A 106,448-nucleotide genomic window follows, 5' to 3' on the forward strand; every position below is an offset into this window, starting at 1 on the left:
AAGTTTACTGTGCTTGCTCCCCATCACCTTGGCCATCAGAAGCTACAGTCAGGCCATGCTGGTGGTGGGACTCTGTGTGATCACAGGTCCAGAGCACCCCCAGCACTTTTTCTTTTGATTCTGGGGAGTGAACCCAGGGACACTCCTCCACTGAGTATATCCTGACCCTTTACAATTTTTTTTTAACCTACAATCCTTTTTCCCTCATTTTTTTTGTTGGTGCATTATAGTTTTACAGAATGGTGGGATTTGTGGTTATGTGTACATGTACACAATTAACAATATAATTTGGCCAATGTCACTCCCAGCACTTCTTTAAAAATTTTGACAGGGCCTTGCTAAGTTGCCAAGGCTAGCCTCAAACATGCCATCTTCTGCCTCAGCCTCCAAAGCAACTGGGATTAGAGGCGTGCACCACCATACCCAGCAGTATTACTGTCTACCCTTTTCTGCCCCTCTAGGAACCTGAGTGAAGACTTTTGGCATTTTTTCTTCCTTTTGGAGTTGCACTTTAATTGTGGATATTTGTTGTTCCTTTTGGCTGCCAGAGTGTGCACAAGTGCACAATTTCTATTGTGGATATCACCAAATCTGACATTTTACACCTGAATATAAGCAAGCATGGCCACCCATATTGTACTCTGCTTATATGAATAATGGTTTGCTTTATAGTGTCATCTTTTTTTGTGGTGCTATGGACTGAACCCAGAGCTTCTCACATGCAAGGCAAGTGCTCTACTACTGAGCTACATCCCTAGCCCTTACACTGCCATCTTTATCTGGCTGGTAGATTTCTTTTTAATAATGGCTTGTATTATGTAATGCTTTATAGATCACTCAGTACTTTCCAGTCATTTTTTCATTTACTGCTCACAAAAACTAAACACACACTAATCAGACACTCAAAAGGGCAATTAGTATACAACCCAGCAATTCCACTCCTAGTCATATACTTACCTAAAGTGAAAATACAAATCTACACACCAACTTGTATATGTGAATGTTCACAAAAGCACTATTCACAATGAAAATGGAACCACCCAAATGTCCGTCAACTGATGAATGGAAAAAATGTGGTGTACCATAGAACAATTATATGGCTATAAAAATGAATAAAGTTCTGACATTGGCTACATGAATGAACTTGAAATGAACTATGCTTAGTGAAAGAAAGCAGACACAAAAACCATCATACTGTAAGACTCCATTCTTACAAAATATCCAAAATTGGTAAATTCATAAACAGTAAATCAGTGGTTGCCAGGGACTGGAAGGGTACATGGAGAATTTTGGGGTGCTGGAAGCAGAACCCAGGGCCTCATGCTTTCTAGGAAAGCTGTACCACTGAGCCATATCCCCAGCCCCAACTGTTTTTCATTTTTTTTTAATACTGGGGATTGAACTGAAGGGTGCTTAACCAGAGCCACATCTCCAGCCTCCCCCCCCCCTTTTTTAATTTTGAGACAGGGTCTTGCTAAGTTGCTTAGGGCCTCACTAAGTTGCTGAGGCTGGCTTTGAATTTGTGATCCTTCTGCCTCAGCCTCCCAAGCTGCTGGGATGACAGGCATGGACAACCATGCCCACTACATGGAGAGTAATAAAGTGCAGTGTTTCTTTGGAGGGGGCAATGAAATGTTTTAGAATTAACTTGCTTTGGCTGTGCAATGAACTGTACACTTTAAATGTAAATAAATACACTGCATGGAGCATGAGAAACAATGATTACCCTGCTATGGCAAGATATAAAGAATGTGACATACCAGACATATCTGGTATGATTTTGAAGCTCAGGCCCATCTTCATCTGGCTGGTATCTTTCTTGTTTTCCAGCTGGTGGGAGAGTTGGCTCAGGTGAATTTTCAGGCCAAACATGGTTCTCTAGTGAGGAGTCTGCAGGCTAGCCTGTTATCCTTTTCCATGTTTACGCTTGGGGCCAGGGCTCTCTCCATCTGCTTTAGACAGAAGCTCCTCTCTTATTTAGGACTGGATCAAGGAGAAACCAAATCTCATGGCAGGCACAAACAGAATAAAACAGCTGCTTTTGAAATGCTTTATTAACAATGACTTGAACAATGGTGTGGGGACCACGTCTAGCTGTGCCCTCATGTCTTCACAGAACAGTCACCACAAGCAGCACAGGACATCCTAACAGCTTTGGCTGCTGCTCAACAGCCTCTGAATTGTGGTGGGGAGATGAAGGCAAACAGCAGAGGAAACTCTGGTGCAGCTGAAGTCACACATTACCCAGGAAACTGCAGGTGAGAAGGCAGCACATGCAATCTCAAACTGGGAATAGCAGTATGTGAAATCAGGGTTACAGAAGTCTACAATTCAATGCAATTTTCTTCACTTATGAGGGAAATACGTTTAAGATACTGTCACTTCTACTTTGGTCCCCACCCACTTATGTGTCTTACCAGGATACTTAACATCAGATGGTTGTTTTGTTAGTTATTTCTTGTCACTTAAAATTTATAATCCACTTTAAAGATTCAAAAAGGAGCACATTTGTATATGTAGTCATGGTTAAAAAGGAAAGTAGTTAACTGGGATTTGTGAGTTAGGAATGAAGAAAGGTATTAGCTGGCTTTAAGGAGAGCAAAGGTCAAGAGTTAAATGATGGTTTTAGAACAAGACTGAATATAAGGTACAGAGGCTAGTCTTTTAAGACCAGAGTCAACAGTTATTTTAGTTAATCAACATGCATTTCACGGCCACGATGATGTGCCTGGCACTGATTCCAAACATATCCAGCAGCTCACTGGGTCTCCCGCTCCGAGGCACTCCCATCACTGCCAGCTGATGAACCATGATGTCAGGCTCCATGGAGACAGCTGCACAGACAGCTTCCCCAATGCCACCTGGGGAGGCAAGGGACATTGGGAACTTTTCTGCATCTCTTAAGCTAGTAAGCCTTAAGGTCACAAAATACAGAGACCTTTGAACTTACTGGTTCCCAGGGGAAAATCTTTCCCTAGTCATTGATTCGCAGTACTCTTTCCCTACCACACACACTTTTCCCACATTTGCTTTGTTCTTTGCTTGCAAGGTACTATTTTGGGGGGCAATGAGTAAACCACTAATCATTCAAAACTCAAAAGAAACTCTAAATAAAGTTTTCTCTGACTGTTCCCTGTCCAGTACTGAGTTAGCCACTCCTCTGTGTTGCCACCAACCCACCTTGATGACTGGACAGTGTGCTGGTGACACACAAGTGCATATGAGTATTACCATACCCTCAGGGAACCAGTCTAGGTGGGTGAGAAGACCCCTACATTAATACACTTTCAAAGAACAATAATAAATGTATGTTGGGGACTGGGGATATAACTCAGTGATAGAAGGCAGGCCTAGTATGTATGAGGCCTTGGGTTCAATCCCAGAACTGTAAAAAAAAAAAAAAAGTGTTATCTTTGAGTGAGTCGTAGGTGGGCACTGATGCCCAAGAGCATAGCACATCAATCAAGGAAACAAAAACACTTCTTGCCAAAATAAACTTTCAAACCCATTCGTGATGCCTACACACACCTTCTGGGTAGTGATCCTCCACTGTGATAATACGGCTGCCTGTGGCTCTTGCATTGGAAATGATGGTGGCAACATCCAGGGGTTTAATGGTAAAGAGATCGATGACACGGATAGAAATATCTGAAAAACAGTAATACCAGCTTGGTAGAAGAAGCAGACTTAGAATAAAGACTATACGGGGGCTGGGCTGTGGCTCAGTGGTAGAGCACTTGCCTGGCACATGTGAGGCACTGGGTTCCATCCTCAGCACCACATAAAAATAAATAAAAATAAAGGTATTGTGTTCATCTACAACTAAAAAATATTTTTTTAAAAAAGAACATGCAGGCATAAAAATAAAGAAACCAGTTGGGGTACATGAGGCAGGTGAAGTACTACCTCTTCCCAGATTGAACTTCAATGTTCAGACACAACCAACTGACCTTGTTTAGAAAGATCATCAGCAGCCACTAAGGCTTCATGCAGAGTAATTCCAGCTCCAATAACCGTGACTTTGTCATTAACACTCTGGCGTACAACCTGGTATAATTCCAACAAAACAAAGGACTGGTTACTACATCAAGAGCACATCTCAAATTGGAGGGCACTCTGCTACACTGCTGTTTCCCAATGTGAACAATTTCACTCCTTAATAATTCACCAGAAAAAGGTCAAATCAGATGCATTTAAATTCCTGACATACTCTTCTTGCTAGATTACTTTTTATATTTGTTTTACAAATTCATCTTCTCTTGCTTTATAATACATGATTATTAAGTTCTTATATAATGCATAAACAAAATGACCTTTTAATGGCCTAGCATGCACAGGCCCTGGGCTTAATCACCAGCACTGCAAAAACCCCCAACACTGAATCACATACATACATATGCACATACACATCTATGTTCACTTTGCAAAACCCAGCCATTTAATTACCCATACCATGGTCTCATACACACACACACACACACACACACACACACACACACATACACACTTTAAATTTATATCCTTTTACCATTAGGAAATTTACTTCTTTTTCTTAGGACCAAGAAAATTTTAGGGAAAAAAAAAAGACAAGAGATATAAGAAAGCTCCTTCAAACCATATGAATGTCAAAACACCTTCCTCCCACAAAAATCACACGTATGGCAGAACTGGTAGTTAACACTGAGTAGAACATTGCACTGTTTCCACTCAGTGGTATTTTCCAGGAACTTAATGGCACGTGGTGGACTATTCTGGAAATAACTGCTTTATTGTAGTACTGTAGCCATTCAAAGTCAAGAAACAGTTGTTCTGAATACTAGCAGCTACCAATTCTAGGGCAGCCCAGCCTTTTGAAATCAAGTTGGGTATTTCTGTTGTTCCTTCCACAGTGGCTACACATGTCTCACATGATTAAGAAGAGATATCAATGCCATTTTAAATTTTGTATTCTATTAAAGTATGATCTCAATTGTGTAAAATATATACATAAGTCTAAGAAGGCAGGAAGGTAACATGCCAAAATACCATAAGCCTGGCTCTGTAGGTGTTAAGTAGTCACAAACTTTCTCCACAGTCTTTTCTGATTTTCCCCATATGCAGCTTGCATAGGTAGGCACAGCAGGAAGTGGACAGTCTGGTGGCCAGACCCAGAGAGGTTGGGCTCACTGCCTGGGCCTGAATCCTGGTCTTCGTGCTCAGGAACTTGAGTAACTTGCTTCTCTTCTCTGATCCTCATCTACAGTAAGGGCTGATAATCTGAGCTTCCCAGGGATTTTATGCAAACACTACAAATAGGAAGTGCCCAGCGATGTCAACCTTTATAAATCAGGCCTACAGATAAAGTGACAGTCCATGCACAAAGTAAACCTCAGGGCCAAAGAATCTCCATTGGGTAAGATGGTTCGTGTTCTCTTTTCTACCTGGTCTTAGATCTATAAAATCTGAACCTAGCAGATATATTACTCATTTGAACTGGCTTTTCTTATTTTGTTTAACTTGAAGCTGTGATAAATTATAGTCAACACACTCAGTACCTTCCAGTTGTTACTACTTTCAGAGTTCAACAAAAAGAGACTACATTTGGAAAAGAGTACAGTGAAGGTCAAACTAAATTGTTAGAATGCTCCTTTCTAAGGAAAATTAGGCAAAGTTTACAAGCGACTTTTTAAAAGCACGAACAAAGAAAAACATATTCTTATAATGTGGGGATACCTACAGCAAGGTTTTAACAGTTTTCTTTACACAAACATGCTACTGAGGGGCTGGGGAGATAGCTCAGTCAGTAGAGTGCTTGCCTTATAAGCACAAGACCCTGGGTTCAATCCCCAGCACGCCCCCCCCCCCAAAAAAAAAAAAAACCACGCTACTGGACAACACTACAGAACTTGAGCCTTACCTTAGCTTGTCCAATTTTAAAGGTTTCTTGAGGACTGTAAATAACTGCAGTTTCTGGCCGGCTGGTCCGAATATAACACATTCCCTAGGGCATAAATGTGAACCAGAAACAGTTTATAAGATCAAACTATAAATTCCCAACTAATAAACCATCAGGAAGTGGGAAAGAGAAAGACTGAGCCGTTGTCTGTACTAACAATCAAGTGTATGTTTTGGAGCAAGGAAAAACATCTACAACCACCAGTGAACAAGTCACACATCTGGATTGTGCTATGTGCCAGGCATCAGCCCAAGTGGGACCCTGACAGATGCTCTTAGTGACAAGCTTTCCAAGCTGTCCCTTTTATTAACTTAGAAAAGATTTCTAAAATTCTCATGGACTTGTTCTGTCTCCACTGAACATAAACTCAGGGCAAGGGCACTGACTCATGTTGACTATGAACACAATGTTAAAAATTGTTTTGCCACAATATAACTTGTAATGCTTCATCATTAGAAAGACCTTAAATATCTGAATGTAAAATGACACCTTTTTCCCAATGAAATGTGTAAATAGAGTTTTATTATCAATTTGCACACATAAACATTTAGGAGCATAAACAAATACTCAAATGTCTAGTTAAGAGTATTTGTTAACTTACATACATATGTAAATGATGCATTATAAACTAACACATAAGCCAGGAAACGCTGCTTTTATTCATTCATGTTATAAAGTGACTTTACCCTGTGTGTTTTGAGATATAACTTAAAAGAAAAATGCACATACGCTGTGTGGCACCCCTTGAACCTTGGCAAAGGGCACACACCATGTAACTAGCACCCAGCATGTCCACCAGCTCAGAGTTCTCTCATGCCTCCCTCCAATCATTTCCCTCACCCTGAGAGGCAACCTCTACTCTGATTCCCATCACAGCCTTGTTTTGCCTCTTATGAACTTTCTAGAAATGGAATCAGATAACATGTAAGAAATCATAAAACAATCTCCAAGATATATACTAAGTAGGGGCTGAGGGTGTAGCTCAGTGGTAGAGCACTTGCCTAGCATGTGCACAGCCCTGGGTTCCATCTCAGCACCAAGAAAACCAACCAACCAACTAAACAACAAAAAAACCCCAACCCCAAACAAGTAAGTAAACAACTAAGTCCAGAATAATGTGTACAATATGAGCCCACTTCGAAAAAACCATAGAAATGTCTATCTATGTATATGTGTTGTGAATGTTAGGAGAGGAAATTCATGTACTATGCCCTGAGTGTGCCCATGTTACCTGTTCAGGGGCTTAGGTGAGGTATAGAGCCAGGAGTGCTGAGGGAGTCTGGTAAACATCATGGAGAGGTTGGAAAAATACTGACATTATGTTCCCTAAGCTCCCTTGCAGCTAGGGTCTAGACAGGAATTTGACTCTGACCATCCGATGTCATTGCACAAGACCTCCTAGAGGGAGCACGTGAGGCTTTCTGAGCTGTTTCTGATAGTGAGCCAGAGCTGGGCATCCTGGGGTTTGTCTGCACTGGTACCTATTGTTCACTCTCTAGTTTTCTGGATTTCAAGAGGCAGTGGTGGCAGAAGCAGTGGCTTCTTATCCCTGGCTGTGTCAACTGGGATGTGCCTTGTTTTTGTTTTGAGTCAGGGTCTTGCTCTGTTCCCTAGGCTGGCCTCAAAATTCCTGGGCTAAAGGGATCCTCTCACCCCAACCTCCTGAGTAGCTGGAACTACAGGTGTGCACCACTGCACCCAGCTAGGTGTATCTTAAGTCCCATCGGCCTAGCAATGGCCTCAGGGTGGCAGCTCCACTGGTGGGTGAACACTTTGAGTTTGGGATGCCACCTGGAGCCCACTCCTATGACTTCAAAAGCATGCCTTGTTAAACCTCCCCACTTCTTGCCCTTAGCCCTGACTCAGAGAGGCAGACAGGCTCTGTTCAGCATCCTTTTGTATTATTTTTATTTTAGTTGTAGATGGATACCTTTATTTTATTTATTCATTTTTATGTGGTGCGGAGGATGGAAACCAGTGCCTCACATGGTTTAGGCAAGCACTTACCACTGAGCCACAGCCCAGCCCCTTTCATAGCATTTGATTCTGTTATAACCGTTTGTGCACATAATTACCTGTTGTTGCAAAGATCACATTTTAAAAAGAGTCCTATCACCAACTTTTCTATGAGTACACTTTTATGCTAAAAAGGGGGAAATCCAATCAGTACCAAGCTTGGAGCAGAGCCTTGAAGCATTTTCTATCTGAAACAGTATCCCCTTAAACGTACCTTGGTATTGGCTGCTAAATAAATAGCATGCTCCGTGGAGACAGCATCACTTGGATAGAAAATAGTGCAGTTGGGAACTGCTCGGAACATGGCCACATCCTCCAGGGCCATCTGGGAGGGGCCATCTTCACCTGAGAAAACCACAGCCCAATATATGAGCACAACACCTCCAGTAAGCTACCCTTTGCTTGCTTACCCATTCTCAAGAAGCAACAATTCTTATTGCCACAGGTGCCCCAAACAGCAGCAGAGTCCCCCAAAATGGTCCAACTTTGATGTCACTGTAACTCATTATAATTTATGTTGAACTTCTGCTGTCTGTCTCCCTTGAGATCTTGCTGAATCAGCTGGGTTAGGCTCTCAACTGACCTTTCAGATCAAGGAACTGACCTGTCACTTGATATACTACTGTCCAAGTTGACTTGATGCTCTCTTCCCTGAGTTGTGGTGGCCCGAATTGGTGTGAATCTCTAATAATGTCCTCTTCTCCTTAGGAGGGTCCCTTCAGTTTTCGCCCCCTTAAGACACTGGGTTTTTGGGATTGGAGTATCTAACTCATGTCTCTAGGCCTTCCAAGTAGTTGAACATAACACACCTTTGGGACACCCTGGGGTGCCATTATAACTAAGTGTGCCTTAGAGTGTATTTGGGAACAGTTTCTGGTCAGAAACACTGTTGAAAGAGAAACTGCAATGTACATGGGGTCAGTCTAGCTCATCCCAGCAAGGAAGAGGACGCCACTGTGCACACTGCCTTGCTAGGACAACTGTCTAACCCAGAAGTCCAGATCCTCTCTGGGTTGGACTTAGAGCCACTTCTCCCTGCAGCTGACTCGATTTTCAAACTTACACTGAACCCAGGCCTGGGCAAAGACTCTGGGACTTTCTTCCTAGGCCTCAAGCCCTGCCCACCTTGCAATGCTGCTGTGCCTCAGCAGCTCTGCCTCTCTGCTCCCTCCCTGGGCAAGCATCTATGCCTGCAGCCACCTACCCGCCCAGCTGTGACTCCTAGTTCTATCCAGAGGCTTCTTAATCCAATCGAACTAGCCTAGGGAGTCACTTTAGATGGTTCCCCAGTGTGCTTTGTCAGCCTTAGAGCAGCAAATGTAAGCAGTTACATTTGCCTAGATGACCTGTCCCACTATGCAGGTCAGGTGACTCATCTTTTCACCATTTCCACCATTCATGAACATGACTCCCTACCCAAGTGAGATACTCCTACAGACTCCTTTCTGCTTTTCATACAGCTGTGGACCCCTCCATCTGTCAGCAACATTTGCTTGTTTTTCTAGGCTCTCTCAGATTCACCCTTGGTTTTTCTACCCTACTGCTAACTCCAACCCTTATTTCAACCCTCTTGTGGGCTTCCCTGTTTCCTACTGTGCCCTTCCGGTCCTCCATGACAGGTTATTGCTCCAGGAATGGAGTTTCCACCAGTATATTTCCCTGCATTTTGTTCCTTAGGCACAAAGGCATTGTGGTGATCCCATCCCGCTTCCATCTGAGCGGGTGTCCAGCCAGTCATAATCCTCTCTTCCCTCTGTCCACATTTCTCATCCCAGTAAAGATGGTGACCAGGCAAAGGGCAGAAAAGAATTCTGGGACTCTGTGCTGTCCCTATTCATACACAGTAAGACATGCAAGAAGCCTCAGGATAATTATTTCTCAATGACTGACAAAGGGCACTTCACAGTAACCCCAAGAGATTCACCTCAAAGGTTACCTGTATTTGAAGAATTTAAAGCACAATAGAGCTTTATAAAAAGAAGTCCTGGGGCTGAGGATGTAGCTCAGTTGGTAAAGTGCTTGCCTTGTAAGCACTGAGGCCCTGGGTTCAATTCCCAGCACCACCAAAAAAAAAAAAAAAAAAAAAAGAAAAAGAAAAAAAAAAAAAAAAAAAAAAAAAGAAAAAAAAGACCTGAGTTGGGGCTGGTGGCACATGCTTGTCATTCTAGTTACTCAGGAGGCTTAGGCAGAAGGATAACAAATTGGAGGACAACTTGAGTAACTTAGTGAGACTCTGTCTCAAAATAAAACTAAAAATGGCTAGTGATGTGGCTCAGTGGCAAAGTGTCTCTGGGTTTAATTCCTAGTACCAAAAACAAAACAGAACAAATAAGTCCTGAAGAGTCAAACTCCAGGGAGTCATAATAGAATCCAAGATTTAAGCAGTTGCATGCTAATATTTCTCTGAAAAGGAGAAAGAAAGCTATCAAGATAATTTCATTCAGAACTCATACCAACAGACACCCCACAGTGGGAACCAATAAGGTTGATGTTGATTTGAGCGATGGCACCCATACGGATCTGATCAAATGCTCGTGTCAAAAAGGCAGCAAAGGTGCTAGCAAAAGCAATGGTCCGACCACGGGTGGCACAGCCCAGTGCCACGCTCACCTGCAACACAAAGAACATGAATTAGAATGTCTCCGGACCCTTCTCCCACCCAGTTTATATTGCAAAGTCCCCATGTCAACTCCCATTCTGCACATACAAGATTGCATTATAATCCTAGAATGTTTCCTGTCCTGTTTTCTCAAACCTTTTGTACCCTCGTTCCCCGCCTTTCATGCTCAGATGGGGCCCTTACCTCGTACCTCCTGAAGAATGAGAAGTGAAGAGATGAAGTGTTTCCACATCTGCCCCACTCCCATCTGGCTCACCCAAGGCCATGGTCCTGCCCCACCCTGACGGCCTGCCTACTGGTTAACCTAGATCCCATTCTTTTCTTGCATTCTCAAGCGTCTCCAATCATGCAATGATTCCCCCTAACCTCAACTCAGTTTCTCCCATGCTCTTGGATCATCTTATTGCCAGTCAATACATGCCAGTACCTTCCATCACCTCTCCTATTCTGCCTCATCCTCCCTCCAGCGAGTGTCCTACATCTATGCACGTCACAGAAAACTTCTCAGAAAGTCATCTACAGTTATTTTTCCCACCTTTTCATCTTCCATTTTCTCCACACTACTTCTCTAGGTTGCCAGCCCCATAAGTGACCTCAAGGCTGCCAAATATGAGTGGTCTCCTGACCTCAGCTGGCATCTCACTTGACCTTTCTGAAGCATTTGGCACAGTAAGTCACCCCTCTTTTCTCAAGGCATGTTCTGCTGGAGGTTTCTGTGAAGTTGTAGTGGGACCACTGAACACTGCACACCTCTTGCTACTCTGATATGCACATTTCAACAACCCCCAATTGATATCACGATCCCTTCCTGTCTCTGGAACTCCAAGCTCATGTACCCTGGGAGACTTCAAATGGGAATATGAACATCGTCAGGAGTAAATAAGGACGTACCAAGGGAGATGGGGCTTTGGCTGGTTTCAAAGGCAAGATCGTTGTATCAACTGGGTTCTACACTTATCTGCCAAAGAAAGGGCTGGTGGTCTCCTTTTCTAGTGTCTCCCTAACAATCACCTACCAGCAACCTCACTCCCAAAAGGATGTTCTCACCCACTTTAATCTTACAGAGAGCAACTTTTGGAGTATAAAACCTCCAAACTGAAGTAAAAAGAATACTCTGAAACAATCATACTGGTAGTAAATCACTAGTAAAGTGAAGAATATAATTGATCAGATGACAAATCCTTTCACAAGTCAGGTGGTTCTCAGTTCTTTTAACAAAACAGTAAGAGAACCCAATGGAACTATCAACTCTACAAATAATTTTTACAAACAACTCTTTTGAGACCAGGGTCCAGACTGGCCTTGAACTGGACTGGTGACCCTCCTGTCTCAGATTCCCAGGTAGTTGGGATTACAGTTGTGTAACACTGTGCCTGGCTACAAACAACTTTAAATGGAAGATCATTATGTGATTATCTATTCACTGATATATTAACAAATAGTAACAACCATAAGTCAACCTGGAAGAAAAAAATCTAATGCTCAGAGGCCTATTCACAGAAGAAAAATTTTAAAAGGCTATTAATCTATATTTTTGTTGCAGAGAATAAGATGATCAATAAAAGGCTTGAATAAAAATATTGGTGAAAAGGAATGGAAATTATAATTCAAGTAGAAAAAGTGATTTAATTTCTGATAAAGAAAAGTATCTTAGAGTAACCTTTAACTGGATGACTTCACTATTGAATTATCATAATTTTTAATAAATAGGCAATTGCATATTATTTTCAACTATTTAATTTGTGATTTAAAAATTCAGATATTAGGCCAAAGACAGTGGTATATGCCTGTAGTCTGATCTAGTTGGGAGGCCGAGGCAGGAAAATCACTTGAGCCCAGGAATTCAAGTGTAGCTTAGTGAAACCCTGTCTCAAAAAAAATTCAGAGGATTGGGTTTGTAGCTCAGTGGTAGCACACTTGCCTTGCACATGTGAGGCACTGGATTCGATCCTCAGTACCACATAAAAATAAATAAAAAACAAAGGTATTGTGAAAAAAATTCAGGGTGGGCACAGTGGTGCGTGCCTGTAATCCCACCAGCTCAAGAGGCTAAGGCAGGAGGACCACAAGTTCAAAGCCAGCCTCAATATTTTACAGAGGCCCTAAGTAACTTAGCAAGGCCCTGTATCAAAATAAAATGTAAAAAGGGCTGGGTATGTGGTTCAGTGGTTACGCATCCCTGGTACCAAAAAAACAAACAAAAAAAATCAGATATTAACTTTAAAACTCAACAGAGAGATATGTAGCTTAGGAAAATGCATTCAGTGCTGGAGAGCAAACATGTTTGAAGATACCACTGTCTACCCCCACCTCCGGGGCCCAAACAGAGCTCCTGTACCTTCCTCCAGTCTTGACTATCTCAAGAGGTGATAACCACTCTCCCCTAGGAACTCAGGTGGGAGACACCTGGCCCCTTGATGCTGCTGTCTCCTGCCAGGGCAAGGTCATGAGTCCACTTCTCTCCAATGTGGACCACAGCTACTGCATAGCAACATTCCAGCTCTTTCCCCACCCTTAGCTCCAGCAACCCCTCCACCATGTTGCAGAGTCTTGAAAAACATACCCTGTCCCTTTTCTGCTTAAGCTCTCCTGCAACTTCTCAGAAAACTGCAAGAGTACTACTAGGGATGCTGAAAGTGGCTGGCAAGACCCTCTGGTTTGGTCCCTGGAGACCTTTCTGAGACAATCTCCTTCTATGCTTACATTTCCCTCTGTTCCCCAAGTATCTCAGATTATGGCCTGCCTCACATCTAGCCAGACCCTGTGCTGAGAATGCCACCCCCACATTGGTGCACATTGGTGATTCCTTGTCACCCGAGTATCAGCTTGAAATGTCACCTCTCTGAGAGGCTGTCCCCCTGATCACCCCATCACTTTTACCATAACCACAGCATGGCACTAAATACCACCTGCCAGCCTCCTCTTTACTGTTTTCCCTGAACTATGAGATCGTATCATTAGGCACAGAGCACAGTCATTAACTGAAGGAATCAATGAGGCAGGGAGCAATCTTTTTGACAAGAGGTTCAACACAGAAAATTAAGGACCACATTTTTTTCATTTAAAATGAGAACAACTAATGAAACGCATGAACAAATATACATATTCTTACAATTGTGATGACCTTCTTTACTGAACTGGAATGCTTCTTTACTGAACTGGGAACTCCAGCGCCAGTGGGGCAAAGAATGACCATAAAAGGAATGAGTGGGCCAAAAAAGCATGGGGACCACGAAAAGCTGACTCTAAGTGCCTGGACTACTGCTTGGCTCCAGCCAACTGGCATCAGGAGGGCACACCTGCCCATGGTGGCAGTTCTTTCCATTTTTCAAGAGACTCTGGAGAGTTAGAGTCTACATAAAAATATTCTGATTTTTAAATGCTGGCAACCCCCTTTTTTTTCATACCAGGGATTAAGCCCAGGGACACTTGTCCACTGAGCCACATCCACAGCCCTTTTTTTATTTTTTATTTAGAGACAGGGTCTCACTGAGGTGCTTAGGGTCTTGCCAAGTTGCTGAGGCTGGCTTTGAACTTGTGATCCTTCTGCCTCAGCCTCCCGAGCTGCTGGGATTACAGGCATGCACCACTGTGCCCAGCAGCAACTAATTCTTAAAAAGTTATAAATACTACTCATTCCAAATAAAGCATCTGTGGTGTTCACCTGAGAGCTGCTGGCCCATGGTTTGCTGGTTAGAAAAAAAAAAAAAAAAAAAAAAAAAAAAAAAAAAAAACCACTGTACTACTGAGGGCTGGTTTTGGCTTCTGTAACATAGAGACAGGAGATGCTTGTCATCCTCTATAGTGGCATATGGTTTTAGAGTTCAAAGGGTTGCCTCGTATTAACTCCTCCTTCTCTCAAGAGGGGTGTGTATACACAGGACTTGCTGCATAGTATCACTCTGGGCAGAGACAGGCACACATAAGCAGAACAGCTTTACCTAAGGTACCAGCTCCAATTATTGGGTATTCTTGAAGCTGAACTTAGTATAACCTCTGCATGACTTTATTAGGCCCTGTGCCCCAGTGGGGAGAGAGGAATCACATTCTTGTTGGCACCTCAATTTATTTGCCTCTAAGTGGCTGGAGGATTGCCTATTTATTGGGCTAGCCTGGACAGAAAAATATACTAGGGAGCTCAAGATGCTTTAGACCTGGAGTGCTTGACCTCTTATTGTCTGCCTACCTGGACAGGGTGTCCAGAGGGTGCTGGGCAGTTTACCCTGCCCTTCTTAGCAGACCTGGAGGCCATTTCTCTTGACTATATCTGGCTACTTGCCCCTTATTTCCTTGAAGACTTTGTTTCCAGTCTGTAGCTTTTATAAATGGAAAGAAAAACAGTAATGTAGGGTAGACCTCCTGTGTCCAGTAGGCCACTGATGGTCAATGAGAAGGCCCAAGAGACTGGTACAACACACTTACCATGTTTTGCTCAGCAATAAAACACTCAATGAATCGCTCAGGGTGCTCTTTCTTGAATATCTCAGAGAAGGTGGAGTTCTTGGTGTCACCATCCAGTACAACAACTCTGTTGTTTGCATGGCCCAGCTTAGCAAGAGCCAAACCGCATGCTTTCCGAGTAGCCACCTAGAAGAAAGTCAAATGGCATGGTTTCTTGGAAAGCACTTAGAGGGCAGGCACAATTTTGTAGAATTACAAATCATCATCTTGATGAAGAAGTTAAATTTATGATTCAACAATAATCTTTAGCATCATAAACATGGACTGCAGCCAATCTTAAAACCAGACTTGGCTCACTGAACACCAATTTCTCAAAAATATATCTCATACATTGCTGATGTGGTACCCACCTTTTTCCTGAATTGTGCTCTTTTTAGTTCACATATGCTTAAGCCCCACTTGCCATATAGGAAAATGCTCCACAACTGAACAGAGAGATTTCTGACAGAGTAGTTTTCATTGCATTTGTCAATTAACATTGCTACATTAATTGATTTACTGTCTTAAATTCACAGATGGCATTTTATTTGAAATATTTGCCTTAACTAAATTTATTATCCCATTCAGATAGTTCATTAAAAATTTTAAATTCATTTTCCACAATGTGAATGCCTTTGTTGCTTTTTAATTATAAAACTGATAAAACTAATTGCAAACTATAAAACGGACAACTTTAGAATCCTGACACCACTAATAAAGAATTCCAGTCTGATACAGTTTGAGATCGAACTTAATTTATAAATTAATTTAGGGGAGAATTGGTATCTTTATAATATGGACATTTTCAATCAAAAAATAAGGCAAAACTTTTCAAACAACCCCCCCCCCACCACAAACAAACAAGTAAGGAGCCAGGCACAGTGGCATATGCCCCTAATCCCAGGGACTCTTGAGAGGCTGAGGTAGGAGGTTCATAAATTTGAGGCCAGCCTCTGCAACTTATCAAGGTCCTGTATCAAAATAAAAAATTAAAAAAGGGCTGGAGGGGTGCTCAGGGGTAAAGCACCCAATCCCTATTACGACCAAGCCAAACCAAAAACCAAAAAGCAAAACAAGGCTTGGCAATCAAACTGTGGGGGTTGTTGTTTTCTTTTCTTTTTTGCACTAGGGATGGAACCCAGAGGGGCTTTAACTGCTGAGCCACATTCCCAACCTTATTTTTTTTGGAGACACAGTCTTGCTAAGTTGTGTAGGGTCTTGCTAATTTGTTGAGGCTGGCTTTGAACTTGTGATGTTCCTGCCTCAGCCTACCAAGTTGCTGAGATTAGAGCACCTGGGTCCTCAAACTGTTAAGTGCAGCATTTCCATATGACTTAGCAATTCAACTCCTAGGTATATTCTCAAGATAAAATGTAAACCTATATAAAAACTTGTACACAAATGTCCAAAGAAACATTATTCCCAATACCCAAAAGGTAGAAACAACCAAATATCTATCAAAGGATAAATGAATAAACAACATGTGGTATATCTATAAATGGAATATTATTCAGTCATAAAAAGAAATGAAGTACTGCAGCATAAATGAACTTCAAAAACATTGTGCTAAGCGGTAAGAGGACACAGAAAATCATATCATATATGATTCCATTTATGTGAAATGTCCAGAAAAGGCAAATTCAGAGAGACATAAAATTGATTAGTGCTTTCCAGGAACTAGGGGTAGAAGGGGCATGGGGTTTCTTTTTTGGATGATTGAAATATTTTAAGGTTGACTTTAGTGATGGTTACACAACTATGTCAGTATGCTAAAAAAAACACTGAATTGTAAACTTTATTTTTTCATGCTAGGCACTGAACCCAGGTCTCACACATGCTAAACACATGCTCTACCACTTAGATCTACGCCCAGCCTGAATTATACACTTTAAACAGATCAAATATATAGTATATGAATTACATCTCAATAAAGCTCTTTTACAAAGTAAGGTTTACCTCTTCTGTCTTCATTCACTCATCCAAGCACTCTAAGACACATTTTCTTAAAAATATTTTTAAAACAGAAAATGTGGTGCTGTGGATGTAGCTCAGTAGAGCACTTGCCCAGCATGTCTGAGGCCCTGGGTTAGAGCCCCAGAACCACAAAAAAGCCAATGTGTGCACACACTATAAAATTTCAAAAGCAAAGCTATAACAAGATATCAAATAAAGAGGCTCTATTCCTTTTTTTCCTGTTCCCCAGCTACCTGGTTCCCCTTCCCAGATGTAAATGGCAATAAGGCTTGCTTGCATGAGGCCTCTTTTCAGAAGTAGTCTAAGCACAAATACATGGTGGGCATTTCTTACAAAGGCACATGATCTTCTTTTAGGCTTCTAGTTATATAACCATGTGAAAACAGATATTTAAGTTTATTTGTAGCCAATTTACTATTATCAAGGGGATTGTCTTCTTGCCATCATATCTAATTACTAGTTATAATTAAGGTAAGAAAGGAATTGAATTTTGTATGTTAGTTTTGCTACAAGCTCTCTTACTGGTCTTTATTCTTAATTTTAACCATTTCTAGTTCTTTTGGGTTTTCTAGGCACATAACTCTATCACCAGCAAATAATATGAAACTTGCCTTCTCCTTGTTGGTACTGATTCTTTTATTATTTCATTTAACTGTGAAGACTCACATTTCCAGAGTGGAGCTAAATTTCTTTGCAAAATTATTAAGAATGTTTTACCTTTAGGTACAAAAGGGGCTCCAGATTTACAATATTTATATCTAGAATTGAATCTAATCTTGCACTCTACCAAAGAGCAATATCTCTAGCCCTACGCAATTTTTTCAAACAGGATTGAATATTGAAATTTTATGAATTGTTTTTCTTTAATACATATAAAAATGATTAGGTTTTTTTTCTTCTTCCTTTGACCTAATAATACATCATTGAGTTATACATACAGTCCCTGACTCTTAACTTCAATTTTGGGGCTTTTCAATGGTTTTAAAGTTATTCACATTTGTTATAAACTGTACTTCAAATGTTCAATTTTGATCTTTTCCCAAGCTAATTATGTATAGTATAATACCCTCTTGTGATGCTGAGTAGCAGTGAGTCACACAGCTCATCATCAGCCATGAAACTGTGAGATTGAACAACTGACACTCTATAGTGTGTTGTATTGTTGAATTGTGTTGTCTGCTAGTTTTGGTGTATTGAATGCATTTTCTTTTTTTGAAAATGCACTGTTCTTTTTTAAAGTATTTTTTAGTTGTTGATGAACCTTTATTTATTTGTTTTATTTATACGCAGTGCTGAGAATCAAACCCAGTGCCTCACACATGCTAGGCAAGCACTCTGCCACTGAGCCACAACCCCAGCCCTAAATGCATTTTCAACTCATGATATTTTCAACTTACAATGGGTTTATTTGGACATATTCTCATCCTAAGTCAATAAGCATTTGAATTGTTTCCTAATATTGCTAAATGGCCTGAATTATTAATTTTAACTTCACTGATTCATATAATTTTTTTTTGAGATGTACTCTACGTTGCCGAGGATGGTCTTGGACTCTTGGGCTCAATGATTTGAAAGTTATTCACATTTGTTATAAACTGGGGACCCTGCTATTTTAACCTCTCAAGCGCTGGGACTATAGGTACCGGCCACTGCACCAAACTCACACACTTGCCCTTTTTAAAAATTTGCATCTGAGACAGTCTTGCTAAGTTGTGCAGGCTGTCAGAAACTTCTTTTAATGTACTAATGGAGTTAAGATTGGTTAATGTTTTACTTAGATTTTTTTGCATTGATATTCATGATTGGTCTATAGTTTTCTTTGGGCTAGTTTTGTTACATTTTGGCTTCATAAATGAATTGGGATGATTCTTCAGTCTTCAAGTTTGGAAAGGTTTGAAACAGATAAGGAATCACCTATTCTTTGAAGGTTAAAAATAAGTTACCCTTGAAACTTGGTGAACATGATGCTTCTGAGGCTTTGTTCTTGAACAATTTACTCAAGTTTTTTTCCCCATGATTACTGAACCATTTAAGTTTTTTATGTGTCTTTTAGTCAACTTTTGATATTTCATGAACTCCTAAAATATAATCCCCATTCCTTTAAACATGTTTTCATCCAGTTACATTGGGGCTGTATCACTTCCTATTAATTCTTTAAATGTTCTCTGAATCTGTTTATTTCCTTTCTCCAAAGACTAAATTTTGTATATTTATAGTTTTTATATCATTGAGGAGGCTAGCTAATAGCTTATTTACTATATTGGTAATTCAAAGGTCCAATTTTAGATTTGGACATTAATGTAGATTGTTTTTTAATTCGCTGATTTCTGACAAACTAGCTTGTTTTCCTAATAAATTTTTCCTATTTATAAGTTCTTTTAAAAAAATTAAGTCCCTATAATCCCATCTTTCAGATAAACACTTAACAATTTGGTGTCACTCCTCTAAATACACTTTCTATATCCTATTTTAAATAATATGTTAATTCCTTTAAAGATCTTCCACACAAATGAAATTATATTATATGCTGCTTTTCATTCAAAAATTTTTAGCAATAATTTGGGCAAGCTCAGCCTCTCTTGCTGGGTTGTTTCCAATTCTGGCATCAGAACCCACACTGCAATCAACATTTCTTCCAATAGACGGATCTGCATATTCACAGATATGTATTTTCATAGGATAAATTCGTATAAGTTACACAGCTAGTCTGAAGGGTGGGAACAGCTGAAGTGTTAAGACATTGCCAAAGTACCCTTCAGTTTTTTAATTTGTTCCCTAATTTCTCAAGTGGTTAATTCATCTGGTTTTAATCTATACTGTCAGGTTAAGAAAACACAACCAATACTCAAACTCTGTGCAACTAAAGAAGAGTCGAAAAATACTTCCTTCCTCCCAGGCCTGCTGCCTTATTTCTTCTGTATTAAAGACCCCACCTTTTCCAGGTCTGCTGTAGTACATCACAGGGGAGAATGTAAAAATAACAAAAAACCACTGGGCAAGGTGGTATACAACTACAGTTCAGCTCTTCAGGCAGGAGGACCACTCAAACCCAGAAGTCTGAGGCCAGCCAGGGCAGCATAGAAAGGCCTTGTCTCAAACACACACACACACACACACACACACACACACACACACACACACACACACACAAACCCCAAACCCCAAAACTAAAAGGCTTTATGTTCGGGGTTTCATGCATAACCTGATTACTTTTCGAAGAATTGTTTTTTGATAAATCGGACTGCTTCCTTGTGTAACCCAGAGTTAAGTTCAAAAGATTGGCCCACCTATGCCATCATTCTTAGGCAGACACAGAATCATGATAGTTTTGTGCAGGGTCGGACTGTCAGGGCACAAACTGAACTAAGAAAGCAATAAAAAGCCACAGAGCACCAGGAGGTAATGAATAGTAATTGGTCAGAATGAAAATCAGACCTAAAAGTGTAAAAGTGAAGAATAAAAAAAGGATAAACCCATCTTTACTGACTATAACCATTAAGTAAATATTACGTTAACAATTGGTTTATCCACTGATATTAAAATAAATCAAGAATCTTATGTGTTTAGGAAGAAAGTCAGAGAACAAAGCATGTTGAAATGCATGACTTAGTCAACCATCCGTGTTTTTGCCTACCACGTCGCCAACTTCATAAGCAGGTGGACAAGTCATTTTTATATCCATGATGTTGATTTGAGGTGAATCCTCAATAGGGGGTTGTGGTACAAGACTCCTGTTGGTCTGTATCTGGCTCTCAATTAATTTGATAATTGCATCTGCTCTTTCTTTTGGCATTGGTTTTCCATACCAACTTTCTGCATCTTCAACATCTGCAACAAAACAAAAGCCAGTCATTACAAATATTTAGTGAGTATCTACTAAATCATCATTTGAAAGACAATCTGATAAAAAATGTTAAATCTAGGACTCCCATGATTAAGAACCTGGTATAGAGGGCCTGGGATGGTATTGCAGTCAGAAAGATCAGCCTGAACAAAGGCCATGTGACTTTAAAGGGAGCTACTGGCCCCTATTTGGTAAATGGAGAGAAGAATGCAGGAGATGAAGTTGAAAAGACAGGAAGGGTAGATTCTGGAGTTTAAGGTTGATGGGTATAAGTTTGAATTTTATACAAAGCAAGCTGGGAAACCATTGAAGGGTTTGGATGAGGGTAAGTAAATGATCAGTCATGTCTCAGAAAGACCACTGTGGTAGCAATGTGGAGACTGGCTTGGATGGAAGCAAGCTGGAAGTGGATGGACCCTTTCAGATGTTGCTGCAGTTTAGAAGAGATGATGGGGGCTTGGCAACAATCATGGTACTTGAGATGGGGAGGGGGAACACATCTGCAATATACTCTAAGGGACCATATATATGGGGGGGGCAACATAAGGGAGAGGGAGAGTCAAGGACGGCACCCAGGGTTCTGCCAGGGACACATTGGTAAAGTTATTTACTGCACTGGGGGGTGGGGACCCAGAGTAAGATAATATTTTGGGGGAAGAGTTGTAGAATAGTTTTATTTTAAAATGCCCTTTTTAAAGAAACCAGGAATCTAAACTTGAACAATTTCAGACAGCCTAGAAATGTGAAATGACTTATTCTTTCAAAACTCTTTTCTCCCCCAGTCCTAGTTCCACAGCTGCCATTTCTAGAGGCGATACTTTACCAGGTCCTTGTTTTTTTTACAGATGGTCTGGGCCTCTCCAAGTGTGTATGTGTAAACAGTGGAGATCATTTCCCATTAGTCCTCCAAATAATGAACTGTTCTCCTAGCCACTCCCTCACACAGGCAGAAAAATCACTTTCACTGGCCTTCCCCTCCTGCCCTAACTGGACAGTTATCTAGAGAGTGCAAGAGAGAGAAGTCTTGAACACATGTTACAGGTGTTACCACTGTTCACTAAAGAAAAGGCATCTCCTTGGCCAGATGCTTAAAGCATCCTTCTGCTGTGTAAATAGATGTTCTGAATACACACAAGCAGGACAGACACACTTACTTGGCATGCCCCGGCCCTTGAAAGTCTTGGCAACCACAGCAGTGGGCTTGCTTTTCACTTGAGCTGCTTGCCAGAACACCTGGCACAGTGCCTCCACATCACGGCCATCTACCACGTAAGTATTCCACCTGTCAACAAGGATACCAGGTTATAAGGAAGAAGGGGAGCAGGATAGAAAGAAGGTAAAACAAGAAAAGGTATGGTTACCCAAAGGCTTCGCAGCGCTTCTGATAGACCTCTATGCAGTGCTCAAGGGGCAAGGTGCCACCATGTCCCAGGCGGTTCACATCAAAGATCACCACAAGATTGTCCAGACTGTAGTAGGAAGCAAAGGCCAATGCCTCCCAGACAGAGCCTTCAGAGGACTCGCCATCTCCCAGGAGGCAGAACACACGGTAGCTGGAGCAAGCCAAGAAAAGTTTAGGACCCTGCTGGGGGCTTACCTGGACCACTCAAGAAAATGCATTGCAGGGAGTGGGACAAAGGAACAGACTGGACCAGACTGGAGAAGCCACTTCAGATCATCAGGTTCATAAGCCTATATTCTCCTTACCAATTCTGACCAAGCTCAGCAGCTGAGGAAAGGAAGTTCTAAATGCTTCGGCCTCATGAGATGGGCATCACCTTTGGTGAGCTTTTTCATTCCAGCTCTGAGGCCATTTTTAGCTGCTTCTGTTAACTCTCTAAATCAGAAAGCAAAACGGCAAGAGGGGAATGGGAAGAAAGTAGCTCCTTGAGATTCCCAAACAACATTTACACATTTCTTGGCAAGTTCCATTTTTAAGCACCACAACCTTCTATTTCTTTTCTTCCTTCCCTCCTTTCTCTCTCTCTCTCCCTCCCTCTCTTTCTTTTTTTTTTTTTTTTTTTTTTTTTTGGTACCAGGGATTGAACCCAGGGGCATTTAACCGCTGAGTCACATCTCTAGTCCTTTTTAATATTTTATATACAGACAGGGTCTCACTAAGTTGCTTAGGGCCTTGCTAAATTGCTGAAGTTGGCTTTGAGCTCTAAATCCTCCTGCCTCAGCCTCCCAAGCCACTGGGATTATAGGCATATGCCACCATGCCTGGCACCACTACCTTCTCTTTCTGATATTACAATTTATTTAAAATAATTGTAAGAATCCAAACATTCCTCTGGGTGTGCTGATGCATGCCTGTAATCCTAGCAACTCAGAAGCTGAGGCAGGAGGATCTCAAGTTTGAGGCCAGCCTCAAGACCTTAGTGAGGCCCTAATAAATTTAGCAAGACCCTGTCTCAAAATTTGAAAAAATGGCTAAGGATGTATCTCAGATCTCACTAAAATGCTCTTAAACTTTAAAATAAGGGCACTCACTCCAGGGTAAGAACAAAGAGAAGCAGACACAAATGAAAAATTTCAGACCTACAGGAAATGGAGCAGAGTGACTGCCTAAGGACTGGAGGATGCACAATGAAGTACTTCCAGAGTCGCCATGGGCTGGAATGAGGACTGGTCTTTTAGGGTTCTTCCCCATCCCAAGGAGCTAGGCAGCTATTTTCCCAAGGAGACAGAAGCTTCCCATCCTGGAGAAATGGAACCCGAGGGTTCTGGACTCAGGCCTGCTACATGCAGCAGAGGACAGTAAGTACTCGTGGACCTGGACCAGGCACACATCACCATTGTCTTGCTCCCACGTCAGAAACAGCAATCTCACAAGAAAGAGACTGATTTTCTTGTCTTTGAAAAGGGGGAACCAACCCAGAAAAACATCCTTTGTTATTAACATTTAGGGGCCTGATACAAAGGCAAACCCGTGCATGAGTTCAATCTACAGAGATCACCAGAGATGGAAAACAAAGCTGTCACTTAGAAAAGATCTGTGTTCTAATACAGTGGTGTTTATACTGTAGTTACCACTTAGACCTCTAGCAGGGAGGGTAGGACAGAAAACCTGATTTCTTTGCTGCTTTGACACTTGGTAACAGGAGCTTTCAAAACCATCTATCTACCTAAACTAATAAACTGTAAAGCCAAAGTGAGAGGATGGGGCAGTGGAGTGAATTTGGGTAAGTGTCTTACCTGGCCTGGTCGAAATACTTGCCAGTATATGCCATCCCACATGCAGCCCCCAGTCCTTGCCCAAGCCATCCTGTTGCCACATCAACAAAGGACAGTCTCTGCAAGAGAAAAGGGACCCAATGAACCTAGGACCAGTTGCAGGACAAGAATATCAGGCAGATTTCCAGTGCTGAGTGCGAGTCACTCCAGTTGACCATCATGCCAGGCTAGGTGAATTCCTCTCTGACACACCCACATGCACCCTAAGTCTCAGATCAATGTCATAAGAGGACAATGGGTTAAGCCCCGCCCAGTTTGGGCTGGAAACTGGGTGATAAAGATGCCATGCTCAGGGCTGGGGTTGTGTGGCTCAGTGGTAACAGCATTTGCATATCATGTGTGAGGCACTGGGTTTGATCCTCAGCACTGCATAAGAACAAATAAATAATATTGCAACCATCTACAACTAAAAAAATATTTAAAAAATAAAAGATGCCAAGTTCAGGTAACCACAGAATTTAGCATGAGGAGGATGACTGGAGCTTCAGGAACATAGAGGAGGGAGCCTAACTACAAAGTAGAAGAAAATGTAAGGTATCTTCACAAGGTCTTTTTTCCAGCCATGCACAAACTAGATGTGCGATCTTTTAGAAAATATGGGTTCTTACAACCTATATGTCCTTCAATTGATGAATGGATAAAGAAAATGTGGTATATATATACAATGGAATATTACTCAGCCATAAAGAATGATAAAATTATAGTATTTGCAGGCAAATGGATGAAATTGGAGAATATCATGCTAAGTGAGATAAGCCAATCTCAAAAAACCAAAGGTCGAATGATATCGCTAATAAGTGGATGAGGTCATATAAAGGGGGGAGGGAAGGGTTAGTGTTAGGGTTAGAGTTAGGGTTAGGGAGGGGGGCAAGAATGGAGGAAGGAAGGACTGTATAGAGGGAAAAGGGGTGGGAGGGGTGGGGGGAAGGGAAAAAAATAACAGAATGAATCAAACAACATTACTCTATGTAAATTTATGATTACACAAATGGTATGCCTTTATGCCATGTACAAACAGAGAAACAACATGTATCCCATTTGTTTACAATAAAAAAAAAAGAAAGAAAATATGGGTTCTTAAATAGAAACCGCAAACACTAAAGTTTGTGAGTTCCCTGGTTTGTAAAATTCAGGTCAACTGTGATCCTAGAAGTGGTCATCTAGAAGTGCCAATACTAGAAACAGATCACTTTCCACTACCACTCTGCCACATGTCTGTGCACATCCAGTTTGCATGCAGTGAGTAATCACTGTGCCATGGAGATAAAGTGACCCATGAAAAAGGGTCACTGCTCTGGTGGGATATGCCCCACTCCTGGGCTTCCAGATATTCTGAATTGATTTAGTAGCTTCTGCTGCTACCATCTCAGCCTGACTACCAACATTCCCTGCCTCTGTCACTGCAGTGGCCTCCCTGCTTCCCCCACAGACATTCTCAACCCAGACAATAGCAGGAGTCTATTTAAACTTAAGCCAGGGGCTGGAGTGTGGCTCAGTGGCAAACCACTTGCCTCGCATGTGTGAGGCACTGGGTTCAATTCTCAGCACCACTATAAATAAATAAATACAATACAGGTCCATTGACTAAAAAAACATTTTAAAAAACCAAGCCAGGCTAGGTATGGTGGTGCACACTTGTAATCCAAGCAACTTTGGAGGCTGAGATCCTAAGGAATTTAAGAACTGCCTCAGAAATAAAAAAGGCTGGGGATGTGACTTAGTGGTAAAGTGCCCCCGAGTCCAAACCCCAGAACCAAAAACAACCAACAACAAAACTCAACAAACACTTAATCCAGGTTAACACATCTCTGCTAACAGCCCAAGTTCTTACACCAGCTTGCCCACTTCAGCCCCCTCACCTCCTACTCGCCTTTTTGCCACTCCAGGCACCTTAACTTTCTTGCTGTCCCCTGAGCACAATGGGCACATGTCTGCCTCAGGACCTTGGCACTTGCTACCTCTGTATTTCTAGGTTTGTTTCTTGTTTGTCCCCTCTGTCCTCATGTCCACAATGTCCATGGTCATTCAGAGACCAGTGCCATGTTCATCACTACCATGAATAAGTGAATGGTAACTTGTCATTCTCAGATCTCTTTCCTTTGTTTCCCATTCTCCACTGCTCTCTGGGACCTTCTGTCCTTACCTGGGATTTACCATATGCTTTGTGCCCCAGATTCCCTTTCAGTTTTGTATTTCTCATCTAGTGGAACTTTGTCACTGAAGTTTCTTCTGATCATGTCTCCAGCTTTGTCTTCCTCTCTATGGTTCCTGCCTCCTTTAACAAGCTCTGGGTCCAGACTGCCTTCCATGCCCTTGGAGTTGATGACCTACAATGTCATGCACCAACCCTGGGTTCAACACACAGACCAACTGTGCTTTCTCCTGGCTGTGAAGAGTGGGGCAAGCAAACCCACTTCCTCAGGGCTTCACTTTTTGGGTATGACAGAGACCAGAGCCACCCTCAGGTGGCAGGATGTTATGATGTACAGAAAGAACCAAAATGATAAACAGGGCCCATTTCAGGCCTGTTGCCACATGGTGACCAAAATTTGTTAGAAAGCAAGCATCAGAGCAGGCCCAGGCTCCCCTGCCAGCATACCTTTGAGAGGATGAATCGGTCGTTGTCTGGGTTCTCTGGATCTGACTGCTTATATCTCATCGTGTGGAAGAACAGCACAGACATGATCTCGGCAGCACTGCTGCAAGATGTGGGGTGGCTGGAAGGCAGAAAACACAAGTCACTTCTCACAGGCATGTGACAGTGCACGAAGCTGCCTTTCAACATATGATCTCCACAGATCAGAAGTAGCAGAGTCATTTACCCCAGTCCAAGGGAGGCAGGGCCATGGCTTCCCAACTCATGGCTAAAGGCCACTCTGCAGCCCAGCAACCTCATGACCTCTCCTTGCACACAGCACAATGCTCTGAGGCTAGCTCCCTTCTATAGGGAACACGTGCACACGGAGCAAGTTCACCTTTTGACTCCAACCTGAGCATCATTTCACTTGTGTGATTTCATCTGTGGTACTCTGACATGCTGAGGAAATTTCAGGAACATCACTAATCAAAAATGTCATGCAGATCCCTTTCTACTACCTAAAATGAACATGTTATTGGAAGTGAATGGTGAAAGACTGGAAAATTTTTCATGATTAAGTAATTGGGCTCTTCCTCAATGCTGAAATAATGTTGCTCTTAGTAGCTTACTCATAAGTCGACAGTTTTAAATTTATTTATATGTTTAAACCGGGAATTGAACACAGGAGTGCTTTACCACTGATCTACATCCTCAATCCTTTTTTTAAAATTTTTATTTTGAGGGCTGGGGTTGTGTTCAGTGGTAGAGTACTTGCCTAGCATGTTAGGCACTGGGTTTGATTCTCAGCACCACATATAAATAAATGAATAAAATAAAGGTCTATCAACAACTAAAAACAATTTTTTTAGAAATTTTATTTTGAGACAGGGTATCACTAAGTTGCCTAGGGCCTCACAGAATTGCTGCAGCTGACCCTGAACTTGCAATCCTCACGTCTCAGCCTCCTGAGTTCTTGGATTACCCACATGTACCACCAAGCCTGGTACCTGTTTTTAGTTTAAAGGGGAAAGGAAGCCTGGCACAATGGCACACACCTGTAATCCCAGTGGCTCGGAAGGCTGAGGCAGGAGGATCACAAGTTCAAAGCCAGCCTCAGCAAATTAGCAAGGCCTAGGCAACTTAGAGAGACCCTGCCTCAAAAAAAAAAAAAAAAAAAAAAAAAAAAAAAAAAAATATATATATATATATATATATAATAGGCTACAGTTGTGGCGCAGTGGTTAAGCACCCTGGGGTTCAATTCCCAGTACCCCCCCAAAACAAAACAAAACAAAATGGGCGGGGGATGTGGCTCAGTGGTTAAGCACCCCCGTGTTCAATCCCCAGTACCAAAATAAAATAAAATAATTAAATAAAAATAAAAGGGGACAGGACAGGGAGATAGGACAAAGAACAAAAGCTTCTCCCTGAAAACATTTGCCAACTATTTCTTACAGAGAATTTTTATCCAGAAAATGTAAGGAAAGAAAAAAACTTAACAAAAAATCAATTTTAATTAAAAATGAGAAAACGATCCAAATAGGTACTTCTCAGAAGAAAAAATAGAAATAGTCAACAAATATATGAAAAAAAAACTTTAATATCATTAGCTTTCAGGGAACTGCAAATCAAAACTCCAATGAGGGCTTGGGATGTAGCTCTGCAGTACAGTCCTTACCTAGCCTGTGTGAGGTCCTCAGTTTAATCCCTAGAACCACAAAAACAAACAAACTACAATGACATACCATCTCACCTCATTGGCTATTACAAAAAAAAAATCTGACGAATATGTGGAGAATAAGGAACTCTCACACTGTTGGCTGGAATGTAAGTTAGTACAGTTGCTATAGAGGTTCTTTAAAAAGGGTAAAAATAGATCTACCTTATGATCTAGCTATCCCATTTCTGGGTGTAGATCCAAAGGTAAATAAAATCAACACACCAAGAGATAACTGCATGCCCATGTTTATTGAGCACTGTTCACAATAGCCAAGATATACAATCAGCCCAGGTGCCCAACAACAGATGAATGGAATAAGAAAATGTAATATAGATAGGGAATGGAATATTATTCAGTCATAAAAGAATGAAATCTGGGCTGGGTGTAGAGCTGTGTTAAAGTGTTTGTCTCACATGGGAAGAGGCCCTGGGTTTGATTTCCAGCACCGGCCAAAAAATAAAAAAAGAATGAAATCCCATTACTTGCAGCAAAATAGATGGAACTGGAGAACATTATGTTACCTGAAATAAGCCAGACATACAAAGACAAGTACTATGTGTTCCCTCTCTTATGTGGAAGCTAAAAAAATAGAGGGATGGGGATGTAGCTCAGAGATAGAGCACCTGCCTACTTGCCAGCATGTGCAAGGTCCTGAGTTCAGGCCCCAGCACCACACACAGAAAAAGACCCCAATGTAAAATAGTTATTAATAGAAGTTGGGAAGGATATTTGCAGGAGGATGGATAGGAGAGGCTGGATTTGATCAGTGTGTCCTCTACGCACATGTGGAAATATCACAATGAACCCTGTTAATATGTACAATTAATTTGTGTTAATAAAAAGGAGCCAGGAGTGGTGGTACATGCCTGTAATCCCAGCCATTAGGGAGGCTGAAGAAGGAGGACTGCCAAGTTCCAGGCCAGCATGGGCAACTTAGTGAGACCCTGTCTCAAAATATACAAAAAAGGAGCCAGATGTGGTGCCTCATGCCTGTAATCCCAGCAGCTTGGGAGGCTGAGGCAGGAGGACTGTAAGCTCAAAGTCAGCCTTGCCAGCAATGGCGACATGCTAAGCAACTCAGTGAGACCCTGTCTGTAAATAAAATACAAAACAATAGGGCTGGGGATATGACTCAGTGGTTGAGTGCCCCTGAGTTCAATCCCTGGTACCTCCTCCCCCAAATTAAATTAAATTAAAAATGGCTAAGGATGTCGCTCAGTGGTAGAATACTTGCCTAGTATGTGCAAGATCTTGGGTTTAATCTCAGTACAAAAAAAAAAAAAAGACAAATAGGTAAATAAATAAGTTGAAAACCCCTACTCCCTGCAGCCCTTCTCTAACAGTCAGAAAAATAAGATTTTGGGCCCAGGTCATTCATATTAATAATCTGTTGTTTAAAAGTTTCACAAGGGCTGGGGCTGTGGCTCAGTGGGGGAGCACTTGCCTCACTGTGAGGCACTGGGTTCGAGTCTCAGCATATAAATAAATGTGTAAAATAAAGGTCCACGAACAAAAAATTTTTTTAAAAAAAGTTTCACAATATAGAAAATGGGGACTTAAGCCTCTTGCCTTATAAATGTTTCCTAAGTGGATGGTTTATGTTTATAAGCTATTAGAAATCCCTTGAGAAAATGTAATGTTGTTATTAGTTTTGAAAGTTTAAAAAACAAAATTAAAAAATGGGCTGGGGGTGTAGTTAAGTTGTAGTTCTAGGTTTGATCAGCAGCACCACCAAAAAAAAAAAAACAAAGGAAAACAAAACAACCTTGGAAACATGTGGCTCTTAAAGGGAATCATGTCCCTTTTTCAAAAAAAAGGTTGTCACTATGCTATGTTGCCCGGGCTGATCCTGAACTCCTGGGTTCAAGTGATCATTTCTGGTCCACATTGTCCTTTTAATGTCATGGCCCATGTTCCAGGTCCAGATTTTAAAAAATTAAGTTAATTTATTTATTTTTGGTACTGGGCATTGAACCTTGAGGCTCTTAACCACAGAGCACATCCCCAGCCCTTTTTGTATTTGATTCAGGGCCTCACTAAATTGCTGAGGCTGGCTTTGAACTTGCAATCCTCCAGCCTTAGTCTCTCAAACTGTTGGTATTACAGGTGTATACAACCATTCCTGGCTCAGAGCCAGATTTAAAAAAAAATGAGTATATTATCTTGTCTGAGCACAACATGATGAAATTACAACAGAAATAAAAATTGAACCATACAACGAATTCAACAACTCACCATTGCACAATAGGAGTCAAAAAGGAAATCACAAGGAAAAGCAGAAAATGAAAACAAAAGCATAAAACCCATAAAATCAAGCAAAAAGCAGTGCCAAGAAGTTTATAGTTGTAAGCACATTTAAAATTTTTTCCACTCAGCAACCTAAGTTTACAACTTCAGGAATAATGACAAAGCCCAAAGGTAGCAGAAGGGAAAAGAATGATTAGAATAGAAATAAATAACAGAGAGACCAGGAAAACATTATAGAGAAAAATCGATAAAGCAAAAAATGATTTTTGTGGTTCTGGAAATGAAACTCAGAGCCTCTAGCATGCTAGGTAAGTGCTGTGGCACTGAGATAGGCTCCCAACTTCAAAAGCTGGTCCCTTGAAAAGACTAACAAAAGTTTAGGTAAATGAGCTAAGTAAAAAACAAAGTAAAAAGAAGGAAAGACAGAATTAACTAAGTTGAGAAAGTGAAAGTGCAGCCAGTTCCTGTCAATGCCACAGAAAATGAAAAGGACCAGCAGACTACTGTGAGCAACTGTATGTCAGCAAGCTGGTTAATTAACTCAATATAATTCTTATAAACAGAGAACTTAACTGAATCACGGCTAGAAACAGTTTAAACAAATAAGCAATGAGTAAGGACACTGAACCAGGCAATCCAAACACTTCCAACAAGCCAAGTGCTGCACACTCCTGTAATCATGACTAGTGGGAAGGCTGAGGCAGGAGGCTCGCTGGACCCCAGGAGTTCCACGGCAGTCTGGGCAGCAAAGTGGTCTCAAGAAACATACCAAAGCAAGAATTCTCAACAAACAAAATCCCTCCAGTTTATAGCTTTACTGATGAACCGCATCAAACCTTTAAAGAAAAATTAACACCAATCGTACTGCAACTCTTTCAGAAAAAAAAAAATGGAAGGTGGAGTATTTTGGATGAGATCGCGAGTATTCAGGGTAGTATAGCCACAGACCAAAGGTGGAACATTTCAAAAGTCATTCTATGAAGCCTGCACTGCCCTGATACTAAAGGTACCCTACGATAATTAGAGACTCCTTCCTTAGGTGGTCACAGTGGCATGAGCCTGCATCCCGGCTAGTTGGGAGGGGCAGGCTGATCGCTGGGGCCCAGGAGTTTGGGGCCAGCATAGGGGAAATAGCAAAAGCTCATTTCAAAACAAAAGGGGGGTGGGGGGCAGAGAGAGAGAGATAAGAATTTAAAAAGAAAGAAAGAAAAAAAAGGGAGAAATTCAAAAACAGCGAACGCGCGTCGCGGTGGCCCACGCCTGTGATGGGCTCCAGCGGCTCGGGAGGCTGAAGCAGGAGGATCGCCAAGTGAAAGCTAGGCTCAGTAACCGCGTGGCCCTGAGCACCTCGGCAAGTCCCTGTGTCTAATGAAATACAAAACAGGGCTGGGGATAGGGCTCAGTGGTTCAGCGTCCCCGGGTCCAATCCCCGGAACCAAAACCGAACAACTACTTTATGAATATCGATGCAAAAAAAAAGCCAACACAATCTTAGCAAACCCGGTGCCCATTCCTGCTCCGCTTCTTACTTGCGAACAACTTTCTTCAGGGAGCCTGGCGACATTGCGGATTGAACTAACGGTCTCGTACGTCGAGGCAAGCAGTGTACCACACAGCAGTATCGCAGCCCTGCCTTTCTCTCTTTCACCGTCACGCAGTTAGGGTCGCTGGCCCAGTGCTCCTGCCGACTGAGGAAGCCCCCAGTAGCAGCTAAAAATCAATCACAGCTAACCAGAACTTTCCAGGGACACCACCCGCCCGAACGAGTTCCAGATTCTTCTGCACTAACGGGTGTGGCCCTAGGGACTTTCAGAGCCCTGTGGCCACGAGGCAGACAGAGGCAGGGACCAAAGCACGCGTCGGGGCACCTGGAGATGGCGGCTCTCGGTCCCCGCCTTCGATCAAGAGCAAAACTTCACGAAAAGCCCAATAAGCAAACGACGGCTCCCTTCTCCTCAGGCCCTCCCCACCACAGTGGCGGCCAAGCTGCACGAGGCGGCCTTCGACGAGGGGGCCTTACCCGGAATTCGAGGCGCAAGTGGCTCTGATGGAATGGATCCGCAGGCGGTTAGCCATGTCCCGCAGCACCTGCACCGTCTTCTCATCGGGCTTGGCCTCCTCGGTCATCGCAGGGCCGGGCTCCGCATCAGACATAGCTGCGATGGCGTCGGGGCTCGACCAACGAATGGGGCGGGTGTGCTCGCACGCCTTCAGTTAACTTAGTGCCCGTCCCCTTGCGCGGGCCGCTCCCTCCGCGACCTTATCCTTCCGCGCTGGGTCGCTCCTTCCGCACGCCCAAGTCAATGAATAGCGAATATTTGTCACTACATGGTCCATATTCTACAACATAATTCCATTTCTTCGTATCTTTCCTTATGTTCTCAATTCCAAAGGGGTTCCCCTTTGGGGGCGGTGCAGGATCTTCTTTAGGAGTGGTTAAAGCGTTCTGGAACTAGATGGTGCGGCTGTTCCCCACGTGGGTGGCTGGCCGAAGCCGCTTCACATGCTTGAAAATAGTTACCTTGGGGAGGCAGTAATTGTGCGCATGCATCTGCGGTATTGAAAAGTTCACGCTGGAATTTCAAAGTTTGCGATTGGCCACCCCTCCCCCTCAGCATAGCCCCCTGGCGGGCTTCTCAACGTCTGAGCCATTTTACTTTCTAGAACTTTCTGTAACGGAACTTCCCTTTGCTGAGGTAGCTGTTAGCCCAGTGCCAGTCTGTAACTTGACCGCAGAGCCCATCTTTAGGGAACTCCCTTCACTACGGAATTTGCACACTTTCTGTCAGAAATACCACATCTCAGGCTAAGCCTCTCGCTAGACACCACACCATGGCTCTCGGCAAAGCTATTCCCTCCGACTTGGAGACCATCTTCCCTAATTAGCATGCGTCCTACTGCTGTCCCCAAGTACAACCATTTGGGAGTCCGAGTGCTGGATTTTAGGTAAAAAAAAAATGCTCCATTCCTTCACAAAAACCCCAAAGTGTCACCGCAATGCCATCAGGCTCCTACGTTCTTACTGTGCTAAAGTGTACGTACATTTTAAATTTTAATAGCTGCCGCCTAGTTTTGCGACAAAAAACTGACCCTGCGCATCCGACTACATGCAGTACGTGAGTGCACATTTCCCCCACATCCGCACCAACGCTGGATGTTGTCAGTGTTTTCTAATTTTTGCAATTATAACATGACAAAATAATAATTAATGCTTTCATTTACAAATTATTGTTCACCTTTTGGTTGGACATTTTCAGAGCATAAATCGTGTCTGAACTCTCGCTATTATCCTTTACTGTTTTATAGCTGATTGTTTTTAGCTATCTTGTAATAGTTCCTTACATAGTTTGTTGATTACCTCTTTATCTGTTCCACATATGCCAAGTCTTTTTCTCCTCAATCCTTTGCTGTTTTTAATATTAAGGAGACATTCTATTTTATTTTATTCACTTATTTGTAGTACTGGAGATGGAACCCACGGCCCCATGCATGCTAAGCAAGCGCTCTACCACTGAACTACATCCCCAGCCGTTTTCATTTTCTTACTGTTTTTTAAATTTTGGAAATCGTCTCCCTAAATTGCCCACACTGGCCTCAAGTTTGTAATACTGTGACTTCAGCCTCCCTAGTAGCTGGAATAACAGCTGTGTGCCACCATACATCTATCTGAGATACTTTATTTTAAAGGAAACGCCAAGTGTTTGATCCAAAACCTAAATGTTTCTTCTTTTCAACTTTGGTTTTTTCTTTCTCTCCACTTGGAAGGTTATAAGATATTGTACATAATAAATACGTGAATCTTTTCCTGTGATATTTTGGGTTGAGTCTTACAAAGGTCTTTTCCACCCAAAGTATATAAAATACTTTAGTGTGTCTTTTTTAATAGTGTCATAGTTTTAAAAATGTTTTTTATTCATAAGCCATTTATTTATTAGTACCAGGAATTGAGCCCAGGGGTGCTTAACAACTGAGCCACATCCCCAGCCCTTTTTAGATTTTATTTTGAGACAGGGTCTTGCTAAGACTGGCTTTGAACTTGGAATCCTCCTGCCTCAGCCTCCTGAAATACTGACGTAGGAGTTTGCCACCACACCTGGCTACTTTCATACTATTTAAATGTTTGGTTCTTTATTCTGTCTGGATCTTATTATTGTGAAGCACTCCATTTACCCAAGATCCTATTTAATATTTTAAAAAAATCTCTTAACTGCTCTTTTGCATTTTATCTTCCATATAAATTTTAGAATCAGTTATTTTAAGATTCATAAGTCATTCTCATCGGGTTTTTAATTATGGTTTCATGCTGTATGGGTTATGTAGAAGGCTGGCTGCCTCATTTATAATATTCAATCACTTCCTCAAGAACATGGTATCAAGTCAAGTGACATTTTATATTTATTCTGATCTCTCTCTTTTTCTCCCCTTCCTTCGTTCATTCGTTCATTCATTCCTGCCTTCCTGCCTTCCTTCCTTCCTTTCATACCAGGGATTGAACTCAGGGACACTGAATCACTGAGCCACATCCCCAACCCTTTTTTTGTATTTTATTTAGAGACAGGATCTTGCTAAGTTGCTTAGGGCCTTGCTAAATTGCAGAAGCTGGCTTTGAACTTGAGATCCTCGTGCCTCGGCCTCCAAAACCTCTGGTCTTCTTTTTGTTTCTTCTTTCCTTCCTTTTATCCTGCTGCTTGCTTTGTTTTTGTTGATTTAATCTTGCTATGTTGCCCAGACTAGCTCCAAACTCGAGGGCTCAAGTGATCCTTCTGCCACAGACTCTCAAATAGCTGGGACTACAGGTGTGAGCCACCATGCCTTGGCTCCTTCCTCTTCTTTGCATTCCATTTCTGTTCCCCCTTGTTTGTTTAGATGTTTTGTATTGCTTTCTGTTCTATTGGTGTTTACCTTTGATTTTTTTCCAACCAACATTTTTTTCTCTCAATTTCAACTTTTGTATTGTATCTATAAACTTCTCCTCAGAGCAAGTCATAAACAAATTTTTATTTTCCTTGTTTAAAACTTGCTCTTTGGAAAAATTTTTGGTTAGCCTGACTTGGTGGTGCATGCCTGTAATCCCAGTTACTCTGGAGGCTGAGGCAGGAGGAGCACAAGTTCAAAGCCAGCTTCAGCAACTTGATGAGGCCCTAAGCAACCCAGCTACATCCTGTCTCTGAATAAAATATTGAAAAGGGCTGGGGATGCCGCTTGGTGGTTAAGCACCCCTGGGTTCAGTCCCTGGTATCTCCCCACAAAATTTGGTTCTTATAGTTGTCAATAGTGTGCATGAACATAACTTAAAACAGGGTCAGCAAACTTTTCCTGGAAAGAACCTGTGAGCATTTTAGGCCACATAGTCTCTGTAACTACCCAACTCTGCCCTGGTTGTAGCAACCATAGGCAATAGGGACATGCAGGAGTGTGGCTTGAATCTCATATAATTTTTACCTAGTTTGAAACATTCTAATTTGATTTTTTCAATGATTTAAAAAGGTTAAAAATCATTCTTAGTTCATAGGCCGTACAAACACAGGCAGTGGATCTTTGATAGTTTGCTGACCCCAAGTTCAAAGAGTTAGTTACTTCTTACAAAATAGTAATCCAGGTCCTCCAACCATTCAATGTCCACTCCCCAGCATCAACCACTTTGAACACTTTTAGCACTTTCTTTTGTCATTTACCTCTAGTTCTCTAAATAACAGTGCTGTTGCTTTCTCTTTTTATATTTTAGGAATTATTGATTGACTTCTCACTGTAAAAGATAATGAGGTAGCTCTTTCACCAGCGTGCGCCCCAACCAACACTTACTTCCTGTTCCCCCATTCTTCCAGCACAGTGAATTATGATTTCAGTTAGGTCATCTCTTCGTGTTACATTACCACGGCCATGGAAGCTGGACTCAGTTGTGTACTTGCTGTGATTTCTTTTCCTTTTCCCAACTCCTTGTTTTTCTTGGAGTCAACCTTTGTATCCCCATCTCCTTTTTGCTTGTTTGTTCTTATCCCTAGTTCAGCGCTTCCCCCAACTCTCTGAATTTCATATATTTGTTTAAAGATGTCTGGCATTTTAGTAGTTCCTTTCCTTGGAGCTTTCTTGGGTTTTTTTTTTTTTTGTTTGTTTGTTTGGTACCAGGGATTGAACTCAGGGGCACTTGACCACTGAGCCACATCCCCAGCCCTATTTTGTATTTCATTTAGAGACAGGGTCTCACTGAGTTGCTTAGCACCTTGCCATTGCCGAGGGTGGCTTTGAACTTTCGTTCCTCCTGCCTCAGCCTCCCAAGCTGCTGGGATTACAGGTGTGGGCCACCGTGCCCATCTTCTTGGGTCTTTTTTTTTTTTTTAAGCTGTAGATGGACACAATGCCTTTATTTTATTTATTTATTTTTATGTGTTGCTGAGGATCAAACCCAGTGACTCACACATGCTAGGCAAGCGCTCTACCACTGAGTCACAACCCCAGTCCCTTCTTATGTCTTTTTGACTTGCTCTCCATGCCTGCTGCCCAGGCATGAGCCTGGACTCTCCTTCCATCATCCCAGAGATGGTTTTCACTCCTTTGTTGCCTTGAGTCCCCTGTTTCCTAGTTATCACCTTTACTTCCTTAATTTTGTTTGTGCACTATCTCTACAAAAAGGTCCGTGAAACAAGAATGCACAAGAAGTAAATTATTTGAGTTCTTTCATGTCCAAAAATGTCAGTAGTCTAAACTCACAGTTAGAGTTGGGGGTGTAGCTCAGTGGTAGAGCTCAAGTTTACCATGTGTGAGGCCCTGAGTTTTATCCCCAGAATTGAAAAAAAAAATTTTTTTTCTGAACTCACGGGTTGGCAGTTTGGTTTAAGAATTATAGGTTGGAAATTAATTTTCCTCTCAGAATTTTGAAGGCGTTCCTTCATTGTTTCCCAGTTCCCCATGCGATTACTGAAAAGTCTGAAGACATTCTAAATTCTGATTATTTGAATATGATCTAATTTTTTTCTTTCCAACAGTTTTTCTCTCAGCATATTGAAGATATTCAAGCATCTTCTGGGTTTCGTTGATGCTATTGAGAAATCACCTTGCAGTCTAAAAGTCATGGTTTTAAAGGTAATCAGTTTTATTTCTCTGCTTTTAATATCTTTTGTCTAGGTATGAATCTGTTTCTGTTTTTCCTGCTTGGGATTTGTTGGAATTCTCAAATTTGTGCATTTGTGTCTTCCATTAGTTCAGGAAAGTTCTTAGAAAGTAGCTCTTCAAATGTTGTCACTGCTTCATTTACTCTTTCATAGTGATAAGATTTTTGTTAGACCTTCTCACACTCTCTTCTTCCATGTTTCTGTTTTTCCATTTCTTTTGTTTTGTTTGAGTACTGGGGATGGAACCCAGGGGCACTCAACCACTGAGCCACATCCTCAGCCCTTTTAGTTTTTTATTTCATTTTGAGACAGAGTCTCACTGAATTGCTGAGGCTGGCATTGGATTCTCCATGCTCCTGCCTCAGCCTCCCAAGCTGCTGGGATTACAGGTGTGCACTATTGCTCCTGGCTATTTTTCCAGTTTTTTATATTTCTTCGTGCCTCTTAGCTGCATTCTGGATACTTTGTTTTGTTATGTTTTAGGATTTACTAACACTCTCTCCAACCATATCAAATATGCCATTAAATTCATCTATTGAACATTTACAATCTTTTTAAAACTGCAGAATTTGACATATGTGCATAAAGATGCAGAAAATATCAACATATATTTTGAGCAATAAGGATAAGGTGAACACCTACTTACCTACTATGTAGGCCAAGAACCCCAGCCTCCATGTGCCACCCCATTCACAGTTACCTTCTCCCACCCTAAGCAGAAATCCCCATCCTGATGTTTATCGTATTCATATCCATTTATTTTCTTTATAGTTTTGCCACCTACAATATTACTTATTTTTGCTTCTTCAAATTTACATAAATAGAACAATATGTAGGATGAATTTTTTGCTTAACTTCTTTTGTTCAATGTGAATGCTTGTGAGATTCATTGACGTTTCTCAAGGCTGTAGTTCATTTCTTTTGTAATGTAATAATGTATTGCTGAATATTTAACAGTTTACTTATCCAATTCTGCTCTCGATGGCAGGTGGGTGGTTTGTAGTGGTTGGTTACTGGGAACATTGGTGGACCCATGTCTAGGAGAAATTCTCTACAAATGCAATTGCTGGACCATTCATTCCATCCTGGACTATTCTTTCCACTGTATGCTACTACCACGGGCTTTTCCACAGGGGTTGTACCAGTTTACTTTCCCAGCAGTAGTGATCGAGAGGTCCTGATGCTCCATGTCCTTGCCAACATGTATCATTGTTAGTCTGAATTTTGCCAGTCTTCTGGGTGTGTAGTGGTATCACACAATGTTTTAATTGAGATATAACTTACATATAATATACATATACAACTTACATATAAAATACACAGAATCAAGATGTCTGGGACAATATAGTAATTTCCTATTTGCCACCAGGAGAGCATTTTAAGATGACAAAGTGCTCACAGTTTCAAAGTAGAAACAGAACAGAGGCTCCACCTGCTCTGTCTTCACCTCCCTCTGTGCTCCTTACTCTCTCCACTGCCCTGTGCCACAGGGTTCCAGCAGTGATGCTCTTGCCATCTTGATTTTACAGGCGAAAAAACTGAACCTCAGAGTGGTTTCTTAACTTGCTCAGGGTCTCAAAGTGATAGAGGCAGGATTTGAACAGGGAGCTATTTGAAAGACAAAGTTATCACTCATAATGTGGGAAACTTATTCTTTGGGTCATCATAGAATTTTCCACTCTGGGCTATAAGCTGTGTAAAAGCAAGAAACATATCAGGCTTCTGTACCACATGGTAGGCACTCAGAAAGTAATGCGTAGAATGAGTGATTGCATGCACAACTGAACCTGTTATGATGCAAATCTCTCTGCTTAGCTCCCTGGAAGTAGCAATATGGCAAACAATATGGGTTAATGGGAATGAGTTTATTCATACTTTACAAGAATAGGGTGTTTTTTTTTTTTTTTTTTTTTTTTTTTTTTTTTTTTTTTTTGGTGCTAATGTTTGAATCCAGCGGTGTTTTACCACTGAACTACATCCTCAGTCCTTTTTATATTTTATTTGAGATCGGGTCTTATTAAGTTGTTAAGGGTCTGGCTAAATTATCCAGGCTGGCCTCAAACTTGTGATCCTCCTGTCTTAGCCTCCTGAGTCACTGGGATTACAGTCATGCACCACCAGGACTGACTACAAGAATAGTTCTTTACAAACAAGACACACAATTTGTAATTCTTGGAAGAGGTAATAGAAGAGGCCCAAGCACAAGTGGGCAAATATAGAAGAGAGATTCTGCCCATCTGAGGATCATAGTAAGGTACACCTGTAAAGGAAGGAGTCAAGTGCTGAACAGGAAGGGAGCGGGACCCATAAATTGAACTTGACCTCCCCAGTCTATGTTGAGCCCATGTCGAGTGCACAAATTTTCTATGTCAGTATCAGTATATTCACATAAGTATTTTTATGGAGTGAGGCCATAATGTGTCTAAGTCTCCATTTGTTGCTCACAGAGAACCTGATTTGATATTTCCTGTTTCCCACTCCAGGCAGAATACATCAAGAGCCCAAGTGCAACACTTCCCTCCAGCGTGCCTTCCTGCAGGTCTCTGTCATCCAGCGAGGAAGGTCCCAATGGCCACTCCAGCCTTTCGGAGGGAGAACTTTCCCGGAATTTACAGGAAAGTGTCAAGCACCGCATCCTCTACCTCTCAGAGCAGCTGAAAGTGGAGAAGGCTAGTCGGGATGAGAACACTGTGAGCTACCTCAAGCTAGTGTCCAAAGCTGACCGGCACCAGGCTCCACATATCCGGCAGGCCTTTGAGAAGGTGAATCAGCGCACCTCTGCCACCATTGCCCAGATTGAGCGAAGGCTCCGCCAGTGTCATCAACAGCTCCAGGAACTGGAGGAGGACTGTAGGTCCAAGGGCTCAGTGCTGAAGGTGGAAAGTAGCCTGGACAACTGCGAGCAGCCCAGTGCAAAGGCTTCCGTTTCCAAGTCCCCCAGGCTGGGTGAGGAAGATGTTCTGTCCTCCAACCTGCCTGATGTCACCACATCCTTCACTCTGGAGAGTCACTTCTTGGACTTGCAACAGGGGAATTTCTCAGAGACAAAGCATGTGTCCCAGAAACGAAAGCTACTATTGCAGAAAGTGGAGGAAGAGTTGACAGAAATTAAGAAGTTCCACATTGACCTTCAGGTGTCCTACCAGGGCCTCAAGGAAAGGTATCTGACGGACCTGCAGGTGTCACTGGAATCCCTTCAGGAGGAGAAATGCAGGTGAGGTGAACCCCTTCTTCCATCTTGCTTCTGGGGACTGGAAGCAAGTGAGGGACAATTGGGACCTGCCTGGTTTGGGGTGTCTAAGAAGGAATCAGGGACAAGGACTTGGAGAGTCAGGATGCAGGCAGGTGGGAAGAATAGGTCTGTGCAGGGTCTTCTTTCTGTTGTCCCACACCTAATTGTCCCTTGCTGGCCATGGCTCCAGCTCAGAGGTCCCTGCCAGGTCTCTGTGGAGCACTGGGTTGGGTGGTCTTGACTACAGTGGCAGGAGGCAGCCAGGTGGCATTAGTTAGTGAGGCAGCATCCCCTGGCCCTGACTGCTGGAAAGGTTGCTTAGGACTGGAATTGCCTTGCGAGCCCCAATCTCTTCATCTGTGTGCCTACCTGATTGAGCTGGGGCCCAAAAGTCAAGCACTGAACATTCCATCTGAGAATGAATGCCTTCTTCTGCATGCTTTCTCCACAATGTGCAGTAGCTCAATTTTATTTTTCTCTAAGATAAAACTAGACCCCACCAATTAAAAAAAGGGAGTGGGGACCTCAAAGGATCTACTCCACTCCTCTTGAGCGGCCCTTCTGTAGGCTCCCACTGACCCTCTGAGGCACCATGCTTCTTCCCCCGTCACTGTCACCACAGTCTGTGGTTTATTAACATTAATCCTTCCAACAACCTGGAAAGGGAGGGAGAGATTCACTTAGGTGAGCCAAGATTCTTAGCATTTCCACAAAAATAAGAACTCTCAGTCCTTTTAGTGACTACACATATGTGGGAGAAAAGGCAAATGGGAATCATTATCTTTGGTTTTCCTAGGGAAATCTTACCATTTATATGGCCTAAGCATCCATAAAGGGAAATCAAAGAGTATAATGGGCAACCAATTATCAAGTAAGATGATCAGTCAGAATTATAGGTTTCCTTTGGAGGTTATTTTCATAGGACATAGCAATAGAATCTAAAATATTGGGAGTCTTAAATACCTCTTCATTGAAATAACATTCCAAAGGTTAGATTTATATCAAGCAAGAACAGAGCTGAGGGGCACTTACAGACCCCCGTGTGTTTCCATATCACACAGCTCAGTGAGACTCATGCTTGGGTACACTCTTAACCTCTTATCCACTGGAAGCAGATACACATGTGACATATGTGTTCAGCTCCATGCAGTGTCATCCAGTTACCATGCCTGTGTGTTCACCACCCAAGCCCCTGTGATGGGAAAATTCCTGGTGTGTCATGAACTGAGATTTCAACCCCTAAGTCCTGGGACCTTTATCACAGCTGAATCTGTTTTCTTCCAAGAGAGCTATTATAATTTTTATTGTTGTGGTTTCTTTCTAATTTGATAGTGAAGAACCCTGTCAAGAATGACCCTAAGCGAAGGTAGGCACTCTCGAGGAGAGTGGGGAAAGTTAGGTAGGGATGTGAAACCAAAATGTAGGAAGTGGAATAAATGTCTGGGGGCAACAGGGAGCTCAACCAGCAGCCACAAGGGGGAACCTGTGACCTGTGCCTTTCTTCAAGTCTATGGGTGTCAGCCCTTAGGCTCTTCCATAGTGGGTGTGGTTGGCTAGTTTAACAAAAATATGCATCAAGGGGGCATATTTACATGATTCTGCCATTAACCATTGGGTTCTATCATGGTCAGCAGCTGTGGGACATGATTGGGTCAGTGAGATGAGGAATAAATGGAGTAATTGCAAACAACCACACAGGGAGGGTAAATTTTTTTAAAAAAATATTTTTGTTAGTTGTTGATGAATCTTTGTTTATTTGTATGCAGTGCTGAGAATTGAACCCAGTGTCTCACACATACTAGGCAAGTGAGCCACAATCCCAGCCCTGGTAAATTTTATTTAAGGCCAAGATGGCAGTGTGCGACTGGGTTTCACATTACTTATATCAGGCCAACGCAGCAAGTATTTTAAGCAAATTTATAACAAAGGCATACTTTCTTTTTTGAAAGCCCCAAATTCACATGAAATAAACCATATTAAAGTGTGCAATTCAGTGGCACACAGTGTTGTACAACCACTACCTCAATCTAGTTGTACAATTTTCATCATCCCAAAAGGAGAATTTGTCAGGCACAGTGGTGCACATGTGTAATCCCAACGACTTGGGAGGCTGAGGCAGGAGGAAAACAAGTTCAAGGCCAGCCTCAGCAACTTAGTGAGGCCCTAAGCAACTCCACAAGACCCTGTCTCTAAATAAAATATAAAAAGGGCTAGAGATGTGGCTCAGTGATCAAGTGCCCTTGGGTTCCATCCCTGGTACCGAGAGGGGGGTGGATTTGTGCCCATTATGCGGTCACTCCCCATTCACTATCTTCAGTTCCAGGTACTTACAAATGTGTTTTCTGTCTGTATGGATTTGCCTCTTCTGGACATTTCATATAAATGAGATCATGCAATATGTGGCCTTTTACACCTGGAATGATGTTTTCTTTTTTTTTAAAAAATATTGTTTATTTTTATTATAAAAAGAAAATAATCTCCAGCTATATAGTGAGTCACTTTCAAAACCCAAGCCACTTTGTTATGATAATCTTTATTTTATGTAAAAAATTAATTTCAGTAGTCATCAGGAGAGTTAAGTACAGTGAGCATGTAGGCTAAGGCATACTTTTCAAATTTGCAGCACATACCAACAAAATTCTATTTGGTTTACAAAATTCTTCAAGCAAATACAAGAAAACTTTAGGTCAGTTTCTGCAAACTATCAAAAGAATAAGGACATAATGCCCTTGTATCTCAAATAAATCAGGTTTTGGATGATAGCTTTTCAACCTAATAAAATAGAGACATACAAAATAAAGATAAAATACTTCTCTTTAGTCCATGCATACTTTGAATAATCTTGTAGTAAGTTTCTGCTGCAACTGAAAATGTTCAAAGAAACTGCCCTGGTGTAGTGTTCTACAATGTCAACAGCAGCAATAGTAGGATCATTAGTAGTAGTTCCAGAATCTATAAAATCCCAATGCTGTTGCAAGACAAGTGAACACTGAGGCTGTAAGTTAACGAACTGCCTCAAGTTTATTAGACTCCATCAGTGTTTTTAAGGAAGCAATTTCAGTCTCGATTTTATTACTGGTCTGAAATAACACTTTTGGTTTGAGTATTCTTTTGGTAAATTCTGTGGTTGTTTTTATAAGTTGCTTCTCTTGATCTGTAAACATATGTTACCCTGCTCCTTTCTAGGTTGATGTCCAATTTATTATCCACTCTGATTCTACTGGTTTCATTCATTAGTTGTTGTTTAACCTGGTCTAATTCAATTTTCATTTCCTCATTCTCTGCTCTCAGATTTGCAAATTCACATTTCTCTAGGATGACCATATCTTTCCTGATGGAATCCAAATGAGCAATTAGCTGTTGTACTGTTATTTCCTGTTGAGCTTGAGTGACCATCTCTTTATAGATAGTATCCAGGCTGACATTTGATAAAGTGGTTAATGCTGATAAAATTGTTTCTACTTGTGCTTTGTCAAATCCATGAGTTTCCAAGTCCTGAACCAATGCATGGGTATTAAAAGTTAATTTCCTTTGTTCTAAAGGAGTTATGTCCACTGACCTCCTGTCATATTCTTCCTTGATCGTGGTGGTCAAGAAATGGGACAGTGAGAAATGCCCATGGGGACTTGAACCCAGTGGCCCCCTGCTGCCTCTGTACTGCAGGAGCCACCAAACCCAGTGACTCCTCCTGTTCCAGAGATGTCTGGTAGCCAGAAGGAAGCAGAAAGTGGGTAGGAATGATGTTTTCAAGGTTTGTCCATTTTGTGGCATGCATCAGACTTTCATTTAAAAAAAATTGTAGTTGTAAATGGACATAATGCCTTTATTTATTTGGTGCTGAAGATTGAACCCAGTGTCTCATGCATGCTAGGCAAGTGCTGTACCACTGAGCCACAACCCCAGCCCTAGACCTTCACTTTTTACGGCTGAATAATATTCCAGTGTGTGGGTAGACCACATTTTATTTATCTGTCCATCAGGTGATGGAGATCAGGGTTGTTTTTGCCTTCTGACTATAGTGAGAAGCTGTACTTATGAACACTCATATGTGTGTACTTGACGAAACAACAGTTTCCAGTTCTTTGGGATCTATATCCAGGAGTGGCGTTGGTGGGTCCTATGGTGACTTTGGGTGCAATGTTTAGAGGAAGTGCCAGACTGGTTTCCACAACAGGTGCACCATTTTACCTTCCCACCCGCAATTCACAGACTTCCAGTTTGTTTACATCCCTTTTGTGTGTTTTGTTTTTTGTCCTGTTGGGAGGGAACCCAGAACCTGATTCCTTTTTTTAATGAAAGTGGGTGTGAAGCATTATCTCATTGTAAGGACTTCCCTTCTTTTCCAATTTTCCTTAATATTTTCATGGGCAAAGGTTTTTTTTTCTTTTTATGCATTTTTGTTGTGTTAAAAAATCATATAACAAAATTTAACATATTAACCATTGAGGGATTTCTCTTTGATCTATAAAGTGCAGGATCTCAATCACAGTGGCAGTAAGAAGAGGCTCAGGGCTGGCCTAGTGGTCCTTGGGTGTCCTCCTTCAGGAGGTCTGAATTTGTGGGTTCTCCTGAGGGGGGGCATTCCTGGACCCTGTGACTAAAAGGACCATGACTGCTTCCTCTGGAGTAGGTTGAGGTCCCTGAAAACTCTACCTTCTATATGCTGAGAAAAAAGAATGGGAAAGGCAATATGTGGACTTTTGAGTATTGAATGCTGTCCACATGGGCATTGTGGACTTGAGGATTCTTTGTAGAAGGGTCTTAGCCAGGTTTTTCTTCTTTTCTTGTGGAAATAAGGAAGCACTTCAGAGCTCCAGGAACATTGCCCAGTGAGCCGACTCCTGGGGGAACCAAAGGTCTTGCTCCTCAGTTGTCTCCAAAGGTCAGGAAGGAAGGTCTGAGGAATTCAGAAAATGTCCATTTACAGAAGAGGCAGAAGTTCCTACTTCACATTTGTAGCCCCAGTGGATGATTCAATGACTGGGGCATAGTGGTTACTGGAACATATCTCTCTCTCTCTCTCTCTCTCTCTCTCTCTCTCTCTCTCTCTCTGGATATGTGTGTGTGTGTGTGTGTGTGTGTGTGTGTATGTGTGAAAAGAAGCAAAAATAAGTTTTAGTACTTTGCTACTAATGGAGAAACACAGGGGCCTCCTGTCCCAGAGGCTGTGATTCTCCCCATCAGCAGGAACAGAGGGCTGCTGGATCATCTTTATTGAATGAATACAGGGATCCTAGGAGAAAACTGACCATGAGGGTGGTTTTGGACCTTATTCCTGTTTCCCTAGATTTAACCTCAGACTTGGTGGGCAGGTAGTGCCATGACATCAAATCACTCAAGACTCTGCTAAATAACAACAAACTGGTCTTGTCATCTTTATGAGACACCTCTTGACTATTTCAACTTTCCGTTGCCTGTCCATTTGACACACTACTCCAGCTCTTCACAGAGCTGGTGCAGTGCAGCGGGCTGAACTGTTTCCCCCGAATTCATGTGTCGGAATCCTCACCCCCACTACCTCCAAGCGTGACCTTATTTGGAGATTGGGTTTTTGCAGATGTAATTGGTTAACAGGCAGTCCTACTGGAGCGGTCCCTAATCCGACACGGCTGGTGTCCTTATCAGAAGGGGAGATTTGCACACAGACACATGTGGAGGGAGGATGCCCTGTGAAGATGGATTGGGGGGGGCGGGTGCAGCAGAAGGAAGCAAAGGAACGCTCAGGATTGCCAGCAAACCAGAAGCTGGGAGGGGCCTGCGCCAGATTCTCCCTCACAGCCCCCAGGAGGAACCCATCCTGCCAGCACCTTGGTCTACACATCTGGCCTCCAGAACTGGAAAGAGTTCATTTCTGGTGTTAAAGCCACCCAGTCTGTGGTACTCTGTAGGACAGGACAGCCCCAGGACATTCACATCATTGCTTCATCCTTAGGCTCTTCAGACGGTCTTCCCAGACTTCCATGTTCCATGACCTCTCCATATATTATTTTTTAAAATTTTTAATTGAGGTAATTTTATAGTGAAATTGCATTTAAGTTTAGGTGTTTGTTAATGAGTTTTGACAAAGGTATATACCTGGGCAATTAAGATCCCAATAAAGAATGTTCCATCAACCCAGAAGTCTCCCTTATGCCTCCTTCCAGTCAATGCCCATCCCTGAGAGGCAACCAATGTTCTAGTTTCTGTCACTCTAAGTTAGTTTTGCCTGTTCTTGAACTTCATATAACCAGAATCAAATAGTGAGTAGTCTTTTGCTTCTTTCACTCAGTGTAATTATTGCAAGATTCATCCAACTGTGTGTCCAATGCAGGTGAATTTCCTGACACAGTTTACCTAATTGAGCCTTTGAAGTCCTATTCATCCTTTCTACTTTACCAGAACTCTGTGGCCTATAGGCAGTATGTAACTTTTTTTTTTTTTTTTTTTTTTTTTTTTTTTGGTGGTGCCGGGGACTGAATCCAGGGCCTTGTGCTTGCAAGGCAAGCACTCTACCAACTGAGCTATATCCCCAGCCCAGTGTGTAACTTCTGATATTTAAACTCTTGGCCAATAATCCTATCGCCCCTTCCATAAAAGCTGGCACATTGTATGAGCCAATGGTTATTGAAATGTCAAATCTGGGAGTAATTTCCTGGAGAAGCATCCTGGCTACCTCTTGAGTTTCTTCAGTGTTAGAAAGACTTGCATCTAACCAGAATAAGAGTAAACAAAAACCAAAAGACATTTATAGCCTTAAGAGCCTGGTAGTTCAGTAAAGTTTACTTTCAGTTTCTCAAAAGGTGCTCCTCCTGTAGTTTGGATTCCTGGTGGAAGCCCTGGCCCCTGGCGTGGGTTGTTGTGGGCACAAGTTTTGCACTGTTCCTAGATCACCAAGGAAATGTTTGTAGAAATGCTGACTCAGAACAGTCTTAAGGGCCGTTTGGCCAGTGTGTGCTCCCCTGTGGAGCTGTCTGACGAGGGCAGGGCTTGAGTCTTGACTATGTGGCCATCAGAAAATCTCCACCATCTTGTTCTGTCTGCTTTTTTGTAAGCTGCAAATTTTGCTTCTTGGTCTGGTTTTCACTTGCCCTGAGCAACCACAGTGTTCCCTTTTTGTGGCCCCAGCAATGCATAACTGCAAGTTTCCTGAGTGCCCATACTGCATCTACAAGATTAAGCAATTTCTGTTCATATTTCCTGTCTTTTCTTCTGAGTTAATTAGCTCCCTTTCTTCACATAAGTTCTCATGCACATGAAGAGTGGAGAAGGCATAATTTGAGCCTGTGTAAACATTGACACAGAATTCTGTTGTCAATTAGAGTGCTTGGGTCAGAGTGGTAAATTCTGCCTTTTGTGCTGAAGTTCCCTGAGGTAGAGGCTTTGCCTCAGCGGTGGAGTCGAGTGACCAGTGTATAACCCAGCAAGATGTACTCCATCTTCTATGAAACTGCTTCCATCTGTGAAGTACTACACATCAGGGTCCTTGAGGGGCTGGTCTGTCAGGTCACTGTCAGGTTACTGGAGAACACCTTATGACCTCAATGCAGCTGTGATCAGGTTGCCCAGTCCTGATGGGCAGCAGAGTTGCTGGGTTTAGAGACTTCAATGTGGACATGTGGCTTTTTACATAACATGCCCTGGTATTTGATCATCCTCATATTAATTGGCTAATATTGTTCTTTGTACTCCAACAGTGCCGGTTAAGAGTGTCAGTTCCTGCCCCATAGTCAGCTTGTCAGCCTCTAACAACAGAAGGGCCATGGCTGCAAGGGTCCATGGTCAGGGTGGCCAGCCTTGAACAATAGAGTCCAGCTGTTTAGACAGGCCAGTGGATGGTGCCACGTCCCCAGCATTTGAGTCAGGACTCCTACAGCTATTCCAGACCATGCATGGACATACAGAGGGAAAGGCTTTGGGAGGTCAGGGTGTCCTAGTCCAGGTGCACTGGTGAGAGTTTGTCTAATGTCCTTGAAGGCCTTTTGTTATATTGGCCTCCACATCAGAGGATCTTGTTCTCCTCCGTTTGTGGCCTCATAGAGGCCACAACTGAAGAGTTAGGGATCCATATCTGGCAGAATCTATTAGCACACAGGAACTCTCAGATCTGGCAGCAGATAGAAGGGGCCAAAATTCAGCAGACCATAGCTCTTGGGGCCCATTTATTGTCTTTGAGTAGGATAGAAACCAAGGTACTTGAGTTTTTCTTGACAGATTTGGGCTTTCTTCTTTGAGACTTTGTAGCCAGTTTCACATAGGAGAGCAAGAAGTAGCTGTGTCCCCTTCATACTATCATTTTGGGTTGCTCTAGCCAGCAACAGATCATCTACATGTTGGAGCAATGTGCATCTACATCAGAGGTCAGCATCCACATGGTTTTGCAGGGAAGGCTCTCAAATCAGAAGCCAGAGCCATCCTGAAGATGGTTGGTGAGTTTCTGAAGCCCCAGGACAGCCTAGTCTAGGTCAATTGGCCTTTAGTTTGGGGCATTCTTCCTTCCAGTGGTCCTCTAGATGGCATTAGGCACATCAGCTGAGTCTCAGCCTTGTTTCTGGATAAGGTGGTCCTTCCATTCAGACCTTCCTTTGGCCCTCATTTGGCCCCAATTTTGACATTTGTTTTGGCTTTGTCTTGGGGGGACCTCTGGGTTTGTGGTGAGGGCAACCGTAGGGAGACTCATATTCTTCATCATTTGGTCTGCCTCTCATTGAGCCTCTTGATCTCAGTTGATGAAAACTAGTGGCCACTTCAATCAGCTCACTGGCACTTTTTTCAGCAAAGTCCTCTTGTTTTTGTAACTTTTGGTGAACGTCTCTCTGGGCTTTTCTCACCAAGGCAGCATTGATCATTGGCTGGTTGTCTGTGCTTCAGGATCAAAGGGGTGAAGAATCGAAAGGCCTTGCATAGTCATTTGTAGAGCTGGCTGGGATGCTCATCAGGCTTTTGGAGCACTACTAGTGTCTTGCTCATGTTCAGGGTTCTCCTTCCCCCTTCTCTGAGGCTACCTGTGAGGGCCTCTTGATAGCTCTTTATCTTTCAGATGTCTCCCTCTTTGTTGGGGTCCCACCCTGGGTCTGTGTCGGGGCACTGGACCTGGGCATAGGCTTGGATGTTGCCTTGTGTGTCCAGAATGTGTTCTTCTAGCCACTTTAAAGCTGCTCGGCTCACCTTTCTGTGTTCTGTTAACCCAGGTGGGTGGGTGGGTCTGGATAATGGACTGCATCAGATCAGTCATGGCCCAGGGATTCTCCATGTAAGAGGGAGTTTTTTCAATTTTAAAGATCAATGGTATGGGGTGGGATTGTGGCTCAGTGGTGGAGCACTTGCCTAGCTCGTATAAGGTTCGATCTTCAGCACCACATACCAAACTAAATAAAATATGGTCTAAAAAAAAAGCTGAAATTCTTTTTAAAAAAAGAGAAAGATCAATGGTGGTGAAAGGCTGGCACACAAAAATGCATTGTTGGGCTTTGACTGTAGCTCAGTGGTAGAGCACTTGCCTAGCACACTGGGTTTGATTCTCAGCACCACACCAAAAAATAAATAAGGGCATTGTGTCCATCTACAACTATTTTTTTTTTAATTTTAAAAAAATGCATTGTGCACCTCACCCATTTCCCTCCTAGTCAACATAAGCAGGTCCACTAGTCTCTTGTAGAGGCACCTGGAGAACTCTCATCTGTGTTATGCCTCTGGTCTTGGGACAATTTTCCCACCTTGGTCTCAGGGGATGAGAAGTCTTTGGTTCTGGGGAAGCCTCTGGCACTGAGGACATCAAGGAGGAAGGAGTAGCTGGTGTCGAGGGGCCACCATCTGCTGCCTCTAGGGTGAAAGGGGCTGAGGGGACAGCCTATTACCTCAGTGGTCTTGGCAATGTGAGGTGGAGTGGCACGTAAGGTGGTAGGTTCTTTTCTGGCTTATGGGGAAAATCTGGTTTCCTTTCTGTCTTTTCTTTGTCAGGTTTTTCTCTGTTTAGTTCCCTTTGGTTGGGTCTTACAGGCCATTATAATTCCCACGATCATCAGCTTGGACTGCCCTCCTAGACAGGCTCTCCACCAAGGGGGCTGTTTCTGTACAGTTTCTTGCCAGCAATCAATACAAGGGAATTGGACTGGGTGTCCAGGGGTTCTGACTCTATTGAAAGGACCTCACCAATGACAGTTTTGTCTAAAGGTCTTTCTGGTGGCCATTCCACACCAATGGCTGGCCATTGTAGTTTGCAGAGTGTTAAACCTTTGTGGAGCGAGTTTCACCCCATAGTTACCATTAAAAGTCTTCTCAGTTTTGGAATAGACATTTCAAAGGAGTCCGTTTCCTTCCTGTACCTCCCACGTTCCACCCTGCATTCCTGTACCTCCCACGTTCCACCCTGCATCGGTGTCGCACACTTAGGACAACCCTCCCTTTGACCATCTCCAGCTGTTCTCCTCGTGGGGACTCAGGGTCCTCTTAGCCTTGTGGTCAGTATCAGCCCCCGACCTGGAGCTTCCACCTAGATGTCGGTCGGTGGAATTCCTCCCCAGACTGTATGAGGCACCCCGGAACCACGGATCAGGGACTCCACCACACTCCCTTGGGTCCTTTGGTTGGGTCGGAACCCTTCCTTGCTCTGTCTCATTCACACACTTCCACACAGATATGGCCAGAGCAGAATTTCTATATCACCCCAATTCCAAAAATTCCAAACCCAAAGGAGTCCCGGTTTCCCCTGTGCTCGCTGACCCTGAATGGAGACTACCTGGGGAACTTCCCGGGTACTTTTCAGCTCCAGCTCCTTGTGGAGGTTACTCAGGACCCAGAGGTTGATCCAGCCTCTCGTCCCCCTGCTTAGGCCTCTGTGGGAAGTCAGGTGGGGCACCGTCAATGGACTGGGTCCTACCTGTTTCACTCTGGTGGTGGTCTAACTTCCGTATTCCTGGTTCCTGCTCCTCATGGGTTCCCTGGTGCTTTGGGGCGGCCACTCCAGGATATGGGGTGAGTTGCCTCACCTACTGGCAAAGAGTCGCCTGTGGTGCACCAAGGAGAAGTGTTGTCCTCCAGCATCCCAGGGAAGCCGGACCTGGGGCCAAGAGAGGCAGAAAAGCTGTCTTCTCCTCCACTGTCCCGTCTGGGTCGCCAAATGATGTAGGACAGGAGAGGCAGGACACCCATGGAATTTTCAGGAAGCAGGTTTATTGGTTGCAGGGTCCAGAGTTTCTATTGCCTGAAAAATTCAATGGACCTTTAGTTTGGAAATTCTTTGAACTTTATATCCAGTGGGAGGAGGGGTTTGAAGGTTTACATTACAAGTGCTTTTTGTCCCATTTTTTAGATTAGTCAGAGGTTTTACAAGTTTTACCACAAAAGCAGAAGTAACATCATCAAGTCTGTGGCCAAACTTAGCTTTTGCAAGACAGAGCAACTTAGTAGTCACAAAAAATAGGAAGTTCTATCCCACATTGAGTTAAAAAAAAAATTTAAATTGTAGATGGACAAAATATCTTTATGTGCCTACAAGTTTTGAGACCAGCCTGGGCAATATAGTGAGACCCTGTCTCAAAAAAAAAAAAGTAAAAAGGAAACTGCTTGAGTTATGAATTGGCAAGAATGTCATTTTTGTTTTGCATTTCTAGCTGTATTCATAAATGATGGCACTTACAGTTTTCTCATAGTCTATTATATTGAAAATGCCCTGAAGTGCATATGCCAGGTCTCTGTGCTTCTCTTTCCCTTCTGGATATCAGGTCTTTGGTGGCATCCAAATCCTAGCTCCTCTGTCCCAGGAATGTTCTGGTATGATTCACTTTGAGGCATACTTCAGAGATAAAAGGCTATGGTTAGCAGAGGTTTCATGAAAGGTCTGAGAGTACTCAGCCTAAGGGGTCCAGGCTTGGGCTGATTTTTCTCAAAGTATCTGCTTAAGCTTCTGTTTTGGACTTAGATTGTGTTGGTCAGAAGGCATAAGAACTTCCAGTTCTTCCCAGCCTTTGCTTCCCTTGGGTGCGAGCCTCCTGCATCTTTGGATCTCTCAGAGGCCTCATCTGAGATCTGAGCTACTCTCTGAACTGATTCCTCTCTTCCCTATCGTATTGAAATAAAGTACAAACACTTTATCAGTTGATATGTAAATATCTCCAGTAGTTCCTGAAATATGGAACTTTTGTTAGAAATATATAGCCTAAGTATCACACCCAATCTTTAAAAACAACTCTATAATATTAAATATCCACCAGTGTGACCTCATTACCTCCTACATGCCATACATCCCATTTTATTTCTGAAGCCTGTTTTTGCTAGGCATAGAATTCTAGGTTGGCAGTTATTTCTTTGAAATAATAAGCATTTTGAAAAAAAAAATTCTGCTTCTGACTTCCATTGTTTCTTCTTTTGTTAAAAAAAGGCAGCTGCCATTCTAATTGTTTCTCCTTTGAAAATAGTCTTATTTTTCTTCTGGCTTCATTTAGGATCCTTTCTTGCTCTTTCATGTTTAGTGGTATGTTTTGTTTTGTTTTGGTACCAGGGATTGAACCTGGTGGCACTTAACCACTGAGCCACATCCCCAGCCCTATTTTGAGACATGCTGGGGGGTTGGGGGCTCAAACCCAGGGTCTTGGGTTTGATCTTGAAATTCTCACTGTCCATCATCAAGAGAGAAAGAGAAGGAAGGAGAAAGAAACAAAACCATCACTCGGCCCTACATGTACCTCCAGCCACTACCTCCTACTCCCTACTGCATCCCTGGCCCCTCTGTTGTGGCTGAGGTCTTGGAAGACTGCCACATTAAAAGGACACCACACAATTTTCAGAAATGTTTATTTAACAGGGAGGATCTTTCTGCACAGACATTTGTCCTTTTTACAAAAGCACTACTCTTCCCTAGCTTCTGTGATACCACAATCCTCTATTTTTTTTAAAATTTTTTTTGAGTCATTGTACACAAATGGGGTACAACTTTTCATTTCTTTGGTTGTACACAATGTAGAGTCACACTGTTTGTGTAATCATACATGTACGTAGGGTAATGATGTTTGTCTCATTCCATTATCTTTCCTTCCCCCCACCCTCTCCCCTGGTTTTATTCTCAGTTTCTGCTGGTTTCTCCTCCCCTATCTGACATTTACATGGGGACTTACCTCAGTCTGCCAAGTTTTTCTTCTGATTCTGCCTCAGAATAACTCAAAGGTTTGGGGTTTTGGTCTGTGGGATTCCTGATCTCATAAGGGAAGCCTGGTAGGCATTGTCTGGTGCTTAGATCCTCTGAGACTGTCAGTAGGGAAGAGGGAGGACTCAGAATCTTGAATAGCTGAACTTGTCCGCAGCCAGGCAATATGGAACCTCTTTATGGGATAATTGGAGGCAGCATGACCTGACTGAGAGATACTGTCCAGAGCTGAGTAGGCCTAAAGGGACAAGTACCCCATCTAACCCCTTGGATTCTCAGATTCAATAACCTTGACCTCCACTCCACTTCAGTCAACTGCTCTGTAATTACAGCAAAGACTTTGCCAGCTCTCCATGGTGTTTCTTATCTCTGACATCTTCAATCCCACCCTCTTCTTTTCTAGTCACAGTCCCCATCCACCCTTGTGGTGTCTCTCCTGTCTTATCTGCCCTTCAGTCTTTATTAACCCATTTAGATCTTTGACCCTGCCACTTGATAAGAACAACAACAGCAACTACCACATAGCATTTCTGTTTGCCAGGCAGCATGTTAGTGCTTTATGTGTACTTTCTCATTTATTTTATCTAACCCAAACATAAGAAGTCAATGGTATTCTTTACTATTGTTATTTTCAACTCCTATGAAGTGTGAATAGGCACAACTTGTCCAAGCAAGTGCCAGAGAGGAGTCTTAAACCTGGGGTGACATGACCCCAGAACCAGTCCTCTAAACCACTTTCTCTCAATCTACCAGTTTCCTCTTGGTCTCAGGTTCTCTTCTGGACCCTGTGGCTCTTAATTCAGTCTCTTTATATTTTTATTTATTTATTTTTTGGTACCAGGGATTAAACCCAGGGGGCTTAGCCACTGAGCCATATCCCCAGCGTTTAAAAAATCATTTTGAAACAGAGTCTCGCTAAGTTGCTCGGAGCCTTGCTAAGTTGCTGAGGCTGACTTTGAAATTGTGATACCTTCAGTATCTCTACTTCATGGGGAAAATAGGGCCCAGCGGTTTTCCATTGGCCTTCACCACCTCCCCTCAGAATATTTCTCTCTCCTTAGGTCACAGCAGTGGTTCCCAGCCCAGCTCTGTGCCTTCCATCCCTGTAAGTCTCCTCGAGGACTTTTGGTGTCCAGTTTATCTTTCATGTGTCTGCCATCCCACATGCTACATTGAATTATCTCTTCCAGCAAATAAACATGGTCCCCTCTTACCAGTGAGACTTCTGAAGCATTGATCCCTGTCCACACTCCCTAGTTTCCTGCTTCACCCTCAGCCCACAGCATCTGGCCTCTGCCCTGCCACCCCACTGGAATGCCTTGCCCCAAGCTCCTGAATGGTCTCCTTAATAGTTAACACTGCCTTCCTTACCTTATTTCATTCTATTTGATACTGTTCACCAATATACCTTTTTCAAACACCTCCTAACCTGGATTCTCAAGGGATTTTGCTGTTCTGGAGACTGAACCCAGGGAGCTTAGCTACTGAGCCATATCCCCAGCCCTTCCCAGGCCCTCACTTTGTACGTGTACTCAGGATGATGTGTTAACTACCTGTGCTACTCTATCCCTCCTGTATCCAGCTCTCCATCTCAGACTTCAACACCAAGTTGCAGGCCATTAGGTTCTAGCCCACCTTGCCAAAAGCCAGTTCTCAGAGATGATCAAAACTACTCTTGAAAGAAACTGTTTGTATTGGACTGGGTAGTCTTTACAGCTTTGTCATGTTTGGAGGGGGGTGCTTTGGTTGACTGGTCATCATTTTGTGTTCCTAAAATCATTTCCCAGAGTGCTCCATTTACCTCTGTGACAGTAGGAGCTGGACAGAGGGGAAGACACAGGGAGGAGTCAGTGCATTATGGCCAGGATGCTGCTGCCAGAGGAGAGGAAAATGCAGAGCAGGGAAGGGGAGACTGAGAGAATATCTTTATGAAAATATTGTTAATTATCATCTTAATCAGGAATGTGTTCATATATGCTTATAAATATATTGATGAAGAACCTATTCATTGACTTCATATTCATGAAAAATATATTCACGAATATATGCTTGACCATAGGTAATATTTTGAATGTTCTTCTGGTCAGATCATTCTTATAAATGGAGAAGCAGTAGTGAGGAATCTATTTTCAGGGTAGAAACCCTTCTGACACCCTCTGTGAGCAGTGACCAACTGTTTTCAACAGGGACCTGGAGCAGCAACAAATGGAATGAATAGTCCTTGGAACATTGTTAGCAATGAATGGGCTATGTCAGTCAGCTTTCTGGTGCTGTGACAAAATACCTGTGATAAATCAACTCAAAGGAGGAAAGGTTTATTCTGGTTCATGGTTTCAAATTCTTCAGTCTGTGATTGGCTGAAACTTCAAAAAAACTTTTCAATTATGAAATATTTCAGGCCAGGGAAAATATAGAGAATAACATTATCAGAGCCCCCACTTTCTTAAAATTTAACATTTGCCACATTTGCTTTGAATCTTATTTTTTGTTTTTATACTTTTATTACTTATATGTTTATATACATAACAATTTTAGTACTGTTTGCTTACACATAATAGGTAGTGGTGTTTTGTTTGTGTTTTTCTCCATATCACAAAAGGTGCCATTTTAACTACATTTCAATGTTTTTTATTAAGTTAACTGAGTTGTGTAACCATTAACACAATCCAATGTCTTGTTTTTGTTTAAACAACAGCTTTATGGAGATATAATTCACATCCCATAAATTTTACCCATTTAAAGTGTACAATTCATTGGTTTTTAGTATATTTACAGACTTGTTTAACAGTCATCATATGTAGTTTCTCAACATTTTCATTGTCTCTGTCCTCCCCACCTCAATCCCTGGCACCACTCATCTGTCTGTCTCTGGAGATGGACCTCTTCTGGACATTGCATATGAGTGGAATGATATACTGTGTGTCTTTTATGATTACTCAAGCACTATAATAAAGATGGTTTTAAGGAGCAACTACTGAATGCTAAACGCTGGTCCTGGGATCTTTGTGGAATTCAGTATAATACACAGATAGTTCAGCTTTTCATTTCTATAACCTGTAGTCTATGTCAGTTTTTGTAAAGTTGTTACTAAAGAATAACTATATACAAGATATATCTGAATATCAGTGTACGTGTGACTGATGTGCATTTGGGGCATTCCCAGGCAGACCTGGGTAGGAGGTTGTCTTCAATTCCAATTGCCCAGGGTGAGATGCAGGAGGAACCCAAGTCTAGTCTAGGTGCAGGGCGCTCCCTGCTGGCATGAGCTTTGAGTGAGGTACTGAGGGAGTGTTACTTTCTCTCTTGTTCCCAAGACAAGCATCGATTGAAGAACAGGTGAATGATCACCTTCAGGGGCATCTGGATGCAATTTACCAACTCAAACAGAATCTGGCCTGCACTGAAGAGAAAATGTCCTATCTGTCCTATGAGAGAGCCAAGGAAATATGGGTGAGAACCTCAGGGGGGGAGGCTTTTGAGAAAGGGCCAGTGAGAAGGATGTAGGGATGAGTGAATCCATTCTGATGCCCCCAAACCAGGGCAAGAGCTGGATCTTCCAACTGTATCCCTCCTGAGTGTGCAGTGGCAACCCACACCTTTGCATTAAAGCTAGTAACTTCCACCTTTCTTGTTCACATGAGCTCCACCTCCTGCCATCCAGGCTAGCTGCTTTGGGAGCTTTGGCAATGTAGTTCTCACTCTAGGGGCAGTCGCTGGCCTTAGCCTGGAGCCTGTGACTTGTAGATCCAAAGTGGGGCCTGACAAGCCCCAGAAGATGTTGGTGCATGGAGAGCTTCTGAGAACCTCTCCTTCAGACCACCCCTTACTCTCTTCCATACCCATAGCTCCTGCTGCTGTCATTGGTTGACCCTGTCCCAAGCAGGTCCTCAGGCTCAGGAGACAGTGGACAGGGAGCATGACCAAGTCAGTATGGCCTACCACAGCAGCTCCCTGTCTCTGTTGTGCATGTCCTGGAAGTTCTCCAGGTCCTTCCCAAAAGATTCAACTCAACAATACATGTTGCACACCCCCAGCAACTCAAATTAAATGACCACAGTTCCATTCTGATTTCTGGTGAGCGTGCATGTGTTTGTTGCCTGCAGGAGATCATGGAGACTTTCAAGAGTCGGATATCCAAGCTAGAAACTCTACAACGAGTCACTCAAGTGGAGATGATGACAAACCTTAGAAGCCGTCCCCAGGAGTTTTTATTCAGATTTGTGAGCCTGCTCCTCACACTGGTCACAGCCCTCTTAGTCTTTGTGTCCACTGTGTGCTCCTGCCCCTTGCCTCTGATCCACTCACGCCTACGCACATTCACTGCCTTCATGCTGCTTTTGCTTGGGGCCCTTGCCTGGCAGAAGTGGCACACCATTGCCACCATAGACTGGCAGGCATGGGTTCCTTCAAAATGGAGACTAGACTCTAAGAACTCCAAGCCTCTGGTGGATGGACCTTAAGGGGCTGGGAGGACCACTTCCTGAGTGCTAGTTTCATACCTGTTTTGGGGAGTTCAGGGTGTCCAGTGAGCCCTCCCTAGACAGCTACTTTACAGCTCTCATTTTTTAATACCATAACCACCACCCTGGTGAGATGTATGCAGATGCCTACCTGCCTCGCACTTCCATTTTGCTATGATACTTCCATGCCATCTGTAGACATGGGGCTTGGAAAAGATTAAAGTCCATGATGTACTGCTGCTCTCCTCTTTATCTTCCTTGCACCCTCTGAAGACCCAGTGCTCAGGTGGCCCCAAACTGCAGTAGCAGCCTCTGTGACTTTGTTAGTTTTGGCAAAGAGAAATTATATTTATTCCACAGGGATGGAGAAGGGGAGACATGGCCAAAGCCACAGTGAGTGGGACAGGTAGGAGGCTGACTTCATGCAGGAGACACTGAAGAGACAGATGAAGCCTCTGTTTTGGAGGCGCTGGAGAGTTCAGAGGTATCATCAACCTTCTTTCCAAAAAGCTGCAAGATACAGTTTCTAAACTGGAAGGACAGAAAGTGTTATTCAGAAAAGCAGGAAGGGCCAGTGTGTGGTACTAAAGGGTATTCATTGTCATCTTGATGGCTTAACATCTTCCTGTCCCCCACTCAGAACCCTATCAGAGGGATGGAGGAAGGCTCAAGTCATTCCTTGTACATGGGGTTGTTTTAATCACTTGACCAAAATACCTGACAAGAACAACTTAGAGGAGAAAAATTTATTTTAGGCTGACAGTTTCAGAAGTTCAGTCTAAGGCCAACTGAATTCATCACTCTGGGCCTGAGATGAGGCAGAACATCATGGTGGAAGGGCATGGCAGAGGAAGGCTGCTCAGGTTATGGCAGCCAGGAAGCAGAAACAAAAGGAGGAGCTGAGTACAAAGACACAATCCCCAAGGGCATGCTCCCAGTGTGCCCACCTGCATACTGTTACCACCAAGTAGTACATTCATACTATTAATGTATCAAATGGATTAATCCATTGATGAGGTCACAGCTCTCATAATCTAATCATTTCACCTCTGAGCATTCCTGCACTGCTGAACACATGAGCTTGGAGCACCTGATAGCCAAGCCAGAACATTTGATGGTTATCTGAATTATCTAGTTTAGCAGTGATGGTGACTTGTGTGAGTAAAATTTCATCCCCACAAAGATATGTTCAGGTCCCAAACACTGGAACCTATGAATGTGTCCTTATTTGGAAACAAGGTCTTTGAACATGTAATTAAGATGCATGTTAAGATGGGATCACACTGGGTTGGATGGACCCTAATCCCATGGCTGATGTTCTTATAAGAAGAGAAAAATTTAGACATAGCGATACAGACACAGAGGGAAGAAGGCTACATAAACATGAAGGTAGATTGAAGTAATGCATCTTTGAGTCAAGAAACACCAAGGATTACTAGCAAACACCACAAGCTAGGAGAGCGGTACAGGGCTGGTTCTCCCTCAGTACCTTCAAAAGGAACCAACCCTGCCAACACCTTGACTATAGTCTTCTGGCCTCCAGATCTGTGAGAGACTTATTTCGTATTGTTGTAAGTCATTGAATTTGTGGTAGTTTGTTATGGCAGCCCCAAGATACTCATGCAGTGACCAAACACAATTCTAGCTAAGGAGTCCATGCATACGGTAACTGGTTTCCAAAATACCTGGCAAGAGACTTAGAGGCATATTAGTGAATATGAATGTGATTGTGATCTTATTTCTAGCCCATCAATTTTGGGATTAGTAAGGACTAGGTCAACAGCAGTCTAGCCACCTCCCTCATGTCTTCACCAAGGAAGTCTTCTGGTAACAGGAGGGTACTTCTCTTTGCTGGTTGACTCCTGAAGAAATCTGGGTCGTGATAATTTATCAATTACCTCTCATATTATCACTGAACTATCCATGATGCTTTGAGAACCTGGATCAGAACACTCCCTAAATAGTTCACCCTATTCTTGATTACCTCCACCTCCCTCTGTCATCAAAATTCTAAAAATAAAAAAACATAATTATTGAAATTAATAAGAAGCAGGCTGATCAGCAGAATGGACTCAGCTGAAGAGCTGGCAGAGAATGCTGAGGTATTCATTTAACAAATTCATTCAACATCTACTTACTGAGCATCTACTCTGTGCAGATTCTGTGTTCTAGGGAGGATACAGCAGTGAAAATAAGAGAAAAAACTCTATGCCCTTATAGAACTCTTTTTGAGAAAATTCTCTCAGAATGCAGCAGGATAGGATCACAATGTGAAAAGGGTGAAAGCAAAGTTCAGAGGCCTGGCAAGGTACAGATGTGCATACATCTGTCTAGGATGGGGACCTCTGGAAGGCAGAACAAAAAGAATCAGGTAGAGATAGTACTTGGCAAGATAGTTTAGGATTCCAAAAACTGAAACCAGACCTAAAAAGAGATCCTCTTGAATGACAGGAAGTGAACCAGAGATCAAATTTCATTCCCTGGGCATGACATGCCAACAAGAGAGTTCCCAGGAATCAGCTACAGAAACAGTCCTATTTACTATTAAGAAGTTACCAGGGAGAAAAGGTGCTTAATGAACTCCACAGACCTTGCATCTGGCTTAGTAGAGTCAGGGACAAGCTGAAGGGGATGGAGCCATGCGGCAGCTGCAAGACAGAAGAGCAGATCTGGGGGTGGCTCAGTGGTGCAGCACTTGCCTAGTATGCACAGGGCCCTAAGTTTAGTCCCCAGAACTGCAAAAAAAAAAAAAAAAGAGGACAAAAGATGAAAGTGGAAAGAACAGTGGATTGAAAGGCAGGCATTGGGTCTGGTGAAATGAGAAGACCCTGCTGATTTTTCTGGTTACTATTAAGTAACACAGCTGCACCTTAATGAAATGTACTTGATGGATTCAAGAGTAAGGTGAATTGCACTCAGAAGATGATGAGGTCACCTGTAACTTACGAAGAGGATCTATGAGTCATGTGCAATGTGCTGTGAAAGCCATCTAGGAAAGGTTGCCATTAGGCAAGACCATGTGCAATACCACACTGTGTTCCCCCCAAACTAACCCATGAACTCGTGAAAGTTCTTCAACTCTTGGTCAGTACAACAAAGAACCTGTGTTTGTTCTTACAGTAAGACAAATTCAAGAAGTTAGGGTTTGAAAGTAGAAAAATGAAGAGAATTGAGTCTGTAAAACCAAGAAGGGTGTCCTTAGGGTCAATGTAGTGTTCACTGAATCCTGGAGCATTTGAATTCCAGGAGAGCCCCTGGAGCTTGATGGCCCTGTCATAGGACTGACAAGAGGGAAGAGCTTGCAGCACATAGACACGTTGGGAAATATCTCCCTCTGGCTGAGATGAGAAATAGATTCCAGAGTATGTGTATAAGCCTTCTGCTAATGGCCAGATGAATGACTGACTATAGCTGGGTCACATGTTTAGCCTTTTCCTGCTCATTTTCCTGGAGGGTCATTATCAGGCTCCCCAGATGCTCTGTGGGCTTGTTACTGGAGACATGATTCCAGGCGGGAGGCTTTACTGGGTTCCTGTGGAGTATATTTGGAGTTTGATCTACTTATGGCATTTCTTACCTGCCTGTTCATAAAGACGTAGATAATGGGATTGTAGATAGTGGCACTTTTGGCAAAGTAGGCTGGTAGAGCAGCCACCAGAGGGTGGAAGGCATAGCCAGGGTTGGCAGTAGCAAAGCATGCAAAGAAGGTGTAGGGGCCCCAGCAGAGGCAGTATGCAAAGACCATCACCACCACCATGCGCGTCACTTCCTTCTCAGCCTTCTGGGTGGACTCGGATTCTTTCTGCTGCTTTGCCACCTTGGGGAGAGAGGGACAGTGAGTGGGGGTGTCACCTGGGATTCTATATTTGAAGGGACTTCATGTTGCTATTGCTTGAGCAATAGTCAGGGAGGCAAGCAAGAAGAGGGTGACCTAGGATGAGGGAGATGAGAGTGGGAGGAGATGGTCACCTGCTACCCTAACCCTGCTGGAGGTAGCCAGCTTCCACCCCTGAGTCAGAGCATGTCCTGCCTGGGGCAGACACCGAGGCCTTGAGCAGCTGTTCTGGCCAAGGATGACTCTTTGAAGCTCTTTGGATTTAGCCTGGCAGGAGCTTGGAAAAGAGAACTAGAGGCTGATCTCCTTAGCCTCACCTGATCCCTTATCAGATGTCCCCTCCTGAGCTCTAGTCTGAGTGTGTGTGGGGGGTCTAAATGGATCACTAGAGAGTCAAGAACAAAGGAACCAGGGCTGAGGATGTAGCTCAGTGGGAGAGCACTTGTGTAGCATGCATGAGGCCCTGGGTTTAATCCCCAGCACTGAAGAATGAAGGAGCTAACATGATAGGACATGGGGGGTAGGGGAGGTGAAAGCAGCTGAGGTTGCTCTAGCCAAGCTAGAGGCCAGCAGGGTACCCAGTCGCAATGCCAGAGTCATACATGCAATTCTCTCAGGCTTTCTAGAACAGGATTGGCCAGCCTGCAGACAAAGGACAACCACTGCCTGATGACAGGTAGCTGAGTTGAAATGAAAGAAAACCTGCAAGGTCTGGAATTGTGAGGGCTGGGACAGCAGGGCTGGGCCCCACTGACCCCAAGCTAATACTGCCCAAGCCATGGGTGGATACCTGTGGGAACCAACTAAATTGGTTCTGATATGTGAGCACCAACCCAGGGGACCAAATTGCAGCCTTCAGCCGAAGGCATTGAGGTGAGTGGAGCCTATCCCAAGTCCATGGCTTCCTCTAGACAGAGCTTGTAAGCACCTGCTGATCTGATTGTGGACATAAGCAGCTTTACAAAGGAAAGGCACCACCCTGAAGGGCCTTCTGCCACCTGTGCCAGGCAGTCCCATCAGTGAACAGATGGTATATGGAAATGGAGCTAATGATAGGGGAGTTGGTGGACAAAAGGACAACTTATGGTGTGGGTGAGACCACAAGGGAACACGGAGCTCTTGGCACCCAAGGACCCAAACTTAATCTCCCCCTTGCTCTGATTTCCTGAAGGGGGCTCCCTAGTGATAGTTCAGCTGGAGTGGGGGTGAGATGGGGGTGGTGGCTGTGTACAGGATCAGCTTCCCAAGGGGGAGGGCCAGACACAGGAAGGTGGAGAGTAGGTCTAGGGGGCAGATGGCACCCTCAAGTCTATTCCTTGGTCTGCCCCAACAGCCCCGTGAAGGGGATAAGGGTGCTCTGGTGGCTCCACTCCATGAGAGAACTGTCCTGGGTCAGGGGAAATGCTCAGCTCTGCTCTCTCACTGGATGCAGGTGGGCAGGGCAGTCCCTTCCCATCCTACATTTGTGAAGACAAAGGATCCAGGGCTGAAATGGAACCCTGGATGTGCCCCCAAAGGAACTGCCCAATTCACATAGCTGGTCTTAACATTTTCTTATTGGGGTAGTATCCACTTATCTGAGGATTTAAAAAATGGTTTAAGATTCTCAGTGAACTGGTTTGGGAGCAGGGCAGCTTGGAGGCAGGAGAGTACACCAGGTGAGTCTCTGTCTTCACCCAGACATCCTGCCAGCTAGGGCTGAGGTCGGGAGGATGGGAGACTTACTGCTCGGATGGCCAGCCACACTTGGAGGTAGCAGAGAATGATGATGCTGAGTGGGATGATGCAGCAGGTGACCATGAGGACCATCATGTAAGACTGCACCCCAGGGTACGAGGTGCCACTGAATACATCTGGGCCACAGGATGTCTTCAGGCCATAGGGCCAGTACCTGAAGAGAAGGGCCAGTGGGCCATCCTGTTGTAGGCTGGGGCAACATGGGACTCCCAGCACAGGCACACTCCTGACTTGTAGTTTTTAAAATTGAGGTGAAATTTACATTACATGAAATTAACCATTTCGAAATGAACAATTCAGTGGCATTTCACATTCGCAAGGTTGTGCAACCACCACTTCTACATCCAGAACATTTTCACCACCCCAAAAGACAAGCCTTGGATAGGATTTTGAAAATCTTTGCTTATTTCTAGGACTCACACCTTCCCTCTCTTTTATCTGGTTCCAAAAGATTTTCATCACCCCATCACACCTCCTTTTTTCAAAGGGAGTGCAAGGTTCCCTCTTGTTCTGATCTAAGAACTCCTGTGACTACCTGAATCTTTATTTCTCAGGTCAACTAGGCCATGACTGTAACAAGGGACTTACTTACCAATTGGCTATTCCCAAGAATTATGGAAGCTTCCCAAGGAAAGAGCCTTCCAAACATGACAAAATTTTATTCTTAAGATTGTCATGTAAGAGGGCTGGAGTTGTGGCTCAGTGGTAGAGCATTTGCCTGGCCTGTGTGAGGCTCTGAGTTCAAAACTCAGTCCCACATATAAATAAATAAAATAAAAAAGATCCATTGATGACTAAAAATATATGTTTAAAAAATAGTTTATAAAAAAAGGATTGTCATGTAAGACAGCAAATGTGTCAGCTGTGTTCTGTTCCTCCTGATCAAATATCTGAGTCATTTACTCATAAAGTAGGGTCTTCCCCCAAAGATTCAGCCTGGTCAGGATACAGATGACCTACGGGCCCAGGTGTACCTACATCCTAAGAAGCTTCTGAAGGTGGGAGAGAGGTGGAATGAGTGAGAATGTTCTGGCACAGAGCTGGCAAAAGAGCCCTGGAATTCAAACATGCCCTGCATGGGGGACCATTTCTATATTGCAGCCATTCAGATTCATATGTATTGCACACTTGAAGGAGCCTGGGGATAGTCTTGTGCTTCCCTTCACTTTATGCACAGGAAGTTGATTTGCCCCCAAAGTACAAAGTCTGATGTTTCTCACTTGGCCCTAAAGAAGCCAGCATCTTCCTGGTACCCTTGCACCCTTACCTGCTCCAACCAAAGATGGGTGGGGCTGTCCACACAGCAGACCAGATCCAGGAGAAGGCAATGCCCACAATAGCCAGCTTGGCATCAAATCTCATATTGCCAAAGGGTTTGCAGACCACTAGCCACCTCTCCCAGGAAATGATGGCCAGGGACCAGAGGCCTGTGATCCCTACAGGGAAGAGCAGACAGAGGAGGACTTTGAGACAATGCAAAGGATAAGCAGCCTCTAGCATTGCTGCTTCCTTGTTGGAGTAGCAGACAGCTTTAAAAATCAAGCATTTCCCCTCCCAGCTGCCAAATCGAATTCTCCAAAAAGTGTTTTCAGGTCCTGGGTTCAGGGGCCTTCTTCTCCCACCTTGTCTCCCCACTGACTCTAGCAGCTTAATTCCACTCCTCCCCCAGCTTCTTGCTCTCCTCTCCTTTCCTCTCCCCTCCCTCCCTCCCTCCCTCCCTCCCTCCCTTCCTTCCTTCCTTCCTTCCTTCCTTCCTTCCTTCCTTCCTTCCTTCCTTCCTTCCTTCCTTCCTTCCTTCCTTCTTTCTTCTTTCCTTTCAATGTCAACTGCTTTTCCTCTGGAGCAGGAGCTCTGAGCTCTCAGTTTGGTCACTGCATTTCATGCCAGCCCAGTCATGGAATCCTGAGGCTGGGAGCTTAGAACCTCTGGAGCTTGCTCAACCTCCACACCCCATCACCAAAGAGGAGACAAGAAAGAACCATAGCAGCTGATAGGCCTGTATTTTTCACCGACAGAGGCCCTGTTAGTACTTCTTGCCCTCTTGGCCACCAGTCCTTCCTTCCTCTGATGCCATCAGTGGAACCCCTGATGGCCACATCCACACCAGCATGACTCTGAGATGCTGTTGTTCCAACCAAGAGCAAGGAAGTGGGCTGTGTCTAAGTAACTTGTGCCCTTCCTGATAATTTCAGTTCCTTTAGGCAATTTGGGAACTCCTGAGATCCCCCCACCAACCAACCTGTTTGGAAGGTGAGACAGCTTTCCATCTCCTACCTTTGCCCCAGAGGTCTACACACAGGATTCAGGGCTCCATGAACTGAGGTGGAAAGAGCAACATCTTTCATTCCTCTAACAGACACTTGTCACTTCCTTCTGTTATGAATGTGGCAATATTAGCAATATCCAGAGAAGTCACAGATGTTTTCTATTACTCTACAGTGGTGGTGGACATTTTTTCAAAGTATCACCCACATTCTTTACTGCAAGTTTAGTAGTTGTCAGGTCAGATTCTGTTATTTGATACTTTAGTACAGAACAGCGTCACTAATGCTTTTTCTGTTGTTGTTGGCAGTGCTAGGGATCAAACCTAGGGGACTCATGCATACTAGGCAAGCACTCTACCACTGAGCCACATCCCCAGCCCTCTTTTGTATTTTATTTAGAGACAGGATCTCACTGAGTTGCTTAGTGCCTTGCTTTTGCTGAGGCTGGCTTTGAACTCATGATCCTCCGCCTCAGCTTCCTGAGCTGCTGGGATTATAGGCATATGCCACCGCGCCTGACTCACTAAGGCTTTTAATAAATACTTTTAATATTTGTACTTTAGTGAAAGTCTGTCACTAATTAATATTTAATATTTTGAAACTATTTTTCAATATCATGAGCTGATTTTGTAATCTTATAGATATAATTTCATGCATTTACAAGCCTTCCCAGAGGGCCAAGGGTGTCCTTGACATTAAAACTTATACCAAAGTGCACTGAAGTGACTCAAGAACACACTGTGAGGAGCCAGGTGTGGTGGCATGTGCCTGTAGTCCCAGGTACTCAGAAGGCTGAAGTGTGAGGATCACTTGAGCCCAGGAGTTTGAGACCAGCCTGGGCAACATAGCAAGGAGACCTCATTTCAAACAAAACAACAACAAAAACACCATGAGCAAAGGCAAAGGCAAGTAGGAGGACTGGCAGAAGCAGAGACAGATGATGCAAGGGACCCCTTAGGAAGGGAGACCTGACCAACAAGGCACACACCTGCCATAGAAAGCAGTGGGCCTAAGGGATGGAGTTTCCCCAGTCACTTCACTTCTATGCTCTGGGGAGAGTGCTGGCATGTGGGCCAGCATCTCCTTGGGTCTGAGCCATCAGTTGCCAGTGTGAGGCCAGGGGCAGGGAGGAGGCCAGGAAGAATGGCCAGGAGGCAAGAGCAGGAGCAGCTTCTGAATGTTGGGTGCCTGGCTAGGCAAGCGGGGTTGCAGTGAGGCCCATTGGTGGGTCCCCCATCTCCAGGCTCCTCTTCCTGAAATAAAGTCTCTCCTGAGCATAACATTCATGGATTCCAAGACTTGGACCTGCTCACTTCTTGTCTGCTCAGAAGAACCACACTTGCTGTTACTTTGCTCCCTGCACTGTCAACCTTCCCTGCCCTCTCCTTACTGTTTTCTCCTCTAAGAGGACTAAGCGGGTACCATGTGGTCACTATCTTGGTATAGGGCCCCTCCCCAGCACAGAGCTGGGCACACTGGTACTTCTTGGCCACTGCTTGTGAACTTGAGCCATTCATGGCCCATGAGGATATTAGTGATGGGAATGAAGAAAGGGGACTGTGATCTAGTCTTGGTATCCCCAAAGCTGTAATGGGAATTTTGTCTTTCCTTAGGGGAAGCTTACACTGTGCAGGCAACCATGAGGCAGAGGTGTCTGGCTTGAGAGACAGGATGAAAGGGCACACATCCGTGATTCAGGTGGGAGTTCTATCTAGGGTGCTGAGAACCCTCACTTCCCATACTGTTCTGAGATTATCTGGCTTGAGATCTGTCTCTTCCCAATGCCAGCCACACAGCCCCAAACTGGTTGTCCCTAGGCAGAGCCTGTCTCAAGAGTAGGGACTCACGGTGTGTTGGACTCAAGCAAAGAGTTTGAAGTGGGTGCTCAGATGGCAGCCTCCAGAACCCTGTAAGCCTATCTTCCCACCCCTGTGATGGCCTTGACCCAGCTTCCCCTGGGTCTGTCTCCCTTCACGTTTGCACCTCAAAGTCACACACACTATGGATGTACCTCGAGGGTTGCCATGTGGGGTCTCCCTGGCTTACCACACACGGAGACAGTGTAGCCCTCCACAACACACAGAGGGTGGCCCAGCACGAAGTAGCCGTAGAGCTGGTTCACAACACTGATGGTACTGGCAATGACGGTTTCTGCTAGGTCAGCAATTGCCAAGTTCACCAGGATCCAGTTCAGAGGGTGGCGTAGCTTCTTGAACTTCATGGTGGCCACCAGCACAAGCCCATTAGTGAAGACAGATGCAATAACCACAATGATCATCCAGGTGCTGGTGATGTGGTACACCCATCTGGGAGCAATGTGGTAATTGGGGCCTTCAAAGGGGCCTGGAGGCAGGAGGTAGAATAGAGAGAGGAGCTGGGCAGCAGCATCACCCACTTGCACTGGTGCCCTAATTCCATTTTTCCTCCCCTGTTGGAGCCTCTCTTCCTTAGCCCCCACCCCTCTTGCCCATCACCCTCGCCTTTGCCTATTCTCAAACTAGCTCCCCTTCTTCCTGTTTCTCAAGTTAGAGGCCATTGCCTGATGGTTACCTGCACTGGCACCTAAAACTTAAAGAACAGAACTCCTCATCATCTCTGCCAGTTACTGATCCCCAGATTCCAGTAGTTGAGTCACCGCTTGCAGTGACAGTTGCAAACCCCTGCTTCTCTGATGCTGTACCTTTTCTCCCCATCCCACCTCTTATGCTGCTTCCAGTGCATGCTCCATGTCCTTTTGTTGTCACACCTTTGCTCCCAGAGTCCTCTGTAAACCCAGCTGGGATACATTTGCCTTCCAGAAGCCTTTCCAGATTTCTCAGCTAATGTCACCTCAACGGCCCACTTGGGAAGTCAAACGCTCACCTCTATCATGTTCTACCACATATTAGGGTGGCCAGTTCTTGTTGTCTGAATGTGTGTGTTGCCACAAATTCATGTTTAGATCCTACCCCCCAGGATAATATTAGAAGGTGAGGCCTTCAGGAGATAATTAGGTCACATAATGAGGACACAGCAAGAAGGCAGCAGTCTGTAACCAGAAAGAGGGCCCTCACCAGAACCCAACCAGGCTGGCACCTTGATGTATAGTCTCTAGAACTGTGAGGGATAAGTCTTTGTTGTTTAAAAGTCATGTAGCCTTTGGTCATTTCTTGTAGCAGACTGTACTAAGATACCAGTGTACAAGTCTTACCTTCCTCATTGAAGACTGTGAGTCATTCATCATACACATCGTGTCCAACACAACACAGGTGCTCAGAGAATGAATAAGTGAATGTGTTATGAATTGAATTGTGTCCCCTTCAAATTCATGTGTTGGAGTTGTAACTTCCAGCACCTTAGAATGTGACCTTATTTGGAGATGGGGTCTTTATAGAAGTGATCATGTTGAAATGAGGTCATTCATGCAAACCCTAACCCTGTAGGACTGGATTTACATAAAGGGGGAAATCTGAACACACACAGAGAAGGCCATGTGAAAATTAAGGCAGAAATTGGGGTGATGCTTCCACAAGCCAAGGAATGCCACAGATTGCCAGAAACCATCAGAAACTAGGGGAGAGGCATGGAACAGATTCTCCCTTAGAACCACTAGTAGGAACCAACCCTGCAAATACCTTGATTTCAGACTTCTGGCCGCCAGAACTGAGAGACAACACATTTCTGTTGTTTAAACCACTCAGGTGGTGGTACTGTTATAGCAGCCCTAACAAACTCAGACAGAATAAAAGGAGAGTAACTCATCTTTATTATACTACAGAGGCTCTATAATTTTTTTATTTTAAGAACTTCTTTTGCCACCATCACTATTGGCAGAATACTTTGAGGGGTTGCAAGCCTCAGTCTGTACTGCCATGTGATAAAGCCTCATAGCATCTAGGAAAGCATCCGTGGAGAGTTCCCTGTACTTATTAGCATTCTTTAGTTTAATACCCAAAATAATTTAAGAAAAGCAGGGATCTCAGGAGAGACAGGCAACTTTCACCCGCAGCACAACTGGACCCCATGATGCCACTGCTTCCGTCTGTGCAAGTGTCCCAGTGGTTCCTCGTACAAGGAGCTCCTAGAAAAGCTGTACAGGAATCCCCAAAACCCCCAACACACCACTGACAACAGAAGAACTGTGTGGTCTCAGTTTCTGTCAAAAGGACAAAGCAAAGCAATGAGGCTGCCAATACACTCAAGAACAGAACCCCCAAATAGCCAACAGACCTTCCCCAGAAAGTAGAGCGTATTAATTGGAGAAGACAGCTGAAACCAGAAGGTGTTTGGGACACTCCAGTTCGTAGACAAGTGAAGGGACTGGAACAGTCTAGGTGCTGTAGCCTCTCAAAACAAGGCAACCAGGGACCTTCCCAGACAACCGATGGAGTCCAAACTGAGCAGAGCAGATACAAGAAGGGCAAAGGAGGACGAGGTCTGAGCATCAGTGGGGAAGGGGGAGGGGACAGGAGCCATCAGAGTGGGTGCCTTGGTTGCTTCTCTCTCCTGAAAGTTCTGGAACTGATTTCATGAAGAAATGAGCAAAAGAAGAGTATCAAGAGTCAACATCCAAGCAAAGTAATTCTAAGAAATACAGGAGGGCCCATGGATATCGCTCAGTGGCTAGGGCGTGCAGAGCATGCCCTAGGCCTGGTTTCTATCCCAGTACTATGGGGAAAAAAGAAAGAAAAAGAAATAGAGAAATACAGAGAGGAAGGGAATCTGTTGGGGATGGGGCAGGGAAGATGTACCTCTTCAAATCTACCTAGATTTTACTTTGGAAACTTGTATTACATGGTATAAAACAAAATTAAAATTCAGAAGGCAATCCCTGATTATCAAAAACAACATAAATGAACCTAAATGCCTATACAGTCAGTAATATAATCAGATAGACAGGGACTATTCTAATAAGACCGAAATTGCATCAGTGACTACATGACCTAGTGCCATATACCCTAAGGATCAAAAGACCCATACAAATGCTAGGTTTTTGGTAATTATATTATTGGTAGTAACATTGGCATCACTATTTTGAGGTGCGTGTATATGTGTGTGTATGTGTGTCTGTTGTGAAATAGAGCAAATGAGTAGTCACATGATATTCCACTCTAATTCCTGAAGAACTGAATTCTTAGTGGGAGATAAAGGGGACACAGATGTAAAACTCACTGGCGTCCACTGATGAACCAAGTCATTATTTTGGGAATGGAGAAATAAAAGGAAAGAATCCAGTATTTACTCCTATGGAGCCCAAGAGTAGAAATTGGGGCATATTTCCCTTTATTGATGTAGTCCAGCTAGTCAGTGAAGATTAGGAGTCAGCACGTGTGGCATCTCCGATGGTTTGCTGGGTCTGAGAACTGAGTTCCAGCAACCCCCCACATCCCCAAAATGAGTGTCCCTCCTCATAAAGTCAGCTTGCCAAAACACATCAACATACCAACCTGCCTCTAGTCAGACCTTCCTACCAATTCACAGGAAAATGATCGTGAATGAGTTCAGAGGAGCAAGCACATCATGAGGAAGCCATCAGCAAGGTCTGAAGTGAGGGAAAGTTCAGAAACATGACTGTTTTTAGAGGTGAACTGCAGGAAACTGAGTCAGTCTGGCTCAAGAACCCTTTTGCTAATCAACACTTGGCAACCCTGTAGTGGGCTATTTCTGACTCAAGACAGGTGAGATTTTGAGGATGGCCCTGGAGATGGGTGCCCAGGGATGATGGTGTTACTAGACTCTTCAGGGCTTTGAAGAGCCCATATACAAAGCTTTTTGCCTGAGCAACTAACAAGGGCAGAACTTGGGCTGCTCTAATAAGATGTTTCAGCTTTTTGTTGGACTTTGCCTCTGTGTACTGGGACTGTTCAAAATGGAAAGCCTGCCCTGGGCACCAGCCACTTCTCCCCAGAAGTGAGCACCCAAACGCTGTGCTCCCTACACACAGAATCGGACAAGATGACTGCAACAGTCTCTTTCAAACTTAAGGTTCTTGAAGTTACTCGCTCTCTGCAGTTGCCTCCCCCAGCTTCTCCCACAGGTTCTTGGGTCAGTGTATTACTCCAGGCCAGTCCTCCAGCCTCCTTGTAGCTTCAGAGATGCAAAACCAGTCCCTTCCCAGGTGGGGGCAGCCGCCAGAGAGTTTTATGTAATGAAAGCCCACCAGCAGTGTAGACAATGACTAGAGACCATAAAGAAAGAGTTCATGAATCCTTCAGTGGACATGGATTCTTACAGGCTTAGGGAAGCCTGTGCAGTGTTTGAAAATGCATATTCCATAGTATGGTGTCATTTTATATTGTGAAAGCACCCCCCCCATTCATGTCATTGTGAAAGCTAAGGGAGATGGTGGGGTGTACAGAAGAGAGATTCCCTGGGGTCAGGAGGGTGGATGGAGGCCCCCAGTGCAGCCACCCTTGCCTGATGGCCAAGCCTCCATAGCACCTCTCGCTCACCTCTGGTGGCGTTGCTGTTGGTATAGGTGAAGATGCTCGACTGGGTGCTGTCTTCATGGCTGTCTTGTGGCTGCCCACCTGCAAGCCTTTGGGGGTCCCACCGCTGGGCCATGGCTGTGGAAAGCCCTGTCACTGATGCCTGCCAGCCCTGTGTACTGCCTGGGGGTCATGGCGCTTTATACCAGCCTATGGGATCAGCCCAGGCCTCCTCACCTTAAAAGCTCCCAAACCCTTCACCATCTGATCTCTTAATTGGGCCGAGGACTTAGACCTCCTCCTCCCACCCCTCTTCCCTGCTCCTAAGACCAGCCCGCAAGGGCAGCTCAGAGGGATTTGTTGGCCACTAAACTCAGACCCCCACCCCCCTGTGGGCTTGCAGAGGTGCCTGTGGAGCCCTTGATCATGTTTACGTGTCTTCTGTTCCCTTCTACCATTCAGCACCTACTGTTAGGGCAGGTGGACCCAAGGGTGGGATTTTCAAACTGGGGTATGGGCAGAAAAGTAGTCCAAAGCCCAAATCTTTCTTTCTCATCTGGCTCTCCCGAAAGCCCTGGGAGACCTTTCAAAGCTGGGACCTGGAACTGGATCTCCTTGCACGACAGGCCATCTTGGTATGCCCAATGGGTACAGAGTGTCTAGTTGGGACTCTTCCCCCAGTTGGGGCCCAGGTTCTGACTGCAAGGCCTTGGGGAATAGCTCCACTGTGCATTGCTTTCGCCCGCCCTTGCCCTTACTCCCTGTGAGCCACAGGCCCTTCTCCCTTGCAGCAGCCCTGCTGCAGCCCCCTGAACGTTCCCACAGCCTACTCCACTGTTGCCAGTTCTAGTTCACAATCTTTCCTTGGGCTGCCCTTGGCCACAGCCTCCTTGACAGAGTGTTTCAGACAGACTACCTCTGCCATCCCTCTTCACCCGCAGCAGTCTGACTGAGGCTGGCTACACACTTAGCAGGGTTCACTTGTTGCCCGATTCTGTAACTTTATCTCAGTTTCCGACTATGGACCCCCATTTCTCCTCCACAGCCCCCACTTAGGGAGCACATCCTTTTTTGTGGCTTCCACCAGCTCCCCGTTACTCAGTCCTGAAATCCAACTGCTTAAGTCACCTCCTTTAGGTTGGCCCCTTAAACTCAGTAAGACACATGGGCTGGTGGCCTTCATGTCTTTATTCTTAGTGCCATGCCATGATTCTTTAGCACTCCTGGCTCCATGTGATGGCTCCTGGCAAAGCAGCTTCTCCTGCTGGCACAGGGGAAGCCCTGGTTAAAGACTGGAGCCAGGTGGAGCCCCAGCTTGGCTACCCATATCAGGAATGGCTCTTAGAATCAGTCAGTGCCTGCCATGTGCCAGGAGCCAGGTTAGAGGTTCTATGTAGAATAGAAGAGTCCTGGCCGTGGCCTTGCCAGGGCTTATCTGTAGCCTGGAAAACATGTCCTCACAAAAACTTGTTTTTTTTAAAAAAATATTTTTCTTTAGTTGTCAATGGATCTTTTATTTTATTCACATGCAGTGCTGAGAATCAAACCCAGGGCCTCACATATGCCAGGCAAGCACTCTACCACTGAGCCACAACTCCAGTCCCACAAAAATTCGTATATGAGTATTCATAGCAGCACTATTCACAAGAAACCAAAAGGTAGAAACAACCCCCAAATCCATCAACAAATGAACGAATAAGCACAATGTGATCTATCTATGCAAAGGAATATTCTTCAGCTATGAAAAGGAGTGAAGTATTGACCTGTGCTACAATGCAGATGACTCTTGAAACATTGCACTAAACCAAAGAAGCCAAACACAAAAGGCCATGTATTGAATTATTCTGTCATATAAAACATCCAGAATAGGCAAATCCATTGAGACAGAGGGCAGATTAGTCATTGCCAGGGCCTGGGAAGAGGGGGAATTGGGAATGATTCCTTAATGGGTACAGGGAATCCTTAGTCAGTAATGAAAATGTTCTAAAATCAGATTGTGATGGTCAGCCACTGTGGAAAACAGTTTGTCAGCTCCTCAAAAAATTAAACATGGAATTTTAATGCGATCCCCAAGAAATCCTTGTACTGCCATGTTCACAGCAGCGTTAGTCACCATAGCCAAGAGAAGGGCATAATGCAAGTGTCCACTAATGGATAAATAGACAAGCAAAACAAGATTTATTCATATGATGAAATATTATCCAGTTTTTAAAAGGAAGGCAATTCTGACACATGCTACAACATGGATGTCCCTTGAGGACATTATACTCAGTGAAAGAAGCCAGTCACAAAAGGACAAATACTGTATGATTCCGCTTCTAGGAGATCCCAAGAGTAACCACGCTGATAACAAGTAGAATAGTGATTGCCAGGCACTGGGAAGAGTTGTGTTTAATGGGTGCAGAGTTTCAGTTTTGCAAGATGAACGAGTTCTGGAGGTGGATGGTGGTCGTGGTTGCACAACACTGTGAATGTGCTCAACACCACTGACAGTGCACTTGGAAATGGTTACGTATTTTATCACAGTTTTGCAAATGTCAAAGGCAAATGGGCAAATGGTTCCTTATCCTGCAGCTGTTAATGGCCAAACTCCTGGCCTGCTGGACAGAGCTAGAGCAGAATAAAGGTGACAAGCAGCCCCCAGAACTCCCAATAAGCTCTCTCTCATGGCATCACTAAGGAGTAGTTGGATTAGAGACTAATAGTGGTAATGGCAGTACAACTCAGGGAGTAAACTCAGTAACATCAAATGTCTTTCTCTTTTGATCTTTCAATTGTGTGATCCTTCAGGCACAACCAAGTTCCCCCTGCAGGAAGCCCTTCCTGAAAATCCCAGCCTCACAGCTCCTGCTCCATCACTACCTCTCTGGACCACAGTTTTATAGGCTTTGGCTGTGCTGCACCTGGGATCTCTCAAACTGACTTTCCACTCTAGCCATGAACATCCAGGACTGCCATGTTGTTTGGAAACCCTTTGTGAAGATGAAATGCCACCTAAGCGGGGGTCCAGCCGAGAAGGAGCAGAGTCTCTGGGGGAAGCCTCTAGCCCCACTTGAGCCGTAGAGCTAGCCTTCCACTTGCCCTTCCTGTCCTTGTCCAGTATTATGCTAATGAATGAGCTCAGAACAGTCCCACTGATGGCTTTGGGCAGATATGCATCTAACTCAAGATGCAGGGAGGAGAGTGGAGATGGGCAGAGGCAGTGAGTTCTGGACCTTCCCTGGCCCTGCACAGTGGGGTGCTAATTGATGATTAGGGCTAACAGAAGATCAAGTCCTGATTTAGCCTAAAGCAGATTATTGTCCTAAAAAGTCCCCTGGCATCTGTGAGGGCATGTGTGCTCCCCAGCCCCAGAGAAAGCTCACTGGGTGTCCTATGTTCTTGTGAAAGGGTGGATAAACAAAAAGAGGACCATGGAGAGGGAGATGAAGAGCAAGGGGTGGGTGAAGAGGAGCCAGACAGCAATGCAGAAAGAGAATGAGCGAGGCTGGCAGCACCCTCTGCTCTGCTCCAGCCCAGCAGCTCCCACTCTTGCTGCCAGCTGGGGCCCTGGCTGGGTTGGAAGATTAGATGACGGACTTGTCTCTAATCTGACTACTCCCAAGTGACTCCGTGACAGAGAGCTGATTACGAGTGTTGGGGGCTTCATGTCACCTTCATTCAGCTCTCAGCTCCATCCAGTAGGTCAGGGGCTTTGTCATTAACAACCAGTGACTGGTACAGCTAGAGGACAAGGAATCCATTGACCATTTGCCTTTGATATTTAAAAAATTGTCATAAAACACGCATAACATAAAATTGACTATTTTGCCATTTCTAAGTGTACGGTTCCTGCTGACATGAAGCCATCTCCACCGTCCATCTCTAGACCTCATTTTGTCGTGAAAAACCAAACTGCGCACCCATTAAGCACAGACTCACTCCTCACCTCAGCCCCTGGCAACCACCCTTCTGCTTTGTAAGAATTTGCTTACTCTAAGGACCTCCTACAAGTAGAATCACGCAGCATTTGTCCTTTGGTGCCTGGTTTCTTTCACTGAGAATCATGTCCTCAAGGGTTCTTCATTGCCTTTGACTTTACATTTGGAATAGGCTTGCATCCATTCAATTTTAATTCTTATGTGGTTAAGTATGACTATGATTCCCATTTGGTTTCTGGCTTCCCTACTTTGTTGGAAAAGGTCTCTGCCTTAAGTTCCTCAGAGATCTGTAAACATGCACTATGTATAAATTCAAAAGGCCAGAGTCAGACTTTTTCACCATTTCTGTGAATGTCCCACTGTGTCCTGAATTGCTCACCTCGAAAACTGACAGCAGTTGGATTACCCTCACCCCTGCAGCTGTTGGGTTCTCCAAACCTGCTGATGTTTCCTCCTTGCATTATAATGGTACATAATTCTATTCCATTTCTGACTTACACCAAAGTTTAAATTGATTTCGAGCCTGGATGTGTCGTTTTTATACCATATCCTCCAGTTCTCAGACCTTTTGGGCTCATTCTGAGAGGTACTTATTCCCACATGAATCAACCAGCAGTTGCTAGGAAGTTTGGGTATAGATCGCCAAAATGTGAATGAGTGAAAATTCTGCTTGCTGTAGCAGCCATATTATCACCATGGAGAAGACATACAGAGTATTATTAGTTTACAGTATTATGAAATGTTAGTCCAGGAAAACCTGTTTCAGACTTTTATTGCTTTGTCTTCCTTCTTATTTCTTTTTTCTTGTATTTTTAAACTGATTTCTTTTGAGATGGGGTCTTGTTATGGTTCCCAGGCTGGCCCCAGCCTCCCAAGTAGCTGGGATGACAGGTACATGCTACTGCATTGGGTTTTTTTCCCCCTGTGGTACTAGGGATTGAACCCAAGGGTGCTGTACCACTGAACTACATTCTGGCCTTATTTATTTATTTTTTATTCCAAGACAGAGTCTCGCTAAGTTGCTCAGGCCTTGAACTTGCAATCCTCCCAGGAAAAGGAAGTGTCCAGCTTTTTTAAAAAATATATATTTTTTAGTTGTTGATGTGCCTTTATTTTACTTATTTATTTATATGTGGTGCTGAGAATTGAACCCAGTGTCTCACACATGCGAGGCAAGCACTCTACCACTGAGCCACAACCCCAGCCCAAGTGTCCAGCTTTTAAATTGATTTTTCTTCTTTCACTTGAAAAAAAGTGTTTTATTCCAAATATGATCCATATTTGTAACCTAATTCCAAGTCAAACCTTAGATTGTACAGAATTTCCACCGTAATTAAGCTATTTAGTGTTTAATTTATAAAGAGCCTTCAAAAAGATACATTTTCCAAAGCAAATCATAAAAGGACAAACAGTATAGGATTCCATTTAATATGTCCCTTGAATAGTCAAATTCATAGAGACACAAAGAAGGATGGATGCCAGCAGCTGGGGAAAGGAGAGAATAATGCAGGGTTAGTGTTTCATGGGTGCAGAGTTTCAATTTGGCATGATGAAGATGTTCTGGGGATGGATGGTGGTAATAGTTTGCACAAATGTGAATATACGTGTGTGTGTATTTTGCCCCAATTAAATGTTTTTAGTGCTGCATCCCCGCCCATGGTTAGCATGTGCTCCTGTACAGTGAAATTAAAATGGTAAAAACTGCTTTGGGAAACAGTCAAGCAGGAAAGGCTGTCAATCCTCACATCTGGAAGAGCTTAAGAAATAAGAATTTGTCACACCGTTGGCACCACGGCCTCTGATGAGGGAAACTATGGGTGTAAAACAGTGGCACTTTCATTTTCCAAGAACAACTGTCCTCATTGTCACCATTGGATGAATATAAAATCAAAAAGTGTGGGCTATGTGTTTGCCAAACTCCAAACAGACCCACCACATACTGTATTTGGCTTTGAGCTTGATGTTTGGTCGGGCCTGGAAATCACATTTTCCGAACTACCCAGGCTTGGGATCACCTTTTCCCAGGAGACCCAGATGGGGACTTAGCTAGGAGCAGGTAGGTGGGTTGACTTACCCTGTACCTCCAACTCTGAGCCTACTGTCTTGGTCTGTACTGCCACAGATCTGTGTTTTCTTTTTTTCTTTTCTTCTCCCATCCCGCCATCCCATGGTACTGGGGATTGAACCCAGGGGTATCTGCCAGTGAGCTACATCCCTAGCCTATTTTATTTATTGTTTAAATTTTGGGACAAGACACTAAGTTGCCTCAAATCAGTGATCCTCCTGTGTCAGCCTCTGGAGTAGCTGGGACTACCCACGTAGGTACACCTAGCTCCTTCCATATCTATCTATCCCAGGCTTCTCTTTTCATGGTGCTATTATGTTTGAACTGGGTTCTTATTGCAGGACAAAGAAAAATATGAAGTTAGTTTTACATACCCTGATCTTCAGCATAAGAAGGAGGTGTAATAGGGCATATTAATTGGAAAGTTCAATACACACTCACTTTTTAAAATATGCTTTTATAGATTGCTGTATTAGATTCATATTTCCTAGAACGATCTATCAATAGAAGTACAAGGTGTGCTCTGAGCATCTCTGTTGTTTCAGAAACTGGTGGGCAAACGGAAAAAGGACACGGAAATCAGCGTGAAGGGATTCTCACTGGCCAACCTGGTGACAAATCGAACATCAAAAAGAATTCACGACAGGAATGGATTCAGATACACAGTCTGTAAAAATGTCTCATTCAAAACCTTAAAAAACATTTAAAACCATTCCTAGCTTCTGCTGCTGCTGAGACCTTTTGCCTTGCGTGTGTGTTTATTTCTTTGTGCAAATGCAGTACTTGACTTTTGTTTGCTTTTGTTTTTATTGTTGTTTGAACGCATTCGGTTTCCTAGCTGCCAGCCATTAGTATAGGGACCCTTGGGGGTCCGGGAAGGGCGCGGGTGGTTTGCCGCTTCTTCGGCTCTTGGCCGCCCTCTTCTGGCGATACCGCGCGGCTCGCGCATCCAGAACACGATGCGCGGCAGCTCAGGGCCGCTTTCGCTTTTTGCGCCTTTTCTCTCCCTGTGGGATCGCGGCCTACTGCAGTGCTGCTCTTGCTGGGATCTGCCTTCAGATGTTCCTATACAGTGTCAAGCAGTGTCCAGGAGGGCTAGATTCTGTTGGGTGCGTCCCGGGGATTGCTGGGACCCTTTATACCTCCCCGCTGTCTTGCCACACCCTGGTGGCTTGCGATCATAGTCTTCTGCTTTCCTCTCTTCCCCTCACCCCATGGCTTTGAGTTTGTCAGTTGTCTCTCTCTGGTTCCTGGTTTCGTGAAGGTTGTACATTTGGGAGGGGGTGTTAATCGTTGTGTTTTTCATGCCTTCAGTGAAACTGAGGGAACTCGTGTTTTCGTTGCCTTCCTTTCCTGCCCGAATCCTAAAATCTTTTTTAATCTTTAAAAAAAAAGTTGTGAAATATGCATAACATAAAGTATACCATCTTAAAAAAGAGAACAATTCTGGGGGCTGGGTTGTAGCTCAGTGGTAGAGCACTTGCCTAGCATGTGGGAGGCACTGGGTTTGATCCTCAGCACCACGTAAAAATAAATAAAATAAAGGTATTGTGTCTATCTATGATTAAAAATTTTTTTATTTAGAGTACAATTCAGTTGCAATAGTACATTCATATTATTGAGTAAATTGTTGTTTGTTTTTGTTTTTTGAGTTGGGAATCTCGCTATGTTGCCCAGGCTGACCCTGAACTCCTGGGCTCAAGTGGTGCTCCTGCCTCAGTTTCCCAAGTAGCTGCGACTACAAGAACTGCTGCCAGGCCAGTCTCATCATTTTTCTATTAATCAATTTGTGGGCTGGTTAATTTTTTAAAAAATACTTAACTCTCAGTGAAAATCAGGCAAAAGCTTGATTTATGCTGTATATGCAATTAAAATGATCAACAAGACTTGTAAGTACAATAAATGATTCCCTTTAGTTGTTTTGCACTGTTAGGGAAGGAAATCAGAACGGAACCCAAGGCACACTTATCTGAACAGTAGCAATTTCCTGTAGTTCAGGGACCAGAGTGTTTTTGTTGTATTTCCTATATCTATTTTTGTGTATATTTCCTTATCTGTTATTTTATTTTCTATATCTGTCACACCTTTTGTTACACAATGCAACAAGGGATTTTTGTTGTTGTTGTTCCCATTGTTCTGGAAATGTTTTTTACCACCTTTGGTTCTGGGAGACAGACACCTCCCTCAAGTTTCATACTTTCTCTGTAAGTCTAGGTGTCTGAAATCTAATCATTTCAGCTCTACCTTTACAAGTGACATTTCTGGTCACATTGTAATTACAAAATTTGATATATCTAATTGTAGTTTGGGAAGAAAGAGGACAGGCTGGGATTGACTGATGCGAATAACCCCTTTGCGGCACATGCTGAGGGATGAACCGAGCCAACTCCCATTGGCAAGTTCCCCACAGACTGATTTTAATACTCCACCTGAGGTTATCAATAAATGCAGCATAATTCAAATGAATAAAAGTCACGATTAATATGTTCTCAGCCTAAAACCCTCTATTAAAAGACAACTGCAGGGCTGGGGTTGTAGCTCAGTGGTAGAGTGCTCACGTGAGCACTGGGTTCAATTCTCAGCACCACGTAAAAACGAACAAAAAATAAAGGTATTGTGTCCATCTACAACTAAAATTGTTTTTTAAAAAAAGACAACTGCAGTTTTTGGAAGCGTAACCCATTCATTCTACAAGTGCCTTCAGATTTTCTTGAGCATTTTCTAAATTATGATAGAAGCACCCCTTGTGGCCCCTACGTGGCGTCTTGTATATCTAACATGGTCTTAGATGTCAGAGCGCTGTCTCATCAGCTCTGCATAGTTCTAGCCCGTTAAATGGGGAAGCAAAGATCAAGGACAGAAGTTTTTACTGTGTGACTATTAGAACACTGGGAACAATGCCAAAAAATATTCCATGACAGGTAATAACAGCTGGCTTTCCCTCATTGGTTTCACTTGTTCCCTGGAAGTCCTCTGTAATTATGTCTTATTCCACTGATCTTGGGCCAGCATTCAACTTCAGGAAGTCCTCCACTTCTGGATAGGATTTGTCACAGGCATCTGAGCTTTAGGTCCTCCACAAGTTGAGTCTGCCAGGTTTTGAAAGCCGTTTGCAGGAGTTTAGCATCTACTCTTAGGATCTCAAGGGTAGTGCTGCATAGAAAGTGCCCCCAAACCTAATGACTTAAAATAACAATTTGTTTTTCTCATGGGTCAATATATTGGCTGGGCTTTGATAGGTAGTTCTTCTGTTTCGCATAATATTGGTTGTGGTCACTCAAGTGACTTCATTCAGCTGGGAGTTTCCCAAGGCTGAGACACTCATCATGGCCCCATTCCCATGTCCAGCAGTGTTGTTGGCTCTTAGCTAGTCCATATTCTCCATGTGATATCTCATTCTCCATGGCTTCTTGTTCCATGTGGCCTCTCAAACTTTCTATGGCATGGGCCTGAAAGTCACCCAGTACACTTTTGTCACACTCTATTACTCAAAAGAAGTCACAGGGCCAGCTTGATTCAAAACTATAGGAACTAGACTCTATCTCTTGGGAAGAGCACCAAGTCATATTGCAAAAAGACATGCCAAATGGGAGCAATTGTGGGAAGCATGTTTGGAGACAGTCTACTCCATCGGGTGAGAAATGCTTTGTCCATCTTCATGTCTAAGAGAAAACTCACAGCACAGAAAGAAGGTGTCACACAGTTGGCACTGGGGTCTCTGATAGAGTAAAAATGTGGGTCTGTGATAGTGGCACTGCCACTTCTCAAGTGTAGGTGTTCATGTTCACACCACTTGATAAACTTTGGTATGAATGCAGTGGCCAGGCTGTGACCAGGCCATGACCCTGTCCTGTTGGACCATTTGTTTCCAGCTACCTTGGGCACGATGCTCTGTCCATTTTGGGTGTCACTAAAGATATTTGCAGACAAGGAGATTTAAATGTTGGTATACTGTATAATCGTTCAGAAGATTAAAAAAAAGTCATTGTGCTGAGAGTGCTTGTGCTAGCTCTTGCATAAAAGTGTAAGCATTTAAAAATTCATCCCAAGAAGTTATGTAATTTCCGAAACATATTGTAAATGTTTTTATTGAAGTGAAATTCACATGACATAAAATTAGCTATCTTAAAATGTACGATTCTGTGGCATTTAGTATCTTTACAGTACTGTGCAACCGTCAGCATTGTTTAGTTCCAGAACATTTTCATTATCCCAAATAGAACAGTGGCCCCCATTCCCACTCCCTCCAGTTCCTGGAAAGTCCTACTCTGCTTCTTGTATCTGTGAATTTACCCTTTTTGGAAACTTCATAGAAAAGAAATCAGACAATATTGACTTTGTGAATTTGAATTTGTGTCTGGACTCTTTCACATATGGTATAATGTTTTTGACAGTTACCCAAATTCTAGTATATATCAGTACTTTGTTCCTTTTAATCAAAATATATCCATATTAAGGATATTTTAATAAATGTACAGGCCAGCTTTGGCCCCCCCCCGAGTCATTTTTAATATCTGTGGAGCATTCTGACCATTGTTCCAGACATCCCCTTTTATTCATGTGCACCATCCAGTGGGTTGCCCAAACCAGGCGAAGGAGCAGACCTTGGTGCTCCCAAGCAGCTGTCCACCAAAAATGGTAGCATGAACACCTTTGTCAGCATTGTTAATCATTTGAGGACCAATCTTGGAGAAGGCCAGTATCAAAGAGTTGCCAAAGAAGACTGGTCAGTTGCACAGGTGCCAGGTGCTCTAGAGAAAGAAACATCCATGGCTTTGACAGTGTAATCAGAGTCACAATATTTACTAACAACCCACAGGGGAGAGTAGCATGATAACCAGGAGGAATTTTAGCTCCTCCACAGAGAAACTTTGCTCTGTTTTGTTTAATTGCTCATTGCCTTGTTACTGGCCACAGCTGTAAAATAACCAACCTGGAGACAGCTGAAAGTACCTCCACTAACAGAATTGGAGATTGTGAGTTCCTGACAGGGTGAGAAAAAAACCTCTAGCTCTGTGTTGAATACCTGGTGTTAAAAAGCTATTGGTAGCCAGGCGTGGTGGTGCACACCTGAAATCCCAGCAACTTGAGAGGCTGAGGCAGGAGGATGATGAGTACAAAGCCAGTCTCAGCAACTTAGCAAGGTCCTAAGCAACCCAGCAAGATTCTGTCTCCAAATAAAATATAAAAAAAAAAGGCTGGGGATGTGCCTCAGTGGTTAAGTGCCCCTGTGTTCAATCCCTGATATCAAAAAAGATATTGGTGACTTAAACCCCTTATGTGCACCCAGGCCTATTATATCCAAATTTTTTAAACATTTGTTGACTTAATACAACTTTATGTGTATTGATGTAAATATATACTTACATACAGTCACATTAAAAGATGTTTGGATAGTGCTATTATTTAATTCTTTAAGACTTCAGGTTTTAAAGTAAATTTTAAAAATCAGGCATAGCACAATGTTTATGCTACAGTGATTTTCAAAATTTTTTATTTGTTCTTTTTAGTTCTGCATGACAGTAGAATGTATTTTGACATATCATACATACATGGAATATAACTTCCCATTCTTGTGGTTGTAAATGATGTGGAGTTACACTGGTCATGTATTCATATATGAACATGGCAAAGTTGTGTTCAATTCATTCTATGCTGACTCACAATAGGCCCTGGAGAGAAGGAGGGGAGGTTCACTGAAAGAACGTGGGATTTTCTGGATTTTAATTGAGGGTTAATAAGGATCCATTGTGTGTATGCATAGATAAGAATACATAAGGGAAAAGTAACCATACTTTTGCATGTTCTGGCTCTAAGGATTTTCATTCTTTTAGAGATTATCCAAGTAAATAGTTCTTACTAATTACCTCAGTTTATTATTCAAATTATAGTAGGTTGACAATGAAGAACAATTGCATCACACAGTTGATGGATCAAGATTTGACAGAGAAATATGATACTTTAAAATTTTGCTCACTTAACAAAGGGGAGTAACTTTGTAGGGCTACAGAAATCACTGCTATTGTTGGAAGTTGAAAAGGTTGGACTTTTCAAATAAAGACATTAATTATCATAACTTGATTTAGTTCAACTTGTGACCTTAACTATTTAGTGTAAAAATGGTAACATACATGAACTATAAGAATCTTGTTTAGGAAGTTCCATTTTTAAAAGTTTCTTGTAAGAAATTAATAATATATCTCAAATATTGCAAAAACCAAAATGTACTCTTTGCATTATATGTAGTACTGTGACTTATAATTGGGGAGAAGATGTAGAACTACATCTTTTACATGAAAAGTAACAAAACAGGGGGCCTTGGGGTGCAGCTCAGTAGTAGATCACTTGCCTAGCATGTGCAGGTCCTGGGTTCTATTGCCAGCACCACACCCCAAAAAGTAATGAAGGAACTTGGAGTTTTAGATTATTTTTTTGGTTTTATTTTACCAAGTGAAGTCCAACCAGTGCCACAACTTGATAAGTAGGGCCCAAAAATTTGGATCACAAAAAGTGAGGGGTTGTGTCATTCCAAGCAAGACCTTTGCAACCCACAGCCACCCATTTTGGAGCTTAATGTGACTCATGGGAAATCATGGAATCCCCCCAACTGTTCACGCTCATCTATTGGCCCAGTGAGGTGGAAGGGGCCGGGTGATTCTAGGGGATTTCCTGTTTGCATGCCACTTCCACATTTGTCTCTGCTGTGTTGCTAAAACCCTTTAAATGTTTGTGAGAAGCTTTGACATAGTAGAGATTCCTGAAGCTTCTTTATAACAGTTTAATTTGGGCTGATAACAACATACATTTCCAACTGTGTCTTATCCTGTGACTTAGCAAGCAGCACATTTTGGCAATGGAAGAAAAAAAAATCCAATGTTTCCATTTGTTTAGAGAAAGGATGTATTTAGAAGAAAGAACCACCATTTAGACTTTTATTAATAGCCTAGTTGGTTTTAGATGGTTGTTTACAAATATTTTACGTTTACTTATTAGATTGTGATAGCCAAAATTCTATGATTTTATTGAATATTTTTATTTTCCCTTTTAAAGATATAGAAGTTACATTATTTTAGAAATTACTTTTGTGGGGCTGGGGAGATAGCTCAATTGGTAGAGTGCTTGCGATGCAAGCACAAGTCCCTGGGTTCGATTCCCAGCACTGCAAAAAAAAGAAAGAAATTACTTTTGTGCACTGAAAAAAATATGACTTCAGACCAATATCCCTGATGAACATTGACACAAAAATTCTCAAAATACTGGCAAAATACAAAATCATATCAAAAAGATAGCACACCATGATCAAGTGGGGTTCATCTCGTGGATGCAAGTTTAGTTCAACATATGGAAATCAATATATGTAATTCACCACATCAATAGACTTAAAGAATCACATGATTATCTCAATAGATGCAGAAAAAGCATTTGACAAAATTCAGCATTCGTTCATGCTCAAAACACTAGAAAAACTAAGGATAGTAGGAACATACCCCCACATTGTAAAAGCTATACATGTTAAATCCAAGGCCAACATCATTCTAAATGGAGAAAAATTGAAAGCATTCCCTCTAAAAACTGGAACAAGGCAGGGATGCCCTCTTTTACCACTTCTATTTAACATCGTCCTTGAAATCCCAGCCAGAGCAATGAGACAGACCAAAGAAAGTAAAGGGATATGAATAGGAAAAGAAGAAGCCAAACTATCCCTATTTGCTGATAACAGAATTTTATATTTAGAAGACTTAAAAAATTCTACTAGAAAGCTCCTAGAACTCATAAACAAATTCAGGAAAACAGCAGGGTATAAAATCAACACCAATAAATCAATTGCATTTCTATACACCAATGAAAGAGAAATCAGGAAAACTATCTTCTTTATAATTGCCTCAAAAAAATAAAACATTTGGAATTCAGTCTAACAAAAGAGGTGAAAGACCTCTATAATGAAAACTACAGAACGCTAAAGAAAGAAATTGAAGAAGACTTTTGAAGATGGAAAGATCACCCGTGGTCTTGGATATATGTTCTTAATATTGTCCAAATGGCCATATTACCAAAAGTGCTACCCAGATTTAATGCAATGCCTATTAAGATCCTAATGATGTTCTTTTAGAAATAGAAAAAGCAATCATGGATACAAGTGATCAAAAAATATATGAAAAAGTGCTCATCATCCCTAGTAATTAGAGAAATGAAAACTAAAGTCACCCTAAGATTTCATCTAACTCCAATTAGAATGGCTACTATCAAGAACACAAGCAATAATAAGTGTTGGTGTGGATGTGGGGAAAAGGCACACTCATACATTGCTGTTGGAGTTGCAAAATTGGTGCAGTCACTCTGGAAAGCAATATGGAGATTCCTCAGAAAACTTGTAATGGACCCACCATTTGACCCAGCTATCCCACTCCTCGGATTATACCCAAAGGGCTTAAAATCAGCATTGTTACAGTGATGCAACCACATCAATGTTCATAGCTGCTCAATTCACAATAGCTAGATTGTGGAACCAATCAAGATGCCCTTCAATTGATGAACGGATAAAGAAACTGTGGTATACTGAAGTTCCTGTGATCTTGTTAGATATTGAAGGACATTTTATTTCCTTACATCAAAGAAATGTTAGAGTATCTGCAGACACATTGGGAAGAGGAGGAGTACCAGCAGGATGTCAATCTTTTGAGGAAACAGGTTGAAGAAGATGCCCACCTGGATGGGGTTGTTCCAAATCCTGCAGCATCTAGGAAGGGGATAGACGACCCACAGCAGATAATGTGTGCTGGCAGATGTCTGGACCCAAAGACCACAGAGTTCAAACAAGTGCAGGGTCACATGTGGAGGGCAGCATTCACAGATGGGCACATGAAAGCAGAGTTCTTTGAAGATGTCAGTTCCAGCAGTCAGGAAGTGGAGAGAAGCTGGGATGAAGGTATATATCTATTCTGGAAGTGTAGAGGCTCAGAAACTATTATTTGGGCATTCTTCAGAGGAAAATATTCTTGAGTTTTTTTTATTAATACCAAGATTGATATCAAGATTGGACACAAAGTGGAGAGTGAGAGTTATAGAAAGATTGCAAACAGCATTGAATGCTCAACCAACAACATCTTGTTTCTAACAGATGTTACTTTAGAGGCCAATGTGGTGAGCAATCAGATATGCTGGTAGCTGTGGTGGTGAGACCTGGCAATGCAGGATTAATAGATAATGAGAAAATTTACTACAGCCTCATCACATCCTTCAGTGAACTATACCTGCCTTCCTCAGCATAAAGGAAGATTTCTACAGAAGATCAAACTGTTCCTCAGAGTTGTCTCCCTTGTGTCTAGTTTTATTCTAATGGTAAAGTAACTTACTTATATATACATATGTATGTATGCAAGTATATGTATGTGTATATTCATTAATTTTCATAGGCACATAAGTGAGAAAAGTCTTCAGGAAAAACAAAACTAATTTAAAGATGCTTTATACTTAGAAATAGTTTGAGATCATAACACTAACCCTTACTGAGGGCAAAGTGTAGTTGATAGAAGAAAATACAGATCAAATGTGTTATGATTATCAAATCCTATACCAAAATAAGAACTTAATTTTGAAAATTATTCAGAGGCCTATTATTTTAAACTTAATTTTGAAAATTATTTAGAGGCCTATTATTTTAAATACTGGAAATAATTCTTAATAATTCATTACCCTTGTTTAATGGTGAGTTAGAAGCTTTACAACAGCTGGATTTCATATTTGCCTCCTTTGGTACAAAAGATAAAGGTATTTGTTTCTTCTCCAAAAGAGCAAAATTAGGAAAGAAAACTCACTTGAGTTCTTGATCAGTCAAGTATTTGTTAATTAAGAAGAAACTTACCGATGGCTCCCACAGCCAGAACTTGCTTATCAATAAAAAGGTATGCTGATATAAAATATGGTTCTTAATGTTTAACAAGACGTATTCTAATTCTGCTCATTGTTACCAGTTGTCTTTCTAACTTTATCTTAGCACAGTTTAAGAATGTATATTAATTGGTATTTAGTATTTTTTTAAATAAAGTTTTGCTGAAATTAGTTCATAACACCAACAAGAGCCCTAATATATAATATTTTCCCCTGAATATAAGAAATGTAAATTTTATAACAGTATTATTCATCCTGGTTCCATTCTAATAGGATTCCATGTCAGTTTTATGTTGTGATTAATAAAAGCATTCTCTTCAAAAAAAAAAAAAAAGAAAGAAAGAAACTGTGGTATATATATGCAATGGAATAATATTCAGCCATAAAGAAGAATAAAACTATGGCATTTGCTGGTAAATGGATGAGGTTGGAAAATATCATGCTAAGTGAAATAGGCCAATCCCAAAAAACCAAAGGCCGAATGTTTTCTCTGATAAGTGGATGATGATACATAACAAGGTGGGTGGGGGGGGGGAGAGAAGAATGAAGGAACTTTGGATGGTGTAGAGGAAATTGGGCAGGATGGGGTGGGGGAAGGAGAGATAGTAGAATGAAACAGTATTACCCTATGTATATGTATGATTACATGAATAGTGTGAATCTGCATTGTGTATAACCATAGAAATGAAAAGTTGTACCCCATTTGTGTACAATGGATCAAAATGCAGTCTGTAAAAATTTAAAAAATTTAAAAATTACTTAACATAAAAAAGGCAATCATGAAATTCATTTGGAAAAATAAGAGACCCAGAATAGCCAAAGCAATCTTTAGCAATAAGAGTGAAGTAGGAAGCATCACAATACCAGACATTAAATTATACTACAGAACTGTAGTAACAAAACCAGCATGGTGGGGCTGGAGTTGTGGCTCAATGGTAGAGCATTTGCCTGGCATGTGTGAGGTCCTGGGTTCAAAACTCAGCACCACATGTAAATAAATAAATAAATAACAGCGTGGTATTGGCACTAAAACAGACATGAAGACCAATGGAACAGAATAGAAGGCACAGAGACACAGTCACATAAATATAATTATGTCTTCCTAGACAAAGGCACCATGAATGTACATTGAAGAAAAGAAAGCCTCTTCAACAAATGGTGCTGAAAAACTGGAAATCCATATGTAATTGAATTAAATTGAACCCCTATCTCTCGTTCTGTACAAAACTCAACTCAAAGTGGATCAAGGACCTATAGGCATTAGACCAGAAACCCTGCACTTACTAGAGAAAAAGTAGGCCCAACTGTCCATCATGTTGGCTTAGTAACCAACTTCCTAAATAAGACTTCTTAAAATCAAAAATCAAGAAATTGGATGGTATCAAACTAAAAAGCTTTATCACAGCAAAGGAAATAATCAAGAATGTGAATAAGATTCTACAGAATGGGAGACAATCTTTACCATCTGTACCTCTAATAGAGCATTAATCTCCAGGATATACAAAGAACTTTAAAAACTTAACACCAGAAAAATAAGTAACCCAATCAATAAATGGGTAAAGGAACTGAACAAGTATTTCACAAAAGAAGAAATATGAATGGTTAACAGATATATGAAAAAATGTTCAACATCTCTTGCAATTAGAGAAATGCAAATTAAAACTACACTGAGATTCCATCTCACTGCAGTCAGAATGGCAATTATCAAGAATACAAGCAATAATAAATTTTGGCAAGGATGTGGGGAGAAAGGTACTGTCATACATTGTTGGTGGGACTGAAAATTGGTGCAACCACTCTGGAAATCAGTATGGAGATTCCTTAGAAAACTTGGAATGGAACCACCATTTGACTCAGCTATCCCACTCCTCAGTCTATAATCAAAGGACTTAAAAACAGCATACTACAATGAATTTAAATGCATTCTGCTGTCATGTATAATTAATTAGAACAAAAAACCCCCAAAGATAATACATATACAAATGAATGTGACTGTGTGCCAATAAAACTTTATTCACACACACAAAAACAGCATATTACAGTGATGCAGCCACATCAATGTTTATAGCAGTTCAACTCATAATAGCCAAGCTGTGGAATCAACCTCGGTGTCCTTCAATGGATGAATGGATAAAGAAAATGTGGTAGATATATACAATGGAATATTACTTAGAAGAATGAAATAATGGCATTTACCAGTAAATGGATGGAACTGGAGAATATTCTGCTAAGTGAAATAAGCCAATCTCCCAAAACCAAAAACTGAATGTTCTCTCTGATATGTGGATGCTAACCTAAAACAAAGGAGTTTGGGGAGGGGAAGAACAGAAATCCACTGGCTTAGACAAAGGGGAACAAAGGGAAGGGAGGGGGAGGGGAATAGGAAGGACAGTGGAATGAATCGGATATAACTTCCTATGTTCATATATGAAAACACCACCAGGGTAACTCCACGTCATGTACAACCACAAGAATGGGATCCTAAATAGAGTAAGTTATGCTTTATGTCTGTATAATTTGCCAAAATATATTCCACTGCCATGTATAACTAAAAAGAACAAATAAAAAAATTTTAAAAAAGAAAAAAACATGACAGTTTTGTACCCACAAAATCAATTTCTTCAACTTATTTAAAATATTTAAGCAGGTTACTATGTATACATGAGGGCAGATCTACATGGTATATAGTTAGGGGTCAATCTTTAAGAAAAAAATACAGAATTAGTTACAAACTTGTGTATTAGAAAAAGAAAAGAAATAAAAAACTGCAAGTGTTAACAATTTGACAAGTGGCACAAAAATAACAAAAGTCAACAAAATACTATTGTTGTTGTTGTTGTTATTCTCTTTTCTACTGACCTACCTCTACTGTCTTTTTCACTATACTTCGACTGTGTACTCTTTGTTCACATCTTCCTATGACAATGATTTGTAACATTAATTTTCTTTGGAGGGAACAGAAAGATAAGGTAATCTTTCTTCCACCCTGGTTGATTGAAATGTTTTATCGTTGGTGTTTTAGCACACTCCTCTTCCGTTTCATGAGCCTTATCAGTAAAGCTGCCTCAGGAACTTCCTCTGCAGTTTCTCAGTCACGAAGAGCTCCCTACTGCAGGACCAGGTCTTTGGGTGTGACCTGTGGTGTGGCTGATCAACCTGCCCAGCACTCTACCTGAATCCCTCTGGGGGCTGCCCATGTGACAGTTGGCATGCCCTAGGCAGGCCCTCGCTGACCCTGGTTCTGTCCATCCTAGGCCATCCTAATGATCTCAAAGCCTGGTTCCAGCCTCCCCCACTCCACCACAACCAAGAAGGGAGTGCAGCAGCCTCTCATGTGGTTCCCATTCCTGGAAGTCACGAAGCAATCAGGCTACTTGATGAAGTCCACCAGCCCTGGGAGGACCACCCACCAGATTATGCAGGTGACCTGGGCCTCTGGTGCCTGACTGGGGTGGCCACCTGCTCCCAATACAGGCAGTGAAAGCTTCACTGGGGAAACCTTCCTGGGCTTCCTACCCAGCTGTGACTTCTTTTTCCTGAAGTTGTGAATGTCTCTTTAGGAGCCAGTACTTTTATAGCATCAGAGGTTTGGACTTACATTCTAAGATGTTTTCCTCCTGGAAACCAATCAAGGTAGCAGTTCAGCTGGCTCTGTGGGCTGTGGTTTCCTCATTTGATCGTTTCCTCAGAAGTGGGCAACAGCATCTTGCAAAGGAACTCATCTAATATTGTTAGAGTTGCACCAACATGTGTGCCAAGAAAAAAAAGCCTCAGCCTCACCCAGAAGAAGAATCTTACCAAATGCTTTGCCTTGGTGGAGGTTGCGGAGATGGCTTTCCCTGAGGACATAAATCCCTCCCCTGTGACTGTGCCAGACTGGGGGGTCTTGGATGGGTGTCCACTGGTGAGATTTGATCAGCTTGGGAACCCTTGGGTGGGGACTGACAGATGGAGGGGTGCTCCCCAGTGTGTGTGGTACTACCTTTTGCTGGCACCCACAGCTTTTCCTGCCATCCTGAGGGCTTAGCCCAATTTGTGTGTTTTCCTGGGATTCTTCCTTCTTCCAAGGGGAGAAGGAAAGACAAAGTAGTTAGGACCAGGGCTCCTAGAGACTCTAAATAGGCTGAGCTGCCCATGACTCACCTGCTTCTCTCCTAGGACAAGATTCATTCCCTGCAGCTAAGCTCCAGATGTAGCGGGTGCCCCAGACACCCCCCCAGGAGCCCAACTCTTCCCTAGGAGTTTGTTCTGGGGTTGGCTCTCTTGTGATCCTGTTCCATTTCCCCAAATGCTTGTGTGGATCTTTTCTATAGGACACAGTCATCAACAAAACCTGGTCCCCTATGTGGTGACACCATAGTGTGCACAACAGAGCCAGTTCTCCAGCTGCAGCCAACAGGTCCACAGGGAAGGGCTACTCAGCAGGCCAAGCAGAAAGCACTGGCCCTTGGGCATAGTCATTCTGGCCTCAGGATGGCAACACAGAGAAGATAAGCAGTAGTGTCACAATCCGGTTTTCTAGGACTTCAATCTGGGAGACAGAGAACCTCTAGTACTCTTCCAGTTTTTAAAGTGGAAGACAAATGTCCTGAGGCATCTTGTCAGTTTGCATATTGGAATACAGCCATGACTCCCAGAAACAGGACTTTCAATCTCTGGCCTTGAAAGACAAGAGGAACTAACCCAAACAGAGCAAAGGACCAGAAACCATGTGACTGTCAGACTTTGACAGATGAGAACTAAGAGACCAGCTCTATAGCTGCAACCAATGTCCAACTTCTTTCATTAGTAGCAGCCCTTCTGGGACAGGGGGTGGGGGACTTGACCCTCACACTGCACTTCTGGGACTTCCCAGACGAGCACTCCCTCTGAAAGCAGCTATCCTGAAGTCAGTGACCTTGGGGGAAACCACAAACCTGTGGAAGTTGCAGTCTCAGTCAAGGAGATGATGAGCACGTGCCCAAGTGCCCAAGTGCAGCGAGGCAGCCAACAAAAGACAAAGCTGACTAAGGTGAAGTTTTCAGGGACAGACTTTAAAGAAAGAAGAGTAAGTAAACGTTGTTTGTTCCCTCCATCCCTCCCTCCTTCCTTCCTTTCTTCCTTCCTCCCTCCCTCCCTCCCTCCCTCCCTCCCTCCCTCCCTCCCTCTCTCTCTCTCTCTCTCTCTCTCTCTCTCTCTCTCTCTCTCTCTTTCTTTCTTTCTTTCTTTCTTTCTTCTGGGGATTGAACTCAGGGGCTCTTTACCACTGAGCTACATCTCCAGTCCTTTTTGGCTCTTTTTTGAGGGAGGGTTTGCTAAGTTGCTGAGGCTGGCCTCAAATTTGTGATCCTCCTGCCTCAGTCCCCTGAGTCCCTGGGATGACAGGTGTGTGTCACTGTGCCCAGCTTGTAGATGGTTTCTTTAATAGGTATAAAGCACATTAGTTTCCCAAGGGCTAAAAATCTGCTGTGTTTATGAGTTGAGTGGGTTAAACCTGGGTCATGTTGACCCAGATAGAAAAGGAAATACCAGATATGGGAATCTTAATTAGAAATAATGAGCAACATAGTTGTAAGCTTCAATCAAAATCACAGTTCAAGAAAGTCCAATTTTTCTCATGACAAATCTCTACTTATGTTCAAAGTTTTCCTTCAGTTTGGAATGAAGTTTGCCTATTTGTGGACAGGATCTTTTTGTCATTCTCACTTCAAACTGTACTGTTGCCAGAAGGATGGTGATATGGTTGATGAGAAAAGGAAAACCTTCATGCAGATGACTGCATAGGGCAGGGGACAGAGTAATACTCCCTGTCAGAGTCAGGAGCTTTCCTGGAAGGACTAATTACTTTTACAAACCTCATCAAGGGAAGCAAGAGAAAAGATTCAGATAAACCATATTATGAATGGAAAATGGCACAGAATGGAAAATAGCTGTAAAGATTTAAAAATAATGAATATTGTAAATAACTGTATGTCAATACATTGGAAAATGCACTTGAAATGAACAAATTCCTAGAAAATCACCAGTATTGACTCAAGAAAAAGCAGAGACCCTAAATAGTCATATAATCACAAAATATTTATTATCAGTAGTCAGATAAATTCCCCCAAAGCAAACTCTAGACTTAGATGACTTCGTCAGCAAGATCTACCAAATATTCAAGAAAAAATAGTTCCAATTTAATGCACACTCTTTCAGAAAATTAAAAAAGGGGTGTATGAAAGAAGAGAAGGTTATTCTATTTTGTCAAGAATGGAAGAGACCCTTGAGCCTGACCACACGGATATTGTTAAGACATCACCACCCACTTTATAGCATCTAACCATTGCTTTTTGGGGGGAAGTTGAGGGTGTAGCTCAGTGGTATAGCACTTGCTTAGCATATACAAGGACTTGGGGTCAATCTGTATCACCACATGCACACACACAAAGAGGATACACTTTTCATAGAAGGCAAATGTAACCTGAAACCGACACCTGCCAAGGACATAATGAGAAAGAAAATTATAGGCCAAGCTTACTCATGAGTATAGATGCAAAAATTCCAAGCAGAATATTAACAATATATATAAATGATAATACATGGTGATCAAACCATATATATGGAGTGTGAAATTCATTTAACAACAGAAAATCATTTATTGCAATTAACCATATTAATAAATTAAAGAAGAAAAATATGTGACCACCACAATAGGTATACAAAAATCATTGGCTACAATTCAACATCCATTCATGAGTACGAAAACTTGGCCCACTATCATTACCTCTTTTATTCAACATTGTCCTGTTGGTCTCAGCCAGTGCCATTGGGGGCAGGGGGAGAAAGAATTTTTTTGTGTGTGGTGCTGGGGACCTTATGCTTGCAAGGAAAGCACTCTACCAACTGAGCTATATCCTCAGCCCAAGAAATTTTTAAAAAGGAAAGAAAAAGAAATAAAAGCAAAACTTAAAGGAAAAAAACTGTCATTATTCACAGGCAATTCTATAGCTATTATAAAATGCCAGAACCTAAACACAAATTACTACAGTTACCATGAGAGTTTAGCAAAGTTGCTGGATAGAAAATCAGTATATAAAAATAATTTCTATTTCTACTAACAACAAAGAGTCCAAAATGAAATTTTAAAAATTAACAATAGCAATTTTTTTTTAATGAAGGATTGAACCCAGGGTTTCTTAACCACCGAGTCACATCCCCAACCCTTTTTTTCTTTTAAATTTTGACAAAGGGACTTGCTAAGTTGCTGAGGGCTCTGCTAAGTTGCTGAGGATGGCTTTGAACTTACTTTTTATTTTTAAATTTTGAGACATGGTCTTGCAACTTAGCTTAGGGCCTCTCTAAGTTGCTGAAGCTGGCCTCAAACTTTCTTTCTTTCTTTTTTTTTGCAGTGCTGGGGATTTGAACCCAGGGTCTTGTGCTTGTGAGGCAAGCACTCTACCAACTGAGCTATATCCCCAGCCCTGGCCTCAAACTTTCAATCCTCCTGCCTCAGCCTCCTGAGCTGGGATTACAGGTGTGTACCACAGTACCTGGCTACAATAGCAACTTTGTTGTATTTATTTATTTTTTGGGACCAGGAATTGAATCCAGGGGTGCTTAACTTATCTTGCTGAGGCTGGCTTTGAACTTGTGATCCTCCTGTCTCAGCCTCCCAAGCTGCTGGGATTATAGGTGTTTGCCACTGTGCCTAGCTACTATAATAGCAATTTTAAAAGCATAAAATACTTAAGAATGTATTTACAAAAGATCTGTAAGTCCTTTAGGAAGGAAAAGTTATAAAATGAAAATCTTTCTTCCTTTCTTTTGTTTTTTATTTCATTGTTTATTCTTTTGGTGCTGGGGGATTGAACACAGAACAAGGGATCTCACACATGCTAAGTACAAGCTCTATTACTGAGCAACACACCCCAGAAAATGTTTCTCAAGGAAGACCTAAATAAGTGAAATATATACATATCCACAGATTTTAAGACTCAATATTGTAAAGATGTCAACTTTCCAAATTCATTTACATATTCAATGAAATATGTATCAAAATCATAATGTAATAAACTGATTCTAAAATTTATATGGAAATGCATAACTCCAAGAATAAAAGATAATGAACAATGGGGAGAACTTGCTTTCCCAGGTATGAAGTTGTTAGTACAGTGCGGTTTGGGAACAAATATGGACAAATAGATCTCAGTGTGACTGCACTGAGAACCCAGAAACAGCCTCTTGCTTACGTGGACACTTGATATATGATAGAAGTGGCACTTAAAGAAGTATGAAAAGGATGAACCTTTTAATAAATTGTGCCAGGGCAACTGCATTCACATGGAGATAAAAATGCAACTGTTACACTAGGTGCTATGGTGCATGCCTACAATCCCAGTGTCTCAGGAGACTGAGGCAGGAGAGTCACAAATTCGAAACCAGCCTCAGAAACAGAGATGCCCTGAGTAACTCAATGAGACCCTGTTATGGTTTGGATGTGTCCCTCAAAAGCTCATGTATGAGACAATGCAAAAAAGATTCAGAGAAGAAATAACTGTGTTGTGAGAGCCGTGAGCCCTAACCCAATCAGTGCATTGATCCCTGATGGGATGAACTGAGTGGTAACTGAAGGTGGGTAGGGTGTGGCTGGAGGGGGTTCACTGGGGTCCTGGCTCTGGGGTATATATTTGTATCTGGCCGGTGGAGTCTCTCTCTGCTTCCTGATCACCATGATCTGAGCTGCTTCCTTCCACCACACTCTCCCACCATGATGTCCTGCCTCATCTCCAGTCCTAAGGAAAGGAGCCAGCTGTCTATGGACGGAGCCCTCTGAAACCATGAGCCCCCACGTAAACTTGTCCTCCCCTAAACTTGTTCTGGTCAGCTCTTTTAGTCACAGTGGTGAAAAAGCTGACTGAAACACTGTTTATAAATAAGAAGTTAAAAGGACTGGGGATGTGGCTCAGTGGTTGAGCACCCCTGGGTTCAATCTCCAGTACAAAAAAAAAAAAAAAGCAACTGTTTAAAAGAGAAAGAAACAATACCTGTACACATGCAAATCTTAATCTCACATAGATTAGAAATCTAAAAATGAAGGACGAAGCTATAAATGTTTTACAAGACACATGAGAGTATCTGCATTACTAAGACGAAGCAAGCGGCTACAGGGACACTTGCCTTAGAATTGTGCTTCCACAGGCCCATCTCTGGGCCACCCCGATCTGCTTTCTGTCACCACAGATTAGTTTGCATTTTCTAGACTTCCACATAAACGGAATGATACAGTAGACACTCTTTTTCTATCTGGCCTATTTCAGTCAGCACAATTATTTTGGGATTGTTCCAGGACGTTGCTGTGTGGCTGTCGCCTCCCCTTCTGCTACGGAGTAGTATTCCTTTGCGTGGGTGTGCCACACTTTATCATTCACCCTTGGAAGGACATTTGGGTTTCCAGGTGGAGATAAAACTACCGTGGGTTGAAAACGCACAAAGACGTGAACCCCAGGTTGAGATGGCAGACTGAACATCGCCTCTAATTTCACACCCGGCAAAGCAAGTCTGGGGAGGAAAAGGACATGAGAGAGGACGGCAGGGGAGGAGGCAACAGCAGCCACGTTTTGGGAGGTGGGCAAATGGCGCCCAGAAAGTCAGAGCTGGCAGACGGGGCGCTCAGGGCCCAGAAGGGGAGCTGGGTGAGGGGGCACTCAGGTGTAGAGAACTAAGCTCTGGGAGTGCTGGGTACCAGGGCGACCTGCGCTCCCGTCACTAGAGCACTGCCCGTTCCATGGCCTCTGAAACCCCTCAGTCCCAGGCAGATCTCCCTGCCTCTGTGTCTCTGGGCGACTCGCCGCCTCCATTCTGGCAGAAACCAGGAACTCCGTTCTCTGGAGAAGGCAAAACAAGGCACCAGTATATGTACGAACTGTGTGGCACCAGGTCCGACTGGAACAGGGTGACTCTGGGAACATGTGCGGCCTGCATGTGCAGAGCAGGGATCCCTGCCTCTGCTCATGGGACGCTGCAGCCATCCCTGCCCTTCAAGTGGGCGTGACAGCGTCCACACGGCATTAACACTGTGGACTCCCCAGGCATGCAGCTGACCAGGTCTCCCTCAGTGGAGCCCACTAGTTCCCCAGGCTGAAGGACAGGAGTTGCCAGGTTAAAAAGGCCCACCACAGCCAAGAGCGGTGGCACGTGCCTATAATCCCGGCTCCTCAGGAGACTGAGGCAGAAAGATCCCAAGTTGGAGGCCAGCCTGGGCACCTGAGCAAGACCCTGTCTCAAAAACTAAAAGAGTTGGTGGCCTAGTTTAGAGGTAGAGCACCCCTGGGTTCAATCCACAGTAATGGGGAGTGGGGAGTCCTTCCATTTAGGTGGTAAAGCACTTGCCTAGTATATGGGAGGTCCTGGGCTTGAGACCCAGAACTGCAACAATATTAAAAAGCCCACCCCACAGTCCACACATGAGGAAGACAGACCTTCTCCAACATACATTATTATGATCTTTAGAGCACTGAGGACAAAAGGAAGATTCAACAAGCTTTCAGAGAATACAGTGTACTCCACAGTCAGTTGAGCATTTCTTTATGAGACATCAGTCAGGTGTGGCACAAGATGAGAAACAGGAGAGACTTGGTGGGGAGCAAAGTTCATTATCTTCCTAGATCCTAGAGACAAGAGTTATGCCACAGCAGAGCCATGAGGAACAGCAGCAGGGTGTTCAAGAAACAGAAGACAGGAAGAGCAAGAGAAAGGTCCTGCATTTCCTGGGATTTCCACAGGAAAGGCAGGGCAGGGCAGGAAAAGGGTTTAGGATTGGCTAGTTTGGATAATTTTGGGTAGTTTATGGCTTTGGGGTTGATTCCAAGTTGCCTGGCACCTGGTCATGGCATGCCTAAGGCAAAGGGATATTGGGTCCTAGGGTGCATAGACCAAAAAGAGGAGGTAAGGCCCTGGACTACTTGATCACATGTAAAAGACTAGCTCTGTTAGTCTCTCAGCAGCTCTAGGAATTGACCACCCCAGCCAGAAAGGTTTGCTTTTGCTTTCAGGTTTTCTTTTCATTTTGTAAAATAATTTTTACTTGTATATGGACACAATACATTTATTTAATTTATTTATTTTTATGCAGTGCTGAGGATCAAACCCAATGCCTTACACATGCTAGGTAAGTGCTCCACCACTGAACCACAAACCCAGCCCTCAGGTTTTCTTTAGGATTATCAAACATCATAATGTACTGAGAAGACACATACCATCTCTCCTCTCTCTCTCTCTCTCTCTCTCACACACACACACACACACACACACACACACACACACACACACACACCCCCTGCAATGGCAACACTTGAAACAAGGAGCTAATGGAGCAATTCCTTCTGTTTGTTGGAGCAAAATCATTTTCAATTCTATATGTAGCCAAATTGTCAGTGGCATCAAAAGGCAGAATAGAAACATGGTCAACATGCAAGTTCCCCCAAATTTAGCTCCTGCTCACTCTTTCTCAGGGAAGTGCTGGAGAATATGCCAAACTCAAGGGTAAACCAGAAAGACGAGGACAAAGGTTCTAAAGGTCCCAGCTCCAGCAAATCAGAGAGGTAAAGGAGATCCAAGGAGAAGGATCTGGTTTGCCTGCAGGTCCTAGGCTTGCCAGCAGCCAGGCTGTATCAGAAAAGTGTGATAGGAGAGACAGATATGTGCACCCTTGGTCCTCATCTCAGTCTTGTTAGATGGGCACCTGGGGACCCATGTTTCCCAGGACCCACTCATGACATTGCCTACTGTTTTCCCCAGAAGGAAATGCCCAGTAATATATTATTTGAAAAGGAAGTTGGAATCAATTCCTCAATTGTTTCAGCCTCAGAGAAGCATTCCTGACCTATCACACCTAAAATGGCAGCTGCCACCACTGCCCCAGTTGCCACCACTGCTCTACACCTTGGCTTTGCCTCTTTTGGGCACCTCTCACTGCCAAATATCACAATTTCTAGAAGCATGTTAGCTTTTGACTCCTCTACTAAAAGGTGAAGGTCCACAAGAACATGGCTGTATGTTGTTCCTTGCTCTATCCAGTGTTTGGAAGTGTCTGGCCTGATGTTGGCACTCATGTTACTTGACTGAATTTCCATAACACACGTGCACATTTGTCACCTTTGATACCAGTGTCGTGAAGGAAATAATATCTTTGTCAGATTTTCACTGTTCTGGTTCCAGAGTTTAGAATGACTGGCAGTAGGAGGGTTGCAAGTTTAGACAAGTTTTCTATTCATCATATTTCTTGTGTGCCTGAAAAAGAGGCAAAGCCAAGGTGCAGAGCAGAGGTGGCAACTGGGGCAGTGGTGGCAGCTGCCATTTTAGGTGTGATAGGTCAGGAATGTTTCTCTGAGGCTGAGACAATTGAGGAATTGATTCCAACTTCCTTTGCAAAGTAAGATATTATCACTTTTTGTAAATTCTTCATTGGATCTATAAATCATGCATTCCCTATTGTATACACTGTGACACATTGTTAGAAAGCCAAAGCCATGGGTTGTAATTTTAGCTAACTTGTTTTCTTCTCTGATTTTGCCCCAAGAATAAGATTCTGTTATGTTTCTGCCCATCTCTTCTTCATATATTTTCTAGCAAACTGTGTTCTCCATACTTGAATGAAATATGCTCTGTTCATAAAGATTCACTACAGTTAGCTCTTTATGGTAAAATGGTCTCTTTATGAATGTCAAATTTTACTTTTTATATCATTTAATGTCCTTTGATATGTCCTTTGTGAGACACTAAAATTACTTTTTTGGCTAATTTACATGTTGTTCACCCAAACCAAAGGAAGCCACTGAGAGCACACAGGTCTCTGAAGAGTTCGGAGGGTTATTAATTAACTGCCACACCTGAGGGACAAACCAGTGATCCTTTGCTTGGAATGGAAGGTCCATGAGGTATGTAGGCAGGCTGAAGGTGTGTCTTCAGTAACTAGCTCACATGGAATCATTTTTATTTCTAAAACAAGTGATTATCTGAAAGAGAACATTCTAGACCTAAGTCAAAGATTCTATGTCAAAATACTTGATGACAAAGTCTAGCAAACCCAGGCACCCAGAGTGATAGCAGTCCAAACAATGACAGTGAACCTTAAGTCCATATAGATAGAAAACCATGAGAAAACCAACCATCTGAGGAGTTGCTATTCCAAAATGGAACATAAAAGTCAGAAACTGTGAAGACAAAAATGATAATTATAATAAAATCAGAGATAGAGAAAAAGTGGGAGAAATTTTAAGTGGGCTGATTTCCTTATCTTTCAGTAACCTGACTTTATCAAGACAGATTACCTGGTATTGATCAGTCAAGTATTAAAGGTTTGAATTACTATTTAGAGGTATAAATCAAACCATTAGCACTGGGGGTATAGATCAGTAGTACAGCACATGCTTAGCATGCACAAGACCCTGGGTTCATTCCTCAGTACAAAAACCAAAACCAAAAACATTCTGTAAGATGTGAAAGTAATTCTAAGAACAAAAAGCTAAAGGAGAAAGGGCTGGGGAGGAGGGGAGATGGCAAGGATGAACATGCTAATTTTTTCCTTCATAGAGAAAGTTTGGTGATGGGCCAGTTCTGGGCCTGGTTGTCCTCAGATCCACTCCTCATGTCCAGCTCCACATGGAAGGACATTGGAAGTGTCTGCTCCATCCTAGCAACAAGTAAAAATCTGAACATAAGACCCATAGAGAAGTGAGGTCACGGGGCAAATCACCGTCCCAAAATTGGAAAGACAGATGGATGAAGAGAATTGTAACTAATCAGAAAAGAAACCTCCATGGGAACCAATGCCAAAAGAAAAGAACCTGAACTCTATATGGTATATTGCTGAAGGCTCAGTGTAGACAAATCTAAGACTAGTGTGAACAAGTTAAAAACTTCAGGGGTGGCCAGTCATGAGGGCCCTCACACTTTTGTGAGTTTTACCTCCAGGAGCTCAACCAGGATCTCACATTAAATATCAGAGAAAAGTCATCTTGTTCTTCTGGCATGGAAAGGGAAGAATGAACCATTTTGAAATAATTGCATCCAACTTCTCAAAAACAGCATAAGCAAGAAGAGAGTGGACTGAAGTATTAAAATGTTCAGAGAAAAACCCCACCAACCTAGAATTCTTTACTCCTATGAAATTATCATTCAAGAGTTAAGAAGAGATAGACTTTCTCAGACAAACATTGAGGGTGTTTGTTGCCAGTAAACCTGCCTAGCACAAAATGTCAAGAGAAGTTCTCAGAGACAATGAAAATGACATAGGTTAAAAACTTAGAAATACAGAAAGAAATGAAGAGCATTGAAGAAGAAATAAATGATGGTAAAATGAAAACTTTGATTTTGTTCTGAACTGATCTAGCAGATAAGTTTGTTCAAAATAATAATAGTAACAATGTATTTGATTATGCATACTTATAGTTAAGTGAAATGAATAACAGCAATAATACAAGGGGTAACAAGAAGGAATTGGGATTCTTTTGTTATTGTAAGGTATACTACCTTTGAAGCGGTATGTGTTATTTGAAAGTGGGCTTACATTAATTATAAATGTATATTGCAAACTTCAGGGCAACTACTAAAATTTTTAAAAAAAAGAAATATAAGCCAGATAAGGAAGGCAGTGCACACCTCTAATCCCAGCAGCTCAGGTGGCTGAGGCAGGAGGATCTCAAGTTCAAGGCCAGCCACAGCAATTTAGCAAGGCCCTAAGCAATTTAGTGAGACCCTATCTCTAAATTTAAAAAAATAAATAAAAAGGGTTGGGATGTGCCTCAATGGTTAAGTGCCCCTGGGTTCAATCCCCAGTGCCAAAAAAAAAAAAAAAAAGAAAGAAATATAAGACAGGCATGGTGGTACATATCTGTAATCCCAGGGGCTCAGGAGACCCATACAGGAGGATCACAAATTCCAGGGCAGCCATGGCAACTTAGTGAGACCCTATCTCAAAATAAAAAGGGCAGAGGATATAGCTAGTGGTAAAGCACTCCTGGGTTCCATTCCCAGTACTTCAAAAAATAAAAATAAATATTAAAGTATAACTGAGGGAGGGAGGAGGGATGAGAAAGGGGAGAAAATGTGGAATGCATTTGACAAAGTCATGTTATATGCATATATATATATATATATATATATATATATATATATATACACACCACAGGGAATTTCACCTTTATGTGTCGGGGTCCTCTCTGTCGCATCCCACATGGAGGAGGAAAGGGTTATCTGCTGGGGGAGGATGGTGGCAGTTTTTCTATTACCCAAAAAAACTTATCTACTCAATAAACACACAAGAGCCAATACTCTTTTTAAATGAGAGGGGGCATGATGGGTCTGGCCATAGCAGCTCTGGCCTCTTACATCAACAACTGGCCCAACTCTTTTTTTTAATAACGTACAGGTAAAGGGGCAAGGACCAGGAGGAGCTTCTTCTGTGATGGACAGGATAGGGTGACTTAGGGGACCCATTCTCTTAGGGAGAAAATTCCAGAAGGAGACAGGGAAGCACTCCCACACAGCACCACATGCTTCCTGGCAGTTCCTAGAAGACAGGCCTCTGCATTCCATGACTCAAAGTCTGATTCTGCTAAATAAGGACGGCTTCCCACATTTATGTATATGTAGAAAGTACCAATCAAAAATAAGTAAATAGGTTCTGGAGTTATAGCTCAGTGATGGAGTGCTTGCCTGGCATGTGTGAGGCGATGGGTTCAATTCTCAACACCACATATAAATAAACAAATAAAGATATTTTTAAAATTTTTTAAAAATAAAGTAAATGGATAGAGAAAGATACACCAAGCTAATAATAATCAAAAGAAAGCAGGAGTAGCCACATTAATTTTAAACAAAGCAGAATTCAAAGCAAAAGAACAAATTATCAGGAATAAAGATGAACATTACATAAAGATAAAGAGGACAATTTTCTGGGAAGAAATAATTATCCTTGGGAGCGCCATAGAGGAGGCCGGTCGGCACAGCGCTGGGACTCGGAGCAGCCACTGGGGCTCCGGCGGCTGCCCGGGGGAGGAGAGGCGGGGAGAACTGTGTGGACTCAGGACACCGGGGCCTGCCCTGAGGAGGAGGAGAGGAGCGTGGCCACTTGGATTCGGAGAGACTGCGCCAGAGCTGCAGGCGGTTGCCAGAGGAGAAGCCGCGCGGCGAGCTGTTTGGAATCAGAACGACGCTTCTGAACCCCGGGGCCTGCCCTGAGGACGAGGAGGAAGAGGAGCAGCCGCTTGGATTCGGGCGACTATACGGGAACTACAGGCGGTTGCCAGAGAAGGGGCTGCGTGGCGAGCTGTTTGGACCCTGACCACTTCTGAACCCCGGGGCCTGCCCGGAGGAGTAGGAGAAGGAGGAGAAGGAGCACGGCGGGTCCTTTGGACTCGCAGTGACTGCATTAGCGCTCCAGGCGGCTGCTCAGAGGAGAAGGCGAGTGGTGAGTTGTTTGGACTTAAAGTGACAGCTCCTGAACACAGGGGGGCTGCCTGGAGGAGAAGCGTGGTGGGACGCTTGGTCTTGAGGGACCACACCAGAGCTCCGGGCGGTGGCCCAGAGGACCCGTGCAGCGGGTCACGTGGATTCAGAGCCACTCAGAGGGACTGCTCCTGAACACCCGGGGGGTTATCTGGAGAAGGAGGAGGAACGGGCAGGGTCACTTCGACTCGGAGTGATTGATTGCCCCGGGCTACGGGTGGTTGGTGGGAGGAGGAGGCACGAAGTGAGTTTCTTGGACTCCTAGTGACCGCACCGGCATACTGGGCGGCTGTCTGGAGGAAGAGGCCTGTGGCGGGTCTCTGGGACTCAGAGCGATTGTTCGGGGCCACAGGTGGCTGCTCAGAGGAGGGGCCACGCAGCCAGGCGATTAGGTGCAGAACAGGGTCCCAGGATCTAGGAGGCTTCTGGGTGGAAGAGCCGCACAGAGACAGGCTTAGGGCGGAGCGAAGGTTCCAGGCCTATGGGCAAATTCTCTGAGGAGGGGCAGCCTAAGGAGATTCATCTGCGAAGGGTGAGGCTCCCAGGCCCAGGAGGTAGGGCCGGGCCCCTGGAAACTTTGCAGAGGAAGGCAGCCCAGCCCAGGCAGTAGATGTAAATTGAGGGGAACCTCTAGGAGGAAACTGACCAGCGAGACCTCCCCACCGGGTGAGTCTTCCCTGCTGGGTGAGGTTTCCCACAAGGACGGTAAAACCAGAGGCTCAGGCCCAAACAGGCCTTGCCTCAGCCCACAGCCTAGGTCCCCTTTGGATGACCATTGGTCAACAAGTGGAGGCACCTCTGCCCACTAGCAGGGAATATACCCCACCTGAAGGCCACCACTCCTAGAGAGGCAGCTTCCTTGTGGAGCACCGCATTATCAACCTCCTCCAAGACTTCAGCCTACTGAAGGCTAAGAGGGGATATATATAGAAATCTTCAGGGTCATTGTAAATCAACAGAGGAAATCTGCAATATCTCAGCGGTCCACTGATATCTGAACAACATGAGAAAACAAGGAAAGAAAATGCTGCAAACAAATCTAGATGTTACATCAATAAAACCCAATGACAGCATGGCAGAAGAAATGACAGAAAAGGAGTTCAGAATGTACATAATTAAAATGATCAGAGAAGCAAACGAGGAGATGAAAGAGCAAATGCAAGCATTGAATGATGAGATGAAAGAGCAAATGCAAGCATTGATTGATCGCACCAATCGACAGTTAAAAGAGCAAATACAGGAAGCAAAAGATCATTTCAATAAAGAGTTAGAGATATTGAAAAAAAACCAAACAGAAATCCTTGACATGAAGGAAACAATAAACCAAATTAAGAAC

General features: G+C 43.1%; 3 protein-coding genes and 2 pseudogenes across 7 annotated transcripts; 2 read left to right on the top strand and 3 right to left on the bottom strand.

The window, feature by feature from the left end:
* Window positions 1-2,044: 2,044 nt before the first annotated feature.
* Window positions 2,045-52,301, bottom strand: TKTL1 (transketolase like 1). 2 transcript variants are annotated; one of them, XM_079123458.1, is made up of 13 exons: window positions 51,808-52,301; window positions 26,666-26,783; window positions 24,028-24,125; window positions 22,191-22,382; window positions 21,984-22,111; window positions 20,620-20,813; window positions 14,994-15,158; window positions 10,405-10,561; window positions 8,166-8,296; window positions 5,897-5,980; window positions 3,951-4,047; window positions 3,529-3,648; window positions 2,045-2,861 (listed from the first exon to the last, which is right to left on the bottom strand). In XM_079123458.1, exons 2-13 carry the CDS (start codon window positions 26,747-26,749, stop codon window positions 2,689-2,691), a joined length of 1,623 nt encoding a protein of 540 aa, XP_078979584.1. In that variant the 5' UTR covers window positions 26,750-26,783; window positions 51,808-52,301; the 3' UTR covers window positions 2,045-2,688. The 2 variants fall into 2 exon arrangements, with proteins under 2 accessions (XP_078979584.1, XP_078979585.1); XM_079123459.1 differs by lacking the exon at window positions 22,191-22,382.
* On the top strand, window positions 11,142-58,529 carry TEX28 (testis expressed 28; the record flags this gene model as incomplete). 2 transcript variants are annotated; one of them, XM_079123460.1, is made up of 5 exons in its annotated part: window positions 11,142-11,240; window positions 37,595-37,691; window positions 40,204-40,934; window positions 57,384-57,519; window positions 58,173-58,529. In XM_079123460.1, exons 2-5 carry the CDS (start codon window positions 37,680-37,682, stop codon window positions 58,527-58,529), a joined length of 1,236 nt encoding a protein of 411 aa, XP_078979586.1. In that variant the 5' UTR covers window positions 11,142-11,240; window positions 37,595-37,679. The 2 variants fall into 2 exon arrangements, with proteins under 2 accessions (XP_078979586.1, XP_078979587.1); XM_079123461.1 differs by lacking the exon at window positions 11,142-11,240 and having other exon boundaries at window positions 37,520-37,691.
* LOC306650966 (coiled-coil domain-containing protein 90B, mitochondrial-like) lies at window positions 43,526-44,545 on the bottom strand (annotated as a pseudogene). The gene has a single exon. The product of its transcript is annotated as a coiled-coil domain-containing protein 90B, mitochondrial-like (transcript).
* A 420-nt stretch (window positions 58,530-58,949) lies between the features above and the next one.
* Window positions 58,950-72,908, bottom strand: LOC306651879 (medium-wave-sensitive opsin 1; the record flags this gene model as incomplete). Its single annotated transcript, XM_079124781.1, has 6 exons — window positions 58,950-59,060; window positions 62,107-62,346; window positions 64,090-64,255; window positions 65,369-65,537; window positions 68,412-68,708; window positions 72,797-72,908. The coding sequence occupies 6 exons, from the start codon at window positions 72,906-72,908 to the stop codon at window positions 58,950-58,952; spliced, it is 1,095 nt and encodes a 364-aa protein (XP_078980907.1).
* A 10,492-nt stretch (window positions 72,909-83,400) lies between these two features.
* On the top strand, window positions 83,401-88,189 carry LOC306651041 (enolase-phosphatase E1-like; annotated as a pseudogene). The gene is made up of 2 exons: window positions 83,401-83,496; window positions 87,338-88,189. The product of its transcript is annotated as an enolase-phosphatase E1-like (transcript).
* The last annotated feature ends 18,259 nt before the right edge of the window (window positions 88,190-106,448 follow it).

The sequence above is a fragment of the Sciurus vulgaris genome, assembly GCF_902686455.1.
Source record: "Sciurus vulgaris genome assembly, chromosome: X".
Classification (NCBI taxonomy): Eukaryota; Metazoa; Chordata; class Mammalia; order Rodentia; family Sciuridae; genus Sciurus; species Sciurus vulgaris.

Coding starts and splice junctions, on each gene's coding strand:
- TKTL1 (XM_079123458.1), bottom strand. CDS start 26,749: ATGTCTGTGCTGTTCTTCCACACGATGAGATATAAGCAGTCAGATCCA. Junction 22,383..24,027: donor AAGTATTTCGACCAGGCCAG/GTAAGACACTTA, acceptor GGCTTGCTCCAG/CTACCGTGTGTTCTGCCTCC. Junction 15,159..20,619: donor CTTATGAAGTTGGCGACGTG/GTAGGCAAAAAC, acceptor ACTTTCTTCTAG/GTGGCTACTCGGAAAGCATG.